This window comes from Silurus aristotelis, assembly GCF_946808225.1.
Source record: "Silurus aristotelis genome assembly, chromosome: 24".
In the NCBI taxonomy this organism is placed as follows: Eukaryota; Metazoa; Chordata; class Actinopteri; order Siluriformes; family Siluridae; genus Silurus; species Silurus aristotelis.
In genome coordinates, this window is record NC_139597.1 from 15,682,840 (window position 1) to 15,827,018 (window position 144,179).

Sequence of the window (144,179 nt, forward strand, 5' to 3'; positions counted from 1 at the left end):
TTTGAACACCTGAGAAAGTCAATGTTAATATTTGGTACAGTAGCCTTTGTTTGCAATTACAGAGGTCAAACGTTTCCTGTAGTTTTTCACCAGGTTTGCACACACTGCAGGAGGGATTTTGGCCCACTCCTCCACACAGATCTTCTCTAGATCAGTCAGGTTTCTGGCCTGTCGCTGAGAAACACGGAGTTTGAGCTCCCTCCAAAGATTCTCTATTGGGTTTAGGTCTGGAGACTGGCTAGGCCACACCAGAACCTTGATATGCTTCTTACAGAGCCACTCTTTGGTTATCCTGACTGTGTGCTTCGGGTCATTGTCATGTTGTAAGACCCAGCCTCGACCCATCTTCAATGCTTTAACTGAGGGAAGAAGGTTGTTCCCCAAAATCTCACAAAACATGGCCCCGGTCATCCTCTCCTTAATACAGTGCAGTCGCCCTGTCCCATGTGCAGAAAAACACCTCCAAAGCATGATGCTACCACCTCCATGCTTCACAGTAGGGATGGTGTTCTTGGGATGGTACTCATCATTCTTCTTCCTCCATACACGTTTAGTGGAATTATGACCCAAAAGTTCTATTTTGGTCTCATCTGACCACATGACTTTCTCCCATGACTCCTCTGGATCATCCAAATGGTCATTGGCAAACTTAAGACGTGCCTGGACATGTGCTGGTTTAAGCAGGGGAACCTTCCGTGCCATGCATGATTTCAAACCATGACGTCTTAGTGTATTACCAACAGTAACCTTGGAAACGGTGGTCCCAGCTCTTTTCAGGTCATTGACCACCTCCTCCCGTGTAGTTCTGGGCTGATTTCTCACCTTCCTTAGGATCAGTGAGACCCCACGAGGTGAGATCTTGCATGGAGCCCCAGTCCGAGGGAGATTGACAGTCATGTTTAGCTTCTTCCATTTTCTAATGATTGCTCCAACAGTGGACCTTTTTTCACCAAGCTGCTTAGCAATTTCCATGTAGCCCTTTCCAGCCTTGTGGAGGTGTACAATTTTGTCTCTACTGTCTTTGGACAGCTCTTTGGTTTAGGCCATGTTAGTAGTTGGATTCTTACTGATTGTATGGGGTGGACAGGTGTCTTTATGCAGCTAACGACCTCAAACAGTTGCATCTAATTTGGGATAATAAATGTATTGAAGGTGGATATTTTAAAGGCAGACTAACAGGTCTTTGAGGGTCAGAATTCTAGCTGATAGACAGGTGTTCAAATACTTATTTGCAGCTGTTTCATATAAATAAATATTAAAAAAATCATATATTGTGATTTCTGGATTTTTTTTTTTTAGATTATGTCTCTCACAGTGGACATGCACCTACGATGACAATTTCAGACCCCTCCATGATTTCTAAGTGGGAGAACTTGCAAAATAGCAGGGTGTTCAAATACTTATTTTCCTCACTGTATATATATATATATATATATATATATATATATATATATATATATATATATGGTCAAATGCCATATATATATATATATATATATATATATATATATATATATATATATATATATATATATATATATATATATATATATATATATATGGTCAAATGCCACATATATATATATATATATATATATATATATATATATATATATATATATATATATATATAGAGAGAGAGAGAGAGAGAGAGAGAGAGAGAGAGAGAGAGAGAGAGAGAGAGTAAGAAATATATTTTTTATTTTTTACAAACATTTGAAAGTCTAAAGAGGAATTTATCTAGACCATATTGCATTAGAAGTATTCATAGTGGAAAAAGAGCTTCATCACCTTCTCGAAAGGAAGTAAGATTATATGCATTTTCCAGATCCAACTTTTATGTGAAGAATTGTTGACTGACAAAGGTGATGACAACCACCCAACACATCATTGGCACCCAACAAACCGTCATTGACAACCCTCACAATAGTAGATGTCTGCACAGAGCCCACAAGATCATTAAGGAGCATATCTGATATATATCTAATATATATGTATACCTGTTACCTGTATATGTGTTATCCTGGTAGCATTGTAAATACTTTCATATCTTTGTATATTTTTTTATTTCTTTATATTTTTCTACATAAATTGTATATTTATTTATTTGCTGTACATATATTTATATATTTACCTGAACTTATCTATTTGCACAATGCTATGATTTGCACTTTTGTTTGATGCTGTGCTGCATTTTAGTTCCAGTGTCCCTTGTGCTATGCAGAGGTGGAAAGAATAATAAAATATTCTACTCAAGTAAAAGTAAAATCTTACTTATAGTACAAGGTATTGGTGTAAAAACTTACTCCAGTAAAAGTAAAAAGTAACTAATTTAAAATGTACTCACAGTATACACTTTATTTAAAAGCAGGCGTGGGGTGGGGGATTCTAGTGTAGTTCGAACAGGACAAGGAGATATAAATCTCAAAATAGTTGCTTAAAATAAAAGAATGAAAAAACACCACAGTCAATAACTTGAGTGTAATGTGTGTTATGCACTTTCAAATAAAAAAAAAAATATTTTGTTATAATGTAATTTATGATAATGGGTGAAATCGCAGATGCAGTTTGAGAATTCAGATAGTGAGCACACGCACTGAACAACTTTTGATTCAACAGCATTTTTACTTTCTGCTGGGTCTGCACAACTGGTGTCTGTCTTGTCTGTCTCTATATTTCTTGTGAGTTTAGCGCATTTGTTCTGGCGCTTCAATCAATGAGTCCAGTAGTTTATGGGTGTGATTTTTTTTCGCTCACATTATTTCTATTTATTAATTTTTTTACTCAGTAATGGATATGATTTAAAATGTAGAAATTGCTTAAAATGTATTTGATAGAATGTAAAATTACAGATCATATGCCAGGGTAAGAGAGGTTTGCAGTGAGTAGAGCCCAGGGCTAAGCATACATGTTTTACAGCGATCAGGCATAACATTAATGCATTATAAGGTTATGACCGGTGAGTGAATGACACTGATCATCTTTTCATCAAGTCAGTTTTTAGTGGGTGGGATATATTAAGCAGCAAGTAAACATTTTGTACTTAAAGTCGATGTGTTAGAAGGAGGAAAAATAGGCAAGTGTAAGGATTGGAACGAGTTTGACAAGGACCTAAATGGCTAGATGACTGAGTCAGAGCGCCTTCAAAACTGCAGCTCTTGTGGGATGTTTCCGGTCTGCAGTGGTCAGAATCTATCTAAAGTAGTTCAAGGCAGGAACAGTGGTAAACTGGTGACAAGGTCATGGGCAACAAAGGCTCACTGGTGCATGTGAGGAGCGAAGGCTGGATTGTGTAGTCTGATCCAACGGACGAGCTACTGTAGCACAAATTGCTAAAATTAATACTATTAATGCTGGATGGGTCAGGACTGTTTTGGGACAAACACAATATTAGGCAAGTGGTCATAATGTTATGTCTGGTCGGTGTAAGGTGCACTCATGATAGTAGTGAGTAAGTGTTCAGTTGGTGAACCTGGTGTGGCATCGTCCGGACACTGAATATCCAGTTACACAGTGGTTGTTTCAGGTGCAAACCTCTGAGCTTGTTGTCCAGTCCAGGGGGCTATATGATGTTTAATGCTATAGCTGTAGCTGTAATCTACACGCAGCAGTCTCACATAGGTCTAAGGCTTATTAACAAAAGAGTCATGTGTAATGCAGTGGAGATCTTTTATAATGGCAGGTTTACTGCAGAGAGTCTAAGGTGATAGGGAGCAGGGATGCAGATTAAGTTTCTACCCATGCTGTTACATGCTGATAATGGCATTGAGTGCCACAGGTCTCCAGTCATTATGACATTATGTATGGTATGATGCCTTGTTATTTAAAAAAATAAGCACTATAGTAGACCACTAGAAGCAAGCAGAAATGGCAGACAGAGTGAGAGAAAAAAATATTTGTCACTGCACCAGCTGACTGATTTGGGCTTGTTTAATTGGTCCAGTTGTTTTTTGGTTATTGATTCGACTGAATAACCCTAGAGTAACTGCAGCCATGACTCCAATAACTTGTGTGAACACAGTACAAGCAAAAGAGTATCTGTGTCAGCCAGTTCTCTACAATAGTTAGAGGAACAGAAGGCTCCTTTTGGGAGTTTTAGCTTAAACATTTTAGTTTTTATATTATGCAAAATGAGTTACTGCCTTTTGTAGATTTCCAAACATAAACGAGTAATCTGTGAGGATAGTCTATTGAAATATTGACTGTATTTGTTGAATTTTTCATACAGGACTTTTTTACCAGATGGTATTGTACTTATGTACTCAAGCTGAATTTAGTTATCCATCTTGCCCAAGTTCTATGCAAGTTAATCCAGTTAAACAACTGGTCCAACATAGGTCCACTCTATGTATCTGGTAGCTAAGGTTTGCATGTAAACTTATCTGGATTTCACTTAAGATTAATATACTGCCATATTTGTTTTTGGATGTTAAAGATGCCATTAAATGAAAGCTTACTCCTCTTTATTTACACTAAACATTGAACAGGCAATCTGCATGCTACTATCAAAGCAACTTGCTGTTTTTATTGCAAAAGTTCATTATAAAGTCAGTCACCAGAATCTGATGTGAATATTGACTTGATGTGCTTGTGGCATTGACAATGTCCTCTAGGATATTACATTACTGAAACACATGAGTGAAGATTAGTTCTAACAGGCAAAGGCTGTAATTAAAAAAGGCAGTAAAACAAAATTAGACACTTAGAGAATTGATTAATAACCACAATGTTGACTATTCTGGTGATGAAGTCAGCTATGGTTGCTGTGATGTAGGAAGGAAAATGCATTTCCCTGCTGGTAGTGGGACATTTGCTTAAACGATTATTGTTGGTGCATAAAGAGATAAACCTAGTCAAGAGATAAATCCGTGCAACCAGTCAGCATACTAGGGCAACAATATTTGGCCCATAACAGGTGATAAGTTCCCTATCAGGAACTTGAGCTGCATCAAACAACGATTTGCAAAAAATTCTGCTTTTGACCACACTCTGAATTACGTGTGTAATCTGTCCAACGGAACGGCGCGACACAACCAGCAGGGTAAAGTCACGACCAGAAAGCTATAAGAACACATGTGGTGGAGACAGCGCTAGCTTCTGTTTGTTTAGGAAGCGATCTGTGTGTGCCTGTTCTATGAAAGGTATGGTGCAGTAAAAATGGATAGCAATCCTTCTGGCAGTGCGTTCCTCCTTGCCCCCGCTTTATAACAGGGGGATACGTACAGTTTGTGTGTCCCTTACTTGGGAGCGGAGCATGCTCTGTCGGCTCTGGAGGGAGCCGGCTGCTCAGCGCTACCTACCTTGCTGCTCTCATGCGCTCATTTCCAGCACAAGTGGGCATCGTGAGGCCCAGAGACAGAATGTGCACCCCAGTACGCAATGCCTGTCGTTCCGCTGTGCCCTCAGGAGGCCAGCTCGTCAACCCTGCCAAATGTGGTGTTTCAGGGCACAACGTAGCAGATTAGAAGACTCATTTGTCCCAATAGATCTGAAGGATGCTTATTTTTTACATTTCCATTCTTCCTTCACACAGTAAGTTCCTAAGGTTGCTTTTGGGGCCGAAGCTTACCAATATCGGGTCCTTCTGTTCGGTGGCCATGCAGCTGTCTCCTGCACAACTTGAGTCTATCCACACGGCCATCAAGAGAGTGATAGAAGACCAGCTATTCACTGTAAAGCAGTTTCAAAGACTGATGGGTCTGATGGCAGCTGCATCCAATGTGGTGCCACTTGGCCTCCTATACCTCCCCACTCTGCACAATTAAGGTCATGTGGTGAGCCTTATGGACTTTAGACATGTTACAGAGCCCCATGTTGGGGGCTTCATGTCTTTGCATGATGTTAACAATGGACACCTCCAGCATGCGTTGGGGAGCAGTCATGTGTGGCCGCTCTGCTCAAGGTCTATGGAAAGGGCCCTATCTCTCGTGGCACATCAACTGCCTGGAGATGCTGGCCATGCTTCTAGCATTAAAGCATTTCCTCTCAGACCTAAGGAACCATCATGTGCTGGTCTGTACGGACAACACATTCGTGGTCTCCTACATCAACCACCAAGGAGGTCTGCTCTCTCACCTCCTTTACAAGCTGGCATGACAGATCCTCCTGTGGGCCCAAGGGAAGCTGTTCTCACTGATAGCACTATATATCCCAGGGTGGTTGAATCAAGGAGCAGATGCCCTTTTGAGTCAAGGGGCAAGGCCCGGAGAATAAAGGCTTCACCTGGAAGTAGTGGATCAAATATGGAGAAGATTTTACAGAACACAAGTGGATCTGTTTGCGACTCAAGAGGCGTCGCTCTGTCCCCTCTGGTTCTTCCTTACTCACCCAGCCCGTCTTGGGCTGGATGCCATGGTACAGGCGTGGTCGAGGCTCGGCCTGTGCGCTTTTCCCCCCGTAGCGCTGCTCTGGGTAATTCTGGTGAGAATTCGCTGGAATAGAGTCTATCTCCTCCTGGTAGCTCCACCCCCACCACAAGGAGGTCATATGGCGCAAAGTGGCGCCTGTTCACTACATGGTGTGTAGCCTACCACTTAGACCCAGCTGACTGTTGGTCCAGTGCTGGAATTTCTCTAAGAACAGTTTTGTCTCCAACCTAAAGGTTTATGTGTCTGTTATTGGGGCTTATCACGCTCCACTTGTCGAGCAGTCACTAGGGAAAAACCCGATAGTGACACGTTTCCCCTGCAGTACCCAAAGGCTGAGACTTGGGAGCGGAGCATGCTCAGTCATCTCTTGAGGGAGACGGCTGCTCTGTGTTACCTCCCTTGCTGCTCTCATGTGGCTCGGTGGGCACAGCCCCAGCCCAGCACCAGTGGGCATCATGAGACCCAGAGAGCGTAACCACTCTCATTTCCCCTGTTAGGGACCCTGGGTGGCACTCTAGGCTGAGACCCAAAGAGCTAATGGATCTGAGGACCGTCATCTTCAATAGGAGGACTTTGGCACTGGCAGGGACTTGGCAGTTGTTTTGAATGCCCTATTTGAGCCTCCTTTTGAGCCCTTGTCCAGGGAGCCCTTGAAATTTCTCACAGTTTTTCTACTGGCCATCTTCTCTTTAAAGAAGGTTGGGGATTTTCAGGCCCTTTCTGTTTCACCCTCTATTCTGGAGTTTTCTCCAAGCATGGGTAATGCCTTTCTCTACCTCAGACCGGGGTATGTTCCCAAGGTGCCCTCAGTTGTCCCATGACTAGTTGTGCTCCAGGCATTCATCCTTGTCTTATTCACTCAGGGAACCAGGGTTACATAAAAAAACCTAGGGATGTTTTTTGTGTGTCTGGATGACCTGTAGATGGAGTGGCATGTGCCCATGTGATGCAATTATCTCACACAGTTGTGTGAGCCCATGTTTGGAGGACAAGAAGAGTCTGGAGAGGAGTGGTTGCTCCTGGCGAATATCTTATATTATGACAACATTAGTGGTTTAATGTTCTGAAAGTCTATATGAGAGTTTGGAGATGAATCCCGCAAAGAACAAGGCCCCTTGGACTGAATGGGGTATAAATATTTTCCTGTTTTGAGGGACACAAGGTTTTTATAATCTCTAATTATCTTAAAGGTTTATGTGATTTCCTTCAGTCAGTGATGCCATTCCTCCAATGCCAGATTGACTACCAATAGCTTTCTAGTATAATTTGACATGGATCTAGTCTTCTACCATGCTCTTCTGTCCAAAATCCAACCTGAAGTGACATCTACTAAAATTGCCTTCTATAAACAAAAGCTGGAAAATTCTGCACACGATCCTTACAAACTGCACAAAATTTGATCTTTCTTCACTGAACAAATTCATAGACTTCAGCTCAGCATTCTACATGATCATCCCTTAGCATCCCTTATCCCTTGAGCCTACTGGGCCTGAACACCTCCCTCTGTAACTGGATCCTGGACTTCCTGACTGGGAGACCTCAGTCAGTTCAGATCGGAAACAGCATCTCCAGCACCACCACACTGAGCATTGGGGCACCTCAGGGCTGTGTGCTCAGTACATTTTGTTTACATCTTTGCTACTGTTCACGTTGGCTCTTTACAACAGGTTTACTGGCGGAGCTATTTTGTGTTTTGTGTATTTGTCTTGTGTTGTCTTGCACTGTCTTGTGTTGTCTTTGCACTGTTTGCACCAGGTTGCACACATGCATTTTATGGTGCGAAGACACTTACTACTCCTAAGCCCTGTGTTTCTGTTTTCTGTGATTGTTGTTGTATGTAGCATCAGGGTTCTGGAGGAACATTGTTTCATTTCAGTGTGTACTGCGTCAGCTCTATATAGTTGAAATGACAATAAAAGCTTATTGACTTCTTGACTTGACTTGACTATATTCAAATCTCTCACAGAACAACTGCCAAGCTCCTAACCAGTTTGTCTTCAAAGTGTCAAATTACACAGATTTCCCTCTTGGCCATCACTCAGTAGCATCATGCTGCTATATCTGCCAAACTGTCATGAGCCCTCCTTGATCTTTCCACAGAGTTTGACACAGGGAACCACAATTCATGGCACAGGCTGGCAAAAGTTTGATTCCTACTTGGAAGCTGAGCTCAGATGTCATGAAATGCTGACCTATGTGCATTGTAAAATGGTGCATAGCAAGAAGCAGAAAATTCCATGGAACTGCCAGGCATGTGACTTTCACTTGTGTCTTCAGTTGAACAGGAACTATTTCTAGGAATGGCACAAAGGTGTGTGACTGTGTGTTAAAATGTGTGTAATGTTGTAAATACTACAACCAACAGAAAACATTTTCTTGTAGTCTAATTGAATTCTCTTTCACAGAGACATTCCTCTTTGATATAACTATTAGGGAGTTGTTCTTCCCAAGTGTGACTATTTTCAGGCCATATTTTACTGATAAAACGTTATACAAATAGTTAAAGCTGATAGTACATCGATATTCATAATTGTGGAAGGCTAATAGAAAACGAGTGTATATATTTTAAAGTCTCAACATAAGGGCACCTCCTAATTATTACAGTTTCAGAACTTACTGTTCCTACAACAGCAGTATGTAGTTTAGCAGATAGCTAACATGCTATATATAAATTAACTACATTATCCTAATTAAAAAAAAAAGTTGAGAGTGTGTAAAATGTAAATAGAATAATGTAAAGATTAGCAAAGCTCATAAACACTAAACACTAAAATATTTTATTCACAATAAAACATATTTAAACTGAGGAAATGTACTGCTTATAGAAAAAAAATAGGGTCATTGTGATTTTATGGCCACAACATTCCTCAAAAAAGTTGGGTCAGAGAAACAAAGGCTGAAAAAGTAAGTGTTACTCAAATAAAAAACAGCTGAAGGAATATTTTAAAACTAATTAGGTTCAGTGGGAACAGGTCACAGGGAATGATTGTGTATAAAAAAGTCTATTTCAGAGCAGCAGAGTCTCTCAGAGGATAAAGATTCACCAATCTGTGAATGTGGAACAATTGCAGAATAATGTTCCTCAACATGAAATTGGAAAGATTTTAAATATCATCTACAGTAACTAATATCACCAAAAGTTGCTGAGAATCTGTAGAAATCTCTATGTGCAAGAGACTAGTAATAAACAATATTGGATGCCCTGTGATCTTCGGGCAATCAGGGGGGTCTGTATCAGTCATGATATAATGGAAATCATTGCATTGTTTTTGAAACACCTCCAGAAATCATTGTCTGTAAACACAGTTTGCCATATCATCCACACATGCGGGTTAAAGCTTTATCAAACATTGCCATCTTCTCTGGGCCAAAGCTCATTTAAATTGGACTGAAGCAAAGTGGAAAACTGTTCTGTGGTCAGACAGAACAGAATAGGCACAATTTCCTCAGGACTAAAAAACAAAAGGACAATCTGGTTGCATTAGTGCCTATGGAATTAGCAACTTTCACATCTTGAAAGGCACCATCAATGCTGAACGTTATTTACAGTTTTTAGGGCAACATACTGTATGCTTTCATTTTGAAGACTTTTTAGCAAAAACCCTACAAATTATAACAAAACAATGCTAAACAACATAATGCATCTATGTCTTTGTAGTAAAAGAGTCCATGTGCTTAAATTGCCTGCCTGCAGTTCTGACCTTTCACTGTTTAAAAACATTTGCCGCATCATGAAACAAAAAATACGACAAAGAAGACCCTGGTCTTAAAACCTAAACACATTTTAATTAAACCTATTAAAGGACTGCATAAAGGGGAAAACTGTGGTTGTGAAATAAACATTTTACAAATAACTGTTAAAAAAGGATATAATTAATATCAATGAATGTAATACATATCTTTTGTTATTACACTAATATTTATGAATAATTGTAGATACTGTATTACAAATATTGAAAGAAGGATCAGTCAAAGCACAATATTAGGAATGCAATCAACATGTAGGATTACAGAAGAACTACTATTTAATGTTAACACATTATAGTTATCATATGACAGCATCAAAGAATTTTAAGTTAAGTTATCACAGGTACAGTATTTACACTATATGGACAAAAGTTGGTGGATACTTTTTGTATCTACTTTTTGAACATCCTATTCCTCATTTACTACCTCATTTACTACCCATTTGCTGTTATAATAACCTCCACTCCACAGATTTTAAAGTGTGCTTGTTGGTTCATTCAGCGGCAAAGCCGTTAATAATGTCAGGAACTAATAAAGAGTGAGAAGGCCTGGTCAGTGTTCCAATTCAGGGTTGATGTCAGATCTCTATAACAAGCCACTCAAGATCTTATACTACAAACCATGTCAACCATATCTTCATTGAGCTGAGAATTATATCCTGAAGCTGTAAAAGGTTTGGGCTTTCTAATTAAAGAAAAGGGAAAGTTTTAACTGCTACTGCATTAAAAGACATGCTATATAATTGCGTGCTGGCAATTTTCTGGAAACAGTTTGAAGAACCTCATATGGCTGGACAAGTCAGGTGTCCTAATACTGTCCTTATAGTGCAGTTCTAATATTTTATTTTCAACCTAATGACTTTCATTTCAGGTTAGATGTTCTCATAAACACCTTAGCATCAATGCCTTTCAGACTTCAGCTCACCACCCAAGACGGCAAACTGTTTTTAAATGTTTGACTCCATGGCTAAGACAATTCTTCTTTGGTAATGATGAATAGGAAAGATGCCCCATAACAAACTCAACTGTTCTATAGAGGTCACAGAGTATGAAATTAAACATTCATTACCACGCCTGATTTGATATTTGTGTTACAGCAATTCATTGGCTGTTTTTGGAAATTACCTGGCCTGGAAATTACCTCAACTTTCTCTATTAATCATTATAACTTTTAAAATTTGCTTTTAGTTGAACAGATGTTTTATTACTTGGGAATTTATCTATTTGATCGAATAACCAAATGGATAGATTTTCTAGTGGAAATATAAGAAACAGAATGAATGCATGAAGGTTTTGTGATAGATGTGTATAGATCAGAAAGTCATTTGCCGGTAAGAGTATGGGTTTATGGTGTCATGCAGAAAGACTAATGTGCCTGTGTGTACACAAGCAGTGCTCAAGGTATTGACAGAAAAAGGCTACTCAATATGGCACATAATACAAAGGCAAGGATTATGAAATGGACTTTGTTTTATTACAGTTATATTTTGCACAACTAATAATTAAATATTAATCTAATGAAAAACTTGTGTTTGTGTGAAGTCTTTTGGCACATATTTGTCTCACTGTATTTCTACACACCAGTGCAAATGTTTTAGTGTAGCATGGTTTAGTTCAAAAGTTGCCTTTCAGAAGCTCCAAGTGCAAAAGCAGATGGTAAAGAAAAAACCAATGGAGAAGATAGAAGAAGACAGAAAACAGAAAGTGTGGCATTGTTATGCTGTTTAACAGCTCGTCACTGTGCTTGCATTACGGACCGCCTCATGAGGAACACGAGTCCTGGCCTGAATCAGGACTAGCCAGCGGAATTGCAAGTGAGGAATGATGGTTGTTTTTATGAACAGGGGTGATGGCTGTGTAAGAGCCAGTGGAGGCAAAGAAAGTGTAGATGTTAGAAAATACTAGTTTGGTTACAAACAAAAGTGGAGAGTGTAGGGAGAGAGGCAGAAAAAAGAAGGAGAAGGACTGGAGCTGTGGAAGGAAGCAATGGCCTTGTGAAGAAAGACAGGAGGCTTGCTTTCTGCCTCAGTGCGCGGTAGCCTGTCTCCACACACACACCACGGGATGGCGGGCGAGGGGAAAGGAACCGACTGAGGTTTGTTGCTAAAAAAAAAGAAAAAAAAGAAAAAAAAAAAAGAAAGAAAGAAGAAAAAAAGAAAAGAAACAGCGAATTCCGGCTCTCTTACTTGCTTTTTTTATGCATTGAGCTTTAATTTGTGTTTACTTAAGCATGTGATTTCGTCGAAGCTCATTCTTGTGCAATAATAATCACGCACAGGCTTCCATTTACAGCCCTTCACATCCATGCACAGCCTATGCAACTTCTATTTTTTTTTCTCCACTGCACGTCCTGCCTTGACTGATGGCAACGGGAGCAGACGCAGATCTCTGTAGAGGAATACCGAGAGCTGAGCACGGGAGTAAGCGCAGCGCCTATGTGAGAGCGTGTGTTTCCCCTCTGTATCAGGACAGCGGTTGCCAGTGGTTTTGTCCGAGCGCAAGCTGGAGGTGTGGTAAACTCTCGTCTGCGGCGTGCGTCGGCTCCGTGTCGTTTTGTCTTGCCTTTCTGCTCCAGTTTGTCGAGTGGGATGTGGAGCCCAGCTCCGGCTGTACCAGTGCTGTCCCGGCTGACTCGGGGTCTTCATTCCTTTCCAGTGTGCTGGAGTTCTGCTTCGCTTTGTGGCATCTGATCGCCCCTATTTTTACACTGGTGAGTGCCTTCTTCTGGGCCGGCCTCTATTTGATCCGCTGCGGAGTGCTGGACCGGACTATCGTTCTCCTGCTCACCCTGTGTCATTTGGGAGAAGCGGCAGCGCAGAGCTTCTTGCATGGCTCGGACGAGCAGCTGCACTCCCTGACAGCTTGCGTGCTGGTGCTCGGCTGCTTGGCAAGCGGGGCACTCGTGGTGATGCGACTGGGCCAGGGCATCTCCGTCATCGTCTTCATCAGCATCATCAGAGCCGCCTCGCTCATTTCTCTGCACAGAGTTCGCGCTAGCTGGAGACCCTACCTGGCGTACCTGGTCGGGGTTCTGGGCGTCCTGTTGGCGAGGTATGCTGACAGGCTGCTTCCGAATCAGACAAGCCAACTGGGGGGCTGCAACTCCGTGACAGGCTCGAGAGAAGACCTTCTCGTGTTTAAAAGGCGCAGGAGATCCAGCTCCGTAGTTTCATCAGACATGGCACAGCACGGCTTCGAGGCCAGCAGCAAGTCGCACAGAAGAACCTCCCTGCCCTGCATCCGAAAAGACCAGGTACAAGTTTCCTTCCACATTTTACTGAAAACGTCAGGGTTTCTCACGTGGACTGGTGGCAGGACAAATAATAATAATAATAATAATAATAATAATAATAATAATAATAATAATAATAACAATAATAATAATTATTGTTATTATTATTATTATTATTATTATTATTATTATTATTATTATTATTATTAATATTATTACAATGAATCAGACTTCATATTTGTGAAACAGATTTTAGAGGCCAAACAGACTGTGTTACTGTTCACATTACAGGAAAGAATTATGTTTATTACTAAAAGGTGTGTTTGCCTTCTGCAGAGAAGAATTAAGGGGAATGTTTTACTCCCAGGCCCAGGCTTTCTCTCTCTCTCTCTCTCTCTCTCTCTCTCTCTCTCTCTCTCTCTCTCTCTCTCTCTCTCTCTCTCTCTCTCTGTGTGTGTGTGTGTGTGTGTGTGTGTGTGTGTGTGTGTGTGTGTATATGTGTTTCAGAATGATTAGGAAATTGTTCCAGTGTGTTCCACCATTTCCACATTGCCTCCTGGCACTAACTTTATTTAATACTGTTTTTGACATGTTCACCTAGCTGAGGCCACTCATATGTCTTTCATTTTACCAAAGTGTATCAAGAACCAAGTATCTAAATTGCTAAATAATAATAATAATAATAATAATAATAATAATAATAATAATAATAATAATAATGTTATTTAGCAAACCAGATTATGTTTATATTCAAAAATGATTTACAGAATTCTCATAATCCATTAAATATGGCTTTACGTTTTACAACATTTAGTCTAATATAAATATCCTAATAAAAAAAAAAAAAACTTTGGCAGCACTTTAGCTACTTCAGTCATTTTAAGAAAGATTTGGTTTATACTTTTAAGATTACAGTAAAATAATCAGATTATGAAAATATTTTTCTGTTCGTGTGTTTTTTCTTGTTTACAAGATTTGATTTTATATATTGAATAATATGTAGTTATTACTAGTTTACACTAGTTTTTTTCTGACAGCTTGTTGTATAAATTGCGCCCTCTAGTGACTGAATATTTTGGACATTGACGTACAGATACATACAGAAAAATAATCGTATAACACGTGCATGTTTAGTTGGTTTCATCTGTGAAATCTAGCCAAGTAAATGCATCATACTATAACCTAAGAGTGACTCATTCGTTTCTGGCTCTGAGCTTTTCCAGTAATCTGTGCTGCTCAATGGAGTTGCACAGTCCAGCCCCACATGCACACGCACACACCTACACACACACTGTGGTATGTGGTTTCTACAGATGTTGGAGGTTAAGCTTTTTGTGTGCAACGAGCAGTGTGCGTGAATGACCATGTCATTCTGAGGTGCTTAGTTCTTCATTAACCTGCTACTCAGGAGATAAGAAAATTAGGGCATTATCTGTCACCCACTCTGCAGAACACATGCCTTTGTCAATGACAAAGATAAAATTGGTCTGTTATGAACATTGCAGCCACATGATGAGCATTACATAAGCCCATCTGAATGAACCCTGTGCCAAAAACAGTACTGAAAAAACTTTCTTTCTTTCTTTCTTTCTTTCTTTCTTTCTTTCTTTCTTTCTTTCTTTCTTTCTTTCTTTCTTTCTTTCTTTCTTTCTTTCTTTCTTTCTTTCTTTCTTTCTTCAATAGCTAACTTAGAAAATTTGTAGGAGGGTTTTACTGGAAAGACCATAAACAATATATTATAGTTTAATGAACCTGAGTCTAGCCTCACCCCGAGCCCCTTTCTTCCTTTAGCAGGAGCGATTATCCTAGACTGCAAATCGTGCTAATCCAAACTTTTGAACTGAAAACAGGCTACTTCAGACTTTATCACTGATTTTACATTCATTACCTATTTTCCCTAATGTGTGCCTGAAGTTGTTTTTTTCCTCTCTAAAGGCTTGTGGAATTGGCAGTACCTTCAGGTTCTTTTAGATTGTGCTTTGGAAAAGATAATGGATTACGGTTTGAAGGAGACATGAGGGTGTGCCTGGATCTATTTGAGGAAAAATGAGGAAGAACAATATTCTCTCATTGACGCAAATGGCGATCCATGGAGACCGGGTATATTTCGGTGACATGTTTTATAAGGTCTCCTTATAAATGTTTTAAAAAGAGATGCAGGAATAAGTTTTTCACCCCCTCCTCCCATTCTCTCTCTCTCTCTCTCTCTCTCTCTCTCTCTCTCTCTCTCTCTCTCTCTCTCTCTCTCTCTCTCTCTCTCTCTCTCTCTCTCACACTTGCTCACTTTTCACTTGCACTTGCACTTTCTCTGTTTCTCACCCCTTCTGTTTAATTGGCCTCATTTACATTGTTGCGCTAGACAGGGTGCCAACACTGTGTTTTTCACTCTCAGTGTCTTGTAAGGGGTCTTCGTCTAGCCAGCCTGTGTAGCTTGGAATGTGTAGCTTCAGCTGTCTTGCGTGCACGGCCAGCTGCCTGCCAAAAACTTCAGCCAGCCAGCCTAAACCTGTAATTTTACAGGTAAGCCTGGTCACAGAAAGCTAAGAGGCAGCAGTGCAGCCAATTCTAAGATGTTAATTCAATCAGATCAATGAAAAAATCTGATTTGTTGATCTGGTCAAAGAACAGATCAGTTTTAAAGTTACTGTCCTTATACTCCGCTTCTCTTTTCTCTCACTTACAGCTGAACAGTTCTTAAAGAAATAGGCAAGATGCACAGTTTTTCCACTACATTAAGCACAAGTAAATCATTAACCTAACTTAACTGTGTTATGATTCATGTTTGCATGTGTTACTGCATACTCAGCTGGAATATATGTGTGTGTGTGTGTGTGTGTGTGTGTGTGTGTGTGTGTGTGTGTGTGTGTGTGTGTGTGTGTGTGCATGTGTGCCACATGTAAACGCCATGGCCCATAGCTGCTGAGAGGGAGCTTGTTATTTTAACCTGGGCTGGCTCTGGCCCAGCATGCCTTTCTCTCATAGGTCCCCTGCTAGCTGTCCATATGAGCTTCATTCCCTAGACAAGGCCCGTCTTGTTACGACACTCAATGGTGTGTTTAACTTTCAAGAATATATCAGGCAGATGAAGAGGGGGCCAGTAGTGGGTTCAAGGTCTAGCCAAAAGTAAAAAGTATGTCTGTGAATTTGTCTATATGTGGCTCTTAGTTTTGGTGTTATAAAGGTTTTAAATGTTTGATGGATGGTTTATTATTTTTTCTATCTCTAATTACACAGAAGGAGAAGTGGTTTTAATTTTTTAAGCGTATGTTGTTTTTTTTTTTGTTTTTTTTTGCAACAGATGTGCAAACATTTGGAGAAAAACACAGGAAATTTGGTATTCAAGAATGTCATTCAAGATAAAAAAAAAAATCTTTGACAAATCCCCGAAAATAGTCAGAATATTAAAAGAAGAGAAAATGCTGTTACTGGACCCACCCAATTTTTGAGCCTAGAAGCTGAAGTGTGGTGAATTCCATCTGCTCATTTAAAAGCTTAGACTTGGCTGACACTTTTCTGTATGTTGTCGAACAGTCTACATTGCTGCTGAAATGGCACTCCGCCTTAGAGCAAAGGGAAAGTTTGAAATCCAATTTTTAACTGATTATTATTATTTTATCGCAACACAGTTATTAATGTATCTTAAAAGTAATAAGTTGCCATAAAGTAGCACATGTTTATTTTGAATGTGTCAGTCAGTTACTCAGCCTACGTGAATAACCTTTTATTCCAGACTGCATATTTAAGTATAAATGCTAGCTAGTAATGTATATTTGTGTTGAGAACTGGATGAGAAATGGAAGTTAAAATAGATTATTTAAGCGGATAATTAAAAGTAATATTAATACATTATATTTTGAGCAGTATTTAGAATGTATTATGTATACCTTTCCTATAAATCAATAGGCAATGTGGAGAAGGTTCTGAGAGTTGTGTAGTTTTTAATTTTGAATAGTAAGTAGGCCAATAGGACTAACTGAGGACCCAACGATGCACAAAATTATCCTCCACCTAACGCCTGAAAAAGAATATCCTGCACTTTATTCCACACCAGCTCTGTGTTCTGGTCAGCTCTGCACTGTCCTTCATTGTGCCTATTGTTTTGTTGTTTTCTGGTAATGATTGTACTATCTTGTGCTGTGTGTAAGTCTGTGTTGCCTTAATTAATTCTCTGTTGTCTTGTGTAGTTTTTGTTGTTGTTTTTGAAGCACCTTGGTCCTGTAGAAATGTTGATTTGTTTCATTAAGTACTCTACCAGCTGAATATGGCTGAAATGAAAATAAAGCGACTTGACTTGACTTGTAATGGACACATTTAGCTAGTTAACTGTTTTAACATACATATGAGTTTATGGCATTTGCTTGGGTAGCACCTTGGCTCTCAATTCCTCTATGTTGTCATTTTACAACATTATGTCTTGAACATGCCAACAAACAACAAAGTTATAAACATTGAGAGACTTCAATACCTTTGGTTTATAGACACTGTGAGGTCATAGGCATAGAAACCTAAAGTTTGATGACAGATTTTCACAGTATACAAAGAAAAGCTGGTGCCTAAAATCTAAAAACAAGCAAACAGAAAAGCTTTGCATCAGACACTGCTAGTTTTGTGACATATTGTTTTGCCCAAAACCTAGCAGTGATGATGCTAGCATATTCCAAAGGACTAGAAACTCCAACCGCACCAGCCACCACTGGCCTGACCGACTTTGAGGTTAAGCCTGTCCTTCATTCAAAGAGTATTCAGAGAGTATTATTGTTGTGGAAACCTGTAAGTTTGGCTGCTGATTCTGGTAACCACAACATGTGCCTTATGCTTTTAACAAAAACTAGGTGAGCGAGTCTAAGTGTATTTTTCTATTGTTTTAAAATGGAGTAAAATACAATGTCCTCCAAAAACATTAAATGCCAGCCTTTTTGGCCCAGTTCCCCATACTCCATAAATAATTCTTTTGGGGGGATAAAATGTTTATTGTAGCAAAAAGAAAATGGGGGTTGATTAGGAAACATAATTAATCACCATTTCATACATACTATTATAACTTCTTTTTTACTGAAGTTTGATGGGCTCATGTGTTTTAAATGTTTCTCAAAGCAGAAGGACACAAATTTGTTATTTAATTAATTTAAATCCCAATCAACCATCAACCAATTTTGATTAAACAGTTATGATAATGTTGCCATAACATACATGTGAGAGATTCACAGAAAATAAATTAAATAAGTTTGTAGTAGTGTTTTTTTTTATATCCCATTGTCATTGAAATAGATGCAAATTCCAATAGAAACTAGAACGTTCTTTTTAAAAATGTTGAAATGTTTTGTTGATAAATAGCAAATTGCCGTTAGGTTTAATGCATTGGGCATTGGGGATTTTGTGTAGTATGTGGTAAATTGCAGCTGTTCTGATCCTAGAGCTCTGAATACTGGAGGAAAAAAAAAATATGGTGATTTTGCCCCATTGAAACTCCCCAAAAACCATTTTGTTATTTAATTAATTTAAATCCCAATCAACCATCAACCAATTTTGATTAAACAGTTATGATAATGTTGCCATAACATACATGTGAGAGATTCACAGAAAATAAATTAAATAAGTTTGTAGTAGTGTTTTTTTTATATCCCATTGCCCTCGGTTCAATGTTTCCGGAGTATAGATTTTAATGCAGATATCTGCGCCATTTGAGTGTATAATGGTTTGTGCAGTCATTAGCCTGGTAACATTTTCAGCTTCCTGTTAACGTAATGAGAATGGGAATTTAGTCTTGAGACACCAGGAATATTTGTAATGTGTGTAATACAGTTAAAGGCCAGATACTGTGGTCAGTTGTTTGTTATGCACAGAAACCTAGTCTATGGAATAATGTGGACTTAATATGTACTTTATTTTATATTTTTGGCATTTGTCAGACGCCCTTATCCAGAGCGACTTACAATTATCTCATATATACCACTGAGCAGATGAGGGTTAAGGGCCTTGCTCAAGGGCCCAGCAGTGGAATGTCATACAGAGTGATACTATTTAGACTGGTTTGTAAGATGCAGAGGTCATTAGTTCTGTCCAATGAAAGATGTAATCATGACTGTTATCTCTATTATTTCCTGCTTAGTGTAGTGGATGTTTTTTTTTTTACATAAAAATATAACTTAAACATTAATGAATGCCTTGACATTCATATCGAGTAAATGCTGTGCACAACAGGTTTGTCTAGGACAGATTCTAAATAATAATAATAATAATAATAATAATAATAATAATAATAATAATAATAATTTATTAATTTATTAATTAATTAATAATCTCTAAATAAGAAAAAGTGATGTATGTGGTTTAAATTGTTACTGTTGCATTCCACTGCAACTCAGTCCAGAGCTACACTTAACTTCTTTGCTGGAAATAGTTCTTTGCAATTTAACAAGTATGCTGGCAAAGGGTGTGCTTTTATATATAAGCCCTATTAACACTCATTGTGTGTTCAATGTATTATAAAACCATTTAACAAATTATTTTACTTGTCCAAAAATGCTGGTGATACCATCACAAAAATGTGTGCACAGCATTTTTTTTTTTACTTTTTGTGTTTTGTTTGTCTTTTCTATGTATAACAAAGTCATTAGTCACTATCTCTATAAATGGTTTATGAAGATAAGCTGACCTGTAAAATGTAGGACGTCTTTTTTCTTCGAAATATCCATTAATCTGCAAAGTTTGTTGTTATTAGGAAAGCAAAGAAATGTGTGAAACAAAACTTGCAGTGGAGACTGGAAATGATGGACAGCTTAAGCCAGATGTGTCCTTTCCACTGAACCAACACAGGCCCACTAGCACACATTTACCTACAGGCATATGGATAACTACTGCTTTATCTGCAACCCAGACAATATATACCTACATTTCCAAGTTCATGTTAGATGTAATCATTAGTGGAGTGAATGGATGTATTTACGCATCTATCACTACACACCTCAACAATGTATCTACAATGAAAGGGACATTCGGTGCCACCCAGATGAGGACGAGATCCCTTTTCAGTCTGGATCCTCTCAAGGTTTCTTCCTTATACCACCTCAAGGAGATTTTCCTTGCCGCAGTCAACACTGGCTTGCTCATCAGGGATAAACTATTATAAGGAACTAACTTACAGGCAATAATCGTACACATTCTTATATATACAGTGAGGAAAATAAGTATTTGAACACCCTGCTATTTTGCAAGTTCTCCCACTTAGAAATCATGGAGGGGTCTGAAATTGTCATCGTAGGTGCATGTCCACTGTGAGAGACATAATCTAAAAAAAACATCCAGAAATCAAAATATATTATTTTTTAACTATTTATTTGTATGCATTCATACATATATTCCAGTTCAGTCTGGTCATTGTACAGTCGTGATGTTCATTTTGAACAAGTCTTTAATGTGTCTCAGAGGAATGAGTAGTCTGAAAAAGTGATTAATTTAATTTTTTACTGTTGTGAAAAATTTTACCTCTCGACTCTTCTAGTCCGAGTCGTTCGTTCTTTTATCATGTGACTCCCATATACGATATGCAGTGCATTACACTGGAAACAGAATTGAGTAGTTCTTCTCATGAGTCCTGTGGTCCGAGTCGTGTGTGTGTGTGTATATGTATATGTATATGTATATATATATATATATATATATATATATATATATATATATATATACATTTACTTTAGTCCTTGCTCTGTGTTCTGTTATGTAGCTCTATGTTGTTTCATGTAGCACCAGGGTTCTGCAGGAACGTTGTCTCATTTCATGCCTCTATGTTAGATAGAAATGAACTTTCTCTCACTGTTAAATGTTCTTGAACATGAGATGTAGACAATAACATGCACATCCTTTTAGTTGTGCCATGTCTCCTGCAAGGGAAAGTTTTCTGTCATTTAGATAGGTGGAATAAAGGACGATTTATCTGCACCAGTTTTTTATTGAGCAGACATCAGACACTGAACACTGTACTCTAAGAGTGAATCCTGGGGTAGTGTTTTTTGTCATGAAAACAAATAGGTTTGATTAGAGGTTATCTGTGTCCTGTTCACTGCTCCTCTGTGATAGTTATCATACAACAGCTTGAACATTACTGTCGCTATCTGCTGTTTCTGTTCAGTATTATATTATGGCATTGCATAAAAGCCAGTGTGTCAGTTTTGAAAGTGACCAGACAAACATCCAGTTAATTGGTTATGGTCTTAAATATGATCATGTGCTTTGCTCATCATTTACAAAAAAAAAATATTGAAATAAATTATTTTTGCCCTCAAATCTCAAATATCTATTGCACATACAGATTTTATTACAGAACTTATTAATCCTTAAAATGTTTTCCAAAACATGCAGTGCAATATATACTGTGTACAAATTTACTGTCAGTCATTAGTAGCTTATATCATCTCCTGTGTTTTATTAATAAACTATAGCATTCCAGTTTGAGACACAAATTAGATTGTAAATAGGCCATTTTAAATGCATGAGAAAAGATATATGATAAGAACAGAAGGTCATATGTCTATGTCTTGGAAAAAATCTTATTTGTACCATGTAAATTGCATTATAAAAGTTTTACAATGGTCTTTTCTTCATGGTTGCACTGGATGACATTCTGTAAAATGAGCAACTGCTAATGTTAGGAAATTATACAAGAACTATAAATGCAAATGCACTGCAGTTTTACTCAGCAATACAAATCATTTAATAATTATGCTAATATGTTTAAAAATCCTAGTCATTTCTTTTCATTTTAAACAAGAATATATTTTACATTTACATTACATTACTGTATGGCATTTGAAAGACGCCCTTATCCAGAACGACTTAGGTGCTGGGTTTTGAACTTATAACCTTTTTAAATGGAATGTAGAAGTAATGTAATAAGGATGGGTTCCCCTTTTAAGTCTGGCTCTTCTCAAGGTTTCTTGCTCATACCATCTAAGGGAGTTTTTCCTTTCCACAATCACCCCAGGCTGCTGATTGGGGATAAATACACGTACATTTAAAAATAGGTGAATTTTGTTGTATCATTTATCATTTATAATTAGATAGATAGATAGATAGATAGATAGATAGATAGATAGATAGATAGATAGATAGATAGATAGATAGATAGATAGAACAAATAAAATAAAAGAATATACCATTCTTTTACACTGAACGTTTAACACAACCTTATTGAATACCTTAACCCCACTCACCCCCTTTCTTGACATCAGGTCCTGACCTGACCTCAGAGGAGTGGAGGTTATTATAATAAGCACATATGTATATGATCACCCGTTATGTTTTCAGTGACATCCTAAGACATTCAGTGGCATTCCTGTCACATGTAATGTTTTATTTGGTGATTATGCAACTATACTTTGTTATCAGCAAAAAACATAAGCGTACCCTTTTTTCTCCTTTCTGTTTTCCGCTTTATTAATCTTGTTTTGTTTCTTGTTTGTTTTTAAATTGGGCGATCTGGTGATGTCATATATGTAACTAATGGATAGCTACAACTTCTCTGTGAAATCAATGAGAATCAAGCAGAAGTATGCAGTCTTTCCAGCTGTGGGCTTTGTGTTCCATTTAAAAATATGCTGGGGTCGACCCCATCCCCCACTGTTTGCCCCACCTCCATTTCCCTGATTCCTGCCTTTTTTGTGACTAAACAGCTGACATTTCATACAAGCATGGGAGCTTGAGCAGCAGATAATCTTGTCACATAAACACACTGATTAATTGGCTTTGATTTGACTGACATATTTCTCAGTTAAACTTTCATGATCCTAATGCAAACACAAAATACATAAGAAACAAAATGACTGCATTGGCCTGTCTGTGCATAGCAGATGTGTTCGTTCGGTTGTCGGTCCTTTCTATCAGTCAGTACCCGAACTGAAACATTGTGATTGCAAATGAGGGTCTGTGTTATACAGATAACAGCCCAAATCTACCATTAAGGTTTGTTGATGGTGCAAACACATCTGGTTTTGAAGCCCCCTTGGGAATTAATAGACTTGCTCATTTTGTTTAGTATTGTTAAATATTTAACTGTGAAATGGACTCCTATATAGATTGATGTCTGGGTGAACAGTGAGCAGAACAGTACAAGGCCTTTGACACAGGGATGATACAACAGGAACAATCTTCATAAAACAAAACTACATTTCACTTATAGATGTTGGTATTTTAAAGTTGCTTGATCAATCTAACTGAATTTTCAGCAATTGTATTTTCTGTCGGGTGCATTTTGTGTACAAGCGCTCTGGAATACCCTTTTATTTATAATAGTAATAAACCTGGTGATGGTAGTTTTTTTAATTTAATTAATTGTCTGAGTGTTTTTTATATTATATTATATTATATTATATTATATTATATTATATTATATTATATTATATTATATTATATTATATTATATTATATTATATTATATTATAGCTTTACATCTGGGTTAAAGAAGGGCAACTGTGCTTACTTTTGTCTTACCCCTCCAAACATCAGGCACAAGGGTTTTAATGCCTGACCATCAAAATAGAAAAGCAAGAACCCGGCAAAAAAATTAAAATAGCCAAATTAGGCACATACTGTTGTTGCACCACTAAATAGCAATTATGAATGCACAAAAATGGAGTCCTAAATCTCATTAAATATTTGACTGTCAGACTGTTCTTTCTGAGCTGTGTTCATTCAGCCTTAAGCTGTTACTGATTTGATTTTGTCCGTAAGAAACAGAATAACTAGGTTCTTCTCTCACTCCAGGAAATTTATATCTGCAATTTTGTCTTTATTTTTTTTATTCTCACTGCACCCCCCCCCCCCCCTTCACTTTTGAGCAGTACTGCTCGGACAGTAGTGCTGTCTCCAAATACTAGAACAATGCATTTACTCACTATGATTATTAGCTAATAGCATTATAACATCTAAGTAACTTGTATGGTGTTTGACAACCTATTTAATTCAAATAAACTACTTTATCATGCACAATGTGTAATACACACACACACACACACACACACACACACACACACACACACACACACACACACACACACACACTGACATACTACATACTAAAACTACAGTTCCAAAGAGGCTTAATTATATCCCAGCTATTTTTTTCTAGCCCTAGTTTAGCAAAATGTACTATGAAAGTGAAGAATACAGACATCTCCAAGTGTGTAGGATTAGTTCCTAAAAAAAAAAAAAAAAGTTTCCATCCCAGTCCTAGTGCTGTTGAATTTTACAGTCACTGCGTTGGCTGAGGACAGCTGTGGTCAGTGTGTGAAAACAATGGCTTTTGCTGAAATCACTGTTAACCTTTGAGTTCCACGAATAATCTACCCAAGACTTCAACAGCAGAAATAAAGAGAACACTGAAAATATAAACCTCTAATCATCAAGAACTGAAAGCTCAGAAGACTGAAGGCGAGAAAATACATTAATGATTTACAGACAGAAAGAAAAAAACTAAAAGATCAGAGTGAACCGATGGTGCATACAGTGAAGTTAGGCAGTATTTATTATATATAATATAATATATATATAATTTCAAATATATATATATATATATATATATATATATATATATATATATATATATATATATATATATATATATATATATATAAATGGCTTCATATTTTGTAACTGAATATTTTAGTCTTTTGTATTTTTTACTGGGTTCTTGGTTTAAAATATTGTAAAATACTTTGTAAGAAGTCTACATGATGACATCATTAAAATGCGGCCCCTGATTGGTGCCTACTCAATAGTTTGCCCAGACTTGTTAAGATCAGAACAGAAATTTGATCCATATGGAAAAAGGTGGTGAAAGTATGAAACTTGCAGGCTGCCAGCTTTTAAATAGGTGTCCAATGATTGATAAATAAATATTTGATTGCCAAATATTGCACACTAATTGAAGTAGCTGTTTAGTAGGATCATGATTTTTCATACCATTGCATGAATGACTTCCTTCCTGACACGTAATGTATTATTATATTTATGATTAACAATTAAATGCTATGAATACAGGTGCCATCCGTTGTCTTCTTATGAATGACTTGTTTGTCATTGAGTCAGTGTTGCTGACGTAAAGTAGCCCTTCGTTACCAAATGCCAAGTAATTAAATTAGGATATAATTATTAGTCATTCGTGAAATGTTAAACATTAAACTGTTGGTTACTTTGAAACTAAACTTTAACTGGGAGATTAAAGGGATATATATGTAAATATTTGATATGTTAACTGGTTGCATATGTTACATTTATTGCTTGACTCGGCGTGAGAAAATCTGTTGCAAACACTGTTTACATAATCAACTGAGTCAGTGTAATGGTGAAGTAACAGATGAAATAGGTCAATTGATGGAAGGTTTGTAAAAGTATTTTTTAGTATTTTCAAAATGCAATAACAAAGTAGTTTATTTTGATAAATGTTGTGGCTGCTGTATTTTGTCGTTTATTTTGATACAATTAAAGTTAAGGTATTTGGTATTTTATTTAAAAATGACTTTATACTAGTTCATGAACATAGAAGGGAGACAGTGTGCTCAGTCCACAGCCAGAAAAATTGTATATGGGTGAATCAAGCTTCTCAAAATTTGTAACTATTTGAGCAAGAAATCCAAGATGAACAGAACAATAACAAGTTAAACAAACAGAGATTTCCTCAGAGCCTTCCTCTGCTCTTTAACTCCAAAATATACAGCCTCAGTTTGAAGAAACGGGGGAGGGAAAGAGGGAAGGCTGTAGAGAAACTTACATTCCGGTGCATCCCTTTTCCAGTGGAACATCCATAACACACACTGCCTCAGTGGTTACCATAGAAATGCAAATTTCTTCAAATTAACTGATTGGCCAAAGGGCTGTCACAGAACACAGAGAAGTTTTAGATGGCATGAGGCAGTGGGCTAGACTCTCAAGCTTAACTGAACTTGCAAATTTATGGTTTCAGGCTAAAAATAAAGTTTTAACAAATTTACATGACAGAATTTACCACTGGCAAATCACTAAAACTTGATTTCAAGAGCTAAATGTGTGATGTGAGCTATGCTAATCAAACAAACGTTTCACTATCCCCTGGTTTTAGTACAGGTTTGCGAAATTATACAGCATATTGGTTGAAGCTGAAACCAAAGACATATGAGCTTCTCATTGGCTTGTATGGCAAGTCTTTATTTATAGGCATTTTTTTCTGTTTTCTGTAAAGCTGCTTTGAGACAATGTCTGTTGTGAAAAGCGCTATACAAATAAACTTGACTTGACTTGACTTGAATTATTTTAAACTGGGACTATTAAATTGGCACGTGTTCATAGGTATTCTATTGATCCTCATGACCCAAAAAGAAAGAAAGAAAGAAAGAAAGAAAGAAAGAAAGAAAGAAAGAAAGAAAGAAAGAAAGAAAGAAAGAAAGTAAGAAAGCACCACCAATTATCCTGGAGGAAGCATTTCCTTACCAACACACAGCTTAGTTGAAAGTAACCCTGAGCCTCATAATTTGCTATATCCAAAGGCCAAAGAGATTTAACGCAATGTTTCTTAAAGAAATATTTGCACACTTTGTGAATTCGCTCAAGGGGGGAATAACAGCTATGAGCCTCTTTCTGCACTGTTTGGGAATCTTCAGCTCCTGCTGAGTATTTCAAGCTCCTTGAATTTCTTAGGGCTGGGTGTGAGGATCTTCTTTAATTTAGACCTTGGGCTTTGAACAGGCTGCAAATCTGGAGACTGAGACTTTTTTAAGTTCTTGGAATCATTTCTGTGCTGAGTTTCTAGTAGATATTTGGATGCATTCTGTATGTCCGGTAAATCAAAATCATAACTTTGTGACATATGCAACCAGGGATCTACTTTAAAACAGTTTCTATTACTTTATACATCTTTGTTATATAAGCTAAGAACGCAATGTTGCAATGGGAATGGAGTTTTAACCACATACTGAGTATGTGTAACTAACATTTCTGTTCTTTAAAACATGCATGAGTTCATGGGAGGGAGTTGAGAAACAGATCAGTCTTTGTGTGCTTTCGATTACGTTATAGAAACTTCTCCCTTTTTTATATATGTATTGAGATGAATCTGTGTAAATGTGATTAATTGTAGCATATGTCTATATAATGTATTTCTGTCACACTGTGACATTCTAGACAATTATACACTCATATAGAAAGACATACAAATGTTTACTCTAATAATTTCATAGATAAAATAAAGAACATGCAGAACATCTCAACATAAAATTAAAACTAGATGACCAAAAGTATTTGAACACCCCATATGCATATGTTAAATATCTCATTCCAGGTATATTCCTAAGGTTTTCCACTAGATTTTGGCTGTGGAAATAAGTGATAATTTAGCTATAGGAGCAGTAGAGAAAGTGAGAGGTATGGGGGTCAGTCTGTAGTTAAATCAATCCCAAATGTTTTCAGTGTTGTTGAGGAGGTCAGGGCTCTGTGCAGGACACTCAAGATCTTCCACTCTAACTTTACACACCATGAAATTAAATTGTATTTTGGACATATAGCTTACAAATTGTAACTACAGTATTTGTGGATAATAATTAGTATCGGTATCATATGTTTTCATCCTATTTTATGGCTCACTATGTTATAATTAACATGTAAAGAACAAGTATATACATGATTGTAAGATTTATCATTATATCATATCGTCACAAAGTATTGGATAAATCATATCATGGTATGATGATTTAAATACATTTTGAAGTGATCTAAATAGGGTCATTGCTATGATGTTAAAAATGTAAATATTTGTTGTTTGCTTTGTAAATGTATGGAAAATTGTAATGAATTCTGGTACATGTTCTGATGATGGAAACTGATTAGGCATGCATAGTCTAAACATATTTTATGTATAAAAATAAATGCAATGTTGAAATGTTTACTTATATTGAGTTGTTTTTGTTATTTTAGAGATAATCCAAAAAATATGTTTCAATATCTTATTAAAAATGAATCAATAATGACTAAAGAGATTCAGAAAGAGACTTTGTTTAGGATTCAAATGTAAACATTCATTCATTCATTTTCTCCCGCTTATCCGTAATTCGGGTCGCGGGGGCAGCAGTCTTAGCAGGCCCCCGCCTTCGACTGCTGCCCAATCCCCACAGCACCGTCCCTTACGCTCCCTCCTGCAGGTGGTGAGCCCACGGGAAGTCAAATGTAAACATTTATTTATTTATTAAATTTTTTCATTCATTTATTTATTTTTGTAAAATGTAAAGTTCCCATTGAAAATAAGGGTTTTTGCTATAAACAATAAATGCTGTAAAGTGGGAATTCTTTCACAAATATAAATTCTATTTGTTTTTGTTTTTTTATCAATTTACAGAATAGAGGGTGAACAGAAAATATCTAAATTAGATCAATATTTGGTCTGACCACCCGTTGGCTTTCAATTCTTACACTTACACACTTCATACACTTGCACAAAGTCATGGATTTTGTAGAACCAGTGTTAGGAGTATATTTTACCAATTTTACAAAGATTATCATCAAGTTCATAACACAGTCACTAATTGAAATAGAAACAGCTGTGTATGAGGCCTAGGGTAAGCAAAGCCAAATTCTGCGACCAGGGTGAGGTTGTGGACAACAGTTTCATGTCACCGGTCATACACCATGGCAAGTCTGAGCACAGCAACAAGGCACAAGGTAGCTCTACTGTAACAGCAAGGTCTTTCCCAGGCAAAGATTTCCAAGCAGACTGGGGTTTCAGGGTGTGCTGTTCAAGCTATTTTGAAAAAGCATCTCATGCTTATTCCCATTGACATCCAAAGATGTCCAGCAGTGCCATCAGAAAAGACATGGCAGAAACCAGTGGGACCCAGGGCCATCCATCTACTGTACAGAGAAGTCTGGCCAGAAGTGGTCTTCTTGGAAAAATTGCGTACGAAAGGCCAACAGTGAAGCATGATGGTTCCTTGCAAGTTTGGGGCTGCATTTCTGCTAATGAAGGTAGAGATTTGGTCAGGATTAATGGTATCCTCAATGCTGAAATATAGCAGATACTTATCCATCGTACAATACTTTGAAGGAGGCTTCTGATTGGCCCCAAATATATTCTGTAGAAGGACAATAACCCCAAAGTTACAGCCAATGTTTTTTAAAACTATATTCAGTGTAGAGAAGAATAAGGAGTCCTGGAAGTGATGGTTAGGCCTCATAATTGCTTAATTGCCTAATTGTGAACAGTAATATATATATATATATATATATATATATATATATATATATATATATATATATATATATATATATATATATATATATATATATATACATATACATACATATGTGTGTGTGTGTGTGTGTGTGCCTGGGAGAGCCCTTTTCTGATGCAGTGTAACTGCATTATTGTAACTATTGTGTCTTGTTGCTGTATAAAATATAGAGAAATACAACTTTTTATAGGTGTACTTATATGAATTAGCAGACGGTACTGATTATAGAGTATTTATGAGATCAATGATACAGGCCATTTGAATTGTACCAATATTATGGAAGCCAAAAGCAACACAAGTAACTTTAGCAAAAAGGGGTTTGTGAACAGGCACAAAGCCATAGAATGTTGAGCTACATATCCACAAAAATGCATACTCAATGTAGCCTGGTAAACCAAAAAAACCAACATAATTTTACTTTGAGCTTTAGGATAGTCATTCTGCTCATAAAACTGTAGTACAAGACTGTAAAATTATTACTATTATTAGTATTAGTAGTTGTAGTCTGCTTAGAAAAAAGGTGGATAGTCAGATCTTGAACTATCAATTTCATTACTCTTTGTTGCATAAGTAAGCCACAGCTATTTATTTATCTTCTTGCTCTGCCACAATCTACTGTGATGTTTACTTCCATTTGGTTGACTGCCAAAGCACTACCTTGTTAAAGCTATGTAAAATGTCACAGCATAAAAAGGGTCTAAAAGTGTAAAACTGTGTAAAAGTGAACATAACACAAATGTAGATTGATATATATGGATCTCCATATGAACACAGATGACAGTTGTGGACCATAAGTACAGCAGTGACAGGCATGGTAGTGTGTTTTAGCTGGTGAAAGAGAGTCAAGTGCGCTGCTTTTTATCTTTAAACATTTCAATGTCAACAAGCAACAAAAAATATCCATCTGATGAGAAACTGGCTAGTGTGTCTGACAACAATGAAAACAATAAGCATTGTACATAGGAAAGGAGAAAGGTAGATATGTTGTGTGTTCAGGAGACCAAGTAAAAAGGGAGTAAGGCCAGCGTTTAAACTGTTGTATAATAGTGTGGATGGAAAGAGAACTGGTGTAGGGGTGATCCTGAAGGAAGAGTACAGTAAGAGTTTAGTGGAGGTGAAGAGAGTTTCTGATAGAGCGATGAACGTGAAGCTGGAAGTTGAAGGGGTAAAGATAAATGTCATCAGTGCTTATGCTCCACAAGTGGGTTGCGAGATGGGGGAGAAGGAAAAATTCTGAAATGAGTTACATGAAGTGGTAGAAGGTGTACCTCGAAAAGAACGATTGGTGATTGGGGCAGACTTTAATGGCCATGTAGGTGAAGGGAACAGAGGTGATGAGGAGGTGATGGGTAGGTTTGGCCTTAAGGAGAGTAATGTGTAAGGGCAGATGGTGGTAGATGTTTCTAAAAAGTGACATATAAGAGTGGAGAAAGGTGCACACAGGTGGACTATGTTCTATGCAGGAGATGCAACCTGAAGAAGATCGGAGACTGTAAGGTGTTGGCAGGAAACAGTGTAGCTAGACAGCATCGGGTGGTGGTCTGTAGGATGCCTTTGAAGGTAAAGAAGAAGAGGAGGAGAAAGAGGACTGAAAGAAGAATAAGATGGTGGAAAATAAAGGAGAAAGACTGTAGTGTGAGAAGAGGTCAGACAGGGGCTCGATGGTTGTGAAAAGGTGCTGGATGATTGGGAAACTACTGCAGAAGTAATAAGGGTGAAAGCTAGAAAGGTACTTGGTGTGACATCTGGAAATAGAAAGGAAGACAGAGACATGGTGGTAAAATAAGGATGTGCAGGAGAGCATTTCACTGCATGTCGTACTCTGTATGTATGTGTATGTGACAAATAAAATTTGATTTAATTTGATTTGTTTTGAGAGCATAAGGAGAAAGAGGTTGGCAAAACAGAATTGGAATCACCAGAGAAATGAGAAAAGTAGGTAGGAGTACAAGGAGATGCGGCAGCAGGTAAAAAGGGATGTGGGAAAAACTTTGGAAAATGCATATGAGGAGCTGTAGGAGAAGCTGGACACTAAGGAAGGAGAAAATAATTTGTACCGATTGGCCAGGCAGAGGGACTGAGCTGGAAAGGATGTGCTTCAAGTTAGAGCAATAAAGAATGGAGATAGAAGCGTGTTGACTTGTGAGGAGAGTTTGTTGAGAAAGTGTAGGGAGTATTTTGAGCAGCTAAACAACTAGAAAATTGAGAGAGAGAAGGGTGGATGATGTGGAGATGGTGAAGCAAGAAGTGGATAGAATTAGTAAGGAGAAAGTGAGAGCAGCTATTAAGAGGATGAAGAGTGGAAAGTCAGTTGGACCGGTAAAAGCATGAAGATGTTTAGGAGAGATGGCAGTGGAGTTTTTTTTACCAGATTGTTTATCAAAATCTTGGAAGGTGAGAGGATGCCTGAGAAATGGAGAAGGAGTGTTCTGGTGCCGGTTTATAAGAATAAGGGAGATGTGCAGACCTGCAGTAACTACAGGGGAATAAAGTTGATCAGTCACACCATGAAGTTATGGGAAAGAGTAGTTGAAGCCAGGCTGAGAAAAGAGGTGACTATTTTTGAGCAACAGTATGGTTTTATGCCTAGGAAGAGCACCACTGATGTATTATTTGAGAATGTTGTTGGAGAAGTATAAAGAAGGTCAGAAGGGGTTGCATTGTGTTTTTGTGGATTTAGAGAAAGAATATTATAGAAGAGGTGGATAAGGTAGAGGAGTTCAGGTACCTGGGGTCAGTGGAGTGCAAAGTAATGGAGAGTGTTTTAGAAAAGTGAAGAAAAGAGTGCAGGCAGGGTGGAGTGGGTGTAAAAGAGTGGCAGGAGTGATTTATGATAAAAGGGTATCTGCAAGAGTGAAGGTTTATAGGACTGTGGTGAGACCTGCGATGTTGTATGATTTAGCATATGTGTAGATGCTATTATGCTAGTATGTCATGAAATTTTAGTCTACCAGTATGAAATGAAAAAGCTCCAGCTCCCAAATATAACCTGCTCAGTCGTTTGGGTAACTGTTTTAATTCAATTCAATTCAATTAATTTTTATTTGTATAGTGCTTTAAACAATGAAAATAATGTGGGGATAAAAAATTAATGAGTCCTGAGTCAGTGTAGCAGACTGTTGACATTAATTACAGTCCAAATCCAAATCCTCAGAGTTCCTGTTCTTACTCCGTAATTTCATGGATCCTCAGGGCGTTGATGAGAAACCATCCCCTGCTGCACAGAGTTGCATCCAATCAAAGAGAACACTATCCAGTGGCAGGCCAGGACAAAGCAGGCAGATCCAAGGAAAGGAATGGGGTAGGAACAGTTGACCCTAGAACCTCAGGAGCATGTATAACTTGATCAAAAGAGAGAGAGAGAGAGAGAGAGAGAGAGAGAGAGAGAGAGAGAGAGAGAGAGAAGGATATAGATTATTAAGTATCCTTATTGTTGTATGAAAGTAAAGGACACTGTGCAGTTGGGGAATCCGGCAAGCCACACCACCATCAACAAACTTGAGTAAACATGTAAGAGTGAGGGGACGACAGCATACAAATATCCCAGTTCACTGAACACTCTATATCCATATTCCCTCCAAATCGGCTCCTTCACCTAAGAAAAACATACTGATAAAAGGCTTGACTAAATAAATATGTTTTCAGCCTCGACCTGAACATTGAGACTGTGTCTGAGTCCCTAGCACTAATTGGACGGCTGTTCTATAACTGTGCTGCTTTATAAGTGAAAGATCTTCCCCCTGCTGTAGTCTTCATTATTTGAGGTACCAACAAATAGCCTGCACCTTTTGATCTAAATAGGCGTGGAGGATCATTGTGGTACAGTAGTTCACTTAGATACTGAGGTGCGAGAAGTGCTCAGTTAATGTCTATAGGAACTACAAATTCAGTTGAGCTACAAATTTGAGGTTCATTTTAAATTGCTGCATGAGTTTAAGTGCATGGGCCATACTTGAAAATTGGTGACTTGAGTCTAATTGCTAGGTCAATATTTATGCTGTGAAATTTGCACATGTTTAGACTTTGACTATGCACTGGCTTCAGGTATGTTTCCTTTCCTGTCAAATATAATAAGATAGAAAAAAATCAACAGAGAATATAAATGCTTGTAAAATAGCACTTGATTAGATTTTTATAGCTTTCATGCTCCAACAGTTACAGCACACAATTGAATGAAAACGCAAGATAATAAATCAAGGCCATGAAATTGTAACGTGTTTGTTAGATATAATCTATGTGATCAAGCAATATAATTTTTATTTGTTTTGATCTGCTCAGTTAATTAATTTATAGTTAATTTGATTTTGAGTCTCCTGATTAAGCACTCATCTGCTACAATGGCACTTAAAAAGTCGTTCTCCATTTTATCTATTAAAAAAACATTAAAGCATTTTAGAACAGTCTGTCAGGTGGTTGTGCTAGACTCTGCTGCTTACTCACTTGAAGCTGTATCTAACAAAATAGCAATTTTGTACACACACACACACACACACACACACACACACACACACACACACACACACACACACACACACACACACACACATTTATTTATTTATTTAATTTTTTTAAAGTAGTTTTTCTTGTAACATTGATCATTGATTTTGAGAGTAAAACATCTGTTAGTATTGGGGTCAACCAATCCTAAACAATAGTAGAGAGATGGTCAGTTGGCCATACAGTGGGTCGATGTGATGTAAGCGATGATGTTTCTGCAAATAGGATTAATTGTTCAGCTCCATAAACCTACCCTCGAACTGAAACTGCCAACCAAGACAAAAATTATATGAAATAAAACAAGTAAATAATGCAACATCTACACACTGAGTAATACCTGAAAGACTGCTCAGCTGCGTCATTACCTTTTCATGTCGCCATGGTTACACCAGACATCAGTCAGGCAGATCTAGCAAGACACAATTTCTGTACAGATTCATGAAGATGGACAGTCCATCTCGTTTTTCCATCCCAAACAAAAGAAGCTTTGAGTTATGTTTTACTAAGTAACTTTTGTGTCTTTTTACCTTTTTTAAATGTTCTTCTTTTACTAAAATCAGCTTAAAAAAAGTAAAAAAACCCAAAACAAAACAGGATGATTTATTTAAGCAGCTTTATGAGACACTGCATGCATGATTTTAAGTAGGATCCTGATAAAGCAAAGCTGCTACTTAGTATGGGTCACAAAGTGTCCCTTTTGTCTTTCATCACAAAAATGTTGTCTATTCCTTATTCACCATTCAGTTGCATTTCCGTATTTTGTAATAATTACTATGAAATTAATTTATATCAATTGTTATTTTGTTTTCAAAGTATCATTGGAAATGTTTCTCAACCTCCCAACATATCTGTACCAAGCAGTCAACAATGTGAGATTCATCCTATTTCAGGTACTTTAGGTGTTATGTGGAAGCAAACGTGTTCTCATTCTGAGAAATGAGAAATAATTATGTATAATGTCTTGCGGTGACTGAAAAAGGTAATAACCAATTAATTATGTTTTCTGTCTTGTAATGTAAATCTGGAAAGCAATGTAAACCAAATGTAACATTTGTATGTAGTAGGTGTATTTAAATATATGCATGCTGTTAGCTTTGTATAAACACGTCTATGCTTGGGTTTCTGTTGTTCTCTATTATGCTGCTTTAGGACACCAGACCCACTCTTATTAGTACAGGGGATATAATAAGCCCTGTGGCTGTGTGGATTGCAGCATGTGGGGTTAATGTAGCCTCTCCACAGGCCAGACCATTAAAGCTCTATAACCCAATCACATCCTGGCCAGAGATTCCACTTAGCCTGACACTGATGTCACACTCAGTAAAAAGAGTGGAAAAAACACCACTCATTTACCTCATTGGCAGATCTCTGTGTGGCCCTGGAAAAGTATACAGCCATTATTCACCCTGATTTATGTTTCAATGTACACTGTTACATCTAATCATTTGAGGTCTATTTTGTACCATGACTCAGCTCCCTCTGAGATGATTAGTCTGTGAGTTAAGATCTCTTATTTTGGATATTTTTTAGCACGCTTCATATAAAGACTCTATATGCGTATATACACTTATATGGTCCTGGGAAACTAAACCAGATTAACTGTTTTGAAGTATAGTAGAAAACTTTACATTAGTCCAAAGGCTGAATCACCTTCAGGTGGCTTTTCTGTGGTGTGTTAATGTGTGGCATCTGCACATTATATTTTATTGTATGATTCTTCTATTGAAATGGATGATCAGTAATTTATTCTTCTACTGAAATGGATGATTAGTAATTTATAACCTGGCGTTTTCTAGTGTCTCAGATGTGTCTTTGTGGTAATTTGGATGTAAACATGGCACAAACTTTAAGTACATGATAGAATTTGACTACAGTATTACATATGTAAAATATTTTATGTTTATTTCATGCATAGATGATGATAATAATAATAATAAACAAAGAAACAAGGTGCTGTCCTTGGTTTTCATTTAGTAATCAAAACATTGTGAGAGCAAAACATTGGCACTAGGCTGCTTCGGCACTTTTATCTTATTGTCTCTCTAAACATGTATTTTCTGTAATATAGCAGTTGTTAGCTGGGAAAAGTCTGCATCCAGAACATTTTTCTACATAGAGTGCAATTTAGAGACCAACGCAAAAATGTCCAAATCTGTGTCCACTATATGAATTTTTCTATGCTGTTCAACCCACATAGCTTACTTGCTGTATTAACTTATAATTAAAAAATAATTTTCTGCCACTACAAAAAATGCTTGTTAAACATACACAGTATATATCCACATATGCAAATTTATCCAGTTATTTTTGTAATTTATTAGTAATATGTGTTCTACAGCATTTTCCCCATATTGTCAATCTTTACTAGTACAAATGCCTTGTAAATTGTTTAATTGCTATTGATTTGCATAAACAATGAGAGCTATATTGATTTATGAAAGACATAAGTCATCTGTCTACCTTTGAGGCTCTTTGAGATTCCCAGTAGCACAAAAGACTGTGTAGCATGCATAATATAGGTCAAGAGCAGCCCTAGATTAGTCTGAGTAACTGTGTATATAAGTTTAAAATAGAAACAGTGACAGTGGAAAATATTATTATTTTTGTCTTTTTGCAAAATAATCTGTTGTAATCAGACCTCATGCAGACATTGTTATTTCGCTGCTACACTTAAATTGTAATTCCAAACTGAAACATTCAGTACATATATTTTATTTGGTAATTACAAGAGTATAGGAAATCAGTGTGTAAGCCCCTTGTGTTGTGGCGAAGGGGTTTGGTAAATGCTGCCAGTGGCCATCTCTCCAATGGAAACAAAAAGCAGGATTTCTTCACTGCCATTTCTTCATGCCTGGACGCTAGTACACAAGCCAAGTATTTACTATTCATCCAGAATGAAATGATGCACACTTCTGTATGATACTAGAGTACAAACTCCTTGCCTATGGGGTACTGTACAGCATTTTCCTGGCCTTCTCCAGCACTGTTGAAGCCCTTTTCCAATTCTAGAATGTCTCTCTCTACTGTCTTATACTGGGTTTATTCTTGTCTTAATCTGTCCTATATCAGCACAGTTATGCAGCAATTTTAAAAAGTCTAAAATCAAAGCAGTTATTGGTTTATCACATTTTCATATGAAATAAATGTCAGAGAAGGCGGATATTAAGCTAGCAGGTACAGCCCATGGTACAAGAAATCTACAAAAATGTATATAATTGGAGTTATGTGGGTTGTGAATGTGTCATACAGCACTGCAAATGGAGATGAATCTAATTTACTGTTCTAATTTTCTAACTTAGAGTTTCTTATCATTGCATAAGGTAATGCTGCAGAAGTGAGGCCTTTATGTATAATTTTCTATACAGAGGAAGGATGACCACACATGACTGTGAGGGGCAGTGTATTTCTGTAGATATAAGTGGTTGGGATAAGTAATAAGGGATGGAGTTAGTCTAAATAAGGGAGAGGCTAGGGAGGAAGTGGATATGGATAAGTGTAGGGAGGGAGGAAGTGGATATGGATAAGTGTATGTTAATATGGAGCCTACCAGATACCAGAGCTTCTGCTCGGATCTCAGCATTCTTGATGGACATATCTTCGTGGATAGTTCTCATCAACGAAAGCTCAACCCTAGCAAAAACGAACTGCTGGTCATCCCAGGTGATTCATCTCCAGTTCAGGATCTCAAAATAACTCTTCATAACTCTCTGTTCTCCCCTTTAGCCACTGCTTGCAACCTTAGGGTAACTATGGACGATCAACTGTCCTTCTCCTCACATGTTGGTTATGTGTCTCGTTCCTGTCGATTTCTTCTCTACAACATCCGAAGGATTTGACCATTTCTGTCCACACAGGCTGCTCAGGTGCTATTCATTCACTGCAAATGATCCAAAATGCAGCTGCACGACTTGTGCTCAACCTGCGCAAGTTCTTCCACCCCACCCCACTGCTGCGCTCCCTCCACTAACTGCACGTATCAGATTCAAAACACTTATGCTCACCTACAAAGCCAAAAATGGACCAGCATCATCTTAACTTAGACACCTCATCACTCCTAGTACTGTACCACACTGCCTGAGATCCTCCAGCACTGCTCGACTGGTACCACCTTCTTTGTTCTGGAACCAAGGTGGTGGAATGAACTTTCCCTAGATGTCCGAACAGCAGACACCCTGTCTATCTTCAAGTTCAAGCGGCAGGAAGAAGACCTACCTCTTCCTGAAATACTTAAACTAACACTTTCCAAGTTTACTTTGTTTATAATTTTATTTAAAAAAAATTTATATAAAAAAAAAAAGAGTTGTAGACTGATTTATCTTAAGATGGCTATGTAGCATTCCAGTGTAGATTTATCAATTGATAGAGACTGAAAACACTTTTGTATTTTGTCATTCTGGACAAGGGAGTCTGCTAAATGCTGCAAATGTAAATGTACAGTACTGAAGAGGCTGTGAGCCCAGTTATTTATGTGGGAGATTAAATGGGAGTGTCCTCTGAGTTTGAAAAAGACTGATTGAGAGTGTCTGTGATCCTAAGAAAAGAAAATGTCTGTGATTGTTCAGGGTGATAGGAAAAGCATTTAAGGTTTTTAAGAGAAGGAAAATTTTAAAAAGAGCATCTTCTCTGCTACCGAAGAAGAGAAAAGGCATCTGAGAACTTTCAGAGACTGGGATAGACACTTCGATTCTTCGATTCTCTACGACACTTCTCGACCCCTCTGATAAGGTTATTAAAAATATTAGTTCCAGAAAGGATTTGGTGGAGGGAAGGGTTAAATGCCACAGCAAAATTTATGTTAGCCTGCTTGGGTCAGGAGCCACCTCTGTTTTGCAAACACAATGTAAATGCATTAAACCACAGGTAGAAGTGATTATGTGCTTTGCTATTTTCCCTACTAGCAGTCCATCCTGTTGTGCTTTGAGGGAATAAAGGGGACGTGTTACATGATCACTTGCAACCATCTGACCTGGGATTCAATGAGTAAATAGTAGCACAGGAAACAATACCAACAGTAATTCCCGAATCAGGGGTCACAACCCCACTAGGGTTACTAGATTTACAAATAAACTCATGAGCGATAAAAGAAAAGAAAAATCCTTGTCTCCTCTAAATTAGTGCTTTGTCCAGTATAAACTAAATAACATAAATAAAATTAGTCAACAGTGCCACTTGCTTTGATGTTGCTGTAAAGATTTGCTTCACGTTCGGGTACCAAACCACCATTTTCTATAACAACCATGCACCATTCTGTTTAATTTCTTTTCTATCTGTGAAACAGATGATTTCTGAATGTGGTAATATCTGACCTGCCTGCACTATTTAGTCAAAGTCTGCTAGATGGTATTTAGATATATAGATGGACTGCTTAAAACTGAATATAACAGGATAAAGATGAATCCTTGCAGCCAAAGTTTTGACTTTTAAAGAAATGCAAGAACATAATTCCTATTAGACCATTAAGTCAATAATCAGGATAATGAAAACAAGACAAAATCTGCAACGTGACTTAGTCTGACACTCCTTTTATTTCAACCAGAGGTGCGGTGAGCAGGGCAGAAGGCAACAAGAAATATGGGACAGTATGGATGAGACAGAGGGAGTCAGCGATTTAAATATGACTGACAACAGAGACATTCCTTATCACCTGATCATCATTATCTTTTCTCATGCTATATTGTGGTTGTTTAGCCTGGATACATTAATTAGGTAACAACATTTAAAATTTGTTTTGTATTAATATATTAATTAGGGCTGTAAACACATTAACACAAATAAATTTTAAGGGCACAAATTTATTAACGTGCGATTAATGCAGCGGACATTTTTGTTTGACCATTTTTAATAAAAATAGAAATAAATATAAAGTGGCAAAATTAAAACCTTCAACGCAACACACATTTATTCACAATGTCCTTTCTTTGATCAGATATATAAAAAAAAATCACAAAACATTTGTTTTACTGATGCGCCAAGCAGCTTAATCTGCCATGATGCACACAATTTACCCTCTGGGGTCGATAAACGCGCCTGTGTGTTTTGTGTCACTTTTTCCTCATGCAAACTTAAATTTCTTTAGTCTTTTTTGATCGTACAGATGAGAGCAATGCGTCGATCCAAATTGTAAAGGGTCTACTTTTATTTGTAAACACTCATAATAACAAATATATGCTCTGCTTATGTAAAATAAAAAAAGACAGGGGTGCTCGCTGCGATCTCTGTCTCCTCTCTTCACAGACACAGACACACAACGACCTGAATCGCAGTGCATATTTAAGCTCGAAATGTCTTCTTTTTAACAATTCACGTCGAAAACAAATATTGACTGATTATGTAATCCGTATAAAAGTTTATCTTCGGTATCACCTCATTAACCGTCTGTGTGAAAACATAGCAAAGGTTTCGATTGCTGTCCTGATGAGTTCCGTAATTTAAAACACTTTAAAACATTTAACATTTTATTAATAATCATACATTTGCATAAAGCATCCATATTTGTCCATGCCCATGTTGATTAGATTTTTAAAAACTTGAAAAGTATTAATTTAAGTCAAGTCAAGTCAAGTCAAGTTTATTTGTATAGCGCTTTTCACAACAGACATTGTCTCAAAGCAGCTTTACAGAAAACAACAGTGAAGGTGAATGGTGTGCGTTTGTCCCTGATGAGCAGCCGTGGCGACAGTGGCAAGGAAAAACTCCCTTAGATGATATGAGGAAGAAACCTTGAGAGGAACCAGACTCAAAGGGGAACCCATCCTCATATGGGTGACATCAAAAGTTTGGTCATAAATCTATTTTAAGGTACATTTAAAACAGATTATGTGTGATTTAGTTGCGATTAATCGTGAGTGACCTCATGACAATCGTGCAATTAATCATTATTCAATATTTTAATCGATTGACAGACCTAATATTTTTATGATTTGAGGTCTAGTTACCAGCGTGACATTAAAACAGGTAGAAGTTAGATTAATGCTGACAGTTTAGCTAAAGACTGTACTCTCACTTGCCCCATAGCCACTTAGATGTCAAAATTGTCTCTAATATGACTGGCAGGCTCTTCTCATCCAGGCTCTCCAAAGCTTCTATTCCTTACAAGGCCCTACTGCAGGAGCATGCACACTGCATGAGCTGATGCTGTTGTCTACGCCCCCTTTCACTCACCACCTCAAAGCAGCCTAGAGAGAAACAAGGGCAAGGGGAGGGGGGAGGTAGAAAGAGAGAGAGAGAGAGAGAGAGAGAGAGAGAGAGAGAGAGAGAGAGAGAGAGAGAGAGAGAGAGAGAGAGAGAGAGAAAGAAATAAATTAGTGAGGCATAGTTTGAGTAACAGTTAAAAAAAAAGAGGAAAAGTCTTTTAATAGGCTAAGAGCAGTTTGACTGAGCGTGTTGTCCTTATTTGATTTGTGAAGGGTCATGCTGTTAGGAAAAGAATAAATGTGATGCATTTTTTGCTAGGTTCATGTCTACTTTTGTTCAGCTTGAGGGAACTGCCATGCTTTTCTTGACATTTTAATAGCAAGCAGAGTGAAAGGAGGTGTTGGAGTTGTTTAGATTAAAGAGTCTTAAATGGGCACACATGGAAATACAAGGAGTCGAAGCACCAACAATTCACCTCTTCACATGCATGAAGCAAGCCTGCCATATTTATGGTCTGAGATCGTAGTGATGTCGATATACAATGCTGGGTGGTCTGGTATGAGTTTGAGGGAGCCAGCAGTTTAAAAAGAATGTTTACGACCATATGTTCACCTAGGACTGTGTGAAGGGGTGAGAAAAGACAGCCGTATAGAAGTGAATGGGACATGTGACTGGTTTTGTTTTTACTCTGCTTACACCTGCACAAGGTTTCATCACTCTTAATATTCATTGGTTTGCAGATGTTTGGCATGTTTAAGGTCTTTATCTAAACCCTTTAGCAATAATATTTACAGTAGTAGCTAAAATACAATTCAAAATACAGTTTCTATGATCTTTGCTAACAGCTTTAACAGATAAAGAAGTGCAGGAGACTCAGAAGCAGGAAGTGGAAGCTATCTTTAATAGAATTAAATTTTATTTTCCGTAATAGCTCATTGTATTTATAGAATGCTCAGCATTAACTATCTAGGTTTTTTCTTTTCTTTTTTATTTGTATAGCACATTTGAAAATGGACATTGTCTCAAAGTAGCTTTACAAAGATAAAGCGCTAATAAAGAATGTATAAGTTTATATTATGAGCGATTATAATTAGAATTTTTGTCCCTAATGAGCAAGCCAATGGTGACTGCTACTAGCTAAGGGCAGTTAAAGGCCTGATAAACACTGTATTTTCTCTTTTCAAAAGTACATAACTAATAAAATATTGTCTTTGTTTGGAGAAAACATCACTATATATGTTTTGTCGATCAGCAATGTCAAACCAAATTGTTGTGAATCCACAATACGGACCTGGTAATTTCCGTAATGGATGGGAAACTAGAGGTGTAATTTTAAAGTGCTTTTTTTATTGGCTAATATTGCCCAAACATTTACATTTACCTATATACTGTATATTTGACCAACAAATAAGAAATAAGTAAAGAAAGAAATAAGACATGCTATAATTTAACAATTGAATTGCAACCATACTGTGAGCAAATTATTTTTTTTGTTCAAATGCTACAAACAGCTTTGTGAATTTTTACTAAACTTCAAAACAAAACTTGCAATGACACTGAACATTTGTATGTATCATTTTATAAATAATGATATTAATTAATAAGATAATAATTTAATAATGCCAGGCACAGATTTGGGTGCATCAGATGTAGCTTTAGATAGCACAGGTGCACCCGAACACAGGAAACAAGAATATACTGGAATTTAATCTGGCTGTTTTAGTTTAGTCTATTCTCTGTATCCTTTTAAAGTTATCTAGTTATGGACATATATATCTCCTCATTACTCTGATACAGATTTTGATTACTGTATAAGGATTTTTAAAATGCTCAAGTTGCTATATTAGCACTGTTAGCATACCTATTCACTAGCACTTGTCTGTCATACACAGTAAAAATGAAACAAAAATCTATTTTGCCACAGTTAGTTGATTCTGGTTAGTATTCATGTTTCTGTATTATTTTTTAATGATTGTTAAAATGCTTTTCATGTCATGTGTTGGCATTTTTATAAAAACAACATTGTTTTACACTATAACACTATACACTATATGGATACATACAGTATAATATAATATAATCTTTTTTGGTTGAAACTGGCTACTCCAGCTAATTTCAAGTAGGCTTTGATAATTGTTGTAGGTATTTTAGACAGACTGCTAGAAACTAGAGGAAAATTTTAAAGTCGAAACTATTATGAGGGCATGATGTTTTGCACTAACAAAACATCTGTGTATTGTAGCATGTTTGCCAGGTTGAAGATTTTCCATTTTCATAAAAATGTATTTCGTCAACTAAAATATTTGCAGTAATTAATACTAATTTAATGCTTAAATAATATTAATTACATAAAATCCTAACATTGAGAATAACACTACTATTATGAATTTGCCCTCTCCATGTGCTCCATGTGCTTATATGTAAATTTAAAAAAGAAGGATTTTCACTTTTAAACTTGAAAAAAAAGGGTTGCACCAAAAAAAAAAAAAATCATCAAATAATGCAATCAGACGTCAGTTTATACCTTTAAAATGATTCCTTAAATTTCATATTCAATGAAATCAGCACAAACTTTGGTCAGAATGCAAACTTTATGATTGTGCTGCTAAATTTAATAGAACTTCTTGAAAATCCTCAATACCTAATTGGAGAACTTTAGGTTATACTTCTGTAAACAAATCATTTCTAATTAAATGGACGACCACTGGGGTTGTCTTCTCGGTGTAGTGTGTTTAGTCAGTGTAACAGTGGAAGCACTTTGAAAAAACAGTCTGTCATCTGTATCTAAGGTTCCCAGCAGAGACTGGCAAACATTGCTTCATTCCCATCACTTGCAGTGTGAGGCCAGAACCTGACGGGACCAGGAAATTCTTAAGTTGCACAGGTGATACGTGTGTGTGCATTTTATTGTTACATTGCATCTGAGGCCTGAGGGGAAGTAAACTATTTGTACCCTGTTTCCTGCATCAAAGCTCATTTCTGAATCTCAAACCTGAGACACTCCTTTGTCCTGATGTCAAGCTTGCAGTGGACATCTGGAGGAGTGGAGCCTCTTAGAAAACAAACTCAAGATTTGTCTTTTATTTGATTATTACAAATAAGCTCTAATAATTTTTTTTTTCCAAAAATTATCAGCAAAAATTATCTGCTGATAATTTTTGGAAAAATCATACACAAAAGCAGGAAAGTCAATAGTATTATTAGTCAACCAAATATTACTAATCTTTCATAATGACTTCTAAGGTTACAAAAAGACTACTTCTGCTTTTTACCTTTGCATATGTACACCAGATGGTAGTTGCACTGGTCAAACTTAGTAAAAATAATGCCTGATCTCAGCAAGTCAAAGGTTGTGGATGTGACAAGCCTGGATTAATAATTATTCCTGATGGAGATCTTCTTTAGAGCCATTTTTCAACACAAAGGCAAAGAGCAGCATGTTTGAGATTGGTTCTCAAAAGCTTGATAATTAAGTAGATTATCCATTTAGATTAAATAATCAGTCATATAACTGCCTTTGTCCTGGTCTTTAGTATGGCCTGCTGGTGTAAAATAGTATGACAACCAGATTAATAAAAAAAAAAAATTAAACTTCCAAAATGTTCGTGTTCTCTCTTTGTTATCTAAACCCATCCTTGTTAGTTTGACACAATTCCTTCACAATAAAGTACAGCTGTACAGTTTAAGATGCACAGTTTTTTTTTCTTATTAAAAAAAATTTAACTGTGAGGAAGGACAGATTGTATGGTGCATTGCTTTTTTTTAAATATTAAGTCGTCATTAAAAATATATTATTACTTTTACTGGAGAATGGAACACACTATTTGATATTTATGCCATTACACAGTCTTTTTTAGAAGAGCTGCACTATAGCTGTTTACTTACTAATGTATTTGGCCATTTTTCTATACAACCACACATCATAGACATACACACATATGCAGACATACCATACAGATGCATGCATGCATGCATACATACACACCATAATCGCACACAATGGCTATAGATATAGAACATTTGTATGTGAAAAAGATACTTTACAAACATGACAAAGAAAAATTAAAAGATGGTGACAGATTGACAGACAGAGTAGCTCAGAGTGTTGGGTTAAGGCTCTGGGTAACTGATCAGAAGGTCAGGATTTCAAGCCCTGGTATTGCCAGGCTGCCACGCTTTGGGCCCCTTAGCAAGGCCATTAACCCGCCGTGCTCCCGGGGTGATGTATCATCTCTGATCATGCGCTCTGAACACAGCTTTCTAGCATCACTGGGATATGCGAGAATGAAACTCTATGTGCTGTAAATCACATGTGGCATGTATACAGTGCCTTTCTTTTTCTGTAATTGCAATTAATAATATAGCAAAATAATTTATATTTTAATATTGTTTTAAAGTATAAGCCATCATTCACAGTCTCTAAATGTACTAAACATACGCATTGATGCCTTTTTCTTATTACTAAATTAAAAATACAGGAATTTTTTGTTACTGAATAGACAGTAAAGCTGGAGCAGAATTTAGACCCACACTGTGCTTCTTTGAGAACATCTCCTCCTGTAGGTCAGTATAGGTATAGCAGTTGAACAGATCGATCATTGAAAAATAGACCAATATTATCCTTTCAACAATGGATTTTATTTTATATGAACCACAAAGCTGTTGAAAACAGTTAACATTTAGTTTTTGTATACATATAAGGTATACTGCACATTAGGGGTGTAACAGAACACAAAGTTTTTTAATTCACGGTTCGGTACAATTTCGGTGTAGCTGGGAGAAGAAATGCAAAACATAAAATTGCTTGTGGTTTTTATTAACTAAGGTTATTTTTAATAACATTTTTTAACATCAACAGTTTACATTTTAATACTATTTTAAATAAAACACCTGCATGGTTAAATAACATATAAAATAATGTTTTATATAAAAAAAGTATATAATATTTAATTAATGCAATACACATTTTTTATTATTTTGATTAAATTGGTACAAATTAAACTGAATAAATAAAATTAAATAAATAGAAAAGTTCATTATACAGTTAAAATTAAAATACCCCATTTGGGTAATGCATATTTGTAGGTAAGTGCATTGTGTGTGTGTGTGTGTGTGTGTGTGTGTGTGTGTGTGTGTGTGTGTGTGTGTGTGTGTGTGTGTGTTATACATTTAATTTTCTAAAGATATAATCTCCTTAACTGCTCTGCCTATTTCAACATACTTAAATAAACGTCTTCATTCCTTCCCTCCTTCATTCATTCACTCCTTCGATATATGGAATTGTCAGGATTTTCTCCTTTTAAGAGAAATTATTGAAGCTGGACATAAAACATAAGAAGATTCTGTGTATGTTTTTAATAACAACAATAATAATAATAATAATAATAAATGTACTTTGAGTGCGGGGCAGAGACGAAACAAACTTGATACCACTTAATACGTTTCTAGGGGAACTCTGATTTTAACTTGGAATTTTAAGAGCCCAAGTGTGGTCATCTGGCGTTGAAGCCCATCTCTTTCAAGGTTTGTTGGGCCATGCAGTGGCAGGCTGTGCATTTCACACCTAGGCCTTCAGCAGTGTCTTATCCGAACCAATCCAACATTTAATACCATCATTATGACACCATGGCTTTGAAACCCATCAATATTATAGAAAAACGCAGTATAACAGAGCGCTGCATCACAGACAGGTATCTCATGCATCAAGAACTAATGCCATTATTAAAGCAAGAAACTCAATTAACACAATTCAACAAATTTACTTTCACTGCAGCCACAGCTGCAGCACCCACATACATCATATCTAGAAAAAGCATCAATATTATCTATTAAGCATCAAATATTATTCATAAAATGACCCTGGGTTTTCTGTGCATTTTTTTGTTCCTTTTTTCATGCAATACAATTTCTCTGGGTATTTGAAATCTTTTTGTACCAACTTAATGGGAAAAAATCCCCACCTTGTCCTGCTTTTCTTGAAAAGTTCAGTTCATCTTGTAACTTCTGGCCAAATCAACATCTGATTGGTTAAAGCAACCGCTTCAGGCAACATGGATGTGAATCTAACAAGAGCCCACGCTGTTCATTTATGCTGGCCTACGGCAGTATGTGATGTGATAGCTGAAATCTGATGGGATAGAAAATCAAACCAAAACTTGCACTCAGGGGCATGAAATAAAATAAAAAGAATGGACTATAGGGAATCATTTATTACAAATTCATGGACAAAAATATATAAATACATGTCAGTGATGCTGATAGAGCCAGCTCTAGATTAGGCCAGCAGAGAAGACTTTGCTGTCCCTGATGGCCTGCCACTGATTTTTGTTCTGAGATGCTTTAACTGTACCCTTCCAGTATGCTTGCTCCAGTTTGTCAATTCTCCTCTGATTTTTTTCACCTACAATTGTTTCCCTCTTTCAATCTACTGCTCGATGTATGCTTTTCACACAATTCTGTGTAAACAATTCCGGGAGATCAGCAATTTCTGAAAAACTCACATCAGCCTGTTTTAAATGAAACGACCATGCCAGGCTGAAAAAGTCACTGATATTTTATAAAATTAGAAATGTGAAAACTAACTGACAATCTTGGGCTGTGTGTTGCTTCTTATGTTGATTGGCAAACACATGGCAGACACATGGCAAACACATGTAGCCCAATAAATCTGGCCTTCTATTAGATTTTGCACTGTGAATGAGGAGATTATTGCTCATTCAGTTACAAGAGCATCAAGGCGGCTGGGCATGGTTTTCAGGCTTGGCATGCAGTCAGCATTCCAATTCAACTTAACTGTGTGCAGGATATGGCTCTGCAGGCCACCTGAGTGCTTTCAAACCTGCTTGGCAAATCATAGGTTTATGGACAAGGGAATTACTGTGCTGGAACAAGTTTGGGCTCAGTCATAATGCTGCTTGGTGCAATGACATCCTAGGCCTCAAAATTGTGTTTAGGGGCTTGACCACTTATGGCAGTCATGGTCACGCTTTTGTGTACTTTTGCCATGAAGCATTTCTATACATGTATAGTGTTTGACTATATATCTGTTTATAGTATATGTTTAGCATTCAAAATAGCCACATCTTTGTATAAGCCCAAAGGAGGTGTGGTTTACAGTGGAAGGATTTTTTTGTGACTATTTTTTTTTTTTTATCCTTCTCTCAGTTATTTTGGTGGAAACTCCTCATGGCATTTTAAAACAAATATATTTGGTTCTGTTTCCTAAAGAAATGGAGGCCAACTACACAACACAATAACACTATAACAATGCAGCACTGTGCATTTGCAATAAATGTGTTTGAGTGTGTGTGTATGTGTGTGTGTGTGTGTGTGTGTGTGTGTGTGTGTGTGTGTGTGTGTGTGTGTGTGTGTGTGTGTGTGTGTCAGTCCAGTCTCTTATTCAGAAATGTTATGGATTGTGTGATGAAACTGTTAATCAGTCTGGCTGTGAGGGCTTGAATGCTTCGGTACCTTTTTCCACTTTAACTTCCACTCGTTCACTTAAACTACTAGAGGTTTTGCGAATGTAAATGTTTGTTATTTTTAGGGAGTAGGGACCCTTCCTTTGATGATCTTCTTAGCTGTTATCTCTATCTGCTGTAGGGCCTTGATGCAGGGGCAGTGATTCAGCTGCTCAGGATGTCCTTAACAGTTCCTCTGTAAAAGAGGGTGAGTGGTGGGTTTCCTCAGCCTTCTCTGAAAGTAGAGATGCTGCTGGGCTTTCTTGTTAATGGAGCTGGTGTTGATGGGCCAAGTGAGGTTATTTGCAGGTGAACACCAAGGAATTTGGTGTTCTTGACAATTTCCACAGTTGATGTTCAGCAGAGAGTGGTCCCTCTGTGTTTTCTGGAAGTCAGCAGTGTCTGTTCACATTTAGAGCAGAGTAGGAATGAGTGTTCACTCGTGATGAATTCACTAATCCCACTACTCACACTCATATTCACATTCACTCACTATATTTTACTATATTTTCTGTTCTTAACAGAAAACTCAATGTGACATATTTTAAAGTTTTCCACCTATGCAGTCTTTAGCTGTTTAACCCAGTCATGTCCAATCAGAGGTTTCATTAAGAAAGAATGTGAGCAGAAAGAACGAGCATCACACAGAGATCCATGAGCGGCAAAGATGGTATCCTCCGTGGACCTATTGGTTATATATGCAAACTGGAACTGGTCATGAGAGGGAGAAAGAATGGATTTTATGTACTGCATGACCAGCCGCTCGAAGCTCTTCATAATGATGGGTGCAACGGGCTTGTAGTCGTTGTGGCTGGAGGAGATGTTAAAGATGTCAGTTCTTATTAAAGTCCCCAGCAGTTCACAGAGTGCCTCAATTTGGTCGTTGTGGTTAGCAGTGGGGGGATGTAAACAGCGACGAAAAAATCCCTGTGATTGAGGTAGAAGGGTCGGCACTTGATAAACTTTAGCAGGGGAGAAGAGTGTTTTGGCACCAAGCATAGTTGATATAAACACAAACACCCCTGCCTCAAGTTTACCTCCCTCAACACACACATGGTCAGCGTGGTTTCATGTTAGCCCAGCTAGCTGGATAGCAGAGTCTGGTATGTTGTCAAACACAGCATTCTCTCACCTCATGCTGCGCAGATCTTATAAGCTGTATGTGGTTCATTTTATTACCCAGTGATCTTACATTTGCTAGAATGAGGGATGGTATAATGGGTCTATGTGGGCTAGCTGTTAGCCTAGCCCAGATGACTCTGTGTTTGCCTCGCTTCTGCTTCCTCTCGCAGCGCTTTTGATGCCTCCTCTCTGGGTGAGGTGCAGCAGGCGAGGTCGGTGGTCTTGCATTCTGTTGCATTCAGGACTTTTTTCAGCTGTCAAAAGGAATAATGTCGAACAGGGCATATCAGACAAACCTATCAAGTATTAGAAAAATCCTGATAGAAGGCTCAATAAGATCTCTTTTAAAAGTTTAGAACTGAGATACAGGTGTGCATGTCCTTGAGTTTATTCAACATTATCCAAATAATTCAGGTAACACAAAGGGGTCACATAAATCTGAAATCAAGGATTATCCAATACATTATATAACAGAAACAGGCCAGGTGCTGGGCATACTCAGGTTTGAGTTTGGAAGTTTTTGCACTGGTATATATAACAAACTTAATTTAAATAGTTTAGAAACCAGAAAGTAAAAAGATATAGTCCACTATCAAGGAGAGACTAAGACCTGTGATGTCTGGTAGGAGTAGTGCCCTTACCTCGTATGGCCACTGTTGTGTACATCATACTATTGGTTGACAGTAACGAAGTAAATGTAATTTTTTACTGTACTTGAGGTGGTTTTTTTTTTCACATATCTGTACTTTACTAAAGTATTTCTACTTGGTGAGACTTTTACTTTAACCTCACAACATTTCAAAGTTAAATATCCTACTTTTTACTCAAATGCACTTTTTTTGGTCATGCACACCAGCAACGCAGAAAGCCAGCAATCAGGATAGAGTGTGTGCTCTGTTTTAAACTTGTTTTTGAACTTGGTGGTATCTACTGAGCACAAACATAAAAATGTATAAATGATGGAAGAAACTTCTCACACCCATGGCGTTATTTGTATGACTTATAATTGTAATAGATGTCAATCAGTGTTTGACTCATTAAAATCATTCTATTAATAGATTAGTGTGCTAGGAGTAACATTAGAGTCTTTTTACATAAACTGAGTTTATTAAGCAAAAGTCTTGTGAGAAAAAGATAATAGGCCATTATAGCTATAATAAATCATAGTATTTTTTTGGATATGTAAGTACATTTAAAGGCAAATACTTTTGTACTCTATTGAAAGTTTGAAGGGAGCACATTTAAATTTTTTATGGGAGTAATAGTTTACCTAATGTATCTCTACTTTAACTTAAGTAAATTGTTTGTGTACTTTGTTCACCTCTGCATGATAGTTGGATTAACTGTTGTACTAACAAGTACAGACCTATAAATCTGGGATTTTGTTAATGCAACCTTTGCTGTTTTTGTAGTTGGTGATGTCTGCTTTAATTGATGCTTTGATTATGAACAGCCCTGTTAAGACAAAGATGATAGCAACACTAGGTGTGTTTACTCCTATTAACTCATACACAAAAAGGTTTAGTAGTGATGGGTCATGCCCTTGGACATAGCACATGATCTAAAGCTGACTGTGGGTTGTGATAGTTGGACCCAAAGTAGGTTTTACAGTGGTTATGAATTGTATATTAAGTCAAGTCAGGTTTATGTCTATAGCACTTTTTACAACAGACATTGTCTCAAAGCAGCTTTAGAGAATTTAAGAGTTATGGTGAACAATGTGTATTTATCCCTGATGAGCAAGCCTGTGGTAAGGAAAAACTCCCTTAGATGTTATGAGAAAGAAACCTTGAGAGGAACCAGACTCAAAGGGGGAACCCATCCTCGTTTGGGTGACATGAAGAGTGTGATTAGAAATGGCAAGTGGTAGTTCAGTGGTTAAGGTATAGGCATTTTGAGTAGAAGGTCATGAGTTTAAATCTGAGCACTGCTAAGCTTCAGCTTCTTGCCCTTAAACAAGGCCCTTAACACTACTCACTTGTACAAATAAATTAAATGTAAGTCAATCTTGATAAGGGTCTACCAAATATTGTACTTTTAAATATTCAGTTCTTTCCTAGATTTAGACGTTGCTTAATTCTCTCCTTTTTGTGTTTAAATCTTAGTTATGTATATGCCTTTACACTTCATCAGTCAATAATGACAACAGCCCTGAAATTCATTCACACTGAGGTGCTGATTAACATTAAGGAGTTTTTTAGCTCACACTTTGTTCTGTTTCTGTCTCTCTGCAGTCCTCAGGCACCACTGTGATGGTGGACATTGCGGTGATGGGTGAAGCCCATGGACTAATCTCAGACCTCCTGGCTGACCCATCACTGCCTCCAAACACCTGCAGCTCATTGAGAGCTGTTAGTAAATTACTCAACACTCAACTCACCTTTCAGCCCTTGCATCATCGCTCACGCATCAACCCTCTGCTGGTTTCCACCGATGGATACTCCTGCACTGATCTTGAGGAGGGTCTTGAGAAAAGTGATAAACTGACTATCCCTAAGGTAGGACCTCATTCTGTGATTCAGTAAATGCAACATCTTGAAGTGGCTGAGCTGTAAACGTATCAGAGAATCTAAAATAAAATATTTTTTTTTGTTGTAAATAATAGTTTCAGCTTGGTGGAAATAATGTTCCATTCATAGATTGAAACTGGGAGTTTCGAGTGACAGGAAATGCAAAAGCGAAAAAAGCGATTTCTCTATCAATGGGGTGTCAAGAATTCAGATACTTAAAAGATTTCACAAGGAAAACGCACATAAAGTAGAGCTTGACCAAACAGCTCTCAAGCTCTTGTCCCACGCTACAGTAAGATTAGCAAACAAAGATGTTTATTACACCAGGCTTTTAAGTGTGTCACACAGCACTGAACACTGATATTAAACAGACCACTGCTAGTCATCCAGCTTCCCAGAGTTCTCTGACAGTTGAGCTTTTAAATCTAGGATGAATTAAAGGTGATGTTTTGGCAGTCAGAGTGAAGAAAAACATGTACAAGCCTGGTTCCCGAAGAAATGTTTTATCTGTCATCTCTGCAGCTGTGTCAACATGGACATTTTGGAAGGAGACAGGGTGAAAATTTGGAATAGGTGTATATGAGAACTATAATAATGCTAACAAATTCAACAAAGTTCACAAAGAGCAGAAGCTGTTTTCACATTCCAATTACAGAACTATGTGGCCTATATCCTGAAATGCAGGTATCATTACAAACAAAGTATTTGTTAAAACTGTTAAATGAAGAGTGGTTTCAGTCAAATTAATAATTTTATTATAACATAAAATCATCTCATTCTTGATTGGACTACTAGTCAAATTTTCACACTGTCTAGAATTCACATCAGTGTAGCAAACACCCACTCTGTGGACTCACTGATATCTCACAGTTTCAAATCAACACCTATCTGCAATGCTTGATGCAAGTCAGATCTGCATCTAAAAAATGGTTCAACCCGTTGTCACAACAGTGAGTACATCCCTCACATTTCAGCAGCCATTTTATTATATGTTCTTAAGAGACAATACTATAGAAATGAAAATTGTATATACTTTAGAGTAGTAAAAGTGCAAGTTGTATAGCATTACAGATTTACTGTCCTCTAAAAATAAATCAACATACAACCATTATTGTCTTAATAACTGGCAAAAAAAATGAGTACACCCAAAGTGAACATGTCAAAACTGTGTCCAACGTTGCAAAACCATTTTTTTGTACTGTAGCACTACCTTAATTCTCCTGGGAATGGAAATCACCAGAGCTGCACAGGATGTTGTTAGGATCTGCTTCCACTCCTCCATTATGACACCACGGAGCAGCTGGATGTTAGACACATTGCGCTTCTCCACCTTCCACTTAAGGAGGCTTACAGGTGCTCAATAGGGTTCAGGTCTGGAGATATACTTGGCCACTTAATAATTTTCACCCTCAGCATTTTGAAATAGTACATGTAGGAATCAATGGTTCCCTCAATGAATCGCAGCTCCCCAGTACCAGCAGCACTCATGCAGCCCCAGACCATGATGCTACCACCACCATGATTGACTGTAGGCAGACACAATTTTTCTGGTACTTCTCATGGCTGAGACCATCTGATCCAAACACTTTTATTTTAGTCTCACCAGACCACAGGACATGGTTCCAGTAATTCATGCTATTGGGCAGGTTGTCTTCAGCAAAACGTTTGTGGGCTTTCTTGTGAGCCAGCTTCAGAAGAGGCTTCCTCCTGGCCATGCAAACCAACTTGTTGCAGTGTGTGGCGTATGGTCTGAGTGGACCTTTTGTTTCTGCAACCTCTAAAGCAATGCTGGCAGCACTCGTGTCTGTTTTTTTTATGTCATCTTCTGACACACAGCACGAGGACTTGACTTCTTTGGTGGACCCTTGTGAGGCCTGTTCCGAGTGGAACCCGTCTTGGAAAACTCTGTATGACCCTGGCCACTTTACTGTAAATAAGTTTTATGGTCTTACCAATATTCTTATAGTCAAGGCCATCTTTGTGGTTGAGCACGAAGCAGCAGCAATTCTAATTCTCAAATCCTCAAAGAGTTTTTTGCCATGAGGCGCCATGTTAAAAATTCAAATTCAAGTGGTCGGTATGAGAGAATTGAACTTAAAGCACTAAATTTTAACTGCTCTAATACAAGATACACAAATATGTGTGGTCCTGTCAAGCAGAAAAAAGAATGAACATGATGAATAGAACATGTGGCTTTGCATGGTTATATGACATACAGCTGTTATTACTTAGGGTGTACTCACTTTTGTTGACAGCTATTTAGACAATAATGGCTGTATGTTGAGTTATAGAGGACAGAAAATCTGTACTGCTATACAAACTTTACATTTAATTTTCTAAAGTATATCCAAGTTTTTTTTCCCTTGAAAAGATATACCAAAGTGGTTGCTGAAATGTGTGTATACATACAGTAAATATACATTATAATGAATGTAAGTAATTTATTCACATTATTTGTTAAAAATTGTGTATACATCATTGTGTACAAAATAAAAATGAATTGAATTAAATTTAGGTCCTTATATTAGTAGAAGTCATGAAATACAGCATGAAATATGTGGGTAAATCATTAGTGATAATCCAATGGGGTAGGGAAAGGTTATAATGTATATAAAATAAATTTTTTGCCTTTAATTTTATATTTACATTATAAAAAATATTACATTTAACATAACAGTTCAACAGTTCAGTCCTGCAATGACTGCAAATGTGACTCTAATTTGACATTCTTATTTTTCTGCATCCATGGTAATCATTTTAATACATCTGCAAATAGACATCTGTCAAAGAGGAGTAGAAATGCATTAAAAGAAAAATAAAATAACTTGTAGACAATTCTGTTTGTGTGTGTGTGTGTGTGTGTGTGTGTGTGTGTGTGTGTGTGTGTGTGTGTGTGTACAGTGCATTTGGAAACTTTTTTTCAGACACCCTGCACTTTTCGATCAGTCGATCACAATCAATCAAATAGATTTTCCCTTTATTTCCCATTATTCTACTTTCAGTACCCTGAAAACAGATTTCTAGAAATGTTTTTTTTTCCACATATTAACTCAGCATGTTTTCAAGAATAAATGCAAAGTGTTGTAAGTATTAATTTCTTACTGATCTTATACCAGTACTCAGATAAGCACCCCCTACTAGACAATCTGAATTAAAATAATATCCTATAATATCTGCGTTATTATTGCATAATGATGATAATCAGAGTTGTCTGGAACTGGAGTGTAAGAAGTGTAGGAAGTGTAATAAGTGTTTGCATTTTAGCAAACAAATAAGCAAACAAAAACAGGATATTTCTTTGCAGTCATGTTTACTTTCACTTTTCAGTGATTTTAAAGCATTGAAATTTAGGTCAATTAACAGATGCTCTGAAGCCTGATTACAATTATTATATTTTTACAACTGATCATATGAGGATTAAGGGCCTTACTCCAAATAATTCTTAAGCCTCAGATAATAGTCAGCTAGCCCCAGTAACTCCTTTTTGGTCTTGCATCTTAGGTGGGCCTTGTCTTGGGGTTATACCAGCCTATGAGCCAAGTGGAAGCCCAAATATTGTATTTCCACCTACTCAGTTGCACACTTTTTTGGGTTTGCTATGAGTCCCATATGCCTTAAGGTTCTCAGAGAGGCTCTCAGCTGTTGTAAATGCTGCCGTCATTTTTTTTATATAAATAATTATGCCAGATAAATAGGTAGCGGAATACATATTTTGGAATGAAGGATTTGCTTTACGTTGAAATTTTGCTGGGGCTCCAGACAACCCAAACAGAAGTGTGATATAAGCCAATACAATAGAATACAATATACAAGCCAATACAATTGCAGCTTTTTCATAAGACATAAGAGCAAGGGGGACTCCAATTTACTGCCAATATCCGTTGGTTAAATTCGGTGTTGAATGAAAGCAAGATGCCCCTAAGGAGTTCGTCAGTGCAAGGCATTGTATATGCATCAACTTTACTCACCTGTAGACTTTTCTAAAGTCCATGACGAATCAGCTAAATCCATCTGCCTGGGGCACCAAGACCGCAGCAGGAGACCAGTCACTGTGAGATTCCTTGATCGCACCCATGTCAAGCATAGATGTGAGCACCTCCCAAAACACCTGTTTTTTTGTGCTTGGAAAAGTACCACCCCTCTCTCATTGTGGCACTCAGCCAGAGGTGTTGAGGTTAGTGTGCCCAAGCAGAAGAAAAAACACAACAAAAAGCAATTCCTGTTGTAATTCGTAAACCTCCACACATTGGGATGGCAAGAGGTGGTCTCCACAAGGGATCAGATTAGGTACAAATTCCCATAGCTGTGCACCACTATTATACACCCAGGACTGTCATTCTTGGGCAAATTCCTCAGTGTTACTTACCTCAAAGTGTGGAGTCTAACTCTCAGGTGAAGAACATACTGAGTTTCATTTTTAGGAAGGTTCCTCCCTCCAATTTACATTAATGGTATCTAGCACACCACGCAACTTAAGGCCATACAATAATTCAATTAAGAATAGAAGGGGCTCAAGCCACTTATTTCAATTATTTGCATCACTGTGAATTATGTTTTGAGTGTTTGATTAAATTAATTGATTAAGCCTTCTGTCTGTGTATAAAAAACAGTAGGTGGATCAGTTTAATGCCCAGTAATGTTTCAAGCTTGCACAGTGTATGTGACATTAATGAAGTGCCATTGTCAGTCAGGATCTCTTTTGGACTCCCGACATGGAAGAGTGTCTTTGCAACATATAACTTATTATTGATTATAAAAAAAATACAAAAAGGAGAGCTCACCATTTGGCTCTATTCATTGGCCATCATTATTTTCATTTGGTCCAAGGCATGCTAGAGGGTTTTATCTCCAAGTAGAATTCACCAGATGGTGGGGTTTAGCATATTTCCCTCAATGATAGCTGAAATGTGGGCCAATTCATTCCCATGCTCTATATAACAGCTAAAATGTTATACATGAATGTTTGTTCATCAGGCTCCCTGAAGATTAGGAGCAAGTCTGATGTTAGGAACTTTGACACATGTGTCAAGCAACTGCTTTGAAGTTTGACTTGTTTCTTTCCTAGCACCGCCCCCGACGGAGTTTGCCTTCTGGGCCTCTTCGGCGAATTTCGTCTTCCTGGACAACTACCACCTCTGCCACAGGGCTTCCTACCATTGAGCCAAGCCTGGTCAGACGAGACCATAGTTCCACCATCAAACCGGTTAATGACAATCCCTCTGGCAGGTACGGCACTAAGCACAGTTTACAATTTAGAATGTGTTATTTAGCAGGATGTGGTAAACTGGTGTAGTGTCGTTTTGGCAGAAAGACTATATGAGGCTGGATTTTATCAGTTAAATTTATGGCATTTGGCAGATGCCCTTATGCAAAATGACATATTTATCTTATACATACATCTGAGCAGCTTTCAGCAGGTTTAAGGGTCTTGATCAGGTTTAAGGGTCTTGCTCAGGAGTAGCTTGATGTGGCTGGGATTTGAACTTATGATCTTTAAATCCAAAGTCCAATGCCTTAACCATTCAGCTACTGTATCACCTCTACCTATGTTTACAGCACACATATAAAATGTCCAGTGCATTTACAGTACAATGCATGTTACACAACATTTCATTTACAGCAAGATGTTACAAATTTCTCTGTTAAGGAGCTGTTGAGCACACTGTGCATGTACCCACATGCAGTCTATTGCAGTTCTGTTACACTCCTCAGCAAAATAGATTCCTTAAATGTGAATATGACTCGATTCTTAAATTAGCAAAATAAGAAAAGTTGAATCCGAATGGTATTTTTAGTCTAGGTCTAAATGAACCCCAATGTAATTAAACAATGTATGTCAAAGTAGCTCCTTTTAATAAACAAAAATTACCCCTCATATTCCTATCTCGTGGTCTGCTCTCCTGGCTCAGGGTCATGACACCAATTTCATTTGTGTTCTCTGCCCCTTATGTTGTGTTCTCAGAAGACAAAAGACAAACCAGAGTGTCTTTTCCCAAGCACTGTGCAAATTCGGGCATCTCATTAAATTTGAATGGTTTGCCATTCAATGAAAGAATCAAAAGCATTGACTTTTCATTCCATATGCAGTATCTCAAAGTAAGTACACCCCACCTGTTATAGCAACCATTGTTGTATATCTCTTCAAAAGACAATAATATAGATATTAAACATGAATATATTTTAAAGTAGTCAATGTGCAGTTTTTTAGCAGTATAGATTTACTGTCCTGTAAAAATAACTCAACATACAGCCATTATTATTAAAATAGCTGTCAACAAAAGTGAGTGATAACAGCTGTACGTTGTGTAACCATGCAAAGCAACACATCCTATTCATGTTTATGTTTTTGTCTGCTGGACAGGACCATACAAATGTGTGTATCTTGTATTAGAGCAGTTAAAATAGGTGCTTTGAGTGCAATTCTCTCATACTGACCATTGGATGTTCAACATGGCACCTCATGGCAAAGACTCTGTGAAGGTTTGAGAATTAGAATTGTTGCTATACACAAAGATGACTGAGGCTGTAAGAAGATCGGTCCGCGATCTGAAGGTGGAGAAGCGCCATGTGTGTAACTTCCAGCAGCTCCGTAATGTCATTATGGTGGAGTGGAAGAGGATCCCAGCAACAGCCTGTGCAGCTCTGGTATATTCCATGCCAGGAGGATTAAGGTAGTGCTGGATAACAATGGTGCTCACACAAAATATTGACACTTTGGACATAGTTTTTACATGTTCACTTAGGGTGTACTCACTTTTGTTGCCAGCTACTTTGACACTAATGGCTGTATATTGAGTTATTTTTTGAGGACAGTAAATCTGTACTTCTATACAAGCTGTACATTGACTACACTAAAATATATCCAAGTTAAATTTTTAGTTTATTGTCCCTTGAGAAGATATACTACATTGGTTGCTAAAATATGATGGGTGTACTTACTTTTGTGGGATACTATAGCTGATCAGGAGTGTTTTTCCATTAACATTCAGTCACTTAGTCTTACTCACTGGTGCATTATACACATATTTTTGCTTACAATCTCATTTGACATTACTTTCCATATCTCCTACTGAACCAACCTTAATTTCTACCTTGCCCTTGTTGTGGTTGGGATATGAGCCTAGGAGACTAATTCCAGCCTTGTTCTCATCTATGTTTCGTCACCAATATAAGACTTATAAGGATTGCAACCCCATTGCTCTGTGAGCTGACTTTGGGGGCAACTGAGGCTGCTAGGCAAAGTGGTGGTTTCCCAAAGATGAAAAATATTTCCAATGTTTTAAAATGAATGTCTACCATATTGAGGTTGCAGATGAGATTCATATGCCAAAATGTTTATATTAATAGGTAAAGTTGCCAAGTTAAGGAAATAAGGAAATCTGCACAGCAATATTTTTCTTTCATAGTTTGCAGGAAGACCTACGTCCTAAGATTCGTAAACAGTTTTGACTAAGATTTAGATCCAGGAATGAGATCCAAGTGCAGGTTTTATTTCTAATGTGGTTCCAGACACATGTTGTGACACAAAAGTCAGAGGCCATTTTTCTGTTCCATGGTGTATCTGTTAATCTGCTAAAGGGCTAATGTATGTCTTCTCAGTAATGCTATTTCCATTAATGCAGGTGAAACCTGACAAGAAGAACGGTTTTGCCAAAGGGATTAGGATAGCTTAGTCTTGCTGTTGTGATATCCAATCAAACCAGCTCCTCTTATTTTCTTAAATAAAACTAAGCATGTGCTAGTGTTTTAGTAAAGTAGCTAGTACTGGTTTATTTGTTCTAATTAGTTATGGTTAAAATATGTCTGGTTGAAGTAGCTAATTTATGTTTATATTTCTCACCAAATTTTAACATAAATTTATTTTGTCAAATATTTTACATACACGAAAAGTGGGCTGTATGAAATGGAACTTTATCTGGGGTCAGCTTTTGCATGTACACGAACAGAGGCACCAACATAAAGGCATAAAGGTTTCAGAATGTGAGTTGTGTGCAGGCAGTTTGAAATACCAAACTGCTGTTACCCTGTTCCACCCACATCAACACATTCACAAAAATAGTAACGGAGTAAGAACAGGTACAGTTTTCACACAACCATATCATCAGTGCACTGTTGTAACACCACTAAGTTATGCCTAAACAAAAATATCATTTTTGAACTTATATTATTTATTCATAGCATGTTTGCATTTTTATTTGTCTACATTTTAGTTAATTGCAGATAATATCATATTAGGTTATTTCTTGAAAAAATACATTTAACTAATTGTATTATGTATATCTTATCTATAACTTTTTTCTTTCCTCTGCCCTCACTTAGAAGGATGAACCTTTTCAATAACACCATAATTAGTGTTAGAGATTTTTGGATTATTGGTACATATTATACTACTTAATGAATAAAAGTTGGTAGAAAATAAAAGCTGTATTACCATTTTCAGGCAGAGTTTGTGTGTATGATTTTCACAATTAAATGAGATTTCTAGATTGTTTTAACAGAGCTTGTGTACTGTATGTGTTGGTGTGTTTATTAGTTTAAGACATGTATATAAATGAGAGTGTAAATGTAAAAGTTACTGACATTTTGTAATCTTGTGCCACTACAAATTGCCTGTTACTAAGTACCACAGTTTGCATGAACAGTTCTGCATTTAAGAACTTATCACTGCACACCTTAACAATGAAGGAACTAAAATGACTGGACAGTTTCTTTCAAGGTTCTTCATACCGTCTCAAGGAGTTCGCTTGCTCATTAGGGAAACTATAGGCACTAAACATAAATTCTAACTTTATCTCTGCAAAGCTGCTTAGACAATGTCCATTACAAAAAGCACTATATAAATAAATATTATTTGAATTGAGTGAATAATTGGAAGACAATTCTTTGGAGAGATTAATCCAAATTTGAGATTTTTGGCTCTAACGGAAAAACTGGAAAAAGATGTTAGCAGACTGCCTCACTCGCACAGTTAAACATGGAGGTTAAAGCTTAATGGTTTAGGGTTATTTTGCACAAGGAAAGGTTGGTGACTGATTCTGGGTGGAAGAAATATTGATCCAAAATGACTACCATTCCATATTTCAACAACACATAATTTTGTCTGGACTGTGGCCATTTGGAAACAACTTTTCCATGCAACAAGACAATGACCTAGAGCATACATCCAAGCTCTGTTGGCATTATTTAAGGAGCAAACGGTCCATGTTATATATCATAAAATGGCCTGCCCAGTCAGCGCAACTATATCCGATTGAACTGCTCTGGGATAAACTGGATCACAAGGTCAGACAGAAATCTTCAACTTGTGAAGAACACCTTTTGGCAAGTTTTAAAAGATGCATTACACAGTATTTCAGCTAAATGTTTGTAAAAAATTAGCTGTCCAGATGCTGAGAGTGTGTAAAGTACAAGTGTCATTTAAAATAAAGGTTAACTGTTTATTAAGATTTAATACCAACATCTGTACATTTATATAATTGTTTGGTCAAAATAAAAGTTGTTGCATATTAACAAAAGGAGCATGCATTTGTCATTCAAATATGATTAAAGACTTGGTGTTTCCAAACATTTGACAGGCATTGTATGTGTGTATCTGTTGATGCCAGTCTTGATTTTGTGTTATTTGGTAGTATAGTCATGTGTGTTACTCAGTGTCTCTGATTGCAGGTCCATGTCTGTCTCCCACATCACCTCAGCCCCCAACTACCTCTACAACAAAGTCAGGCAAGGTAACTAATGTATATGTGTATGCGTGTGCAAGCATTATAATTAAGAAAGTGTTTATTTGATTAGTATGTTACCATCCCTTTAGCAACTCTGTAGCCTCACCTTTCCACTCTCCTCCAGTCCAGGGAAACTCTGTAAACAGCCACACCAATAAGGGGCCCTCAGTGGACCCGCCTGATCCTGGGGCCCTGCAGGGCAATTGCCTCCCACAAGGGGCCTTTCACAGAGCCTTAACCTGCAACTCGCCCAGTTCCAGAACTTCACACTGGACTCTCCCCTTACTCTGTAGCAGGTATGATCACCAGGACATTCCAGTCTGAGAGCTGCTTAATTTACTACGTTAACTATATGTTAAAAAATAAACATATTTTCTTTCTTTCTTTCTTGTTTGTGTATATTGTGTGTTGTGCTGTGTGTGCCTGGGTTTGTTTCAAGGTATCAGTGCTATAGTGCCCTTGACTTATAATGTATCTTGGGAACGAAGGAACAGTTCTGTCAGTTGTGCACATTTATATAGTAGACCTAATGAGCTGTGGCAATGCCTAATTGCTAATCAGTTAGCCAGAGAGGATTCAGAATCAGCTAGCCAGAGAGGATTCAGGATCAGTTAGCCAGAGAGGATTCAGGATCAGTTAGCCAGAGAGGATTCAGGATCAGTTAGCCAGAGAGGATTTATAGGATCAGTCAGCCAGAGAGGATTCAGAATCAGTTAGCCAGAGAGGATTTGAGGATCAGTTAGCCAGACAGGGTTCAAGGATCAGTAAGGCAGAGAGAATTCAGAATCAGTAAACCAGAGAGGATTCAGAATCAGTAAGCCAGAGAGGATTCAGAATCAGTAAGCCAGAAAGGATTCAGGATCAGTTAGCCAGAGAGGATTTATAGGATCAGTTAGCCAGAGAGGATTCAGAATCAGTTAGCCAGAGAGGATTTATAGGATCAGTTAGCCAGAGAGGATTCAGAATCAGTTAGCCAGAGAGGATTTATAGGATCAGTTAGCCAGAGAGGATTTATAGGATCAGTTAGCCAGAGAGGATTCAGAATCAGTTAGCCAGAGAGGATTTATAGGATCAGTTAGCCAGAGAGGATTTATAGGATCAGTTAGCCAGAGAGGATTCAGAATTAGTTAGCCAGAGAGGATTTATAGGATCAGTTAGCCAGAGAGGATTTAGGATCAGTAAGCCAGAGAGGATTTAAGCATCAGTTAGTCAGACAGGGTTCAAGGACCAGTAAGCCAGAGAGAATTCAGAATCAGTTAGCCAGAGAGGATTCAGAATCAGTTAGCCAGAGAGGATTCAGGATCAGTTAGCCAGCTGTCTGAAGATATTGTGCAAAATAAAACATGCCAGCTTTCGTTAATCATTTATTAAGAGATCACAATATATATAGTCAAACATGCTTGGTTTTGTATTTGCTTTAATTCCTCTTTTTTTTCTTACAACCCACATATTTATCTCTTATGCTCTCTTGTTAGCTGTGGAAGGCCATATAGCAAAATGTGGCATGGACAGGATTCTCCAGACAAAGTTGACCAAACACAGCTATCAGGTAAAAGGTCATTTCAAGGCTTTTTAAAATTACCTTCTGCATTAATACTGTACATATGCTTCAAATTGTTAGGTACAATTGCAGTTACAATTAAATCAATTATTTAATATCTCATGTATGAGGTTGTCTGTATGTCTGGTAAGGTTATTTATTTTGTTGTATTGTGTAGAGAATATACAGACATCTGCCTTTATATTCGAATTGTATTTCATTTGAGTTGTAAATATAAAATTAATTACAGATTTATGTAAAAACATTATTATTGTTTCTTGAGAAATATACATAGAACTGTACATACTTTGTTAGAGATGAACATGAAATACACATGACACATTGGTGTTAAGTTAATGTTATCTAATGACTAATGTAAGTTAATTAAGGGGATGTTGCCCAGTAATGATTGAACAAGGACAAGATATTCATATAGCACACATAAAGTACATAATTTTGTATTGATCATTTAACATTATAACAACTAAATACTAGATAGATAGATAGATAGATAGATAGATAGATAGATAGATAGATAGATAGATAGATAGATAGATAGATAGATAGATGGATGGATGGATGGATGGATGGATGGATGGATGGATGGATGGATGGATGGATGGATGGATGGATAGATAGATAGATAGATAGATAGATAGATAGATAGATAGATAGATAGATAGATAGATAGATAGATAGATAGATAGATAGATACACGAGACAGTGTCAATGCAGTAAACAAAAGCACAGAAATGTATTTAAGTGGTAAGACTTTGTAATGTTACTACAGTATGAACAGCATGTAACCAGTGATGATGAGATCTATAACTTGGGAGAGCGTTCCCTCTTGTGGCACAGTGGTGAATTGTCTTTTTGGGTGAAATATATAATGTATATGAGATGCTCCTACAAGAAAATGTAATGTAATGTAGCATCAAACAAGAAATGCAAATAACAATAAATATTACATTATTTTAAAATAATATAAAAATAAAAAAATATAACTTTAAAAATATATAAATCACTTAAACTATAAAAATTATGCAATAAGTCCAATCATATAAAACTCCTTGTTCAAGTAGAGCAAGTTTTTTATGATTATTATGATTTTTTGAATAGTGTGTGTGTGCATGACTCTTCTTGGTTCATCAGAAGTCCACAACACGTTTTTATGGATATTGGGGCCAGATTGTTTTGGCACAACACTCCACCAGGTGCTGTAGGTGGTTTCATAATCACTGCTGATAAAGCTAGCCACAGCATAATTAATTAGATTACATTTGATTAGATTAGATTCAACTTTATTGCCATACAGATTTATTGTCCTCTAAAAATAACTCAAAAAATGTGAACACAACAAGCTGCACATTGACTACTCCAAAATATATCCAAGTTTCATTTATATAGTTTTGTCCTTTGAGAGGATATACTACAATGGCTACTGAAATGTGAGGGGTGTACCCACTTTTTGAGATACTGTAGATATAAATAAATCATGACAGAGGAATAAATAATATGAAATAAATACTATACATATAAACAAACAGTACACTGAAAGGCAATTATATACAATGAGTACAATGATCATGGAAAGTGCAATAAAGGAGATATAGTATGCAGTGTTTATGAAAAGGTTATTTACACATGTGCAACATTATATGGAGAGTGCAAAAAGAAGGCTATTATACACAGTATGTACAGTATATAATGAGAGTTTAAGCACCCTAAATCTAAACACCATTGTAGAGAAAATGAAGGAGAACGCGGAGCACATGCCCTGTGGCCTGTGTTTAAGTAAGTAAGTAAGTCTTATAGCCTACATATTAATTATGTAGGATCTCAAGCTAATACTCCTGAAGCTGTTCATCATGCCTATTATATTCAGCAGAGAGATACATGCTCAGTGTGTACACAAAATGACCACCAACTGTTTGCTGTTGCTTGGATGGTGTGTCCTGGGACATGACTGCACCTATATTAACCAATACAGTTTAATTTTGTTAATTTTTAGTGTTTGACATGGTGCACTCTTAAAGGGCATTGAAAACCTGTTTTTTTCTTGGCTTCAAATCCTTGGGTAGTGAGTTAGTTTTAAGAATTAAGTAATTTTTTCAAAACCCAAATAAACTTATTGCAAAAAGAAATGTATGTTGCACAACATGAATAGCATGGAGTACAGCATTAGTTATAGATTTTGCCTCAATTGCCAAGGTCATCATGTTACCTAGTTAATTTCTCTAATGGCTACCAAAACCCCATATTTGGTTATGGAGTGGCTCATGTGACTGATTCTTTGGTTATGTCTGTGAAAAAAAAAATAAAAATCACACGGAACCACAAACAAATGAGTTGCGTATTATTTCACAATATAACAACTGAATGTATTAAATCTTACACATCAAATACATTCTGTGATCAGTCACTCTGGTAAAGCCACTAATGGGTGTAGCAGTGACTTAGTTCCCTGAGCATCTAAAGCTAATGACTGTGTTATAACTAAGCAACTGTTTATGTATTGAAGCACTTCAGAACTGAAATGTGCACTTATACATAATTATATTATTCATGATTTTCATTCATATTTAAAGTATTTTATCATACTGTCTTATTTTTCGATCAATAAAAAAAGCATTAATTTCAACACATCATTACTATTGCAGAAACTAGTGGGTGCATGATTTTGTCTCAGTTCTGAGAACTTTCTCAGCTTTCTGAACTCAATAGTCTAATACATCTTTAAACCTTTTTGTAAAAGGATAAAGTATTCCTAAGCTTAAGTATTTCTAAAAATTTGTCTGGCACTGAGGATATGTTAATCTGTGTAGTTTTATACTTACTGACCCTAAGTTTAATGCAATGTGCTGCTGAACTTTAAGATATTTCTACAAAACAAGTTAAATATTTGATTAAATTAAATGTTTATGCATTTCTGAAGCATTTTTAACAATAGACATTGTCACAACACAGCAGAGGTGTAACGAGGACCTGAAAATCATGCTTAAGTAAAAGTAAAGATACCATACTGCAAAACATGGACCTAAAAACAAAACTCCATTACATAAAAAAGTTCCAATATTATGAGTAAAAGTTTAGAGTATCTGATTTGAACAGTACTTGTGTATTTTATTTTAATTAAACATAGGCTTAAAGATGCAGTAGTCCTTAACATCAAGACACATGTTGGTGAAAAGCCAAAAACAGTTTATCTGTGAGGTATTTCCTAAAATTACAAATTGTACACCTCAACACTGCGTTAACCAGCATCAACACAACATCCTCTTCAATATTGCCAGAATGAAACAAAGATCAAACATGGCGGTCAGAAAAAAGGCAAAATAGTAAAGCAATCTTTCGAAAAGGTATTTTCAATTAACAAATAGAATTACAGTATCATGCCACAAAACATTAGTCATCAGTAATTTTAGATTTAATGCATTTCTCTGTTTTAGAAAGGGGAAATATTTTTATTAAAGTTCAATAAAAGCCGGTTTTTAAATTTCTTGGAATTTATTCTAGCTCTTTTTAGACTGAAAATGAGGCCAGCAGTGCTAAAACGTCGCTCACAGGCAGCAGATGCGGGTAGGGGAGTGTTGAGAAGAATAAATAAGTCATGACAGATCAAGCTACAAGTAAATATATATCCTTAAGCAAGGAAAGGTGACAGTGTCAGGAAGAACTCAATGAAAGTCATCATAAGGCAATCAATCTTCTGTTTGACACTGCATTGTGCAATTCTGTACATTACAGCAAACAGCAAGTCTTTAAAAGCAAATGAATATGTCGTTTACTATGAAGTAAAAAGTGATATTAACTCCGATTGTACTAATTACTGATTTGTGAAAATAGAGCAAGTCTGTAAATAACTACATCTTTCTGCTTTGCCACACTCACTAGTATGTCTTACATGCTGAAGACAAATAGGGCAGCTAGACAACTAGAGACAGTTCATAGGTTTAAAATATCAACTGGGCATCTGTTAGCTTTATTTTATTCTAAATCTATTTTTGAAACCTTCTACAAACACAATAGCAACACCTTGGACCCCATAACCGCCAGCTAGCAGCACACTAGTAACCAGCTGGGTTTTCATAGCAACTGACCAGCTACCACTTCTAGATACAGTATTGCATATTAAAATTGTAACAGTTAACCAAGCCTTTAGACTTTCATCTGCTTAACTGCTCAACGCAACCAAGTAGCATTTAATATTTATTTTCTTCAGAATAAGATGTTATTATATTTTAGTTGATTTAGCTGAATATAAGTTGGGGGAAAAAAGGATGATGAGATTAAGTACTTGTACCCCTGTTTGTTACACTGGTCTGAACTAAAATAAACAATCATTTCTTTTGGTGTTATTAATAATATGATCCAGCTCTGGTGTCCCCTGACAGTCATTTTTCTTGGTGTGGTTATTAATCAGATGATCCAGCTCTGGTGTCCCCTGACTGTGACAGTACATATGAAACAAATCACAGTGACAGCAGCGATTTGACACAGATTGAGGAGGATCGAGAAGCTCAAAAACAGCTCTACAACGTGCAAGACCATTGCAGGACATTGCAAGCGAAGAGACTTCTCTTACACCCCCTCCTACCACCAGAGGTGACTTTTGTACTACCTTGTACCTTGTCTACCTTGTATATACTCACAATCAGGTACAGTTTTTTTTGTGTGCCTACCACCACAACAATGCACACTTTCATCTTTAGTTCAACAAAATAGATTTAACCATTTATTTTTACAATTTCATGGCCAATTTAATGACAAATTAAGGAGATTTAAATGTCTGGAGTTTTAAGTGTTGGATTTGCATTTAGTTCAATAAAACTTATATTATGAAGACCAAAGGGATGTCAATGCAAATAAAGGATGCCATTATTATGCTGAAAATTTTTGTACATACCTTTCAGAGAAAGAGCAGAAACTGAAAAACATACATTTTATAGATTCTTAACTAGAAGGAACACACAAGCTCAGCAACACCAAAAGACCTAGAAGATCACAAAAAACAGTGTAAGTGGATAATTACAGAATTCATTCCTTGGTGAAGAAAAATCCCCCCATGACTTCTAGCCAAATCAAAAACACGCTACAGAAAATAGATGTTTCATTGTCATAGTCAGACTAGATGTTTTAAGTTTATATCAGGAAACACCTTCAAGAAGGTAAATAGTTACATAAAAGAGCATAGAGAAGGAACGGAAGGGTTCATAATGCAATCCATCTTACAGCATCAGATAAAACATAGAGGCAGTGTTATTGCATAGGCATGTACAGCTTCCAGTGCAACTGGGTCATTGGTGTTTATTGGTGTGACTGCAGACAAGATTAGTAGGATACAATCTGAAGTGTAGAGTTATATTTAGTCAGCTGCTGCAAATATGCTAGGACTGTGTTTCACAGTGCAGAGAGACAATGATCAAAATCATACCTCAAGAAATAAAATGTTCTCAAATGGCTGAGTCTGTCACTTGACCTCAACCTATTTAAGCTGCTTTTTATTTATTGAAGACAAAACTGAAAGCAGAAAGACTTGCAAACATGCAACAGTAAAGACCTGGCACCTGGAAAGAAACCAAGCATTTGGTGATATCCATTGGTTCCAGACTTCAGGTTTTTAACAGGAATTTCATATTTGTTATTACACAGTTACTTTTGATAGTCTATCTAAATGTCTGGGATGCAATATTTTTATTAAACCTATGCAGATGCTACACAAATGTATTTATATACAGTATCTCACGTACACCCGTCACATTTCAGCAACCGTTTTAATATATCTTCTCAAGGGACAATACTATAGAAATTAAGCTTTAAAATATATTAGATTAGTCAATGTATCGATTGTATAGCAGTACAAATTTACTGTCTGAAAATACAGCCATTATTTTTAAAATAGCAGGCAACATAAGTCAGTAAATCCTAAGTGATAACGTCTTCAGGTTACCTATGTAACCATGGTTCCCAGATTGAACGAGACGCTGAATCAACAACACTTTAAGAACACTTTAAGAACTTTTCAGTCCAACTTTATTAGTGACACCTTAGAACTGAAAAGCGAGCCGAATACAGCGTAGACTTGGACACCACGGTGTGCAGGTAAAAAAAAAAAGATTGGACCCGGGTGTGGAGGCAGTGACACGGGTTGCAGAAAGCGCTCGCCGAGCTTACTGGACAGGCAAGCTTTCTGTTAAACGGCTGGCCAATCTATACCAAGCTTGGCCACAGCTCGGGTCACCACCTCTAACAGCTTCTTGAAAAGGACTAACCAAGGGGGTATGTCCAAAGTGGGGCCAGAACCACGAGAAGCGGTAGCACCCTTCTCAAAGAGTGGGACAGAAATTTGCAAAGACATTCGAGCGCAATCTGCGCATTCGGTTCCCACGAGAACCGACCTAGCAAGCTCCACTCCCAAGCAAACAACACATAGGCTATGTGTATCCCTCCGTGATATAGCTGGGGCAAGAAGAACAGCCAGAAAAAGTGCTTAGTCTTCATGCTTGCTTTCATTCTCTCTTTTTTTTCTTTTTATGCCGACATTTACCACTTACCATAGACACATACACACATAAAGTACTTTATGAATAAACAAAAGCTAGCACCGGTTTCACTCCATGTGTATTTCATAGCTTCCTGGTCATCCGGTCTTCCGGTCACCCCACCAGTGACTACGGAGCATTGGACCATTGGACTGATCACACACGTGATTCAGAGTGTTCCCAAAGCGTTGTTGACGCAGCTTGAGTTCCTGAAGAGGAATAGCTGCATGTCATGTAAACATGCAAAGCCACATGTTCTATTCATGATGTTCTTGTTTTTTCTGCTTGACCTGACCATACAAATATGTGTATCTAGAATCAGAGCAGATAAAATCTGTTGTTTTGAGTACAAAGAAAGCTTAATAGTTTGGGGTTTTGGAGCAGGGAAGGTTGTATAGGTTGTAAGGTTATATATTCCAAGTGAAAGAAATCCTGAACCAACATGGCTTCCATTCCATACTGGTCCTAATTGAAACCCACTTCACCATAAAATGAGACAATGACCCAAAAACATATGTCCAAACTCTGTAAGCTCTGTCTCTCTCTCTCTCTCTCTCTCTCTCTCTCTCTCTCTCTCTCTCTCTCTCTCTCTCTCTCTCTCTCGCTCTCTCTTCTTTACCTGATGCACAGCATGAGGACTCAATTTCTTTTATTTGTATGGTCAGGTCAAGCAGACAAAAACATGAACATCATTAATAGAACATGTGGCTTTGCATGTTTACATGACATACAGCTATTCAGCTATTGGAATAGCTGTATGTCATGTAAACATGCAAAGCCACATGTTCTATTAATGATGTTCATGTTTTTGTCTGCTTGACCTGACCATACAAATATGTGTATCTAGTATTAGAGCAGTTAAAATCTGTTGCTTTGAGTACAATTCTCTTATACAGACCCCTCACAAGGGTCAATCAAAGAAGTTGAGTCCTAATGCTGTGCGTCAGGTAAAGAAGAGAGAGAGAGAGAGAGAGAGAGAGAGAGAGAGAGAGAGAGAGAGAGAGAGAGAGAAGGAGAGGGAGAGAGACAAAAACAGAGACAGATTAATAGATAGATGTCTGTTTTCTAAATAACTCTTACAGAGCTTGGACATATGTTTTTGGGTCATTGTCTCATTGTATGGTGAAGTGGGTTTCAATTAGGACCAGTTCTGGTGGAATTTTAAAGTATGGAATGGAAGCCATGTTGGTTCAGGATTTCTTTCACTTGGAATATATAACCTTACAACCTATACAACCCTTCCTGCTCCAAAACCCCAAACTATTAAGCTTCCACCTCCCTGTTTGACTGTGGGGGTGAGACAGTTTGCTAACATCTTCTCTCCTGTTTTCTCTGTCTTACAAAAGGTCTTCTGCAAAAGCCAAAAATATATGAAAAAAATTAATCTGTCCACAGAACTTTCTGCCAGTGATTCAATGTCAAATATTTTTATTTTATTGCATGTAAACAAAAGAAACATGCAGGTGTGTGTGTGTGTGTGTGTGTGTGTGTGTGTGTGTGTGTGTGTGTGTGTGTGTGTGTGCTTGCGTGTGTGCGTGTGTGTGTGTGTGTGTGTAAATAGGATGATGATCATATTTGAAACACATTATTTTTTTTTTTTTGCAATAAACCAAATAATTTTTTACTTATTGTCTATGACTATTGTAAGAGTAATAAATGATTAATCCTCCCTTTTAAGAACAAGCCGATTCTAGCCCCTGAACCACTGGTGATGGAAAGCCTGGAGCCCCTAATGAGTCAGATCAACAATTGGAACTTTCCAATATTCAGCCTGGTGGAGAAAACAAATGGAAAGTGTGGTTGCATCCTGAGCCAGGTGAGAAAATGGAACAGTAGAGGCATGCTGCCATTTCAAGTGGGAAAGACAATGTTCATCATATTAAGTCTAAATCTTTACACTTACAAAGGAAAATATCTAAAAGCAATAAATATATAAATAAATAAAATTTTTGTTCATAGCATTTTCTCAATGGACATTTTCACAAAGCAGTTTTCACACCATGTAAAAATTGTAAAGCAAAATGAACATATATTTAAATGTATGTGTATTCTTGATGTCATATGAGCAAGCCTGGAGGGAATGTGGCAATGAAAATTCCAGAGATGGTATGAGGAATAAACCATGAGAAAAACCAGAAGAGTGTGATTAAAAAACATTAAAACATTAAAAACACAGGAAAGTGAGAAATATCATTAGCATCAGAGTACGATTTATGAGAAATGTCCTTTCTACAGTCTTATACAGTCAGTAGGAGTTGTGGAACCTAGGTGATCCTGAGCAGCTCATAAATTAGCTCAACATCTGAGCTCATTATATATATATTTTAATACCACAAAGCTATTATTTATAATCTAAATATTCACCAAAAAGGTGCAAGCCCAAAACAAAATTTTTACTCAGTTTTTATGACCCTAAAGTTAGCTTTATAGGAGTTAAAGCTTATAAACAGTGATGCTGCTAATTTCTCATGAGTCAAGGTTGCAGAGATTCAATATGAATTCAGATTTCAGTTTATTCAGAATTTAGATTTAAATCACTCTACACATAGTCGTCGACTTACGACCACAATTGGGACCGACAAATCGGTCGTAACACGATTTGGTCGTAAGTAGAGTAGGCTATATGTACAGTACTGTGAAATTATGCCGGAAGCTGGTAAAAAAATTATGTACGCCGCGGCGAGCGATTGTGGTCATAAAGTCGAATGGTCGTAAGTTGCATAGGTTGTAAGTTGACGACTACCTGTAATTATTTTCAGTTTTTTAATTATGATTAAGGGTCAATGCATTAGATTTTAAACTTGTGGAAATGCAGCCAGATATGGATGATTTGCATTGTGAGTTAGAGTTTGGAAACAAATTGTATTTGGTCAGTATTCATATATGAAAATAACTTCAGCTGGCATAATTCAAACTGAGATTCTTGGCTGGAAAATTGCTATGCTTGTCTGAAACAAAGCTAACAAAATTTCATTATTTCATTATATAACAACATAGTAAAAGTTAAACTTAATTGACATAATGAACTGTTAATTATTGTTATTACTATGCTATTATTACTGTACTAGTTTACATAGTGTAAAAAAAACAACAAAGTTGCTTTCCCGATACACAAACACCGGCATGGTGGGGCAATGCCACTGATAATAGTACACAAGGCCATACATGCTCTGTTGTGCTATTGTACAGTACATCTTAGTAAATAAATATTTAAGAATTTATCATCATTGATATAAAAATTACATTTGTTTCATTATTTCTGTTAAGGGTATAATGTTATCTCAATGCTCTCCATACATGTTCAGTGTTCTTTATTAGAAACTTTTAGCATCAAAATCATATCTGTTTATCCTTTTCTGTTTATATAATCAAAAATTGCAATTTATTATCTGTTGAAGTCTAATCTCCAACTGGATGCTCTAGATGTCTTACAGACTGTTTGAAGATACTGGTCTCTTTGAATCCTTCAAGATTCCAGTGAAGAAATTTATGAATTACTTCCATGCTTTGGAGAATGGTTACAGGGACATTCCATGTAAGTAAGGGAGTGAATGAAATAATAATTATATAGAATTATCTATAAACAAGGATGATTATATTTCATTATAATATTATCATTAATAATATTATCAAAGTGGAGCAGAATGGAAATACCTTCTGTTTATATTTATAGTATTCAGAAAGCTTTAAAAGTTTTATAAACTGTTATGCTTTTGCAAGAATTGCTTTTTCTCTTCTTAGCCAATGTATTGCCCACAGGTAAATTGGTTCAGTATTGCATCTCTCTTTCACTACAGATCACAACAGGATTCATGCTACAGATGTTCTCCATGCTGTCTGGTATCTTACCACACAGCCTGTGCCAGGCTTACCTTTGCTGGCTCACAACTCAGTCAGTGACTCTGGTAAGAATAAAATGTATACTTTAACATGATTTGTTCATGTCATTTTAAGACAAGGTTCCACTGTACAGAAAGATCAACTGTCCATGTTTTAATAACATGTATAAAAATATTGCACCACTTTAATTTTATTTTTGTGTAAATATTTCACATGTAAACTGACCAAAATTTTTATGCTTGATTTACAAATGTTTGTTACCAGGGCATTTAATATAACCATTATCTGTGCTATAAGTTTGTTCTTTTGAGGGGACTACCCCAGTGACAAGCCCTTTGTACTTCATAGTGGCACATTTGTACTACATACTGCATATTAAAAAAGCCAAAATGCTATTAATTCATCTTCATTAACTTAAAATTCTAGCAATCATATCACAATAGTTCATATAATAGGATACATAAATTCTGTAGTTTTTCAACCCTTACAATGTTTTGAACATAAAGAGCAGTGAAGTACATTACTGTACGTTACTGTGAAGTTGCACCCTCCTCACAAATCATTGCTATGAAATGCAGCAGTAAGCTTGATGTATTTTACATGTAGGGGGGATGGGACAAACCAAAAACAATAAAAACACTGAGGGGCTGCAATAATCCTTTTAGTAACCCCTGTTTCCATCTCCATTTCAAGTCAAGTCAAGTCAAGTCAAGTCAAGTCAAGTCAAGTAGGCTTTATTGTCATTTCAACCATATACAGTGCAGTACACAGTGAAACGAAACAACGTTTTCCCTGAACCAATGTGCTACAGCAAACAACATGAATTAACAAAAGGAACACAGAACTACACATAACTCTAAACTAACCACACAAAGTGCACATTAAGTTTTTTAAGGGAGTGGGGACCTTAAAAAAAGACAAGAGTCAACATGGAAAACAGCAATTACAAGGTAATTAACAAAGTAATTAACAAAGTAGTGTTGACCAGTACAGTAGGTTGTGCAGAAAGGATTGTCCATATGCAAACCAAATAAATATACTTTACATGTATTTGTCTGGATGTAAACTTTTGGTTTAACAGAACTGTGCAAACAGCCGTTTGTGCAAACAGACATCTCCCATTGCCTTTCCTGAAAACCATTTTCCAAACAGTTTCCTGGCATTGTTATAAAAAAAGAAAATATGAAACATTTACATTACACATTAAAACAATGCAACAACTGTCAGAACTACATAATCAGACTTAGCTATGTTATGACGGATTGACAGCTTAACTGATAGTTACACCTCTTTCAGTGTGACTGCAGCAACATTCAAATCTTATCAAATCTTACCTAATTTGTCTTATACAACTTTTTTTGTATAAAAGGTCTTATACAATCGTAATTTGAAAAGGTTTACACAATGCTGTACAAGATGTAAATAAAAATAGAATGCAATGATTTTATTCACAGTAGAACATAGAAATCATATCATATGTTTATTCAGAGGAAATTTATATATTTTTAAAGAATAAATTGGGTAATTGTGAATTTATGGCCACAAAATGTAAAAAAAAAAAGAAAAAAAAAAGAAAAAGTTGGAACAGAGCCATGCATACCACTGTGTGGCATATTTTTTGTTTCATGATGCACCAAATGTTTTTAACTAGTAAAAGGTTAGGACTGCAGGCAGGACAGTTCAGCACTGAGAATATTCTGCTACAAAGACATGCTGTTGTAATAGATATAGTATCCAGTTCAGCATTGTCTTGCTGAAATATACAAGGCCTTCCTGAAAAAAGATGTTGTATAGATTTAAGCATGTGTTGCTCTAAATCCTGTATATACTTTTCATTGCTACCCATTCTATTGGCAATAATGCTCCCTATACCATTAGAGATGCTAGTTTGCTGAACTGAGAACTGATAACAAGCCTGATAGTACCTTTCTGCTTTATTTTGGAGAACACAGAATCCATCACTTTGTCTGACCACAGAATAATTTTTCACTTTGCCTCAATTCATTTTAAAGGAGCTTTGACCCAGAGAAGATGGTGGTGTTTCTGGATGTTCACATGTGGCTATTTCCTTGCATGATTTAGCTTTAACCTGCATTTGTGGATGACACAGTGAACTGTGTGCACAGAGAGTGTTTCTGGAGGTGTTTCTGGGCCCATGCATTGATTTCTATAAGAGAATCATGACTGGTTTTAATGCCGGCCACCTGAAGACCAGATTATCACTGGTATTTAATATAGATTTTTGCCTTTGCCCCTTATGCACAGAGATTTCTCCAGATTCTCGGAATCTTTTAATGACGATTAAGTCTTTTCAATTTAATTGAAAAACATTGTTCTGAAATTGTTTACCAAATTTGTAGATAATTATTTTTGGCATATCGGTTACTTACTTGTCAGTTGCTCTAATTATTTGAAAAATGTTCCTTTAGCTGTTTTACTTTGGTAACACTTATTTTTCCAGCATCTTGTTGCCCTGTACCAAAGAAAGAGTGTTGTAGCACTTATAAAAGGGATTTAGGAGTAAATCCACTTGTATCCAGTTGGATAACTGAGGCCCATTGTGTGTATGAGTGGCTTATTCCTAGCCTTACCTTTTAACAGCATTTTCTTTCTCCTTATTTGTGTAGATGCTGTCAGTGGGATCAGTCATGGTAATATGGATTATTTGTTCTCTAAGACCTACCCACAAATGGAGGATGGCTATGGCTGTCTTTCAGGGCTTATTCCTGGCTTAGAGTTAATGGCATTGTATGTAGCAGCTGCCATGCATGATTATGACCATCCTGGCAGAACCAATGCCTTCCTGGTGGCCACCAGTGCTCCACAGGTAGAACTCCTTATTGAATGTTATTAGATACATCTATCTATCTATCTATCTATCTATCTATCTATCTATCTATCTATCTATCTATCTATCTATCTATCTATCTATCTATCTATCTATCTATCTATCTATCTATCTATCTATCTATCTATGTGTGAATTTTTTTTGTGTATTTAAATTGCAAAACTATTTAACTGTCATGAAATGGAAGCTGGATACAAATGAAGATTGGGGTTTCATTAAACAGGCAAACAAATCTAAAACACTGTTCATAGACAGGCACGGCTCAGGTGATAGTACATCAATACCTGCGAAAAACCAAAATCACAAATCAAATGCACAACAAAAGTCAAAACCAGAATAACAATACTCAAAGATTAAGGCTCAGTGTGTGTGATTATAAATCAAGCGAATGTAGAAAAAGTTAGTTGGTTTTGGAAAGTGTAGTTTACATTTATGGCATTTGCCAGAAGCCATTATCCAGAGCAACTTACATTTATCTCATTCATGCAGCTGAGGAGAGTTTAGGTGTCCAGAAGTGGCAGCTTGGTGTGGCTGGGACTTGAACTCATGACCTTTAAATCCAAAGTGTCCAAATGCCTTATTCACTTAGCTACCACTCCCCTCCTACATATTTGTAGACTGCTGTTTGTTTTGCAATTTGAGTTTCTTTTTTGAATGTGGTGTTGATTTATTTATCATTTAACACGTGTTCGGTATTTGGACTTTTGGGTATTTCTGGCACTGGTTGTTTGAACCGGATGACTTTCGGTGTCGAGCAGTGCTGATGGCGGTCACATCTGAAGACTGCAGCAAGTGATTTTGGAGGTGTGATTCATTGAAATGAAGGTGCCATTTGGCAGTGTTGTGGTAATTAAAGCTTATTTGTGACTTTGTTGATTTGTTACAGGATCATTAATCCTCACATGAATTACAGACAGAAATTTGCAAAACCAAGAAATCTCTGCAGATCCTGAGGTGTTTTGGTGTGTGCCACTCACAGCAGAAGCCTGGTCTGATCCATAGTTACCCTTTCTAGGCTGATGATATATACCAGGAAGGAAATATTGCACATATGGACATTAGGATTCTTCGCTTTAACATACATCTGTTTCTTTAAAAGCCTTTTTAAGACTTGTTTCTTTATGAAGTGCATAGTTTTTTAGGAAAGAGGAGTAAATCACAATATCATCAAGAGCATGTCCCTCAGAGCATTATTGATAAGACGTTGATATATTGAGGGAGCATATATGACATTCAACTGGAATCAAATTAGCTAGAGATGTTGCCAAATCTGTCTTCCAACATCATCTTTCCAGATGTAGACCAGATTTATTACACTGTGGAGGTCAGGCTTAGTGATGATTCTTGACAGAAACAGCTGCTACAGTGCTGAGGAGACAGAAGCAGGTCTTATTACTTTAATATAATTTGGTTCTTTATCAATAAATGGCAAAAGTCACCTCTTCTTTTCTCTGCAATAATGAATCCTGTTGGTGTGGATGGGAGAATGAACCCCAATTGCATTGTTTTGCAAAGTTATTCTATAAAGATGTTCAGCAACAATGTGGACTCCCTACTGTGCTTACAAAGCCCTAGGTGCTTGGAGACGGTGTTTGCGGCAGCAAGAACACCAGTGAGAGATTGTCTTATCCGTCCAGGAACTTTGTATGTCAAGTGGGTGCATCCAAGGAAACCCTAATATGATGAGTACTTAAATGTATTGCTGACTAAAAAAGATATATGCTCCTGTGCTGATTTGAGGTGGAGGGGTTGGGTGCAGAGAGTGTGGATGGAAAGAGTGTAGCAGCAGAATGAAATGTGCAGTCTTTTAACTGTTGTTTGGTTATAGAAATTGCTGAGTGGATCATGCACAGCGATTCTCATAAATAGTCTCTTAATACGATCCAAAACCATTATATGCATAAAACAATACAAAAAATTGAGTTATTTTGTAAGCAGTTTCTTATTTAGGACTATTAAAGGTAAAACATTACTGACATCTTTTACTTAATATTTTATTTACTATTAAACAAATATTGCTAATCTTTAATGGATTTGTTGTCAGGCTGTTGACTAATGTTGCATTTTAGCCCTTTCACCAAACACCAAGACCAGCCAGAGCCATCACTGAAAAGCAGGACAAGGTTTCACAGTAGTAGAAGTGTGTCAGCATCAGGCAGTAGAATCATTTGAGGAAACCGGAGATGATATATGTCTCAACAGGTCTAATAGGTATTGAAAAAGTGTACATTGTGAGTGCAAGCAGGGACTCCAGTGGAACTATGGGTGAAAGCCTGAAAATAATAAGGGGAATAAAGAATCCTGCTAACATTGAGCCCCTGCACTGCTAAAGAAGCATGGGTGGGTTAATGGGGTGGGTGGGTGATGGTAACCATTGTGGTTGAAACACTGTTCTCAGAGGCTCATGTCTAAGTGAATATTAAATTCATCAATGATTATTGTGTTTTCCAAAAACGTTTTATTTGCTTTCATTTATTATTAGTCTTATTCCTAGCAAATGCCCAGAGTACAAATAGTCGTTTTTTTCGACTGACTCATTCTGGCATGTTGAAGAGGCTGTTGTGTTGATGTTGGTTAATGCAGTGTTCAGGTGTACAATTTGATTTATATTTTAGGAAATAAAACCTCACAAATCAACTGTTTTTGGCTTTCACTAAGATGTGTCTTGATGTTGAGGACCAGTGTATATTTGAGACTACGTTCAAAATGAGTCAAATACTCAAGCACTGTTCAAATCAGATACTCTAAGACTTTTACTCAAGACGTATTGGAATTGGTGACATTTAACTTGTAATGGAGTAAATTGAAGTAAGGTATCTATACTTCTACTCAAATATGTTTTTTAGGTCTTCTTTATACCTCATCATAAATACCTATAACACAATGATATGTTAATTGGATCCTATTGTCACAATACTTCCCTACTTGTAACAACTTAAGAGAACATTTATTTCTCCCATATGTAAAAATACAGATAACTGCTTATTTGTACTTTTGTTTGTTTGTGCAGGCGGTATTGTACAATGACCGTTCAGTTCTGGAGAATCACCATGCTGCCTCTGCCTGGAATCTATTCATGGCCCATCCTGAGTACAACTTTCTGGAAAGCTTAGATAATGTGGATTTCAAGCGATTTCGATTTCTGGTTATTGAGGCCATTCTAGCCACTGATCTGAAAAAGCACTTTGACTTCTTGGCTGAATTCAATGCTAAGGTGATGTCTTACTTCTAGAATGCAATTTAATCATAAATGGATATTGGATGGATGGATGGATGGATGGATGGATGGATGGATGGATGGATGGATGGATGGATGGATGGATGGATGGATGGATAGATAGATAGATAGATAGATAGATAGATAGATAGATAGATAGATAGATAGATAGATAGATAGATAGATAGATAGATAGATAGATAGATAGATAGATAGATAGATAGATTTTTTTTTTACTTAATTTTGTCCTTTGCATACAGGTGGGGCATGAAGGTTGCTCAGGTATTGACTGGTCCAACGAGAATGACCGGCTTTTGGTCTGCCAGATGTGCATCAAGCTAGCTGATGTTAACGGACCACTGAAGCACAAAGATCTTCATCTACAGTGGACAGAGGGCATTGTCAATGAGTTTTATGAACAAGTATGGAATGCATTTATTTATACATATATATATATGTATTTATATATATATATATATATATATATATATATATACTGTTTATAGATTTTTTTTGTGAGCTATTTAGTAATAATAACTACAACTGTCAAGAAGCTTCGGTGGTGAGTGAAAGCTTACGTTGTCAGTGACACCATGTGAAAATGGAACAATATACAAATGTCTTAGCCACCAGTTGGTGCATCAATAATCCTGACCCAGAGTCACTCGAGAAAAACAGGGACATGTTGTTTCCTGGCAACCAGCCTCTTCCTTTTTCAGCAGTGTTAAAGATGATAGCTTTAAAACTGCAGTGCTGACAGCAGTCTTCTTCTTCTTCTTTCGGCTGCTCCCATTAGGGGTCGCCACAGCGGATCATCCGTTTCCATACACCCATGTCCTCTACATCTGCCTCTTTCAAACCAACTACCTGCATGTCTTCCCTCACCTCATCCATAAACCTCCTCAGTGGCTTCCTCTTCTTCTTCCTGGCGGCTCCATCCTCATTCTCCCGCATTCTTCTACCGATATACCCCATGTACCTCCGGCTCCACCTCCTGTCTTTTAGTCATTGCCACTTTCTCTAAACCATACAACATCTCAGGTCTCATCACAGTCCTATAAACTTTCCATTTCACTTTTGCACAAATCCCTTGCACAAAACCCTTCTATTACAAATCACTCCTGCCATTCTTCTTCACCCACTCCACCCTGCCTGCACTCTTTTCTTCTCTTTTCTGAAACACTCCCCATTACTTTACACTGTTGACCCCAGGTACTTAAACTCATCCACCTTCACCACCTCTTCTCCGTGCACCCGCACCACTCCACTGCCCTCCCTCTAATTCACACAAATGTACTCTGTCTTACTCCTACTGACTTTCATTCCCCTTCTCTCCAGCATGTACCTCCACCTCTCCAGGCTCTTCTCAACCTGCTCCCTACTCTCACCACAAATAACAATATCATCCGCAAACATCATGGTCCATGGAGACTCCTGTCTGACCTGTCAGAGCCAATCCTTGATGCAATCCAACTTCTACCTTGAACCAGTCTGTCATTCCTACACTTCACTGCTGTCACACTGTCCCCATACATGTCCTGCACCACCCTCACATTTTTCTCTAACACACCCGACTTCCTTAAACAATACAACTCCTCTCTCCGCACCCTGTCGTGAGCTTTCTCTAAATCCACAAACACACAATTCAACTTCTGCCCTCTCGATACTTTTCCATCAACATTCTCAAAGCAAATAAGGCATCTGTTGTGCTCTTCCTCGGCATAAAATTATACTGTTGCTCACAGAAGTCAACTCTTCTCTCAGCCTGGCTTCCGCTACTCTTTCCCATAACTTCATGGTGTGACTGAACAACTTTATTCCCTGTAGTTTACTGCAGGTCTGCAAATCTCTCTTATTCTTAAAAAATGGTACCAGCACACTTTTTCTCCATTCTTCAGGCATCCTCTCACCTTCAACGATCTTGTTAAACAATTTAGTTTAAAACTCCACTGCCATCTCTCCTAAACAGCTTTATGCTTCTACTGGTATGTCATCTGGTCCTACTGACTTTCCACTCTTCATCCTCTTAAACGCTGCTCTCACTTCCTTCTTACTAATCATATCCACTTCCTGCTTCACCATCTCCACATCATCCAACCCTCTCTCTCTTATTTTCCTTGTTAATCAAATGATCAAAATTCTCCCTCCACCTTCTCAACACACTCTCCTCACTAGTCAACACATTTCCATCTCCATCCTATATTGCTCTAACTTGTAGCACATCCTTCCCAGCTCGGTCCCTCTGCCTGGCCAATCGGTACAAATCCATTTCTCCTCCCTTAGTGTCCAACTTCACATACAGCTCCTCATATATCTTTTTCCTGGATTTTGCTACATCCCTCTTCATCTGCTGAGGCTGCCAAAATCCTGTTTCGCCAACCGCTTTTCTGTACTTCCTCATTCCATTACCTCTATATATAATCCTTTCTATTTCCGGATGTCACACCAAGTACCTTCCTAGCTGTCTCCCTTATCACTTCTGCAGTAGATCCCCAATCATCCAGCACCTCTTCACCACCACCAAGCCCCTGTCTGGCCTCTTCCCTTAACCTTACACTACAGTCTTCCTCCTTTAGCTTCCAACATCTTATTCTTCTTTCAGTCCTCACTCTCCTCCTCTTCTTCTTCACCTCCAAAGCCATCCTACAGATCACCATCCGATGCTGTCTAACTACACTGTCCCCTGCCAACACCTTAAAGTCTACAAACTACTTCAGGTTGCATCTCCTAAATATAATATTTAGTCCACCTGTGTGCACCTTCCGCTAATCTTGTATTTCACCCTAATTGGAAGGCTGTTATAAGAGAAAGCTCTGCCCCCTGCTGTAGTCTTTATTATTTAAGCTACCAACAAGTAGCCTGCAATTTTTAATCTAAGTAGGTTAGGGGGATCATAATGGTTTAACATGAACTAGTTTTTCTGCATCCTGTAATGAAATTTTTTTAATTTTAGCAATATTTCTAACGTGAAAGAAGGCGATTCTGGTAATGTTATTTACATAAGCCTCAAAGAAAAGACTAGGGTCAATAATCACACCATGGTCTTTGACTGCTGTACACACTGAGACAGAAAGACCATCCAGAGATGCTACATAATCGGAACGTTTACTTCTAGCCGCATGTGGTCTTAGTAAAGTACTTTCATCTTATCCAAGTTTGATAAACATACATACATATATACATACACACATTAAAAACTGCCAAACCCACATTTACTATAGTGAGGAAATGGACAGATAAAGCCAAGTTGGAAGTGCAGGACTGCTTTATTTGAACAGTTTGGAATGTATTTGAAGGAGCAGCTGACAACATGGTTCATCTGACTCTGTTGCGTTTATCATAAGTTTCTGTGAAGACATATACATCCTGACTCAAAAAATTTTACAACTATGATCAATGGTTTACTAAGACAACCATGGAAGGATAAAGAGCAGCTTATAGGAGTGGCGCCAGAACACTATATAACAAAGCCAGGAACATAGTAACAGCCAACGACCCAGAATCAGTGTGGAGCTACATGAATTTCATTGCACCTCCCCCCTCACTTGGATTACATCCAACAATTGAAGCCCTAAACACAATCTAACATAGGTTTGAGGAGCCTATTAACCAGCCATCAATGCCTCTACACCCTCCTCCACCCTTCCCCCTTCCAGCTCTGAATTGTAAAGGTAACTGTTCAAAAGACAAAAGATAAGGAAGGCCCCCAGCAATGACCAGGTGCCTCCTACACCATTTTCAAGGCACCATCAATTCTCTCAGACAACACCCAACAATTGGCTGAAGATCTGAACACTTACTAATGCAGGTTTGAGAAGCCCAATTACCAGCCATCCTCCTCCCTCCCCCATGTGAAGATGTAAGGACTGTTCGAATAAGAAAAGATAATGACCAGGTGTCTTCCTTTTGCTGAAAGGCTGCTCAGGCCAGCTAGCACTATCTTTACAATGATTGAATGAATAAATGAATGAAACTACTTCTGTGTTAGTGCATTCGTGCTATCAAACCTGAAGGTCATCACAGGCTCACTGCTGGTTCCCTTTCAGTTTGCCTACAGATCAAATAGGTCTGTGGAATATGTTGTGAACATGGGACTGTACTCCATCCTGGAGCACTTCATTTCACCTAGGACATGTGCATGTATCCTTTTTGTGGACTTTAGCTCAGCCTTTAATATAATCATTCCAAATATCTTTCACTACATACTTCAACTCTTTGTGCTAAAATCCATCTGCAACTGGATCAAGAGCAGCAGGTAAAGCTGAAGATATCCAGCACTTGCACACTCAGCACAGGTGCTCCCAGGCCAACAATTCGCTTGACATCAGCTGTATTTTTAAGCTCACTGATTGCTTTTATTTTGTGTTGAGCAGTTTGTATGCATCTGCATTGATAATGATAATGATAGGACTATTATCATTGCAGGTTTCTTTATATATTGTATTTACAGTACAGTATTTTCAGTGTCTACGTGTTAGACACCTTTTTTTTAATTAAAAATGTTATACATATTTATGACTTCTGCATATTGAGGTAATACCAAAGCATTTCAAATGATATATTTTATAATTCTAGCAAAAAAAAAAAGTTAAACAAATTTATTTTTATGGGGAATAAAATAGATCAAATTTGTTAGTGCAGATATATATTTTAAAGAAGTGGGTCATCTGAAAACTATGTTAAAAGTATAATTTGACAAACAAACAGTATACACAAAATAAAGCTACACTACAAACAGTACAGTTCAGGTCAGATTGCCAAATAGCAATGCAGACAATCAAAATGAATATAAGTGTGTTATAGTGTATTTACTGTAGTTAGAAAGCTGAATTAAATAATTTATAGAGTCTGTTGGTTCACCTGGATATCTATGGCCATTTTTGACAGAAAGAACAAAAAGCATAGGCTTCTCAAGCTTAATGTAATTAAGATAATAGGTTGTAACCAGAGACCAAAACAGCAAATGTGATTAAAGAGATAAACACTTGTTTATGCAACAGTATTCATAAATACAAATTCACCACACATCTCCTGGCTAAATTCTATGGGTAGAATGTGATTAGCATTAGACTCTTGCATAATGATTAATCAGTTGTTTAATAACAGAAAATTGTCAAAAGCAGTGTATATCTTATCCACTGTGCAGCATTTGGTTAAGGTACAGTGAATCAGTCTAGTGTGAGCTTATTGTCAGCATTTTATAATATTACATATGGAGGACACCCAGGTTTTTTTGACTGCAACCCTGACAGACCAAATTTTTATTGAGATCACAGTCACATTCTAGCTGTTTGGGGAAGAATCACACATGGGTGTGGTAGTCAGGTGTCAGCTTATTTTTGCGTATTTTCATGTAATGTGTAATAAATAATATCCATCTAATAATTAAAAGTAACTTTCTAAGTAAAAAGTAAATGTAGTAAGTACATTTTAGATCTGACCTGTTAATGTTGTGTATTTCAGGTTTAATATAGTTTGCTTAATTTTTCTCTCTTTCCCTGTTCATCAGGGTGATGAGGAGGCCAGTCTGGAATTACCCATCAGCCCATTCATGGACCGCTCAGCCCCGCAGCTAGCCAAGTTGCAGGAGTCTTTTATCACACACATCGTTGGGCCGCTCTGCCGCTCCTATGACACAGCTGCCCTCATGCCTGGACGGTGGGTGGAGCCTCAGCCTAGTGAGGCTGAAGAAGGATCTGGTGTGGAGGAGACTGACGAAGAAGAAGACATAACTGAGGAAGATGCCTCCACCAACTCGGATCAGTCTCGTATGTTCATATCCATTTTGTACAAGTTTTTTTTTTTTCTTATCAAAACACAAGTATGCAACCTTTTTGTCCATTCTGATGGTATAGACAAGAGTTAAAAAGTGTTTATTTGAAATTGCTGAGATGGAAGAGTTGGTGTTACTGTAGAGACTTACATACACAACCTGTTTAGTGAGTAACACTCATTTGTTATCACAGTAATGTTAAAATCATATTTCACATTATATATGGGTCAGTTATATGTATGTTTCAGCTCCTCCTAGAGCTGTCAAATCCACAAGCCTTCAGAGGGCAAGCTGTGGTATCTGGCATTGAAATTGAGTTATTGGGAATTTGAAGCCCAAGTCAGCTCAGTTATGTTTCTCAAACCATTCCTGAATGTAACCACTGCCATTACAGAGCACCGTTACCATGAAGGATAGTAACTTAGTCTGCAACAACAGTTTGGTAGGTTGTACGTATCAAAATAACATCCACATAAATACTAGGACACAGGTTTTCCCACCAGTAGTGGGAAAACTTCTTCCTAGTGCATCCTAGTGCCATCTTATCCACATGTAAGAGACTTACCTAGCCAAAACATGATTGATATGACCAGGCCCCCTTCATCGTTGCTCTACTGTCCAGTTCTGATTCTTACGTTCTGAGCTTTGGGTGGTGAACAGGCCTAGGTTTGGGCTCTCTGAGCATTTTGCTGCTACGCAGCACGATACATAGCATGCTGTATTGCATTCTATTTTCTCACTCCATCTATCAGGGCCAGGTTTATCTTTTTCAGCAGTTTGTGCTCTAGGAGCTTTTTTTTATTGTATCAGATCAGATGGGCTAGCCTTCACTCCCATCCAGTGTATGCTTCAGGAGCCATGTATCCAGTGAGCTTCAGGAGCCCTTGACCCTGTCACTAGTTCAGTGGTTGTTTTGACTTGGATAAATTTTGGTAGGTTTTATCCCCTGCATTCTCAGATAAACCCCAGAAGACCTGCTGTTTTGGAGATGCTCTGGCCCAGTTATCTACGCTTCACAATTTGGCTCTTGTCACAGTCACTCAGATCCTTATGCCTTTTCCTTTTTTCCTGCTTTCAACACATTAACTTTGAGAACAAGATAATCAATGTTATTTACTTTACCTGCATGTTTTTTATTTCTAATTTTGTTATAGATCACTTTTAACAATTACAATGATTTAAAGTGAAAGCACTACTTTTTAATTTTTTGCCTTTTAGTTTTTTTACTACATGACATACAGTACTACTTAGAAATATTCTTTAAAAGTGAATTGGCATGCCTTTCATAAACTTTTGAAATGATTCTAATGTGCAAATGAAGTGTGCTATCATAATGTATCAAAGGAGGTTGAAATCGGAAAATACCAATATTATATCCTGAATTAAGTTTAAGGTTAATGCTTTTATTATTTGTTGTAGAGAAACTGATGCCTAAAATGCGACAAAAGGTCTTCTGTCAGATCACCCAGTTCCTATTGGAAAATCATGAAATGTGGAAGAAGGTCATAGCTGAGGAGATCCAACACCAAACAAAGACAAACAAAGCCTCTGACCCAATCCTGGCCATTCATGAAGAGGAGGAGGAGACAATAAGCAAGGACAAGCCAACAGAGGATAAGGAGCAAAACACAGAAGGAGGGGAGATATGTTCAACAGAAGAGCAGCAATATGAGGCACCAATAGAAGATGAACAGACTGAATAAAGTGAGGACACAAAACCAGATTAAACAGTTAAGATATATCAGGAAACTGAAAATCGAGACACAAGCTGTAGAAAAATTGGGGAGACAGAAATGGTATGAGACCTTGGAGAATCCCGAGACAAGGAGCAAATTAGAGATTTTTCTAGTCTAGAATATTTTCACAAAGCCTTTATTTCGAAACAAGACTCCTGATTAATGGTTGCCAGCACATCACAAAGACACACAAAACACTGTAGATTCTTTAGGTGAAGAGGTTTCTCTATGAAACAGGGATGTATTCTGTCTTTGGATAAGGGGGTATTTACTAGTCCAATAAAATGGGATTTCTAAAATGAACATGAACAGGATTTTTGAAAGCGCCACAATTTGGTGGTGAACTCAGTTACAAAACAAGTTTCATGACTGGGCTTTCAATGATCTGCACTTTTTAATCTATTCATTTCAGCAAGTATTTTTAAGGGCGTTGGTATTAAAGTGATTCAGGAATCACATCCGTCATTCAATTTACTTTTATTTGTATAGCACTTTTGCAATGGACATTGTCCCAAAGCAGCTTTATAGAGGATGATCATGGTACAACATTTCCATCATGACACAACCAGTGCTTTCAAGCTCATAGCACACTCATAGCACACTCAAATACACCATAATTCATATGAAAGTAAGAAGGTTCATAGAATGCATCTAAGAGATATGTGTAACACTACTTATATTCTCTCTTTTTATTTTTTAAAGCTAAAAGCATCTCTCCTTTTATAAATTATTTTTGCCACTTGATTTCCTGAGGAGGTTTCATGCCTCCAGAGGTTCACCACCTGCCAGTAGAGTAGCACCCTGACTTTGCAGGTGCACTAGTGAATGTTCAAGTGTTTGTCCTTTTTAATATGACACGTTTCTTAAAAAAAAATTTCAGGTTACAGGTTTGGTTTCAATCGTTTTAGTTTGTGACCTGACATTCCTGTTTATCATTGGATCATTCCTGTTGATCCATTATTTAACATTTCCTCCTTTTGCAGTTTTATTCTGCCAATGCACATTTAAAAACAAAATCTGAATCTCCTGTTTTTATATGGCTTGTTAGAAAGAAATAACACAGACACTACATACAGCTCATACCTGTATGCTTTTATGATATTATTCTTTAAAGATGAAGTATGCAATGCAGTTATTTTGCTTATTAAAACCGAAGTAAATCAATCCCACATACTATAGTTTGGTCATCTAATGTATGCAAATCTGGTATTCGTGCCATTTCTTTTCCACGCGTTTTAAATTTAAGTTTGAAACTGCTGAATCTTAAATCTATTGGTAGTTTTATGCATCTTAAGTAGCAAGTACATACGTAGTTAGGTGAAAATAAAAGTACCCCCTCTTTGAATTCTATTGGTTTAACATACCAGAACATAAAAAAATCATCTGGTCTTTAGCAAGTATAAAAAGTAGGTGAATACAACCTCAGATGAACAACAACACATGATATATTAGACTGTGCCATTATTTACTTTACAAATATAAAGCCAAAATGATTAAGCCATGTGTTAAAAATTAAGTTCACCTTTAATGCTTCTGTAGGAATTAAGAGGATAAGTAGCAACAAAGTGCTGATAAATAAATGCCCTTGCTTAACAGATGATTAGCATGTGTGACCACCTCTACAAAAGCTGAAATTTTAGCAGTTTGCTGGTCTGGAGCATTTGGTTATCTCTGTGCTAAAGAAAAAAGACATCAGCAATGATCTCAGAGAAGCAATTGTTGCTGCCTATCACTGTGGGAAGGGTTATAAGGCCATTTTTAATAGTTCATCATTATACAGTAAGGAACTTTATTGACAAATAAAAAACATTGACGACTTCCCAGGAGATTCACCCCAAGATCAGTCCGTGCAATACTTGTATCTCAAAAAACCACATGATTTCTGGAACAATGCCCTTTGGGTGATGAGAGGTGATGGGTGGGTGCAGGACCCTGAGAGAGCTATGCATAAATAAATGCCAGCAAACATTAAAAACTAAAGCAAAGTTGTAAAGAAGAGTAACTAAAGATGAACTAAAATTCACCCTCTATGATTTGGGGGTGATAAAGTCAGACAAAATATGACACATTTATGGTTAATAAAGGTGGTTCTACAAGTTATTGAATCATAGGGAGTATTGTTTCTCCATTTTGGTTTATTTTTGTAAAAAATCATCTGAGCGTGTATGTACTTAGTTCTAAGACTTGCTAAGTATCAAATCATTTTTATTATGTCATGATACTGTATGTAAAACCATAGAACTTAAAGAGGCTCAATTTCACATGACTGTATATTCATATACAGATTATATACTGTGCATAGACATGCAAGGGTAAATGCACCCAAAAACCTGATTGTTTTTGTACTTTTGCTGGTATGACTCTTTTTCTGTTAAATGTTTAATATAGAAAGCAAACAGCTTTTCACCAGTTCCAAAAATCCAAAACAAATAAGCATGCTCTGCTTGGAGGCTAAAGAGTAAGCATTTTTTAAAGTCATGCACTCTTGCTAAACAAGGAAGGCCACTCATACTCCAGCTATCCAGTAGCTGCTATGTCCTAGAGGCACTGTAGTCATGCACAGAGGCATGTGAACTGCTAAACAGCTACCCCCCGTAGCTCAGAGGAGAATCCCACGTAGGCATGAGACATCGTGTAGTGACACATGAAAGAGAGCAGTTCACTCCAAACAGTGTGTGCTGCTTGTGTTGCCTTAGACACAGGGACAAAAGGAAAAGCAGATTGATTGCGACTGCAGTTCAGGGATAATGCAGAAAAATGCAGTCTGATGTTTTTTTATATACGCAATCAGCTTGCGCCTGATGCTACTGTACCATAATTTTGAAAGGGGTGCTAATTAAATTTGTAGAATTTCAAAGTGGAAATTGGGTGTTTGTCTTTTCACCTCAGTTTAGTTTAGAAATCCTCAATTTGATTTGCAGCATAATGTATGCTTTTTTAAAGCCAGCACATTAAGCAATACTGACACATACTGTAGATTGATGGTAGTTTTATGATTGCCATCCTATTATTATGAAGTTGGGCATAATATATATTTTTTCACAGTGCAGCTGTTTGTGCCAAATATTACTTTAATAAACAACTGCGTTGAAGCTTTTTATGGATAATAAGGTATGTGTATGTCAGTTTTTTTATTTATTTGTGTGAGTACATGTTTGTATGGAATCAAGCTGAGTTCATTTGGAATCAAATTATTTTTTTTAATAGTGCCTAAAAAGAAAACAATCTGAGGCCTTCCTGACTTACAAAAAGCATTTAGATAATACAAACCTGTGGCATTTCCAAGTATAGTTGAAGAGAAAAGACAAGAAAACAGAAGGAGGAGAGATAAGGCTGGCAGGGGAACACCAATATGAGAGAAAAGTTGTTTCTTAGAATACTCATAAATCAATTTTTTTTTTCTTTGGGACAACACTTTAGTTAACATTTGTCTTTTATGAACAATATTAACAAAATATTAAACAATTTACTTTACATGTAACACAAGAAGATGTTTTCAGTCAAGAGTAGGTCTTCATGCATCATAGAGGAAGTGCCCACACACACATAAATGTTTTCTGTCATTGTTTTTAACTAAAGTAACTAACTTACTGAATGTCTATTTTAACACTAGATTTACTAAACCTGCACAAATTTGCAATATGCAGCTTATTCTCAAGAAATGTTCCCATAAGGTACAATCAATAATAATCATATGGCTAGTGTCTGAATAGTATTTTTTCAAAACACGTTTTAGAGTAGATTCAAAAACATATACTTGTACTACCTTTAGTTAGAAATTAAACTAATACAGTAGGTTATGCCATGCTAATTAAATTTCAGTAAAGGGTTCTGACTTACTGAAAAGACTTCACAAAAGACCATATTGAAATATTTAAAATGCATTTTTGCTAAGCTACAAGTTTGTGTGAGTAAATATAAAAAGTGTGCATCCCATTCACAACTTCTAGACAAGAGCAGCCTTTAAGATCATCGAGGAAAACACTAACTGATTCAGAACAATTCAAAATACATTCAGAATTGTTCAACTACTTGAAAGTTACTTGAACAAAACTGTAATGCTACCAAAGTGATGCTACTACTTTAATTCAGAATTAGTAATATCTTGTCTTACAGTAATACAGTGAAATAATGAATCATACATTTTTTTTTTACAAAAATGAACAACAGTTGCACTGCAAACATTGCAGAAAGAATATTTAAATTCCTCAGTATAGTTTGAAGTATCTAAATATTTTTGCAGTACAGTGAGGCTTCCTCTTTTTGATATGCAATATGACCAAATGTGTGTTTACACCTGACCATCAAACCTATCTGATAAGCTTCTTCAAATTGAAAGCACACAATCGTACGATTGGATTGGACTTGAGAGTCCTGCATATAGCCCAGACCTTCCTAACCAAAAACTTGTAACACTAATCCATACAGCATCACCCCAACATCTAATAGAAAAAATTTCCAATAGAGTAGAGCTTATGATAACATGAAAGAAAGAATAAATCTTGAAGGTAACATTTAACATTTAAGTATGATGATGAGGTGTCCATAAACATTTGGCCATATAGTGTAGGTTCTTTTTTGCCACCATTAAAAAGCTTAGTTTGACTCAATAAAACATTTCTCTGTAAGTGTGACCTTATATGAAGACATTTCTTTCAGCAAATGAAGACCAAATCATTGTGTAAAGTTATATGCTGAAACAGCCATTATATGATGTAATCAAGCTACTTTTCACATCATTATTTGGGCAGAAATTTCACCCATCTTCTCATTTATGTTTCGGCATCTCATTCTTTAAAGCTAACTTTAACATATGCTACAAGGACTTTCTGGTCACAAGTAAACAAAGAACTATCATCTGGCATGTATTTTCATTTCACATTACATCATTACATGTAGTATTTCTCTCACCTACACATCTGCCCTGTTAAAATAAAAAGAATAAACATTTTTGTAATAAGATGGTGAGATTAAATATAAAAGCCTTTGCTGTCCCTTTATTACATTTAAAAGTTTGAGCTTTTTACCTAACCTTTAACATTGTTATAATGCAATTTTTTTATCAACATTCCCTCTATAAAATTTCATAAGCTTCCACACAGTAAGGCCTCCACAGTAATGTGACTTTGTTTGGAGACTTCCAACCTGTTGAGACCTCAACTACCCACTAGCAGTGTCTATGGGTCCAACAGACAGAGATCAAGGTCATTAATGTAATCTGCTTACAGCTAGGTCATTCCTTTTATTTACTTAAAAAAAAAACTGTTAATTAGCATTATTGTTCAGTTTTTATTATGTTTTGTGTCTTTAGTTTGTGACTTGAGAGCCCCGCTTGTCAGAATATAGCAGCACTGTAAATATTGTGCAACTTTATTATTCTTTTTTATTCTGGCAGTACACATTGAGGGGTAAAAAAAATGTTTTATATGGTTCCCTACTTTTAATAGCCATCAAGCTCTCACTATTTTATATGGGAATTTTTTTTTTCTTAGAAGGTAATTTATTAAAACTATTTGCATACTAGATACTAAAGTTTCTATATTTCCAGCTTGATTCAGTCTCATCTCTGTGTTTTGGTTTGATTATTTATTGATGAAGGGCGCAATATATGCTCCAAATGCTCATCAATGTCCCGGCTAATGTTTAAACCATTCCCGTCGATTTCCATACGATATACTTACGCAGTAGAGCATGTATTCAATAATGGCATTGGTGCAATTTATGTCCTTTGTGTAGTTAATCTGCTCAATTAAAAATAATGCAGAAGTGATCAAGATTTGTAAAGGTCCACATATTCTAATTCATGGATCATGCATGTGATTAGATAGAGAAGGTAGGCAGACATGGACAGAATTCTGTTGCTTGTTTGTTAGCAATATTGTTTTTCACTGTCCTGCACGTGCCTTTTTTGATAACTGTTTAAGGTTCATTTCAGTCAGAATATTGCAGCCTTTTGCTTGTCCTTCGATTTATTTACGTAGGATCTGTATTGCACAAACTCATTACTCATTTCTGTCTGGTAATTTAGATTTCCAGTGGTTACTGAAGATGCGTGAATTAATAAGTGAATGAAAAGTTTGGTTTCCTGTCAATTATACAATATACACTGTGTTTATCTTACAGTGAATCAGGATGGGTAAAAAGCATTGATATGCTGAATTTATCCTTTAAAGGCTTTGTCTGGTCACAACAGCTTGCTTTGGTAAGGAGGCGTGTTCAGATAAAATCATATGATGTTGACATGCAAAGCATTTATCTGATGCCTGATTTTCTTTCACCGTCATGTTTATTCTTCATGTTTGTTTTTTGTCTGTCTGTAACTGTTGTCAGCCTGTTATCTTAACCTATATGCATCTGAAGGTGGTGGTTATTGTGCACTCTTCTTTCACCAAGAGATACATAAGATTCACACTCTGTATATGATCAGTGAGACATGTTTGTTTTTTCTTATGTAATGGGTTCCTCACTGGCCAAATCAACTGTTTTCTTCTCACTAGTATGATGCACTTAAGACATGTAGCAATACCTATACAAAAGGGAGCTGTACACCAGTATTTGTGAAGTAAAATATTCAGTATATTGATGTCTATTGTTCTATTTTGTATAAAACACAATATTGTTAACGGAGGGCATGGAGAAAACAAAATAACAAATGTCTTTTGAATAAACATTATTTATTTTTAATGTTTTATAATTTACTCACTATCCTGTAGCTTCTCTATGGCCAGAAAATGCTGGAAGTGCCTCTTGGTAAAATGTATAATACATGAAATATATACTGACATTATTGAAATTTGTCACAATCTAAACATTGTTTATGTTGTGTGAATACAGTTTAATACTGTATTAAATGTTGTGATATTCAGTGTCAGTCTCTTTTCATCCTGCATTCTTTTTGCAAGTAAAAATTACATAATGTAGGGAAATGCATGTAATATTTCAAAGAATATAGATCTTAGAAACCTGAATCAACACAAACTAAGCAGAGGTACAGTATTGCCCTCACATGATTATCACCATTATCAGGTTATATTTATCTCATTACTGTTTTGTTGTTAGCTATGACAAGGCCTGTGACCCTGCAGAGCTTACAAGTGTTTTACAATTTACTTCAAAACTTTTGTGTTGTTAGTAATGCTGTATATTAGCCACTGCTGTGCTCTTGCAAACTTCTGCTGGTCATCTTTGCCACTTTGCTCTTCTCACTTCGGAATACACTTATGGAGGCAATAAAGAAGGAACTCAGCCTCACAAAGACCGAGTTCTCCACCAAGGTTAACAGATATGAAATATAACAAAGTACAATAGAATCAGTAAGAGGACAAGAAATAAAGAGAGGAATGTGCTGTCAAGACGAAGGAATAAGTTTTAAACCGAAGGAATTTACAGGTTCTTGAAACAAGGAATTACATAGTCACTATATTCATGCTTTGTCTTTTACTATTAGCAGATCAATTTTAAATTAGATTCAGGTTAGATTAAATTCAACTTTGTTATTGTACAGAGTACAAGTACAGAGCCAATGTAATGCAGTAAGAACTCAACCAGAAGTGCAAATTGAATTTTATATTTAAAAAAAAATCTAATATATGAACAAAAATACATATTTATATACAATAAACATACAGTATTTATACAATAAACAAATAGGAGTGCAAAGTATGAAGTATGGGTGCTGAGAAAAGCTCAGTGCTCTTAAAAAAAAAAAAAAGAATATAGTACACGGTGTAAAATATATATTATAGTACCAGGTGCAAATGTGAAGTAAAACACAAAAGGGCTTTATTCGAAATGATGTATTTGTATATATGATGAGCAGTAAATATAACAGTGCAAAAAGGCAACATGAGGTAGAGTGTTGAAATTTGTGCAACTGTAAAAGGGATCGTAGGAAACGATGTAAGTGTACATTATAAAGACTTTTGAATGTACAGTGCAGTCTTTAAGTGTTAAGTTTACTGAGATAAATGTAGAGACTTTCATTTAGTTCAGTAGGCTGACAGCTGAGGGAAACTGTTCCTGTGTCTGCTGGTGCGACGGTGAAGGCTCCTAAATCGTCTCCCAGATGGGAGTAAACAATTAGAGTAAATGGATGGAGTGAGAGGTGGCTGATAATGTTTCTCCCCCTTCATAGGCAGCGTTTGTGGTATATGTCTTTGGTCAAGAGTATCTACACCAGTGATGTGTTGGGCAGTTTTCAAAACACATTGGAGGGAATTTTGGTCTGAGACAGTGCAATTGCTGTACCACACTGGGATGCAGTTGGTTAAGAATTGGATTGGATTGGATTTAATAGAAAAAAAATGGTCCGTAATATTATATATATATATATATATATATATATATATATATATATATATATATATATATATATATATATAATACTGTATATATATATATATATATATATATATATATATATATATATATATATATATATAATACTGTATATATATATATATATATATATATATATATATATATATATATATATATATATATATATATATAATGTAATAATATAATATTCTATTCTATATTGACAAAATTCATGTTATATATGTCTAGCAAAGTACAGCACACTTTCAGTTCAATACTGAGAGGAAGAACTTGTGATTTCACCAGTTTATGTTGCATTGTCTTGATAATACATAAAATGACAGAAAGGGGTTAAGATAATATGGATTTAACAATAAAACAGCAACCATGTTACAAGTCTGTATGTTTGACACTATATTTGAGGTTATCCCTATAACTGACTTATATTTGAGCAAGTGCTCTGAACTCTAAAGTATAAATAAAGTAGAATCCAGAAAGATGATTGGGCAAGCAAGTACACAGAAGCGCATACTTAAAATCTAATAAGAAAAGAAAAAGTTATAATCTCTAACAGTTGGAAGTATTTCTGAGGGTCATCTAGCTGAAAGACACAAAACATGTAAAGACATTTTAATAACATATCTTAACTAAAAACACAAGAAATACAGATGGCAGAATAAGGCCTGGATAACTACATCAAATAACTGCATCATCTGACAAGTTTTATTACTTTCTATATCTGAGAAAATGAAAAAAAGATTATTGTGATATTTGTGTCTGAAAGCCAAGTCAAGTCAAGTTTATTTCTATAGCGCTTTTCTCAATTGGCATTGTCTCAAAGCAGCTTTACAGAATTTAAGAGTTAAGGTGAACAATGTGTATTTATCCCTGATGAGCAGTCATGGCGACTGTGGCAAGGACAAACTTCCTTAGATGTTATAAGGAAGAAACTTTGAGAGGAACCAGACTCAAAAAGGGGAACCCATCCTCATTTGGGTGATATCAAGAGTATGATTACTAATACAATGTAAGATTGTGAGTAATGTCCCTTTCTACAGTCTTATACAGTTAAAAGCCTAAAGAAAATCCAACCATAAGGCTAAATCACTACATAGCTATCATAATTTAGTTTGAATAAATGCAAGTTTGACATCAGTAATATATCTGTTAATTTCAATGGGCTTGCTGTCATGTAATAATAGCGAAGGCAGATGCAAATGCTGATTTTTAATTTAGCTTAAATAAAGACAAAGAAAGAAATGACCTAATGACTATCCAGATGAACAAGACTGACATAATCAAGAACATGAGTAACCAGTGAATAAAGACAAATGCAAGAGAATAAGTGAGGTGCGAGGTGAGACAAGAGCTTATTATCATAAAACATGACACATTTGCAAAAACAGTCGTGTGACAAGATTTAGTGAGGTGCAGTGGCTGATGGATTGTGTAACGAGCAGTGTTTGGGGGTAACGCGTTACAAGTAACGTGCGTTACGTAATAATATTACTTTTCTGGAGTAACTGGTAAAGTAGCGCGTTACTTTATAAATTTACACATTAACATCTGAGTTACTTATTTAAAAAAGTAATGCGAGTTATTTTTTAGTTAAATTATTTTGCATCAAAAAATAAATACTGAATTAAAATGAACGTAGTCACGTAGAATCGCGCACTCATATGTGCGAGCCGCGGGAACAGAAGCTGGTCAAAAGCGGAGATGGCAAACCAGAGCATTACATTACTGTGATGGAAGTTTTCTTATTATTTTTAAATACTCAAGGAAAAGGAGAAAGGAATAATGGTTAAGTGTAGATTATGCGTTGGTGAAAAGCTCTTGTCAACTCCAAAAAATACCACTTAAAAAATAAAAAAAAAAAACATCTGTATGCGAAGCACAGCACTACAGATGTGTGTGTGTGTGTGTGTGTGTGTGTGTGTGTGTGTGTGTGTGTGTGTGTGTGTGTGTATAATGTTGAATATATGCAACATTATGCAATGTTGCATGTATGGAAATGGAGACAGAAATATAGAACACTTTTTCAGATTTTTCACCACTGCAGCTCTGTTGACTGCTCAGAATAAAAGTTTTCCGTGTTAGACACATGTATGATGCCATCACAGCGGAGAAAGAGAGCAAATTCACAGCTCATTTGCTCTTTGTGGGAAGATAAAATGCCGCAGTCACTGATAATAGCCCGAACTTTGTAAAAAGCGTTCAGAATGTTTCAAGCTGATGATGAAGCAGAGAATGATGTAGACGAGGACGAGGTCATATTTACGGAATTGCACGATGTTTTACGAGATGACAGCGAAAGGTATGTTCTCCCTTCACATAACCGGTGTGCAGCCCACACCTTTAACCTTATATACACGAACGATAGTTACATTCCTGACGGCGAGGCAGATTGCAAAGCAGTGTACAGAAGTGCGACTGGAAAGTGTTCAGCCTTGTGGTCAAAATTTAGTCGATCATCTTATTGTTCTCTAAGAAGTTATTAAGCATTTTAAATGTTTAAGAAATGTCTTTTGCCCTTATATAACTTATTTCTTAATGGCAATTATCTATATTACACTTGTTACACCTGTAAGGCGTGAAAGAGATACAAGTAATGCAAAAGTAATGCAAAAGTAATATAACGCATTCATTTCCATAAAAAGTAACTAAGTAACGTAATTAGTTTTGGGGAGTAACTCAATATTGTAATGCATTACTTTAAAAGTAACGTTGCCCAACACTGGTAACGAGGGCCTACTTTTTTTTTATAAATGTTGCTTTACAAGACTTCATCTTGATTTCTGTTCACACTGAAGACAGTCACAAAAAGAGAAGTGTCCTAACTCTTCATTAAACTTCACTTCATAAAATGTGCACCATCAGACTGTCACACATCATCCACCTTTATACAATAATTTTTTTTATTAAGGACTGAACACACACACACACACACACACACACTCTCTCTCTCTCTCTCTCTCTCTCTCTCTCTCTCTCTCTCTCTCTCTCTCTCTCTCCCTCTCTCTCTCTCTCTCTCTCACTCACTCTCACTCCAAACCACTGAAATTGTTTCAGCAATTCATTAGCATTAGCAATGCATTAGCAATTCATAAGACTAATACTATGCACTGTCATGACTGTGGATAACTAGCCAGTAGATGCTAGCAGTGATGTAAAAGAACAACATTAGAATCAAATTAATTTAAACTAAATCAGCCAGTTAGAGGTACTAAGTTAAATGTAACATGCCACAATCATACTTGTATATTTAATCATTCCTTAGTTTAGTTGATGTTTGCTAGCCTTTTTCATGTAGCTTTCAATTCAATTCAATTCATTTTTTTTTGTATAGCGCTTTTAACAATGAACATTGTCTTAAAGCAGCTTTACACAGATAATGTGGTGATTAAAAGTAAATATGTTGTTTATAAGTAAGTTTGTCCCTGATGAGCGACTGTGGCAAGGCGACTGTGGCAAGAAATAAAACTCCCTGAGATGGCATAAGGAAGAAACCTTGAGAGGAACCAGACTCAAGAGGGAACCCATCCTCATCTGGGTTGCACCGAATGTCTATTTATAGCAGATATACGATGTTGCGGGGTACAGTGAAGATTATCAGAAGTGAAAATAAGTCCTGAGTCAGTGTAGCAGACAGTTCACCCTGTTAGAGCAAGAAAGAAAAGAACCTTCCTTACAGATAATAACTGATTTTTTCATCCACATGCAGACACAGCAGAGCAATTTTTTTCTCCCTCTAAAATATCATAATTGCAGGGTCTTAAAAGACTCCAGCAGCTTTCAGCTGGCAAAATCAACAGGGTGAAAGTTCTGGTTAAGTTCTGCTCCTAAATCATCGACGTTGAGCTCCAGATGCAGTTTGCTGGACTCAGCAAAAGCTAAGGCTAGGCCTTTATAAGACAGGATATGATTTTCTTTTAAAGGAATGATCACACAGTTTGACCCATCATTCAGCAAAAGCTTCTGATTCCTTGAAATAGTAAGAGAATATCTATTAATAGAGAGTAACCTATAGTCAAAGATCAACAAAAGAGTAATTTGCTTATAAAATACAGGTAGTATCCACAGAATCCCAGAAGCAAATTTTGGATCCACAGGTTACTTTCAGATTAAAACTGCTTTCACAATCAAGAGCATTGTTGATAATAATAATGATATAGTGTTCTGGCATAGTTCTGGATTTCGATGTAGTCAATGCACATGTTTACTCAAGGTTTCTTTCTTATGCTATTTTTATTTTTTTTCTTGCCACAGTCACCACCGGCTTGCTTATCAAGGACAAACACTTATAAAGAACATCTTATTCATTTTTATCACCACATTACCTGTGTGAAACTGCTTTGAGACAATGTTAATTGTTAAAAGCGCTATTCAAATAAAAATGAATTGACTTGGATTGAATACTTACCTATTCTTCTTATGGCAAATACTGTAGATGAACTATAATGGCTATGTGATTATCGGATTATTGCTGACCACATTTTTAGTTTATGGCAGCAGACACCCTCAAAGGCAGCGAGGCATTTTGCCTAAAGCCTTAGTGTAATGTTTTAGAGTCTTATGTGCTATTCAACCCCCTTGACCAATCCCAAATTCCATTCATTCAAATTAAAAATCTTCAACCAGTCTGTAAGTTACCCTCACCCCCAGCAAGTGAGTAACACTTTTAAAGTGTTACAGCTGATGCTCAGTGTGTCTCCTTAATTCTGCCTCCACTCCAAGTCCTATACACCCAAGCCACCTTATTTTTTACCAAATAAGAATAAAAGTTCAGAAATGAATGGGGCTTTAAATGAAATGTATTATCCTCACAAGAGGTTATGACAGGGTTGTGAGGAAGAAACTTTCCCTTAGCCTTTTGATTATAATAGAAATGTTCCCATATCTCCACCTGATTTTATATTGGTTAATCAGTATTTTTAATTAGGATGTCAGGAGTTTTTGATTACGTTGCTGGCTTCTTGCTACATGGAGAGTAGTTTGCCGTTTGATGTTGGTAATTTTACTAGCATTTATTTATTTCATGTGTTTTTTGTGAAAACTCATGTTACTCAACTTAAGAAGCAGTGCTTCTTTACAATATCTATCCATGAAGATATTCATGAAGATATTAATTAGAAATATTGCTAAGCTAAGAAGAATTTTGTCTATAACTGATGCAGAGAAGCTCGTCCATGTGTTCATGACCTCCAGACTAGACAATTGTGATGCATTACTAGGTGGTTGTCCTGCATCATTAATAAACAAGCTACAGTTAGTGCAAAATGCAGCAGACAGAGTTCTCACAAGGTCGGGAAATTATGACCATATAACCCCAATCTTATCATCCCTACACTGGCTACCTGTTAAGTTTCGAATCGACTACAAACTACTGCTTATACCTTAAATTTATACATAATATGTTTGCCAATCATTTTATGTGAAGAGTCTGTGCTTTTGTCTGTTGCCTAGAAGTCCAGCATGTCAGGTCAAATCACTGTTGAAGACTGATTTGGGAACTATTTATTCAAGCTGCTAGCTGAGTACCTGTGAGGCAGGTGTTTCTCAAACTATTTAATTTTATAAAATGTTATTTTATTTGTGTAGCACTTTTAACAATGAACATTGTTTTCCCTACATGGTTCAGGTGGAGCCATCCTTAGAAGCAGTGAGTGGTGTCTAGTAGATAGGCACAGCAAAAAAATAGAAGCTCAACAGAGAATCTTCCAGATCTGCTTCTTTAATTTAAAAACATATTTACAGAATGCTTGTCCTGAACAAGTCTGTCTCCAGGTTACTTATGTAACCATGGTTCACAGAGGAAATGAGACGCTGCGTTAGGAACACTTTGGGAGCGCTTCCGTGTTGTCCACACTCTGAATCACATGTGTGATCAGTCCAATGAAAAGCATGGCATCACTGGCAGGCAGGCAGTGTGGCATGGGGACCCAGCATCTCGTTCCCTCTGGGGACCATGGTCACATACGTAACCTGGAGACAATCCCCTTCAGGAACTCGAGCTGCATTAACAATGCTTTTGGAACAAGAGTCCAATAACGCCAGACTGACGAATCCCTCCCTATAGTGGCCAGTAGTGGCACTAAGGTCAAGGTTATAAAACCTGACAAAGGTCAGCGGGGTAGACCAGCCCACAGCGTTGCAGATGTCTTGCAGATGGCCTCCGACAGGGCCTCCAAGACAATAGCCAAGTCCCACGCAGGCACTCTAGATACCTGTACCTGGACAGTGCGATGTCTCTTGAGTTGCAAACAGGTCCACCTGTGCTCTGTAAAATCTCTCCCAGATTTGCTCCACCACATCTAAGTGGAGTCGCCATTCCCCAGGGCTAGGCCCTTGTTTTAGAAGGGCATCTGCTCATTTGAGTAGCTGGCAGATTCACCAGCTGCCATTCATGCCCAGCCAAAAGAAGCAGATTATAATAAGTTGCCTAAAATAAAATTATTTGATGGCTCTTTGGGATCAATAACTGGGTTTCTTCTTTTGTTTAAGTGCAAATGTTCAAATGTGCCTTACTTTTTGATCCTTATACCTTAAATTTATACATAATATGTTTGCCAATCATTTTATGTGAAGAGTCTGTGCTTTTGTCTGTTGCCTAGAAGTCCAGCATGTCAGGTCAAATCACTGTTGAAGACTGATTTGGGAACTATTTATCCAAGCTGCTAGCTGAGTACCTGTGAGGCAGGTGTTTCTCAAACTATTTAATTTTATAAAATTTTATTTTATTTGTGTAGCACTTTTAATAATGAACATTGTTTTCCCTACATGGTTCAGGTGGAGCCATCCTTAGTGAGCGCTTCCGTGTTGTCCACACTCTGAATCACGTGTGATCAGTCCAATGAAAAGCATGGCTTCACCGGCAGGCAGGCAGTGTGGCATGGGGACCCAGCATCTCGTTCCCTCTGGGGACCATGGTCACATACGTAACCTGGAGACAATCCCCTTCAGGAACTCGAGCTGCCTTAACAATGCTTTTGGAACAAGAGTCCAATAACGCCAGACTGACGAATCCCTCCCTATAGTGGCCAGTAGTGGCACTAAGGTCAAGGTTATAAAACCTGACAAAGGTCAGCGGGATAGACCAGCCCACAGCGTTGCAGATGTCTTGCAGATGGCCTCCGACAGGGCCTCCAAGACAATAGCCAAGTCCCACGCAGGCACTCTAGATACCTGTACCTGGACAGTGCTATGTCTCTTGAGTTGCAAACAGGTCCACCTGTGCTCTGTAAAATCTCTCCCAGATTTGCTCCACCACATCTGGGTGGAGTCGCCATTCCCCAGGGCTAGGCCCTTGTTTTAAAAGGGCATCTGCTCATTTGAGTGGCCTGGGATATACGCTGATCCAAAGAAGAGCAGCTTCCCCTGGGCCCACACAAGTATCGGAAATGCCAGCTTGTACAGGAGGTGAGATAGCAGACAGGGTGGTTGATGATGGGAACCCCAGAAGTGTGATTGAAATACATGATGGCCTCTGAGGTCTGGAAGGAAATGCTTCAGAGTTTAAAGCACTGCCAGCATCTCTAGGCAATTGATATGGGGCCTTCCCCAGAGACCTTGGGCGGATGACCATTCATGACCGCCCCCCACCCTGTGAGGGACGCACCTGTCATAAGCATTATGCGACCCAGCACAGGGCCCTGAGACAGGAACCCGGGATCTCTCAACACATCAAAGGCACATAAGGTTTGGAACATGACCTTGATCGTACAGAGTGGATTGCTCCTCCGAGAGACCCCTCGGGCCCTAAACCGCGACTGGAGGGGTTTCATGTGCAGGAGGCCAAGTGGAACCACATTGGATGCTGCTGCCATTAGACCCAGTAATCTTTGAAACTGCTTCACAGTGAGTGACTGGTCTTCTCTCACTCTCTTGAAGGCCTTGAAGATGGATTCGACATAAGCAGAGGACAACCGCGCCAACCCCTACTACACCTAAATAGGTGAATCTCTGTAATAAAGAAAGCACACTCTTAGGGGCAGGGCTGCATCCATACTCTTTGTGAAGGTGCAGGGTGAGAGGGCAAGACCAAATGGAAGGACCCAGTATTGAGTATACGAAAGCAAACCTCAGGAACTTCCTGTGAGATGGAAGGATGTATCTGGGGGGATGCCCCCTAGATATTGTTTAGGCATTTTGTACCAGGATGATTGTCTGTGGTAATTAGGTCATCCAAACAAGTATATGAATGAGAGAGTGTATGTCTGTGTGTGCGTGTGTGTGTTTGTGTGTGTGTGTGTGTGTGTGTGTGTGTGTGTGTGTGTGTGTGTGTGTGTGAGAGGGGGTGTGGGGGGGGGGGGGGTTCTAGAGAAAAGTCACCTGAGCAGTGGCTTTTCAGCAGAATTGAGAAAGCCAAAGTCACGCCTAATTGTACGGCAGTCATGAGTCACAGAAAAAAAAAATTGTCTGTCAGTAAACAGTAAAATGCCTGTAGCAAGAATGCATGCCCTAGTGAGACCAAAAAAGTTCAGCTGCCTGGGGAGATAAAAAAAAGAAAAGGGACAGAATGATTCCACTGCAAAAAAAAAACCAGTGACCGCAGCATGTGCTATGGTGGGAAGACCATATGACAACTGTGAAAAACACCTTCAACAAAGCAAATAAAATCACTTTTAGGATAGAGAATGTCTAAAAATAAGACATACGAATGTCTAGGTTTGGAAAAGTCTACAATGTACTAAAACTTACTAGCTTGTAAATACCAAAAGAAAAATTTATTATATATACCTTGCAGTAACACTATGTTCACAAACTGCACATAGAGTCCACTTTAATAAAACTACCTTTTGTACCTGCTTATTCATGCAGTTATCTATTCAGGTGGCAGCAGCTCAATCCACACAATTCTAGGAATATAGGGACAGAAGAGAAAAAGATGAGAAAGGAGAATTACTAGGCTGTTTTGAGCTGACAAGAAGTCTATAATAATTAAAATAAAAACAAATGAAAAATTATCAGATACAGTTTTTCAAACATGAGTTCACCCCTCACTTTTCAACAAACATTTTATTATATGTATTTAAGGGACAATACTATAGAAATAAAACTTGAGTTTATTTTAGAGTAGTCAATGTGCAGCTTGTATGGAAAAACAGATTTACTATCCTCTAAAAATAAATCAACATAGAGCCATTATTGTCTAAATAACTGGCAACAAACGTGAGTACACCCCAAGAGAATATTTCAAGGCTGTGTCCGAAGTTTCAATATTTTGTGTGTGCACCGTTGTTATCTAGCACTGCCTTTATCCTCCTGGCATGGAATAAAACCAGAGCTGCACAGGTTGTTGCTTTCCACTCCTCCATAATGACATCATGGAGCTGCTGGATGTTAGACACAAGACGATACTCCACCTTTTGCTTGAGGATGCCCCACAGGTGCTCAATAGGGTTCATGTCTAAAGACATACTTGGCCACTCCATTACCTTCACCTTCAGTTTCCTCAGCAAGGCAGCTGTCATGTTGGTGATGTGTTTGGGGTTGCTATTATGTTGGAAAACTGCCTTTCGGCCCAGTCTCTGAAGGGAGGGCATCATGTTCTGCTTAGAATGTCACAGTACATGTTGAAATCCATGTTTCCCTCAATGAACTGCAGCTCCCAAGTACCAGCAGCACTCATGTAGCCTCAAAACATGATGCTACCACCACCATGCTTGACTGTAGGCAGATTACAATTTCCTTGGTACTCCTCAGCAGGTCATTGCCACACATGCTGGACACCGAATCTAAACCAAACAAGCTTATCTTAGTCTAATCAGATCACAGAACATGGTTCCAGTAATTTATGCTCTTGGACAGGATGTATAGAGCAAACTGTTTGTGTGCTTTCTTGTGGCAGTGTGTGGCATGTGGCCTAAGCACCGACAAGTGGACCTTCCACTTCTGCCGCCTCTAAAGCAATGCTGGCAGCACTCATGCATCTGTATTGTTTTTAAGCCAGCTTCTGCACATGATGCACAGCATGAGGACTTAACTTCCTAGATCGACCCTTAAGAGGCCTGTTTTGAGTGGAACCCGTCTTGGAAAACCTCTGTATGACCCTGGCCACTGTACTGTAACTCTTATAGCCCCGGCCATCTTTGTGGAGAGCAACAATTCTAATTCTCAAGTCCTCAGAGATCTTTGCTATGAGGTTTCATGTTGAACATCCCGTTGTCAGAATGTGAGAATTGTACTTAAAGCACCTTCTGTGATATTAACTGCTCTATTACAAGATACACAAATTTGTGGTACTGTCAAGCAGACAAAACATGATGAATACAACAATTGGCTTTGGATAGTTACTTGACATACAGCTGTTATCACTTATGGTGTACTCACATTTGTTGCCAGCTATTTTGATAATATGTTGTGTTTTGTTTTTTTTGAGGACAGTAAATCTATACTGCTATACAAGCTTGACATATAGTATATCCAAGTTTCATTTCTATAGTATTGTCCCTTAAGAAAATATACTAAAATGGTTGTTGAAATGTGAGGGGTGTACTCACTTTTGTGAGATACTGTATTTGCTTTTAAGCAGGGCATCCAGAGCAATTTTACAATTAGTTTGTTTATACAACTGAACAACTTTATACAATAGTGTTCTTGCTCAAGGGCCCAACAGTGGCAGCTTTGCAGCATGGGACTTATGACCTTCAGAGCAGAATCCAGCTTCTTAAGCTCTAAGCTGCCACCTCCCTAGCATCTACAACCAACATTTTTCCATGACCTCTCTTATCAACAAGGCATTTCCACCCACATAAATATCACTTACTGAATATAATTTGCATGAGTATGTGTAAAGTCTAGAGAATTGTGTGTGAACAAACTCAAACTAGACCATCCTGTACCATCTTTTATATCACTAAGACTTTGTTAATTTTGATGTTTGCTGTGAACTAAAGCTACTGTCCTGTATCTAACATTTTTAGATTTGTATATCTTTGTTATAATAATTACATAAAAATTACTGTTATCTTTACATAAAACTTTTTGTTTTATGTTTTAATCTTCTTCTTCTTCTTTCGACTGCTCCCATTAGGGTTGCGCCAAAGCGGATCATCCGTCTCCATACCACCCTGTCCTCTACATCTGCCTCTTTCACACCAACTACCTGCATATCTTCCCTCACCACATCCATGAACCTCCTCCTTGGCCTTCCTCTTTTCCTCCTACCTGGTGGCTCCATCCTTAGCATTCTCCTACCAATATAACTCATGTCCTTCCTCTGCACATGTCCAAACCATCTCAATCTCGCCTCCCTCACCTTGTCACCAAAAGTCCTACATGGGCTGTCCCTCTAATAAACTCTTTTCTAATCTTGTCCATTCTCATCACTCCCAACGAAAACCTTAACAACTTCAGCTCTGCTACATCCAGCTCCACCTCCTGTCTTTTACTCAATGCCACTGTCTCACAATCCATACAACATCGCGGGTCTCACCACAGTCCTATAAACTTTCCCTTTCATTCTTGCAGATACCCTTCTATCACAAATTAGTCCTGTCACTCTTCTTCACCCACTCCACCCTGCCTGCACTCTTTTCTTTACTTCTCTAACACATCTTCATTACTTTGCACTGTTGACCCCAAGTACCTGAAATCTTCCACCTTCTCCACCTCTTCTCCCTGCAACCGCACCACTCCACTGTCCTCCCTCTCATTTACGCACATGTACTCTGTCTTACTCCTACTGACTTTCATTCCCCTTCTCTCCAGCGCATACCTCCACCTCTCCAGGCTATTCTCAACCTGCTCACTTCTCTCTCCACAAATCACAAATATCATCCGCAAACATTATAATCCAGGGAGACTCCTGTCTGACCTCGTCCGTCAACCTGTCTATCACCACTGCAAACAGGAAAGGGCTCAGGGCCGATCCTTGATGCAGTCCAACCTTCACCTTAAACCAGTCTGTCGTTCCTACTGCACCCTTCACTGCTGTCACACTGTCCTCATACATGTCCTGCACCACCCTCAGATACTTCTCTGACACACCTGACTTCCTCATACAATACAACAACTCCTCTTTTGGCACTCTGTCGTACGCTTTCTTTAAATCCACAAATACACAATGCAATTCCTTTTGACCTTCTCTATACTTCTCCATCAACATTCTCAAAGCAAATAGGGCTGTGGTGCTCTTCTTTGGATGAAACCATACTGTTGCTCAGTGATGAGTGTGCACCTTCCCCCAGTCTTATAGGTCACCCTATGATCATCCTTCTTCTTAAAATACGTATTTACCACTGCCATTTCCATCCTTTTAGCAAAATCTACCACCATCTGCCCTTCTACATTCCTCTCTTTAAAACCATACCTACCCATCACCTCCTCATCACCTTTGTTCCCTTTGCCTACATGCCAATTAAAGTCTGCCCCAATCACCAATCTTTTATTCCTAAGTACACTATCTTCCACTTCATCTAATTGACTCCAGAATTTTTCCTTCTCCTCCACCTCACAGCCGACTTGTGGAGCATAGGCACTGATGACATTTATCATCAGCCCTTCAACTTCCAGCTTCACGTTCATCACCCTATCGGAAACTCTCTTCACCTCCACTACACCCTTACTGTATTCTTCCTTCAGAATCACCCCTACACCATTTCTCTTTCCATCCACACCATGATAGAACAGTTTAAACCCACCTCCAATGTTCCTGGCCTTACTCCCTTTCCACTTGGTCTCCTGAACACACAATATATCTACCTTTCTCCTCTCCATCATTTCAGCTATCTCTCTCCCTTTACCAGTCATAGTACCAACATTTAAAGTACCAACCCGAACCTCCACTCTCCTACACTTCTCCTTTTCCTGCCATCTCTGTAGACATCTTCCTCCTCTCCTTCTCCTCCTTTGGCCAACAGTAGTCCAATTTCCACCGGTACTAATTTCGAATGATACCTGTGGCGGTCGTTGGTAACCCGGGCCTGGATGCCCTTCCTAACGCAACCCTTCCCATTTATCCGGGCTTGGGACTGGCACTAAGAGTGCACTGGCTTGTGCCTTCCTAAAATAAAATAATTTTCTAAAATAAATAAGATATATTCATATAATTTAATTTTTAAAAAGTGAGTAAATTTTGCAGGTGGGCGGCATCACTAAAGCTTGTTGGTTTTAACAGTGCTTCCTAATTCATCTCAGACTATTTGTTGGTAACTTTAATAATGAAGAGTACAGCAGGGAGCAGAGCTTTCACAGTTGCAAAGCCCCACAGTTATGGAACAGCCTTCTAAATTGTGTTTGGGACCCAGACACAGTCTCAGAATCTAAACATATTAAGGTGATAGTCTATTTAATTCAATTAATTTATTTTCATTTGTATAGCAATTTTAACAATTGTCTCCAAGCAGCTTTACACCGATAATGTGGTGATAAAAAAAAAAAAATTATATAAGTGTAAGTTTGTCCCTGATGAGCGACCCGGTGGCGACTGTGGCAAATAAAAACTACCAGAGATGGCATAAGGAAGAACCCTTGAGTGGAACCAGACTCAAGAGGGAACCCATCCTCATCTGCGTTGCACTGAATGTCTATTTATTACAAATAAACAATGTTGAGGTGTGCAGTAATAATGATCAGATGCAAACTGTAGTCCTGAGACAGTGTAGCACACTGTGGACATTAACTATAGTCCAAATCCAAATCCTCAGGGTTCCTGTTCTTACTCCATGTGGTTAAGCCATTAGACTTTGGATCCAACAGCTGTGGGTTCGAGTACCGGCCATACCAGGGGCCCACCGCTGGGTGTTAAGTTGTGGAAATGGGGATAAAGTACTCCACTATGAACGGCCCCAGCTGTGAATGGAGGAGGGCAGGCATTGGGCTAGCAACCTAACCTGTGACAAAACTGCTACAAAAATGGCAAGTAAGCAATCATTTTTCTTACTTGCACAGTGTTCTTACCCTAATGTAACAATATGGAGACATAGAATGTTTTTCTCTCTCTCTCTCTCTCTCTCTCTCTTTTGCCCCTGGTCAAGTTTTACATGCTCCTGAGGTATCAGTGATCCTTTTCCTTTCTTCTTTCCAATTCATTTGGACCTGCCTTAACCATCCTGATGGTCTACTTCTGAATGGAGTCCTTTATAATTAAAGACAACTCGCTGCTGAAGTTACTGATCCGGGTTAAACAAAAAATCTATGTAGATGGGTTTAGACTGTAACTAATGTAAACAGTCTGCTAAAATGGCTTAGGAGATGGAGAGGAGAAAGGTAGATATGTTGTGTGTTCAGGAGACTAAGTGGAAAGGGAGTAAGGCATTTAAACAGTTTAAACTGTTCTATCATGGTGTAGATGGAAATAAATGGTGTAGGGGTAAAGTACAGTAAGGAAGAGTACAGTAAGAGTGTAGTGGAGGTGAAGATAGTTTCTGATGAATGTGAACCTGGAAGTTGAAGGGGTGATGATAAATGTCATCAGCTCTTATGCTCCACAAGTGGGTTGTGAGATGGAGGAGAAGGAAAGATTCTGGAGTAAGTTAGATGGAGTGGTAGAAGATGTACCTAGAAATGAACGATTGGTGATTGGGGCAGACTTTAATGGGCATGTAGGTGAAAGGGAACAGAGGTGATGAGAAGGTGATTTTAAGAAGAAGGAGGAGAATAGGGTGACATATAAGAGTGAAGGAAGGTGCACACAGGTGGACTATGTTCTATCAAGGAGATGCAAACTGAAGGAGATTGGAGACTGTAAGGTGTTGGCAGGGGACAGTGTAGCTAGACAGCATCAGATGGTGGTGTGTAGAATGTTTTTTAAAGGTTAAGAAGAAGAGGAGGAGAGTGAGGACTGCAAGAAGAAAAGATGGTGGAAACTAAAGAAGGAAGACTGTAGTATGAGATTCAGGGAAGAGTTCAGGCAGGGGCTCGCTGGTGGTGAAGAGGTGCAGAAGGTGCAAATACTGCAGCAGTCATAACAGAGACATCTGGAAATAGAAAGGAAGACAAAGAGATGTGGTGGTGGAATGAGGAAGTGCAGGATAGCAAAAGGAGAAAGGGGTTGGCAAAACAGAATTGGGATCGACAGAGTGATGAGAAAAGTAGGCCTGAGTACAAGAAGATGCGGCAGCAGGTAAAGAGGGATGTGGCGAAAGCCAAGGAAAAGGCATATGAGGAGCAGTATGAGAAGTTGGACACTAAGAAAAGGATTTGTACTGTTTGGCCAGGCAGAGGGACCGAGCTAGGAAGGATGTGCTGCAAATTAGAGCAATAAAGGATGGAGATGGAAATGTGTTGACTAGTGAGGAGAGTGTGTTGAGAAGATAGAGGAAATATTTTGAGCAGCTGATAAATGAGAAAAATGAGCGAGAGAGAAGGTTGGATGGTGTAGAGTTGGTGAAGCAGGAAGTGGATAGGATTAGTAGGGAGGAAGTAAGAGCAGCGATTAAGAGGATGAAGAGTGGAAAGTCGGTAGGACCCGATGACATACCGGTAGAGCAGATCTGGGCAAACTATGGCCCGTGGGCCACATCCAGCCCTTTCTGGCCCACGTGAGGCCAATCATAAATTACAGGGATGCACCGAAAATTTGCCAACCGAAAATATTTGGCCAAAATACCTAAATCACCAAAACAACACGGCAGAAACACAATTGTAATGACGCAATAAAAACGAGCAGCCAGCACATGGTTATCTGGATAAGAGCCAACATGTCTGCGGTGTGCGGATAGCGATTTGCAAAACATGCAATGCCGAAATTTCAAGAGGGGGTGTATCTGCAAAGAGTTTCTCCACGTCGGGTTTAATTTATCACCTGACCATCTCGGTTTCATGCCGAGGAAGAGCACCACATATGCTTTATTTGCTTTGAGAATGTTAATGGAGGAGTATGGAGAAGGTAGAAGGAGTTCAAATGAAATTAAATACAATTTTATTTGTCACATACACATACATACAGAGTACGACATGCAGTGAAATGCTTTATACGACGGTCCGGCATGAGGGAATAGGATGGGGAGAAAAATAAACCAAGAAAAAAAGAAGGCGGATAAATAAAGAGTATAAACTATAAAATATAAAATATATAAAGATATATATGAGAAAAAAGTGTATCTACAGGATGCTTATGACAGTAAACAGTAAACATTTAAGGTGGTTGATGTGATTTCAAACTCCGAATGGCCTGCGGGAAGAAGCTCCTCCTCATTCTCTCTGTGTTTGCTTTCAGGGAGCAGAAGGTTTCCCTGAATTTAACAAAGAAAATAGTTGCATTCTGTGTTTGTGGATTTAGAGAAAGCGTACGACACAACAGAGAAGTTGTGGTATTGTATGAGGAAGTCAGGTGTGTCAGAGAAGTATGTAAGGCTGGTGCAGGACATGTATGAGGACAGTGTGACAGCAATGAAGTGTGCAGTAGGAACGACAGACTGGTTCAATTTGGAGGTTGGATTGTATCAAGGATCAGGTCTGAGCCCTTTCCTGTTTGCAGTAGAGAGCAGGTGGAGAAGAGGTGGAGATATGCGCTGGAGAGAAGGGGAATGAAAGTCAGTAGGAGTAAGACAGAGTACATGTGTGTGAATGAGAGGGAGGGCAGTGGAGTGGTGCGGTTGCAGGGAGAAGAGGTGGAGACGTTCAGGTACCTGGGATCAACATTGCAAAGTATTGGAGAGTGTGTTAGAGAAGTAAAGAAAAGAATGCAGGCAGGGTGGATTGGGTGGAAAAAAAGTGGCAGGAGTGATTTGTGATAGAAGAGTATCTGCAAGAGAAAAAGGGAAAGCTTTTAGGACTGTGGTGAGACCTGCGATGTTGTATGGTTTAGAGACAGTGGCATTGACTAAAAGACAGAAGGTAGAGCTGGAGGTAGCAGAGCTGAAGATGTTGAGGTTTTCGTTGGGAGTGACGAGGGTGGACAGGATTAAAAATAAGTTTATTAGATGGACAGCGCACGTAGGACGTTTTGGAGACAAGGTGAGGGAGGCTCGATTGAGATGGTTTGGACATGTGTAGAGGAGGGACATGGGGTATATCAATAGGAGAATGCTTAAGATGGAGCCACCAGGAGGGAAGAAAAGAGGAAGGCCAAAAAGGAGGTTTATGGATGTGGTGAGGGAAGACATGTAGGTGGTTGGGGTGAAAGAGGCAGATGTAGAGTACAGGGGGTATGGAGACAGATGATCCGCTGTGGCGACCCCTAATAAGAGAAGCCGAAAGAAGAAGAAGAAGACTTTGTAAGAATGATGACATAATGACATCATAAAAATGCGGCCTCTAAATGGTGCCTACACAGTGGTTTGCAAGGACTTTTGAGATCAGAACAGAAAATGTATCCATATGGAAGAAGGTGGACAAGGTTGGAAACACGCAGGCTGAAAGCTTTCAAATAGGCATCCGATGACTGATAATAAATATTTGATTGCTGGATATTGTACCCTAATTGAAGATCTCACCTGATTGTGAGATCATGATTTTGCTTTCCATTGCATTAATAACTGCCTGACACATAATATATTATAAAATCTATGATTAACAATCAGATTATTAATTGGTTAGAAACTAGTTGTGATGAATACATGTGTTATCAATTGTCTTCATATGAATGACTTGTTTGTCTTTGAGTCAGTGTTGCTGATGTAAAGTAGCCCTTCGTTACCAAACGCCAAGTAACTAAATTAGGATACAATTATTAGTCATTTGCACTGTTAAACGTTAAACTGTTGGTTACTTTAAAACTAACCTTCATCTGGGAGATCAAAGGGATGTGTATTTTGTCATGTGTATATGTCAATTTGTTGCACATGTCAAATCTATTGCATTATTTGGCCAGAGAAAAGCTGTTGCTATCAAACATTTTTTACTTAATCAACAGAGTCAGTTTCATGTTGCCTTGTAAAAGTTATATTTTAGTATTTTTAAAATACTAAAATGCTGTAGTTTATTTTGATACATGTTGTGGCTGCTGTATTTTGTAGTGTATTATGATACACTCAAAGTTAAGGTATTTGGTATTTTATTTTTAAATACATTTTGATGTTTTATTGCCCAACCCTGCTTATATGGAAAGATTTCTAAATAAAAAAATTGATATTCGTAATCTCTTTACTTCTGTAAAGCTGCTATGAGACAATGTCTTGAAAATAGATCTGAATTGATCATGCGATCTTTTTTTTTTTTTTTTTTGCTGACCATAAAACATTTCCAGAGGACCTTAGTAAAGTAAGTCCAGCACCACTGTCTGCAGGCTAAGAAGTATCACGTGCTTGAGCCAATTCATCGAGAATCTTGCGGAAACTGTTTCTCAGGAGGGTTCATAGGCAGACGCAAAAGATTATTCTATTGAAAACACCGCTGCTGGTTTCCAGAGGAAACACGGGATGTGACTAGAACACGAAACACAAGCCTTTCATCCAACCCAATGGGAAGTTTCCTCTTCCTTAATTCTAAGGTTTTCCTTTCCACCGGAGAGCAGCTCATACTGTAGCGTCGGGAAATTTAAACCAGTATATTATATAACCCACGAAAGAGGACGGAGAGGAGCAGTGTTTCTGTGAGTGGTATTAAACGCTTATTACAACCAATGTACCTGTACCATATATATATATATATATATATATATATATATATATATATATATATATATATATATATATATATATATATATATATATATATATATATATGTGTGTGTGTGTGTGTGTGTGTGTGTGTGTGTGTGTGTGTGTTTTTGTCGTTTAACCGTAACTCTGATTGTTTAGACTGTAAGCGCGCGCAATGAAAAGTAAATATTTCATTTGTGCGTTAAGTAAGCACGCACCAGTGTGTGTGTGTGTGTGTGTGTGTGTGTAGGCTGGTGTTGCGTGTGTGTGTGTGTGTGTGTGTGTGTGTAGGCTGTTCTTGCGCCGGTTATGTGGCAGGTTTGATTAGTTGCTGTGCTGGACACACAACCCAGGCGTTGCGCATTTACTGCGTGAAAACAAGTGCCACGTTTCTACACGCGTGTGAACTCCACCATACACCGTGTTATTGCATTAATGCTCCTGCGCACGTCTTTAAATGACCAAGAAACAGGGTTTCTCTTGTGCTTACAGTAGGTAGGTGAATTCAGGAGGATGAGCGTTAAGCTGTATTATATGTATAATAAATTATATATATATATATATATATATATATATATATATATATATATATATATATATATATATATATATATATATATATATATAATAAATAATATATATATATATGTATGTATGTATGTATGTATGTAGTCGTTTGTGTCCAAGCACAGGGTTTGACCTGGAAAAGAAGAAAAGCTTGAATGTGCGTTGCTTCATTAGAAGACGTGAGGACTAAGTGGGTGCCGTAACTTCTGCCTCCCTTAATAGCCCTTAATTTACCGCAAAGAACAACCATGGAGTTCTATATTCACCAAATCCCCACCGAGTTCTGCATTGTACTTTTAAGCTAATATTTTTGCACAAATCGTTTTTTCCCCCAGTTCAAAAATGGTCAAATAGATGATCACATGACTTGTCATGACATTAAGGATGTAATCTGAGTTATTGACCTGAACGCTGTAGGAAAGAAAAGCCTTTATGTTTTGGTTTTATTATTTAATGGATGCATTAGGGATATATTAATTATATTATATTAACAATAATGTTATAAAACAAAAAATTCTGGCTTCAGATTAGGCAGATATTTTTTCTAGCATTCCCAGTGCCCTTTTAGCAAACAATGGTTTATTGTTTAGCTAGTGTGTTATGCCAAAAAGGTAATCTATGTGACTATTGAGAAAAATATCTTTGCTGCTCGATATTAATGATTTGCTTCCATACCCGCTTGCTAAAATAGTAGCACATCCTCTCCTGATGCATGAGATCAGTTATTTTATAAATGCATGCTTATTTACTTAAGGGCAGAGGAAGAAGTCAAACCTTTTGATTTTTAATGCTTACATAAATATTGTGATGATATTTAAAAGTTTCAGAATTAAAAGCAAAGTAATCTATCTAAAACACTAATACAGCTTGATATTCATTTAGCATTTACATTTTATATATACTGTTGTTTTATTTTGTGATTTAAAAAATAATTTTCAGTTAATAATAAATAGATTAAGGAATGCTTGTTCTATTATTTTCCAGCAGGGGAGTTTGCATCAATGGCAATGGCAAGAAATTTCATTAGGGAAAATGGAACTTTTTTGAGGAGGATGGAGAAAACCACATGGTCGCCACAAAATGGGATTACATCGAGAAGGCAGCACTCATGCTGTTCCGGCCTAAAAGTAAGAGGAAATTGCTGTGGGGAGCTTTTCCCAAGTACAATAATTTTCTCAACAAATTGCTCTGTGTATTGTGCTGTGGAAGTGTATTTAATTTGCTTAGGGTTAGAACATTATTGGCTGTTGACGTCACTAAATCAAAACAAGATTTAGCTTTAGTTTGTGGAGGAATCCTTCAGTAAAGTACTTAATCTGGTGAACAAAGAAGGGTTTTCATAGTATGTTCCTGATCATATGGGTACTAGGAAATCAGTCAGTTCACTTGTTGGTTCTAATGTTTTTAATATTGTGTCCTACTTTTTGTCAAAGCGTTCAGTTGAAAAGTTGAAAGCATTGTTTAGGGTACAGTGACATTTATTATGTCTCATCCCAAAATGTCCAAAAACATAATTTTCAGTTTCAGGCAAAAATGTAGAAATGGCTTTAAGTTTTGACTGATGAAGAATCAGTTCTGTCAAATCTTATCTAAGTAGTTAGTAATATTGTTTTAAGGAAAATAATGAATTTAATCCATTTTGGAATAAGGCTGTAACATAACAAAATGTGGAAAAAGTAAAGCTCTGTGAATACTTTCCAGATGCACTGTAAATTAGTAGTAATAGTAATACAGACTTATGACTAGAAATTATAGAAAGAAAGTCTCTAAAGACCTTAAATTAATTAGCTAAACACACACATGTGACCTTTAAACTGAGGCTCCTATTACCAGTGCTCGTTCAGGCTGTAGGCTTTTCAGCAGGTGTATTAGAAAGAAGAGCAAACCTGTTAAGTGAATGAGAGAAAAGTATTGATGACAATCTTGCATTTTATGACTTTCCAACTTGCCACCCATTTAACACACTGATGGTTCTAATGCTGGACTCCTCTGAATGAAGTTTCCTACAACATTTGCATGTGCCTCCCTCTAATGCTCATATCATCATTAAAATTCCTACTGGTCCTCAATGTCAGAAGAAAAACTGGTACCAAAAATGGAATTATATCAGCTAAATATTGTTTATTTAAAATGTATAAATATTCTGGGTGTTGCTTATGTTTGTTTCTAATTTTATATCGCCTTTTTTAGTTTTATAAATATTTGAGAGATGTTGTGCCTAATCACTTGTTAGTTAACAAAAATACAGCTGCTTGCTTGTAAAAGGATGCAGGCAGAGTAAGAATCTGTGATAAAAATCTAGTTGTCATTCACCCTAGAGTATTGGGATGGCAGTGGCACTCAATATTTACACAGAGAATATTGCGAAATATATCTATATATATCTACACAAAAAGCAAACCTGTTATCATTTACCTTAAGTCAGTTGCACAAGAACCATCAACTTGAAATATGCAACCTAGGCTTAAAAAAAATAAGAATCAATATAGTGCTGATTAGAAGAACACACTTACACAAATTTAATACATGCCTTTTGTTTGCACCAAAAGGAATCTCTGTTACCTAAGTGGTTTCCAGGCTTAGCAAAATGCACTGTGGCAGATCTAATTTCAGTAGCATAGCGGATCACAATCTTACAAAGCTAACAAATTCAGGTCCCAGCAGGATTGGTTTTCCAGTAACTGATTAAAATTTAAATAAAAAATAAAATATATAAAAAATTTGAAAGTTTGAATTATACTTTCAGAAGAACGCACTGAAAGTTAAAAATGTTGATAACTCTTTAAACATGTATATTTTTTGCAAGAAGAATATAATTTTCACCATCAAATCATGTTGATGTTTGCTTTCTAGTGCAAATATTACTAAGAAACACATTTGGGTGGGTTTGCTTAGTCAGCTCAAGCATTATTAAAGACTACAGGAGTGATTAAAATAAAATGTAGACAGAATGGGACATGTGGTTGCCAATAAAGAAAAAACGCATTCTAATTGTTTTACTCCTACTTTTCTATACCACCATGTGTGGGAATCATCACCCGGAGACTGTCAATAGCTATTTCGCTTTTTGCATCATATCCCTGCTCTATCAGTGAAATGCTCTGCAGCAATTGGAAAGAAAGCCAGTGCTTGACTGCCCAGTTCTAAGTACAATACTGTAGCTGCTATCAATTTTTTATTTTAATAGTGTTCTGAAAAAGCAACTGCACAATTATTATTACCTGCCAGGGGACCGTGGATATAAAACATCAGCTAAATTCGGTAAAATGCATCAAATGGATTAATAAGTTTATACAATGTCATAACATTTATTTCCATCCAGAGTTGGATTAATATCTTGCCAACATGTTGTGTTGTTGAAAAGTTACCAAGCAAATCAAGAACTTTAAAGCTGGATTGGGACTGTAATTAATATCAACATTCCACTACAAATCTTTAGGACCACATGCTGCATGACAGTTTTGCATTTATCACTGAACAGTATACTTCAACAATGATTCAACTTTGATGAATGGACATTCAGTGCCACCGGGATCCCTTTTGAGTCTGGTTCCTCTCTTTCTTCCTCATGCTTTCTATGAAAGTTTTCGCTTTGTCACAGTAGCCACTCGCTCATTAGGGATAAACTTACAATTATAAGAAACAAACATATAAGCATTAAAATGATATTTAAAAAAAAAATTATATACAACTTTATAACCTCTATCTGCTTTAAAACAATGACCACGCACTATACAGATAAAAATTAATTGATTGAATTGTATTTCATTTAATTGAATGCTTTATAAAGTCTTTAAGACCACCATTTAGATTCTGACTGTGCAGTTGCCAATCAGCATGTATAATTAAGTAAAATAATTTGTTCCCCACTCAAGGCTGTAAAAAAGATTGTCCCTTTTCTGACTTCCCTCCAATTCTCAAATTTTTGAGGGGGTTAGATTTAAGGTTAATCTATGTGGGGTTTGAACAAATATATGCTACTTCCAAAACTACTCAGATCCAGTGTATATTTTGTATGCTGGATGACTATGTTGTTGACTTCCTATTTTGGTGTTACTCTAAACAAATTACTAGACAGAAGCCTAAAATTATTATTATTTTTATTAATTTTGGAACTATGTGGTTACTCTTGTCATCCTGTCCCATCAAAATTTGTGGTAAACCCAACTGCAAATCACAGAGCAACAGCTACTAACGATATATACAATGAGTAGTTAAATTAGAAGATTTGTGACAAAGTGCATTCAGAAAGTATTCAAAGCCCCCTTCACTATTTCCTTTTTTGTAATGATTTGTGATGTCTGATACTTTAATTGTTAAATTTTTTTGTTATTAATCTACACTCAATACCCTATACAGACAAAGTGAAAACAAAATTCTAGAAAAATCGGAAATATCACATGTACCTAAGTATTCAGACCCTTTGCAAAAACACTTGAAATTTAGCGGAGGTGCCTCCCATTTTTCTTGATCATTGCTGTGATGTTTCTACACCTTGGATAGAGTACACCTGTGGTAAATTAAATTGATTGGACAGGCACACACTTCTCTATAGAATGCCTCTGTCAGGGTGCGAGCGAAAACAGAAGGCGGAAGCCGGAGTACAGCTCGCTCGGGTTTTAATACAAGTGTGAGGGAGAGAGAGAGACACGAGCACAATCACAAGCACACGGCAGTCCTACGGTTGAGAGAGTCCGAGGTGCGCTGGCTGACCCGAGATGCGCGGGGAGGTGACACGCAGCCGGTACCGGATTGTGGAGTCCGAATGAAGCGGCAAACAAATAACCCATACATTCAACGGCACGTAGAGTCCAACACGTACAATAACGAACGGGGAGTGAATGAGAGTGAGGGGTTTATGTAGGAGCGGGGTGGAGTGATGATAAGCTTCAGGTGTGCATCGTCAAACCTGGAGCTTCAGAGAGAGTGGAGGCATGAGTGATGATGAGCTCCAGGTGTGCGTGGTTAACCTCTAGGGAGCGCGGAGGCATAGCGAGCCACCAAAGGGGGCGTGGCAGGTGGATCCCTGATCATCATCAGGGGGCGGCACCTGACGCCCCAAACCCACCGATGTCCGGAGGGCCAGGGCACTCGGAAGAAGACCCCGGTGTCCGTCCAGGGTCGAAAGGGACCTGGTCCGAACCGCCCGTAGCAGAGACTGGGGATGGAGAGACGTCTTCAGCGGAGGTCGGAGGCGGAGAAACGGCACCGGCGTAGGACAGGGACCAAGCAGCGCCTGCAGCGGAGTCCAGAGGCTGAGCGACCTCCACGGCGGAGACCAGAGATCGAGTGACGCACTCGGCTATAATTTCTAGTCATAAGTCTGTATTACTATTACTACTAATCAGACGCCCAATTTGGAGGTCTGGAGCGTAGTTATGTCTGTAGCGGAGATGTACTCAGTGTGGACCGGGAGCAGAAAAACGTCCCCGGCGATGTCCAGAGGCCGAGTAACGCCCATAGCGGAGAGGAGGAACGAAGTGACGCCTTCGCCGGAGCTGCAAGCCGTGACGACGCCTCAGAGGAACTCAGGAGTGTGGTGTAATCGTCCGATGGACCCGGAGGAGAGACATCGGCCGAAAAGGGACACAGAGATGTTACGTCGCCCGGAGAGGAACCCGGAGGCGAAACGTTGCTCGGAGCGGAGCGCTAAAACGTGACTTCGCCTTTTGGGAGACTTGGGGCTAAGACGTCTTTGTCGGAGGAATGGGCTCGGAGGAGTGACGCCGTCATCGTTTGGGCTCGGAGGAGTGACGCCGCCATCGATTGGGTTTGGAGGAGTGACGCCGCCATCAAATGGGCTCGGAGTCGAGACGTCGCCCTCGGAAGAGCTCGGAGGCAAGATGTCACCCTCGGAGGAGCTCTGAGGCGAGACGTCGCCCTTAGAGGAGCTCAGGGGCATGACGTCGCCATCGGAGGAGCCTTTAGACGAGACATCGCCGACGGAGGAGCTCGGGAGCGAGACGTCACCATCAGGGGAGCTCGGGAGCGAGACGTCGCCTGTAGGGGAGCTCGGGAGCGAGACATCGCCTTCAGGGGAGCTCTGGGGCGAGACGTCGCCAAAGGAGAAGCTCGGGGGCGAGACGTCGCGTTGAGGGGAGCTCGAGAGCGAAACGCCACCAAAGGAGAAGCTCAGGGGCGAGACGTCGCCAAAGGAGAAGCTCTGGGGTGAGACGTCGCCAAAGGAGGAGCTCTGGGGCGAGACGTCGCCAACGGGGGAGCTCAGGAGAGAGACGTCACCATCGGAGGAGCTCAGAGGTATAACGTCGACATAGGAGGAGTCGTGGGTTGGCATGTCACCATGACCGGCCGATGGAGGTGAGATGGCCGCCTTCTTGCGACGACCCTTTTGCGGCCGGGCGGCGGCACGACGACCCTCTCGCGGCCGGGCAGCGGCACGACGTCCCTTTCTTGGCCGGGCGGCAGCACAGAGTCCTTCTTGCTGCCGGGCGGCTTCACGACGTTCCTTTCGCGGCCGGGCGGCTTCACGACGTTTCTTTCGCGGCCGGGCGGCGGCACAGAGTCCTTCTTGCGGCCAGGCGGCAGCACGATGTCCCTTTCGCAGCCTTGGGGCTGCACTGAGTGCTCTGGGGAGCTCTGGGGCAGAACGGAGCTGTCCAGGAGATCCGGGAACGGAACTGAGCTCACCTGGAGATCCGGGAACGGAACTGAGCTCACCTGGAGACCTTGGAGCGGAGAGAATCTCTCGGGGACGCTGTGGAACGAGAGGAGCTCTCGGGGACGCTGTGGAGCGGAGAGGAGCTCTCTGTGGAGACCTGGAGCAGAGCTGAGCTCTCCTGGAGGTCCTGGAGTGGAGCTGAGCCTGCCTGGAGGTCCTGGAGCGGAGCGGAGCTCTCACGGAGGTCCTGGAGCAGAGCGGAGCTCTCACGGAGGTCCTGGAGCGGAGCTGAGCTCTCACGGAGGTCCTGAAGCGGAGCTGAGCTCTCACGGAGGTCCTGGAGCGGAGCTGAGCTCTCACAGTGGTCCTGGAGCGGAGCTGAGCTCTCACGGAGGTCCTGGGGCGGAGCTGAGCTCTCACGGAGGTCCTGGAGCGGCGCTGAGCTCTCATGGAGGTCCTTGGGCGGAGCTGAACTCTCATGGAGGTCCTGAGGCGGAGCTGAGCTCACCGGGACGTTCTGGAACAGAGAGGAGCTTACCAGGAGGTCCTGGGGCGGAGCTGCACTCACCTGGAGGCCCTGGGGCGGAGCTGTGATCTCTTGGAGGTCCTGGAACAGGCTAAAGATCTCCTGGTGACCCTGGGGTGGAGTGGAGCCATCCTGAAGGTCCTGGAGCAAATGTAAGAAATTTGGCAAAATCGGGACTCTTCCAAGACATCCTCCACCAATCTGGGCTTTATGGCAGCTTTTCTAGAAGGAATCCACTCCTCAGTGAAAAAACCTGTGGAAGCCTCCTAAAGGACTCTCAGACTTTATGGAACAAGATTCTTTGGTCTGATGAAATCAAGATTGAACTGTTTGGCCTCAGTTCTAAATACTTTGTCTGGAGAAAATAAGGCACCGCTCATTACCTGCCCAGAACCATCCCAAAAATGAAGCATGATGGTGGGTTTATTTTAGCAGCTAGGACTGGGAGACTGGTCAGAGTTGAGGGAAAGCAGTAATGGAGAAAAGTACAAAGATATCCTCAATCAAAACATGTTTCACTGCGCTCAGGACCTCAGACTGTGCTGAAGGTTCGCCTTCCGTCATGATAATGACCCTAAGTTCTTTTCAATTGGAGGTCACTCTGTGCAGCTGGGGATGATTCCATTTTAACAGCCTAAAGATCCATTGCTTGCTTATTAGGGAAAAACTCAAAAAAAAAAAAAAAACGAACAAACATATAGCCACTAAACATATACATTCTTCAATACAACTTTATAACCGCTTTATCGCTGTAAGCTGCTTTCAGACATTGGACATTGTTTAAAGCTCTATAATAGATAAAAATACATTTAATTGAAAATAGCTGTCTACCGATGGTTCCCATCCAGCCTGACCTAGCTTGGGAGGATTTGCCATAAACAATGACAGAAAATCTTCCAAGCCAGGTGCAAAGCTTTTGATACACAAAAAGACTTGTGGCTATAATGGTTGGGGGGAAAGATGACTCAGTGGATAAGATGTTGTCCCTCTAGTTAGCAGGTCATGGATTCAAACCCCAGCACTACCAAGCTACTACTGCAGGGTCCTGGAGCAATTACTTTGAATAAGGTTGTCTAACAAATCTTGTAAATGTAAACTAATTGCTGCCAAAGGTGCTTCTGTAATTGGTCAAAACATTTATGTACATGTCATTAAAATGTTTTATTTTTAATAATTTTACAGAGAATTTTGTATTTACTTTGTCATTATGGGACACTGAGTATAGCTTAAGTAGAAAAAACCAATCTGAACGATTGTAGTATCAGGTTGCAACATAATACATTTTTAAAAAGTGAAGGGGGTCCTAATACTTTCCGCATGCCCTGTAGATTAATGATCAGGTATGAGTGAAATGAATATTGTGCACACATCATATATGAGAAAGTTATACAAACTATAAACCTATGTCTCTTTTATTCCAGATGTTTCTTGTAGCTTTGTCCTTTGCATATTTTTCAAAGGCTTTAACTGGGAGCTATATGAAAAGCACAATAACTCAGCTGGAGCGGCGCTTTGACATCCCCAGTTACTTAATAGGCATCATTGATGGCAGCTTTGAAATTGGTAAGCAACATTTTATCATCCTTTAGCAGAACACTCACCAAATCATGTTTGTGAGTAAATCATGTTACTGAGGTTGCAGAGAGTTATATGGAACTAACAGCCTTTCATGAATCCATCGGCATTTTTTGTGTTTGACTTTACACTGAGATGCAACGTAATGTGATGTACAATTAATTAATCAAGCACCTTCAGAGATCTGAATCAGAGGTTAAAACTTGGTTCACTGCTGAAGTAACCACACATTGTCACTAATGTCCAGTTCAGTATAATTTCTGCCATTAGAATAAGGCAGATATCATAGCTAAATAACTTTACTAGCATAAATTGCATGTGAGCTATCCTGTCAATTATAGCTGTTTTTCAGGTCATGTTTTAATGTTCTATTGTAAAATTATTAAGTTATATTTAATCCGTCCTAACTACCAGGGTCAGCGAGAACCATTAGGATACATTTTCTGTGTGTGTGTTTGTGTGTAAAAGTCACCTAATTACTAATTATATATATATATATATATATATATATATATATATATATATATATATATATATATATATATATATATATATATATATATATTTTTTTATGATATTGTTTGGGGCCATTGTCCTGCCTCAGAATAAATTTGGGGCCAATCAGAAGTCTCCCTTCTGATATTGTATGGGGGATAAGTATCTGCCTGTATTTCTCAGCATTGAGGACTCTATCAATCCTGACCAAATCTCCAACTCCATTAGCAGAAATGTAGCCCCAAACTTGCATTGAACATCCCCCATGCTGTACTGTTGCTGGCAGACACTCATTATTATACCGCTATCCAGTCCTTCAAGGAAAAAACTTCCTCCTGCAACCTGCAACAACAAAATATTTAATATTTTGACTCATCGGTCCAAAGCACCTTCTACTATTTTTCTGTACCCCAGTTCCTATGTTTTTGTGCATAGTTGCTTTTTGGCCATAATTCTTTCATAAAATCCACTTCTGGCCAGACTTCTCCACACAATATATGGGTATACCTGGGTCCCACTGTTTTTTCCAGTTCTTTCCTGATGCTTTGCTGGATGACATCAGATGTTGAAGAGAAGTAAGCATGTTGTGTCTTTCATATGTTGCATTAAGTTTTTATGGCTGACCACTGTGTCTACAACCCACAACATTCTGTGTTTCTTTGTCCTTGAACAGCACATCTTGAAACCCTTGCTGATGTAGTATAACTACCATGTGTTTTGTTGCTTAAAGCTCCTCACAGATTTAAGCTCCTACACAGATTTTTCTGTTTCAGTTAATAACTGTGTTACATTGTGCATATGCAAATGATGATTGTCAGCACCTGCTTGCTATAATTGTTTAATTATACATCCGACTCTAAACCTGCAAAAGCCCTGATTTTCAATTCCCAAAAACCTAACCATTCTTTGGGTACTGCTAAAGAGCGAAACATTTGCATGCACCACAGTAGTGTGGAAAGAACTTTCTGGGGGCTTCATTAACTTTAAATGCTTTGTGTGTGGTCTCCCCTTATTGTGCTGTAATCCTAGCCTGTGCAGGACTTTTAATGGAATTATTTGTCTGTGTATGTGAGTGATGGTTTTGGCAAAAAGAGTGTGAAAACCACAAAACCAAAGGTCATATTGAGCATTTTTGTGAAACAATTTAAGCATTAAGGCAGCTCCTTTCTTGCTAAACCAAACATAATAACGTTTTGCAGCAGAGGTTCTTAAACAATTCAGCTGGGCACACATTTAATTGTAAAATCTTTTTAAATCAACAATCCACTTAGAGAATAAGTTTGGTTAAAGTTAGCATTATTTGGAGGCCTATCTGTTTTCTGAATAAACTAGCTTGGATTAAACCTATTTAATTGAAGTTATCAGACAAATTTTCTAATAGGCTTAATAAGTATTTAGTTTATTTAGTAATGAGCATTACATAAACACTTATCACAGAGGGAAAGCTGCTGCTTTCTGCTACCTGTGTAGCAACTATTCCCTAGTCCTAGAAGATTGCAGATGATTCCGGTGGATCTATAAGATTGTTTACCAGATCTTTACAATCTCTGGTAGTTATGCCATGTACATAGAATAACAACAGTTTTGTGGTTACACCTTTCCATTAAAAAAGGTGTAACACTGTGAATATGAATATGGTCCTTTCTTATTCCCCTGATTCTCACTTTTACTGATAGGTAACTTGCTGGTTATTGCCTTCGTCAGTTACTTTGGTGCCAAGCTTCATCGACCAAAAATTATTGCCACAGGGTGTCTGCTGATGTCACTGGGAACATTCATAATTGCACTCCCTCATTTTATTGTTGGAAGGTAAGCTGTAAAGATGCTTTAATTTGTGAGTCCTATTGCATGTATTAACATTTACATAAATTTGTTATTTTGTTTGTTCCTTATGATATGACCATTAGGAAAAATAATAATAATAATAATAATAATAATAATAATAATAATAATAATAATAATAATAATAAAATAATAATTATAATAATAATTATAATTATAAACCACACGACACTGAGAAGCATAGTGTGTTTTTACTGGTTGTTACCAACTCTCATCACTGTGCACTCTCTACCTAGTTCCTGATTTTGTAAGTATTTCTTGTTCTGCCTTAGTTTTGCCTAGTTTGCATAGTGTGATTATCGCCTGACATTTCTCTGTTTATTGACTATACTCTTGCCCTATGTTTTGGAAGTGTCTGCTTCTTGTGTCCACATCTGCCTCATGACAGAATACTCTGCCAAATCAGAAATGCAGCACGTGCACTGGAGTGGCATTGGTTGATAACGGCACAGGGCCACATCTTCAAGAAACAGCATGCTCATTTTTTAGTTGACTTAGTTCTACTTCCCTGTGTTGGCTCTGCCTGGAGCATCAGTGCTCAAACACTACCTGAGTCTGCTGGTTCCCAGGATACAAGGGCTGCTGGCTCCAGTGCTCTGTTTGCAGGCCAAAGTAAAATGCCGAAGTTGCACAGCTCTAGAATATCCTGACAGGGGCAGATGTTAGCACATGTCTTCTTACAAGTCCCTCCTCCAGCTTCCAGATGATCTTTGACTATTTTCAAGAAAGCAAAGATATAAAGAAAAAGCACTGCCAAATACACCTTTATCTTTGGCATGTTATCGATGGGATGTGACCTAAATGTGACAGTGTTCATGAGTATTGTCAAGGGCTGAAAGTGCTTCTGAGCTGCCCTGCAAGAATGCCCAAGCTACCTTGGATTCCACCCAAAGCCACGTTCATACCAGTTTCCAAAATCCACCCCACACAACCCATACTACTTGGTCAAGCAAAGCTAACCATTATGGAACAGTGGTGCTATTATTTAGCAGCCCTCAGTACAAAGTAACACAAAGCTCCTTTAAGCCGCTGACTCAGACACCACAGCAGGATCCTGAGTGAGCCACACATCTTGAAGAAAAGAAACCAAAAATCTTCACAAAATTGCATTTGAAAAGTGCATAAAACTTCCTAAAAATAGTCACTTTGAATACATTGAAATTATTTATGGTCACATTTTCAGAACATGAAGGGTTCCAGTGCCTGGTAAATGCTGTGCAATATAATGAAACTTGTCATTGTTTACATTTACAATATTCAAATCTACTCTTCAGACAAGGAAAAACAGACTTTTCATGTCAGGGAGGAATTGGCGAGATTACTTGCCAACCTACTTCAAGTCAAGAAGTCAAGTGAAGTAGTCTGCTGTTCGTGATCCAGACTGCCTGAGGTCTCTCCAGCTTTACAGATCTCTGAGCTTATGTCAATAAATAGCATTCGTATGTCTGTGTCCTTATTTTCCAGATGAGTGAGGGCCAGATGGAAGTGTAGTAGAGATGGTAATGCAGAGAAAAGTGTTTCATGTGATGAGAGTGGCTTTTTCTTGTCTACAAAACTGGACAAGTTGGGGTGTTCAAGGGCAAAGATAAGTAGTCTCAAACTGGCCCACACCACTGACAATTGATAAACTGCACAAGGTTGCTAATTTCAATTCATGCAAAGCTTTCTGGACTATGAACCACAGACCAAATTGGCAACCTCCTCCAGGGAAAAATACTGGTGGCCTCAAATGTACCTAGACATCAATAGGTTCATGATCATGCAGCCAGTGTCTGGACCTGATAGAGCTGGAGGTTTACCATCAGCTATTCACCCTGTGATGCGTTAGGCCATGCCATTGCCAACTTGCTAACACAGGCCTAGACCGCAATATGATTTGTTTTCTTGGAAAACTGCACAGAGCTCATCACTGAGGACCAAGGGTTGCAGATCCTGATAACATTGTCACAGGAGTTCAAGCTGTAGTTTCACCATTTTCTTTTAACCATATCAATTTCAGACCCCTACATACATATCACTAAGGGGGTACACAGGGATTTTTTTCCCCCATTGAACACCAAATTATTAGAATTGTGGTCAGTTTGGCTAGATCTCAAGTTCACCATGCCCTGATCCACTCAGAAAACAAAGTAATGATTTGGTATATAAACAGCTGGGGTCACCACATACTTTACCTCACATAGTAAATGCACTCACTATGGTGAACTTTACTGAAAACAAACACAGTGGTACAGAAAATTAGCATACAGGAGAGTACCTCCTAAACCCAGAAGTGCTATAAACCTAGTTTAGCTTGGCAGATTTCTTTGACTTTTTATTATGCAACATGATGCAGTCATTCTTGATCATGCTTTAGGTCGGAATCCTACCTGAGTCCAATTCAATTCAATCTATTGTTATTTGTATAGCGCTTTTAACAATGAACATTGTCTCAAAGCAGCTTTAAACAGATAATGTGGTGATAAAAAATGAATATGTTCTTTATAAGTGTAAGTTTGTCCCTGATGAGCAAGCTGGTGGTGACTGTGGCAAGGAAAACTCCCTGAGATGCCATAAAGAAGAAACCTTGAGAGGAACCAGACTCAGGAAGGAAACCCATCCTCATCTGGGTTGCACCGAATGTCCATTTTTTGCAGATATACGATGTTGCGGGGTACAGTGATGGTGATCAGAAGCAAACTGTAGTCCTGAGTCAATGTAGCAGACTGTACTCAAAGCTCCCGTTCTTACTCCAGAATTTCATGGAACCACCCAAGGCGTTGATAAAAAACCATCCCCAGCTGCACAGAGTGGCCTCCATACGAAGAGAACACTATCCAGAGGCAGGCCTGGACACAGTGGGAAGATCCGCAGAGGGAAGAGGGGCAGGAACAGTGGTCACTGGAACCTCAGGAGCATGTTAAACTCGACCGAGAGAGAGAGAGAGAGAGAGAGAGAGAGAGAGAGAGAGAGAGAGAGAGAGAGAGAGAGAGAGAGAGAAAGAAGGATATGGATTATTATGTGTCCTTATTGTTGTATGAAAGTTAATGTCACTGTGCAGTTGGGACTCTGGCAAGACTTGCTATGGCAGCATAGCTAAAAGGGAGAACCAGTAGGTAACACAGACATGAGGGATCTCTGGTATAAGAGACGTCCCACCACACCACCGTCAACAAACCTGAGTAAAAGTGTGAGAATGAAGGGACATTCAGCATAGAAATATCCCAGTTCACCAAACACTGTATATCTATGATCCCTCCATATCTGATCCTTTACCTAAGAAAAATCTACTGATAAAAGACTTGACTAAATAAATACGTTTTCAACCTCTACTTGAACCTCTACTGCCTCTATTTCAGACTGTGTCTGAGTCCCGAACTCTGATTAAGTTAAGTGCTTTATACGGCAGTAGTAGTATTTTATAATCAATGCAAGATTTATTTGAGAGCCAGTGTAGACTGATTAAAGCAGGGGTGTTGTGGTCATATTTTCTAGATATAGTGAGGACTCTTGCTGCTGCATTCTGAACTAACTTAAGCTTATTTATGCACTTACTCGAACACCCAGACAGTAAAGCATTACAGTAGTCTAATCTAGATGTAACGTGAGCCTCAAAGGAAAGACTAGGGTCAATAATCACACCAAGGTGACTGCTGTACACAGTAAGATAGAAACATCATCTAGAGATGCTACATAATCGGAAAGTTTACCACCTTTAAAGCCATCAATAAAAATGTTTGCACTTCAGCCTATTTTAGAAAATAATAACCCACCGCATCTATTCAGAGCCTCATACAGAACAAAGTATTCACCCAGGAAGGCAAAAGAGGTAATGCACAATATATGCAATAAAAATTTATCAATACATAATAACATGGCTCAATCCAACTGACAAAGTGAACTTTAAGGCTTTATGTTAATCTAAAATCCTCTGTTTATGTATGTAGTTTATATAGTGCCGAGGCAGGAAGTAAGAATATCAAGAGAAGAAACATTTCTGAACTTGGAAGGGAGTGCCGATCTCCCTTCCATTGGTGAACTTGCGTGAAGCTGCATTGGTTGGATATTACAGAACCCCTACTCCAATCATCTTGGTTATTAAAGCAAGTGAAAGAAGTGACTAGTCTCTTGGTTCAACCTGACTATCTGTCCATTATACTGATTGCGACTCTCGATTCCCGATATCGTAGTTCTGTTCCTCCGAGGACAACTTCTTAGAGTAGGCGCAGGGGTGGAGCTAAGGGGGATTCCCTGACTGCTGGGAAAGGGCAGCCCCTACGCCTGTGGAGGATGCGTCCACCTCCACCACAAACGGGAGCCTGGGATCCGGATGATGCAGGAGAGGAGCGATGCAAATCCTTCTCTGTAGCTCCTCGAAGGCCTCCTGCACCTCCGGTGTCCAGGAAAGGATTTTGGTGCAGGGAGGTGAGCGGGGTGGTGACCCGACTGAACCCTTGGATGAAGCGGCGGTAGAAGTTTGCAAACCCCCGGAATCGTTGGAGCTCCTTTACATTTTACATTTACATTTGCGGCATTTAGCAGACGCCCTTATCCAAAGCGACGTACAAAATTGCTTTGAGTCTCTAGTAATGATGAGCGGACTGGCCAATCCTGTACAGCCATTACCTTCCTCTCATCCATCCTGATACCTGCTGCGCTGATGTACCTTGGAGAGGTGGAACTCGCATTTCGGGAGATTAAGGTACAGCCGGTGTTCTCGCAACAGTTTCAGGACCTGGATCACCTGTTCGTGGTGTTCCTGCGGTGTCCGAGAATAGATTGGGATATCGTCAATGTTCACGATAACAAACTTGTGAAGGAAGGGTCGGAAAACTTTGTTTATGACGTGTTGTAACACCGCAGGGGAGATTGATAAGTCGTATGGCATGACCCGGTATTCCACTTCATCTTTCACTCTTCCACTCGTCCCCCTGGCATATACACAATAGATTGTGCGCACTTCTCAGATCTAGCTTGGTAAAGATGCAGGCCTCTTGTAGGTCCTCCAGACCAGCCGGAACCGGGGCCGCTCTACCATACCCAGTATGGTAGTGGGGAGATCTGTGCGTTGTCTATGCAGGGACATAGTCCTCCGTCCTTCTTCCCCATGAAGAAGAAGCTGGAAGCAGCTGGTGAGGAAGGGACGATGAAGCCTTGCTGGAGGGCCTGATGGATGTACGCCTCCATGGCTTGGTGTTCCGGAGCCGACAGTGGGTAGACCCGACCCTTGGGTAATTTGGGTCGAGTGGGACATTGTCCAACTTAATGTCCCAAATCTCAACAATATAGGCGAGCCCTGGCCACCCACCAGCGATCTCACTCTTGCTGGGACAGTCTTTGTGACCCCAGTTGCATGGGCTCGGGTTCGAGAACTTACGGTGGGACTGTTGTTTGAGCTGGCTCTTCCTCAGGGGATCTGCAGGTGGTGAGGCGTTGGGATATGCGAATGGATCTCTGTATAATTGCCTCTATTTCCAACATATCGTCATATGTAGCCATAGGCAGCAGAAGCTCCTGATTTAACCCTATTCTGTAAGTTCCCAGAAGTGCTGCCTGGTTTCAGCTGCTCGTGGCCACCAGAGTGCGGAAACAGAGGCTGAAATCTGCGACGCTGTCTGCCCCTAAGGAGCTGGTTGGCGGACAAGGTGGTTACGGTAGCCGTGCAGAATACTTCCTTGAAGTGTTCTGTAAATGCGGCATAGAAAACGATTGCCGGGCTCTCTGCACTCCAGAGTACCCTCGTCCACGCCAGCGCTTTCCCGGAGAGCAGGGAAATGAGAAACGCGATCTTTGCCCGCTCGGAAGGGGAAGCAAAGTGTTTGCATCTCTATGTAGAGAAAAACCTGGAGTAAGAACCCATGAAATTTGGAAGGAAGAGCCATCGGGCTGCTGGATGGCATTGAAGACCGGCTGGTTGTGGCTGGCACGAATGCTTCCCGGAGCGCAGCGGTGAGCTCCTTCACGGGATCTGATGCAGCGCAGGGCTGTGGATCCCTTTTTTTTTTTTATTAGTCCGTTCTTCTGTCAGGCCGGAAGAACTCGCCAGAAACCGAAGTTCAGTAGAACGAGGTTTTAATGAAATAAGCAGACAAAATAGGGAAAACGGCAAACCTTGAAACACATGAAAGTCCTATGAGCTCTGGTAAATCCTTTGGAAAGGTCAAGTCCGAGAAACATACACAATCCTGTGAAAGGGAGTATTCCAAGAGGGTTCTTGCGTACATAGTCCGTGAGTGTTCTCCAGCGTGAACTGTAGATTGGACGGTGACATGAAGGTGAGCGGGGTTTAAGTTGGAGGTGAGCTGATAAGTGCCAGGTGTGGGTATTTAGTATGGAGGTGAGCTGCTAGGAGTGATGCGTTTGGAGAAGGTGTGGCTGGTGGAACCCTGACATTGGGGAGTAGTATGATAATATAAAAGCAGGGATGTTTTGCCAGACATGATATTGGAATTTTACATTCCAATTATACAATATATACAAAACATGCTAGTGTGTCCAGATTTGAGAGGTGCTTACCCAATTGATCACCTCCTCTTTTGATCTGGACATGCTGGCAATGCATGGGGGGTCATCATGTTAAACCTTTTGGATCTCCTTCATTATTAACCATAGGAAGGGAGTATAAATACAGGCCGCTGGTACCTTAGATTCAGGTGCTTTGCATAAATGAGGATTTTTACAAAATCAAAACATGCATGCCAGTCGCAGCTAGCTTCTGCACTCTTTAAACATGGTTTATCTATTATTGAAAGAAATAGGTAGCTTGTTTGATGGGGTTTTATTTTTTGTTTGAGTTTTGTACTGCAGGTTTTTTTGATGTGGCATGATGGTAAATGTGTTTTGTATATTTTAGGAACAAGCTGTAATGGCAAGTAGTTCTTGGTTTCACACATTGTTATTCCCCTTTTGCTGGAGTTAGCTTTCTGAAATTAGAAGACAAAACGATGAAAATGTCCTTGTCTTTGCCATAATTTATAACCTAGATAAAAAGTCTTTAAGAATTTGTGAAACCCAAGAGCATTGTACATTTTATTTAATTAATTTAGCCCAGGAACAGCTTTCACCTTGGTCTGGTATGCTTCCAATTCAGATATCCAGTTCAGATTTAAAATTAATGCAAAAAAATCAGTAAATCCTAAGTGATAACAGCTGTACATCATGTAAACATGCAAAGCCACATGTCCTATTCATCATGTTCATGTTTTTGTCTGCTTAACAGGACCATACAAATTTGTGTATTTTGTATTAGTGCTTTGAGTACAATTCTCTCAGACCATATGCACTGCAATAAGTCGGTTTGCATTGCCGTCACCCCAGAGGGAAACCTGTTCTGTGGCTCACAAGAAAGCCTGCAAACAGTTTGTCCAAGAGCATGAATTACTGGAACAATCTCCTGCGGTTAAAAGATAGACTTATTTGGCTCAGATGGTGTCCAGCATGTGTGGCGACACCCTGGTGAGGAGCACTAAAAAAACTGTGTCTTGCTTACAGTCAAGCATGTTGGCGGTACCATCATGGTCTGGGGCTGCATGAGTGCTGCTGGTGTTGGTATGGAAGAGTGGAAGAGGATCCCAGCAACAACCTGTGCACCTCTGGTGAAAGGCAGTGCTAGATAACAATGATGCTCAAACTAAATATTGACACTTTGGACACAATTTGACATGTTCACTTGTTGTACTTACTTTTTTTTTTAACATGAATCATATTACGTCTGCTGTTTTATCATTGTACTTCTATTTATGTTGGCTTCTTCCAGCCACTGTTAACTACAGTACAATAGTGCAATAGGTTAGTGCAAAATCAGCAGATGGGTTGCCTTGCCTGAGAGTAAGTAACCTTTTGAGGAAAAATTATCAAAACTACAATGGCCCAGATAAATACTTTCCCAAAGGAGTAGACTGAGCATTTTTTTGCATCTCTGGCAAGATAAGATGCAGCATTTTATTGTTAGGTAAGACTAGATGAACATTAGAATCAACAATTAGGACCTAAAAGCTACATCACACAGCCCAATTACTATCTAGAGGCCACCCTTAAATTTAAACTAGCAAACAAGACAGAGGGTGGTAAAGGAAGCCACATTAAGGTCAAAACCCACTCTGAAGGAATTACAGAGTAGAGTAGCTGAGTGGAGTGAAAGTGCACCACACAACCATTTCAAGTGCACTACAGAGTTGAGTACTGTGTGGGAGGTTGACTAGAAAGGAAAATGTGCTCAAAAAGAACATTTTTTTTTACATAGCACTTTGGTTTTATATATTGGTTCAGCCAAAATAGTGGCTGAAGAATATAATTATGCACCAAAGTAAAATTATAGTGTGGCATTTACCTTTCAAAAACCCCAGAGGAAGTTTTTAAGTTTTGGTCTAAATTAATGAATGTATACTGAAATGCATCAAGGGGGGAGTGGTGGCTCCAGCGGTTAAGGCGCTGGGTTGCCGATCGGAAGGTCTGGGGTTCAAGCCCCGGTATCGCCAAGCTGCCACTCTTGGGCCCTTGAGCAAGGCCCTTAACCCTTTATGCTCCGGGGGTCCCTTACGAGGGAAATATCAAGGTCCGTGACGTGGGGCCGCCTTCCCGTGGGCTCACCACCTGCAGGAGGGACCGTAAGGGACGGTGCTGTGAGGATTGGGCAGCAGTCGAAGGCGGGGGCCTGCTTAGACTGCTGCCCCCGCGACCCGAATTACGGATAAGCGGGAGAAAATGAATGAATGAATGAATGAAATGCATCAAGCACTAGATTTTGCTGTTTTAAATTATTTTGCCTATTTAACAAATTAATTCAATTGATTGGTTGTATTTAGATATAAGTATGAAACATCAGTTAGATCTTCAGTGAACTCAACACATAACATCACGCCTTGTCCAGCCAGTCCACCTAGAATGCTGTCTGTGGGTAACCACCCTTCTACAGTTTTAAACACAGGTACACTCCCTTATTTACTATGTACATCAGAGTTGAGAGTTTGTACAGTATACATTCAAATATCTATTTCATTGCTTATATGGGAGGTATTACTTTTAGTACATGCACTTTTTTTTATGTCAGGCTGTGAGAACGAGTCCAACTTATCTATGTGGATCTATGTGTTACTGGGAAACATCTTGCGGGGAATTGGTGAAACTCCCGTACAGCCATTGGGAATTTCATACATAGATGATCATGCAATGGAGGATAATGCTGCCTTCTACATTGGTATGAAATGTTTATGATTCTGTTTTTGTTTTTTATTGATACATAGGGATAAATTTGGCAAAAAGAAAGCAGTTTCTATTTTTACTTGCCAGTGTCAAGGTATGCCAACATGTCAGTGCAGATGTGGATCAGCAGAGAAATTATGTTTAACAAAAAATAAATGTGTCACTTTTTTACCCATGTCAAACAGATAACCAGAAAGAATCAATAACCAATATGGTTTAAGAGTAGGAGTATGACAAATAAAAGGTTTGGTAATGACAGGTCTGAAAAACATAGATACTTTGCACTGAATGAGTGGAATGAGAATAGGTACATATATAGTGGCTGTGATTGTGTTCAGATGTGTGTGATTAGAGGAGGTAAGCGTGAACGTGATAGAGCCTGTGTGAGTTGGGTATTGAAGATGGTGGAGGACATGTTTGCAGGCCATATAGCGTAATAGGAGTTTTAGTTGCCCCAGCCACTGTGCAGTTTCAGTAAAATTCAGAAAATGGTAATCAGTAATGAAATTAGCTAAAGGCTTAAATATATTTAAATATATATTTTTATATTTAATTACAAAAAAAAAAAAAACAGTTAAATTATTTTCAACCTCAGGTTGGGAACATGTTACATGACACTTTTTTGTTAAAAACTATATATCTGAACTATTCATACTATGCAAAACCATTTTTCTAAGGTAAAGTTGTCCTCTTCAGTGCTTTTGTCCTAAAGATAAAAAACAGCCTTAAAAAGTACAAAACCATTTATTCTTTGCATGAAAAAAATATTTAGCATGTAATATTGTGGTAAGAATGCCTTTTATGTTAGTTACAGCCAGATTAAGTCCAAAAATAAAGAAAAACTGAACAATCAAACCTTTACTTTAAGAAGTTAGAATCATTTGTATATTATCCCAACTAGTTGGCAGTGCTCTCTATGAGAAGGAAATTCAACCACAGTTACAAAACATTTTGGATGCTTTATATACGGTGATTGTAAATTTGATGGCTGAAACACATAAAAAAAAAGTTGGGATAGAATCACTTCTTTAATTCTGAAGACTCAAGAAGTTCTTTTTATACCTAATCATATTATTTACTTTTTACCAATTAACCAAATTATTTGGAAAACTTTTCTCTAACTGTTTCTTTTAACACTTACGTTTCCAGCCTTTTTTTTTACCATCTCAACTTTTGGCAGCCATCAAATATAAATCACCTTATTTTTTTATTTAAATATACACAGTTCAAACATTTTATTATGTTTTCTATGTTCTGTCTTTTATTTAAATTTTACAGTGTTCCAATTGTTTTGAAACTAGGGTTGTATTTCTTGTCTAAGCATTGTCCATTGTGAACATGCTTGCCAAAAAAAAATATAACATTAACATTATTATTGCAAACTCTGGGTTGAAACAAAGGCCATAGTAAGGCAAATGCCCAAATCCAAGTGCAAATGCCATTACATTTATATGTAAGCATGTTAAGTAGTATTAGTCACTTTGATATTCCAGTTTTTGCCTGCCAATTGTCATAGAAATCTATGCTTCCTTTGTTTCAGGATTTGTTCAGACAATATCAGTCATTGGCCCAGTGTTTGGCTACCTCCTTGGATCACTTTGTGCAAAGTTGTATGTGGACATTGGATTTGTCAATATGGGTGAGTGGAAGTGTTCCCACCCTGATGCTTAGATACATTTTTAATTAATTAATTAGTACAAATATTAATGATTGATGTAATTACAGTATTTCAAACAGCTCCATAGCATTAACCCTAATGTTTACTATTTATTTAAAGATCCTCCTTATTAATCTCTTTTTTCACACAATTATTTATAGTCCAAATATTACAATTCTTGTGTTAAAAAAAATTGCAACTCATATGACTGTATCTGTTATGGGCAAAGTTTGAGTGTTGGACCATCTGATGCTGCCTTTATTTACACTATTTTCTTTATCTTTTATATTGTACTAAAATTGTTTACTGCATTCTGAACTGGTGTGTTCACATTTAGGGCTGTTCAAAATTCAAAACCCACCAAATTTGCATCAGTATTATTTTCATGTTTAAAGCTAGACTCAATTCTGGCTATTGTAGAGCATGTTTGATCCCTAGAAAATACTTTAGAGTTTATTGCACAATGAAATGCCCACATAGTAAGGATTTTGCACCTCCCTGGACAATTGCAACAAATAGTAGTAGCCAAGTTTGCAATTCCCAGCAGGGGCCCAGCAGGAGGCAGGATATTCATAAACTGTGCCTACTGAATACGAAATTGAAGGAGCGTGTCCATCGTTTTTTTTCTCCAATATCAACACTGAGGTATTTGGAGAACAGCTACTGCCATCTCCTCTGGAGGTTGACAGAGCCCAATATCAAAACAGGCATGGAAAACTTGAGAATAAATGGAGAATTAGAGGATAAATATCAGGATGTCCTGGTCACTCTCTTCTCTCTCTTGCCAGGCTTCATATTATACTCTGAAATGGTTTCGCTTTATACACATAGAGCATTCAACATTTTTTTCTGAGCAAATCGTAAGCAGATTTCTTATTGAACAGTATTTAAAGGAAAATTTTAACACAAATTTCCTTTAATTCAAGGAGAGACTGGCAAATTTCATTCGAAGATTAAAGTTTTGTCAAATGTATTTCTGAATCGATACTTCTTTTCCTGAATGCAGATGTGTGCGAGGTCTTCCCAGCTGCAGGGACATGTGCTGCCAACAGGAGGATTAAAAGTTAAGTTAGTGTACATTACAAATCTTCTGATATTAATGTTCAGAATTTGAAAAAGCAAAAGGCTAGTTATTCCACACCAGATTTCACACAAAGAACACCTGAAATTGAATTTGGTCAAAACAAACTAATGGTTTCTGAGTGGCCAGTTAAAATGAATCAAAACATGATACATTCTAAAATTAGAGACATCTGCAACAATGGATATGCATCAAATGTATTTTAAACCTAACCCAGGAGCCAGTGGAGTGGCAGCTCTTTCCAGGCAGGATTGAGAGAAAACACTTCTTTCATGCCATTCAGGCCAAACAGTAGAGCATCTTTATCAATAAATTACGGCAGCTTAGTTGTAATAGGGGATTGTAAAAAAGTATTTTTTTTCTAACTGTAATACAAATGTACAGTGATTCAACTTTAGGTGACAACAACAATGTCAATTTCAGGACCTTGGGAAATTGTAATAATGAGACAATGATGAAATCCACTTTATATCAGAATATTCTTGAGACAAATGCGATGCCACCTCTCCAGCAGCTTATTGGTTTCTAAACGTTCATCCTTAATGAGCAAAAGGAGATGTTGGTGAGGAAAAACTTCCTAAATGATATGATGATGAAACCTTCAGAAGTCATTGTCATCTGGACAGTGCAATTAAAAATAATTAATTTATATACCTGTGCTCTATTTGATCAAAAGGTGGCAATTTGTAAATGGGAAATCATTATAGTTGTAATATGAAGTCTATTTTCCTGCATTTATAAACTTTTTCGTGATTGAGGCTTGACTGCAAAATAGTTTTTTGGCATTTGTTCGAAAGCTATCTTTATGGGTGTTACGTTCTGAGTGGTATCATCCACAAGAATCTTAGAAATCGTTAGGCTGTATCTCCAAACAGAATTAGGATTTAGAATAGATCAGGGAAGTCTGAGGAGCAAGAAGTATCAGAAACACTAGTATCTCTAAAATGAGAGAGAGAGAGAGAGAGAGAGAGAGAGAGAGAGAGAGAGAGAGAGACCCTGATCAGTAAACAGTAGTAGGTTACTTATCACGTTAAACAGAGCTGTCTTTGCTACAATAAGTTCTAAATCCATTTCATTTCATGAATGTTATAAAAATGCATGTATGAGGATACTGAAGTGCTACAAGCTTTTTAAAAGACAAAGGTGGAATTTGATATTGACCCATAGTTAGACAGCTGACATGGATCAAGATCTGGGGATTAATTTTGAAAAACAGATTATTCTTAAAAGAGGTTCAATTGTTCCTGGTTAATTAATTAATTGCTTAAAAAAACATTTAGGTAAGCGATCTAGTACACAAGCTGATGATTTTCATGAGGAAATTGAAAATATTATTTTGGTCTCTCAAAGTTAAGTAAAACAAAGGGGGGGGTCAACAATCCCCAGACTTCTCACTCAGACGCTTGCAATCACCTAGCTTCTGACTGAACACACTTGAGCACACACAAACACGGTACCTCATTTAATCAAACTATCTGAAGTAATTGCTCAGCTTTGTTCTAATGTGGCTGAGATACCATGCTTCTTATATTCTGTTTGATCCCTGGTTTTGACTTGTTTGGATTCATGATTTAGTTTTTAGTCTTGTCCTATAAACTCTGCTGATTGCCCAACCTGTGCATGTTTGTCTCCTTTTTTTTTTTGCCTTAAAGTCATTAAGATCGCAGTCCTGCATTTGCACTGTCGGAATAATTTTATATGAATTAGTTATTGTCTGGCTTTAAATTCGTTTAGAAAAAATAATTGCTGCTACACATTTATGATTTGCATATTTCTGTGTTGCTTGTATTCCTAGTTATTATTGCTGCAGTATTACATACTAATCCATGATTATTTTAGTTTTCTTCTTTCAGGGGTGAGAGATATATTGATCCAGCAGTAGTAGAAGCTTTTCTATAGCTCAGGAGGCTCTACTTGTTGAGTTTCACACATTTACATTTGTAGCATTTAGCAGATGCCCTTGTCCGAAGCGACATACAAAAGTGCTTTGAGTCTCTATTAATGATTCAGTCTACACTGGTACGCTAGATTACATACCATAATTTCGGGACTATTAAGTGCACCCAAATATAAGACGCACCCACTAAAGTTTACAAAGATTTTTTTAATGAACTTTACACAGGCTTTATCTAAACAGTAGCCTACCAAGAAAGTCATTGTTCACTGTCTTCCTCCTTCCTTTCACAACAATTTCTTTTGGGAGTTTATCTTTTGGCATCGTCGTGCATTTAAAAATCACAATCGGTGAAGCTTTTCTCCCAATGCCGTGCAGCTCAGAACACAGGTGAAGTGCGTTTTTTCATGCCGGTTGTTTTCAGCGGGACGAATGATTCGCATTTCCTCTTGAAAGTTCGAGTGAGAAAAAAGTATCTGCTTATAGTCCGGAAAATACGGTACTTACCTGTCGCTTGAAGATAGCCAGGGACTCTGCTGTTCGGACATCTAGGGGAAGTTCATTCTACCACCTCGGTTCCAGAACAAAGAAGAGCCTTGAGGCATACTTACCTTAATTTAATTCAATTCATTTCAATTCAATTTATTTTTATTTGCATAGTGCTTTTAACAATGAACATTGTCTCAAAGCAGCTTTACACAGATAATGTGGTGATTAAAAGTGAATATGTTCTTTATAAGTAAGTTTGTCCCTGATGAGCAAGCCGGTGGCGACTGTGGCAAGGAAAAACTCCCCGAGATGGAGCTAGAAACACATTAGTCACTTCCTGTGGCACTGCATGTTATATTCTTTGTAAACACTGATTGTAGTATTTTATGTTTTTTATATTTGCTGTAATTTTCCTGCTGTCTGTTAGGCCTTTTTAACTTACCTCTTTCCCTGAGGGCGCCAGTGGAGGGCCAGCGGAGAAAGCGCAGCGGGGGGGGGGGGGGGGGGGGGATGGGGGGTCCAATTTTTATATGAATTTTTCGAGTGGTCTGTTTAAAGGGCATGTGTGATTTTAATTCCAGGGTGGTAGTTTTTCTCTGTAATTATATAGATATACATTATTAAGAATATAACATGACATTGTGTGTAGGCATTCAGTAAGGATTTTGTGATTTACTAATATTTTGTTCTGATCAATCCCTACTGACACAACCAATATTTTCAGAGGGTCTTCCAGATAATCAAATAAATAAATTATCCAGATAAATAAATAATAAAGTTACCATGTAGACCAATGTGTACAATGTATTAAGAAATAACCAGGTTTGAAATTAATTTTATAGTGTTGTACAGAAGAGTGGGACGAATTTTCTCGTGGTGTTTATACTTGACTTACCTGACTTCTTGTTTATTGCTTTTCTGGTTTTAATTCTTGCTCTCTCACTGTCTGTGTTTTTGCTCTTCTCGTTTTGCCTTGGTTGTATGTTTTTTATACGTTGAATGTCTTTGGTTTATCTTCTCTACCGTTTATATTTTTAAAAAAAATTTTACGTCTGTTTTTCAGTTAAATCGTTCCCTGCATTTACATCAGTTACCTTTGGTGACAATTAATTAATTAGAAAATATCAAACCTTAACCTAAATGTAATTTTTTTTTTTTGTTATCAGTAGTTTCTATTTGAAAAAAATAATTGTTATTAATTGAACAATTACTTTAGTCCGCCTGCTTTGCATTTGCTTATATGCATGAGTGCATAACTGTGTACATGTATACTTGTATTAACAGTTGAAAATGTGTTATATTTTATAGAGGGTATTACAATCACACCAGGAGATGCTCGCTGGGTGGGTGCATGGTGGCTGGGCTACCTCATAGCAGGGCTCATCACACTGCTGTCAGCTGTGCCTTTATGGCTCATGCCCAAGTCTCTCCCTGTTTTAGAGGGTCAGTTGTCCAAATGCTCCAACAAGGAAACCAACTTTATCAAAGACTCACATGTTGTGCACAACAAATGCCTGGCAGCTGAGGCCACCAGTTTTGTAGAATTGGCCAAAGGTAGTCATCCTTCAAGCCTCCACCTTTTTCATAAAACAAACATATTGGTTTCAATTCCAAAGGTTTTGAGACTAATAGATTTGACTGTGTTTTGCAGACTTTTTGCCAGCGTTGAGATCACTCCTGGGGAACCCTGTCTACATTTTGTACCTCTGCATTACGATTATCCAATTTAATTCTTTAATAGGCATGGTTACATATAAACCAAAATACATAGAGCAGCATTATGGCCAATCAGCATCCCAAGCCAACTTTTTGATGGGTAAGTTTTTTCGAAAACCAATATATTTATATACAAGGTAGGTAGCTAAATAAGTACCTCATACTTTAAGGCATAAATGGGCAATTCCTTCTTTAGGGATATAGCTAATAGTGCACTCGAAGGATTAGATTCAAATGATAAATATTACATCAAGCAAATGCACTCATGTGGGAGAGCTTGTCGGTGGGAAAGGAGGAACACCACAACAGGTCAGGGGTAAAGGCTATTCAGCCGTCTTTATTTTCTTTCACACAAAGTTTTGCTTTCTGTACTGTGCTCACGCCGCGCGTCTCTGGCACCCGTACGCACACACCTCCCACACACACACACCTTCCTCCTTAAATGCCTCCTTTGATCACTGAAATAGAGAACACATGAGGTTAGATAGACTTCAGGTGAGGCAATTCCATACCTATCTTCTCTCGGCCCTGCCCCCCATTCACGAACCGGCGTTCGGCCCCGCCCCCGCTGCCACATACCCCCACCGCCCGATCCAGGCCGGGGAGCTGTCCGGCCGCCACCGACTCCCCCCCCTGACGTGAGAGGAAGTCGGCCACGACCAACTGCGTCCCCGGTCTGTGGACCACCTCGAACTTGAACGGCTGAAGCGCCAGATACCACCGCGTGATCCGAGCGTTGGCATCCTTCATGCGATGGAGCCACTGCAGCGGGGCGTGGTCCGAACAGAGGGTGAAGGCCCGTCCCAACAGGTAGTATCGGAGGGTGAGGACCGCCCATTTTATGGCCAGGCACTCGCGTAAAAGCCTGTTGGCACGGCTCCGACCACTGGACCGGATCTGGCGCTCCCTTTTTAGTGAGATCGGTCAGCAGGCTGGCGATGTCCGAAAACCTAGGGATAAATCTCCTATAATAACCCGCCAGCCCCAGGAACCGTCTCACCTCCTTTTTGGTCTTGGGTCTCGGACAGGTCGCAATCGCTGCCGTCTTATCAATTTGGGGACGCACCTGCCCATGACCCAAGTGGAAACCCAGATACCGTACTTCCACCCGCCCAATCGCACACTTCTTGGGGTTTGCCGTGAGCCCGGCCCGTCTCAAGGTCCGCAGGACCGCCCTGAGATGCTGTAAATGCCGCTGCCAATCATTGCTATAAATCACAATGTCATCTAAATAGGCAGCGGCGTACCTGTGATGCGGCCGGAGAATCCGGTCCATCAGACGTTGGAACGTCGCCGGAGCCCCGAACAAACCGAACGGAAGGGTGACGAATTGGTGCAAACCGAACGGAGTGGAAAAGGCCGTTTTTTCCCGGGACATTGGCGTCAAGGGGATCTGCCAATATCCCTTGGTTAAGTCCAGCGTCGAATAAAAGCGAGCCGCGCCTAACCGATCAAGGAGCTCATCGATGCGAGGCATCGGATACGCGTCGAATTTAGACACCGCGTTGACCTTTCAGTAGTCCACACAGAACCGGACCGACCCGTCGCTCTTGGGAACCAAGACCACCGGGCTGCTCCAGTCGCTGTGAGACTCCTCGACCACCCCCATGTCAAGCATCGCCCGAAGTTCCGCCCGAACCACCTCCTTTTTGTGTTCGGGCAGCCGGTACGGGCGACTGCGCACCACAGTACCGGGAGATGTCTCAATATGGTGCTCTATAAGGTTTGTCCGCCCGGGCAGGGGCGAGAACACATCCGCAAACTCGCGCTGTAATCTCGTGACCTGTGCTCTCTGCGACGGCGAGAGGTGGTCTCCACAGGGGATGGAGGCGGATTCTGCCGCGGCTTTGTTTTTTACCTCCGGTCCCAACTCCTCCCTCTCTGGCATCACCGTCGCTAGAGACACAGGCACCACCTCGCTCCATAATTTGAGGAGATTCAGGTGGTATACCTGGAGCGCCCCGCCCCTATCCGTGCGCCGTACCTCGTAGTCGACATCCCCCACCCGCCGTGTAACCTCAAAAGGCCCTTGCCACTTGGCGAGTAATTTTGAGCTTGACGTAGGCAGCAGAACGAGGACTTTGTCTCCCGGTGAAAACTGACGAAGCCGCGCACCCTTGTCGTACAGCCGGGATTGCCGTTCCTGTGCCTGAAGCAA

General features: G+C 38.3%; 2 protein-coding genes across 5 annotated transcripts in view; both read left to right on the top strand.

Moving 5' to 3' along the window:
• The first annotated feature begins 11,626 nt into the window (after positions 1–11,626).
• pde3a (phosphodiesterase 3A, cGMP-inhibited) lies at positions 11,627–94,399 on the top strand. 2 transcript variants are annotated; one of them, XM_083528311.1, is made up of 15 exons: positions 11,627–13,367; positions 52,041–52,304; positions 57,382–57,542; positions 61,983–62,044; positions 62,109–62,334; positions 63,514–63,587; positions 68,002–68,183; positions 71,799–71,936; positions 73,544–73,655; positions 73,918–74,025; positions 76,588–76,787; positions 79,819–80,022; positions 80,286–80,447; positions 85,535–85,793; positions 87,218–94,399. In XM_083528311.1, exons 1-15 carry the CDS (start codon positions 12,477–12,479, stop codon positions 87,499–87,501), a joined length of 3,327 nt encoding a protein of 1,108 aa, XP_083384437.1. In that variant the 5' UTR covers positions 11,627–12,476; the 3' UTR covers positions 87,502–94,399. The 2 variants fall into 2 exon arrangements, with proteins under 2 accessions (XP_083384437.1, XP_083384438.1); XM_083528312.1 differs by having other exon boundaries at positions 62,163–62,334.
• A 19,635-nt stretch (positions 94,400–114,034) lies between these two features.
• slco1c1 (solute carrier organic anion transporter family, member 1C1) overlaps positions 114,035–144,179 on the top strand; it is a 44,571-nt gene continuing 14,426 nt past the window's right edge. The window contains exons 1-10 of one of the 3 annotated variants that reach the window (XM_083528410.1): positions 114,035–114,331; positions 115,932–116,074; positions 123,514–123,655; positions 125,839–125,971; positions 134,788–134,909; positions 135,033–135,179; positions 136,725–136,823; positions 137,848–137,904; positions 141,614–141,859; positions 141,957–142,121. In XM_083528410.1, coding sequence (XP_083384536.1) covers positions 115,949–116,074; positions 123,514–123,655; positions 125,839–125,971; positions 134,788–134,909; positions 135,033–135,179; positions 136,725–136,823; positions 137,848–137,904; positions 141,614–141,859; positions 141,957–142,121 — 1,237 coding nt within the window. In that variant the 5' untranslated portion in view covers positions 114,035–114,331; positions 115,932–115,948. Of the gene's footprint in view, positions 114,332–114,704; positions 114,876–115,931; positions 116,075–123,513; positions 123,656–125,838; positions 125,972–134,787; positions 134,910–135,032; positions 135,180–136,724; positions 136,824–137,847; positions 137,905–141,613; positions 141,860–141,956; positions 142,122–144,179 lie in introns of those variants that run through there. The other 2 variants (XM_083528409.1, XM_083528411.1) reach the window with 2 other exon arrangements.

Bases quoted from the DNA above. Each gene is read 5' to 3' on its own strand.
- pde3a (XM_083528311.1), top strand. From the start codon at position 12,477: ATGGCAACGGGAGCAGACGCAGATCTCTGTAGAGGAATACCGAGAGCT. The intron at 57,543-61,982 runs GTACGGCACTAA...CTCTGATTGCAG, and splicing joins AATGACAATCCCTCTGGCAG to GTCCATGTCTGTCTCCCACA. The intron at 80,448-85,534 runs GTATGGAATGCA...CCTGTTCATCAG, and splicing joins TCAATGAGTTTTATGAACAA to GGTGATGAGGAGGCCAGTCT.